This window comes from Melopsittacus undulatus, chromosome 2 (genome assembly GCF_012275295.1).
Source record: "Melopsittacus undulatus isolate bMelUnd1 chromosome 2, bMelUnd1.mat.Z, whole genome shotgun sequence".
Classification (NCBI taxonomy): Eukaryota; Metazoa; Chordata; class Aves; order Psittaciformes; family Psittaculidae; genus Melopsittacus; species Melopsittacus undulatus.
Genome location: NC_047528.1, coordinates 636,711 through 759,164, shown reverse-complemented (window position 1 = coordinate 759,164; position 122,454 = coordinate 636,711). Strand labels below are relative to the sequence as shown.

Below are 122,454 nucleotides of genomic sequence, written 5' to 3'. Positions count from 1 at the left end.
TTGTTCATTGTCCCATTCCTTTTGCTTTATCTGCATTTATTCCTTTAATGTTCAAACCCTGGTGTTATCCTGGGATCTGTGATCAGGTTCCTTCTATAAACTTGGGTTATTTATTTCTCAGTAGCTCTCCCAATTTCTTTCTGCACAATCACTGAGGTGTTTCCAGATAAAAACCAGAGGAGTCAACAGCTCCAGTTAAAGCTGTCAAAGGAAAACTGGGATTTCTCCCATAGGGATCCTTTTCTGTTTGCACAGAGAAGCTGTGGCTGCCCCATCCCTGGCAGTGTTCAAGGCCAGGTTGGACACAGGGGCTTGGAGCAGCTGCTCCAGTGGAAGGGGTCCCTGCCTGTGGCAGGGGTTGGGAATGGAGGAGCTTTAAGGTCCCTTCAACACGAATCACTTTGTGGTTCCATGATGCTGCACTGTGGGGACCAGGGCAAAGTCACATCCAAGGGGAACAGAAGGTACCAGGAGCAGATGGAGAGACCTTTGGTGGATTCCCCATTCTCCTTTCATCCCCAAAGCCACAAGCTCCCAGATGGACTCTCCAAATGGGATATTTTACAGCTCACAGTGCATTAACAGCAAGTAAGGCACAGCCACACTTTCCTCCTGCCATTTCTTGTTAGGGTCTGAAGGATGGGATGACCAAGCCATGGGAAGCACAGCATATTGTGGAGAGGGCCTTGCTGCTTCCAAAGGCAGATTATCTGCTTTCCTGCTCAACCTCATTAAACAGCAATTAAACAAGCACTTCATTAGCTCGAGCAGCAGAAACACATCTTCCTAAGTAGGAGAGGGGCTGAACCAGCATGTTCAAAGCTGCTCTTTGCCCAAGTGACCCTGGGCTGTCCTCCCAAGCAGGGCTGCATCAGGCAGATAGTGCAGAAACTCCATCAGCTCCCGTTGGCTCTGCAGTATCCCAGGAAGGCTTTATTAGATCTAAAGAATGTATTATTAATGTTTCACAGCTACATAATTCCTTCCTATTCAGAGCGTGTAAGGATTGTCCCCCAGGATACACAAACTGTGCTTAATTTGGGGGTGGGAGCTCCTCAGTAAGCAGGGGATAACAGGGGAGACTTCATCTAGAGAGGAGCAAGAGGCAGGCACTCGGAGTGGTCCAGATGACAGATTCATCACCCCCCATGCATATAAAGCAGCATGGACACCCCTTTCAGCATCAACATCACACTGTGATATTGCATGAAAGAAGAGCACCATCTATCGACTCCTCTTCCTCAGCACCTCATTCCTGGGAGCCAACATGAGTTTTGCCAGCGCACAGGTTGTGCTCCATCCCAGACCCTGGGTGTTTGTACCCTCAAAGGCAGAGGAGCATCATCTTGTTGCTGGTCCAAGCTCAATGGCTCCGCACTGGGTTGCATCTCCATGGTCAGACAGGCTCCTTCTGCAGCCCCAGAAGCTGCTCTTTTCCCTTGTAGGATGCAAACAGCTTTATGTAGCTATATATGAACTGATGTGGGAAAGGGATGCAGGTGGAACACTGGTACAGAGAAGCTGTGGCTGCCCCATCCCTGGCAGTGCTCAAGGCCAGGTTGGACACAGGGGCTTGGAGCAGCTGCTCCAGTGGAAGGGGTCCCTGCCCATGGCAGGGGTTGGGAATGGAGGAGCTTTAAGGTCCCTGCATCCCAACCCATTCCATGACCCTATAAAAGCCCCTAGAAGGAGCCCGTTTCTCCCGGTGCAGCAGCCCCATTGGTGCCGGCTCGGAGCCATCCCCTGCCTATTGCTGCCACTCTCTGACCAAGAGCTTTCCTGCAGCTCTCCCAGCTTTTAGGTCACTGCAAGCATTTGACCTCCAGATGTTTGCACCTGAGACCCGCAGAGCATCCCGGGTGAGTGAATGGATCATTCCCATTGCAAGCCTAAAGGATGCTACGTTAGTGAGCTCCTATCTGCCCAGGCTCTGCTGGTTACTGCAGCTCTGCTCTTGGTCCAAGAGTTAAGGACCAGCTCTATGACCTGCATGGGAAATGGGACCCATTTCCACGTATGGGACTAAGACCGATGCTTTTCTGCTGCAGGGTTAGGGAAAAACCATCTGGATTAGGGCTGGGATTTCCCATCTGAGCTCTGCTGACGTTCTACAGGGAGCCAGCCAAAATCCAAGGGCAAATGCTTGGAATTCTGCAGGAATTGTTTGCAGAAATGGGATCTAAACTGGGTGTCTGGAAGACACCAACGGTAAAAAGCCACTTCCTATATATTAGGGGCTGCTTTGGAATCCTTGCCTTGCCTTTTAATGCATGGAGGAGTTGCACTGAGATCTGTCAGCAGCACAGGCGTCAGTGCAGGGTGGGTTCAGAAGAGGAAAGCCAAGGACAAAACCAGAGGCTGAGCTCACAGCTCCCTTTCCTGTCCCCGAACCACGGGACTTTCCTTCCTGTCCTGGAGAAAGAAGACTCCTATGGGCTGTGCATATGCAGTGGGAAGTGTCCTCATTGTCCTGCTGCTGAGCTTCACCCCACAGAGCAGCTAAGAGGGATGTATTCAACTGAAGCATCAATCCGTATGAGTGGGCAGTGCCATAGGGAGCAAGCAGCAGCAGAGCTGGGTCCAACATCTGCAGCAACAGCTGGGAAAGGCCAGGGTGAAATCCTGCCCTGGGTGAGGCAGAGGAAAGCAGGAGAAAGGGGAGAAGTCCAACTTTCCCATTGTGTTGCTGCCAACACGCTCCCATGGGCACGGCTATTTTGGGATAGCATCTCCTGATGTGTGAGATGCCTCCAGCCTCGGAAAAACCCCTCTCCAAACGGGAGAATGGGGGTGGTTGTTCTTAGGAATAACACAGAAGGGATAACACTTCCTGAAGGATGTGCTTTGGCTTGGAAACCTTCCATGGGGGATTAACACCATGCTCAGCAGCTGCCTGAGCTCAGCGCGTTGATGGTACCGCATAATGGCACAAGATGCACTTCTGGGCACCTTTGGAGCCTATTGATGCACTTTGCTCCTCGGGGATGTGGTGTCAGACGCTGAGTTATGGGCAGAGCCCATCACGCTGCTTGGAATTCAGTTTGAGAAGAGAAACCAGCTTGCAAGTCATGGTTCTCTGCAGGCCGGTCCAGGTTTCTATCACTCGCTGCATCTGAGTGCTGGGTGTTAATTATGAGACTTAATGGCTTGATATAAGGGCATATGGCTAAAACAGGAGCATATACATCACAAGAGTGCCCTGAAACTACTGGTTTTCTATCTCCTTTCCTATTTTTTTATGGAAAACAAGGTTTTTCCTTGGTCAAGGATGTCAACTTAAACCTGTCACCCTTTCAACACAGCTTTAAAATGCAGAAGGTGCTTTGCAACACCTTCATTATCCACAGTCTTTCAGTCAAATTAATGGCATTTGTGATGGCAGCAGATTAATTTAATCAGAGAACCATAGGATTATAGACTCATGGAATGGTTTAGGATGAAGGGACCGTAAAGCTCATCCAGTTCCAACCCCCTGCCACAGGCAGGGACACCTTCCACTGGAGCAGCTGCTCCAAGCCCCATCCAACCTAATTGAACTTAATGTATGGGAAACATCCCCCTGACCATGTCCAGTGTGAGCAGCTTGACTCACACCTAATGAGGAGATGCAAGGTCCTGCTATCTCCTGCCATTCCCTAAAGCATCTCTATCTGTGCAGGCTTCCAATTAGTCTTAATTGCTTCTAATGCCCTAATTGCTGATAGCAGTGGCATGAGGAGGGGCAGAGCTTAGGATGAGAAGCAATTAGTTCCTAAGCCAGACTCTGCACCCGGTTCACTGCGGGCACCACTGGGTGCTGAATAATTCAATGAGTTCCTGCTTCTTGGAAGCGTCTGATTCACAGTTGTTATTGGAGTGAAGCTTTACATTAACTTATAGACAGGAGGCCTGGGAAGAACTGTGCTGTTATCAGCTCAATTATAATTGCAATGCACTTTGTGTGTACTACAGGAGGCCAAATAAATTGCTCAGTGCGTTAATGGTGTTTCAGGCCTGATAAAGCAATGAATTCCTCCCATTTCCACCACTTTTTCTCTGGTTTGGAAGGTGTTTGCTACCATCTATCAAGTGAAATATAATCCCACCAAGGGCAGAGCCAGTCAAATCCAATGGGATGAGGAAGAATTGCAGTTGGCTTCTAGAATGGGAAAATCTTGGGAAGGAAAACCAGGCTCTATGGCCCAGCAATGAGACTTGTCCTGGATGGGCTAAAGTCATTGAAATGAATCATTTTGATGTTATAAAAATCCATCTGGGAGAAATTCAGTTCAAAATCAGGGAATCAGAGAATCAAATAGGTTGGGAAAGACCTTTAAGGTTATCAAGTCCTCACTCTTGGATGGGAGATACCATCATTCCAATAAACACAGCCCATGGAAGGAATGAGATGGGAAAACCCTCATGGGAACAGAAGGACTTGGGGAGCAAACACTGCAGGTTAAGGATGGTTGTGGTTTCTTATCACGTCCTCACCAGGACAACCAAGCAACAACAACAAAGATCCTGGAATTGCTCTGCCCTGGAACAGACCTTGTTGGGGAGGAGGCCAGTGAAGATGCAATAGGGTTGCATGATGAGCAGCTCTTCATACAGAGACTTCACCCATATGGCTTTCACCCACAGACCCTGAATGAGGAGCAGAGGAAACAAGCAGGGAGAGCAGGGAAGGAGCAGGACACAGAGGAGGAGTCAAGACCCACACAGAAGTAGGGTTAGTCCTAACAGGGGTAGAAAAGAGGGATAAAGATGATGATGGATCAAGTCTACCCAACACCCCAGATATATCTTAATGCAAGGATGCATCTTTATGCATCATACTTTGCTTAGAAAGGTTGGACCAGATGATCCTTGAGGGCCTTTCAACCTGGAATTCTAGGATTCTATGATCCATATTGATTTTCAGGTCAGTGTTCACCTAAAGGTGAACTACAGCTTGGAGCAAAGTAGATGCCTACAGTGGAGAGGAATGGACAGAGCCAGAAATGATGGAAGAGGAATTTTGGACATGCTTGGATAATCAAACATGGAATGGATTGGGATGAAGGGACCTTAAAACTCATCTAAAGCCATGGGCAGGGACCCCTTCCACTGGAGCAGCTGCTCCAAGCCCCTGTGTCCAACCTGGCCTTGAGCACTGCCAGGGATGGGGCAGCCACAGCTTCTCTGGGCACCCTGTGCCAGCGCCTCAGCACCCTCCCAGGGAACAGCTTCTGCCTCAGAGCTCAGCTCAGTCTCCCCTCTCTTGGGCAGGTTCAAGCCATTCCCCTTGGCCTGGCCCTCCAGGCCCTTGTCCCAAGCCCCTCTCCAGCTTTCCTGCAGCCCCTTTAGGCACTGGAGCTGCTCTCAGCTCTCCTCAGCCCTCTCTGTTGGGGTCACACAGAATAGCCTCAAAGTATTGATATTTAATGGGGTTTTTCTTGCTTTCCCATGATCAGCAGCCTCACAGCAAAGCTGATGCTCTCCATCACTGACCTCTATTTTACACCAACAGAGCCTGCCATGAGCAGGACCCTCGGCCGCCTCTCCCAAGGGCTGAGCTCAGCTGTGGCACCATCAGAATACTCCCAAGGCACAAAGCCACCTTCTCATTAAACCAGAGCAATTCCAGGAGAGGGGAATGTCCCCATCTGAGCCATTCCCTGCTTGTGAGGAACCCAGACAGGCTGCAGGAGCAGTTAAGAAGAGGAAACCCATGCCCAGGTGGCCAGGAGCCCATTTCATCCAGGAGATGGTCCAACAATGGCCCCAAGAGTATAACCATTAACAGCTCCAGGTTCCCTGAGTCAGAACAGTCATTAACTATTTAGCAAGCCTCAATTTCTCTTCCGCTGACATTCCAGGTCCTTCCTTGGACTCGTGTCTGCTTTATCTCATAGCATCCCATAATAGGGAGCTTCAAGATAAGATAGATGGGACCCCAGCATGGAGAGCCACCTCCTCCTGTTTGCTTTGATGCAACTTGTGGTGGCTTCATTGGATGTCCCTGGAGTCACAGATTGGAACTGGAGGAGCTTTAAGGTCCTTTCCAACCCAAACCAGTCTGGGATTCTATGATCTTCACACAAGCTTTGCAGGACCCTGACCAGCCCATGTCTCACAGCAGAGCTCAAATGGACCAAGTGGACTTTTCCACCTCCAGGTAGCTCCTTTGGGCTCAATAGGGGGAAAAAGGATGCTCTGAGGATGTGATGCCCTGTCCCATGCTGGTGACAGCCCCGTTTGGATGGGGAGGCCTGGCTGGTGACCAGGCAGGTTGTTCCATTCAATCCAACCAAGGTCTGCATCATGAACACAGTGCAGACCTTGCAAACCTTGGTGAGCCATTTGTCCAAGTCCCTTTGCTGGGTACCAGTGTGACACAACCCCAAACCCATCCTTGTCTCATAGCAGTGTGGACCCTGTGTCCCCCACAATAACTAAGTGGGTGCTATTTGCCTGCTGAAAAGCTGGTGGGAACATGCAGAGCCAGCACATCAGCTGCTGTTTACCATCTCCACATGTAGATGGATGAGGGAGGGGATGGATAGATGGATGGATGGACGGATGGATGGACAGATGGATGAGTGGATGCCTGACCTCTTCTGCCACTGGTCGAGCAGAGGAGGTGTCCATCAGGTCCTGCGGACATTGGCTCCCCAAAGCTGTGTGCTGCTATGCCTGGGGGTGGCAGTGTTACAGCAGAGAAGAAGGATGCAAGCAGGGAACCTGCAATGTCCTCAAGTCAGGATACCCAAGCCCTGAGCATCCTTCACCCCACAGCCCAGTTAAGTCACCGTCACCCATCTTCTCAACCCCCTGCACAGAAATCCTCAGCCCTGCTTATAAATCTGGGCTCCTCACTTCAAGAGCATCCCGGAGGATGCAGGGTATGAGCTGCATGAGGCTGGTGGTGCTTCGGGTAATCCCTGAGACCTTCATCCCTTCCTAAATGCATGGCACATGCCTCATGCATAGAAAGAACATAAACACAATAAGGAAAGGAAGGTTCCATTCTCACCCTGCCTCAATATCCCTTCTCTATTCTTCCTTTTTCAACATGAGGAATGGGGATGATCTATATGTTATTCATGTGCTGTTGGGAAATGAATTCTTAAAGCATCTAAACAGTGATTAAATCTAGATGTGCCTCCTTGTTCAGAGCAGATCCATTTATTAATCTTCCCTTTTTCAGCTGTTTTATAAGAACCAACTGTGCACACCTGGGGGAATGGGGAAGCTGAAGGGTGACATACACTGTTCTGTGCACACAAAGAGAAATGAGCATTTCCCTACTCAGAACTTCAGCAATTCAGGATCGGTGGGGTGGGAAATCATCTTTTAACCTAGGAGAAGCTGGGTTCACTATTCCAAATGCATTGATTTGATCATATAAAGCATCACTCGCAGCCTGAGCAGGGTGAGAGGGGATGGGGATAAAGTGAATGCAGGTCTGATGGATGAACCACCCCAACAGCAGGACCAAGGGATGCTCAGCACAACTGGGCTGCACCCCCAGAGCGTGAGCAGCAGCTCAGGGAGGGGATCCTGCCCCTCTGCTGTGCTCTGGGGAGCCCTGAGAGCAGCTCCAGTGCCTAAAGGGGCTGCAGGAAAGCTGGAGAGGGGCTTGGGACAAGGGCCTGGAGGGCCAGGCCAAGGGGAATGGCTTGAACCTGCCCAAGAGAGGGGAGACTGAGCTGAGCTCTGAGGCAGAAGCTGTTCCCTGGGAGGGTGCTGAGGCGCTGGCACAGGGTGCCCAGAGAAGCTGTGGCTGCCCCATCCCTGGCAGTGCTCAAGGCCAGGTTGGACACAGGGGCTTGGAGATTCTATTCTATGTTTCCATGCAGTCTGAGGTTTTGCTCCCCAAGGTTCCAGCCCTGAACACACAAACTCTGATCACAGCATCCCTGGGCATTAATTACACTGAAAAACATTTGTACACCCCAAGGGACCCACAAGCCACCAAGAGACCAATTTGCTCTGGTTCCAGTCCTGCTGCCTCCCAACTGGAACAATTAGTGCTTCAAAACAAAGGTGTTTGGAAACAGACCTTCTCCCTGGTGTTCATGGGCAGTACTTTGAGCACAAGGGCCCAGGAGCGCTGCCCTAAGGGGCACCACATCCACATGATGCAATCAGGAGTTCAAGGGGGAGATCATTCCACAAGGTCCATGTCAGAAGAGGCATGGAAACAAGCAGGGTCGTTATGTCCTGTTTGTGCTGATGATCACAGCTTAGCGTTGATGTTATTCACTCTCATGTGATGGAGCAGGGCCAGATCCTGCCTCCTGCATGGGAATAAAGGGACACATGCCCATGGTCTTCTTGCACCAAGAGGTGGTTGTAGAAACAGAGGAGTAGGTGAGGGGATGAGGGGGGTGGTGGTGATCTCCATATAGGCTCTTATGGAAAACCTGACCCAAAAAGTGCAGATTGAGGGAAGGTGAAGGTGGGACATGGGGAGTGGGCTGTGGGAGAGGACATGGAACCATAAGGAGCACCAGTGAGACAATGGAGATGTGAGGAGCAGAGTGGGCAGTGGGAAGAAGCAGCTCAGACAATCTGAGGGCAAACGGGAGGATGGAGAAGAAAAGGAGATGACCAAGAAGTATCTTATGGGTTACAAGTAATGAACCCAGATGAACAAACATGGGCTTGGCTCTTCTGCCATCCCAATGGGTGGTTCCAGCTGGGAAGAGCAGGAGCTTGTAGGACTTCCAGAGACACCAAGGTCTCATTCAGGAAGGTCTGGTTGGCCTCTGACAGCTCTGCTGCCTGTCCCACAGCTGCCCAGATGTGCCCTGGAAGGCGGATGGTGTTGGGATGCTGCTGCTTGGGGCAGCTGTAGCACAGGGAAGGGATTTGTCCCCCATCCAGACACTGGCACAGGTCACTCAGGGAGGTTGTGGAGTCTCCATCACAGGAGATACTCAAACCCCAACTGGACACAGCCCCATATGACTTGCTGTAGATGGTGGGGATGATCTCAAGAGGTGCCTCCCAACTCAACACTTCATCATTTGGTCACTTGTCCCACAGCATTCAGCAGCCTCCTCTGCTGCAATCTGCCTGTCACACCTGAGCAAGGCCCCACAGCTTCATGGAACACATCCTGAAGCTCTTCCACTTGAGGTGACATCCAAATGAGATGAGTTTCCCCAGAGGAGCACCTCATATCCTGGAGCTTATCCTGGAGCAGGAGCCTCCTGAGGCTCTCCTGAGGGTGTCAATGGGACAGCCTCAGACACCGCAGTGGTGACAGCATCAGAGTCCTACAGAGCTGCACACCTGGAAGGAGGCATCTCAGATACCACCAGACATTGATGTGCTCATACAACACATACAACACTCATGTCTAGTGACCTGAGCTGCTGTGGACTATGGACACCCCAAGCATCTCTGTCCTGCCTCCAGGGAGAGCAGCTCCTAGTGCTGACCTTGTGAGTGCTTCACAGAACTGGGTACTGCAATGAAAGCAGCATCCTGAAGGAGGGGATCCTGCCCCTCTGCTCTGGTGAGACCCCACTTGCAGCACTGGGTGCACTTCTGGGGTCCTCAGCATAAAAAGGACATGGAGCTGTTGGAACAAGTCCAGAGGAGGCCACGAGGATGTTCAGGGGCTGGAGCAGCTCCTGTATGGAGCCAGGCTGAGAACATTGGGGCTGTTGAGCCTGGAGAAGAGAAGCTGCGTGGAGACCTCAGAGCAGCTTCCAGTGTCTGAAGGGGGCTCCAAGGATGCTGGAGAGGGGCTCTGCATCAGGGACTGCAGTGATAGGACAAGGGGTGATGGGTTCAGACTGAAACAGGGGAAGTTCAGGTTGGAGATAAGGCAGAAGCTGTTCGCTGGGAGGGTGCTGAGGCGCTGGCACAGGGTGCCCAGAGAAGCTGTGGCTGCCCCATCCCTGGCAGTGCTCAAGGCCAGGTTGGACACAGGGGCTTGGAGCAGCTGCTCCAGTGGAAGGGGTCCCTGCTATGGCAGGGGTTGGAGCTGGATGAGCTTTAAGGTCCCTTCATTCCAAACCAGTCCATAGTTCTATGATTGCCCACTCCTGCACAGGTTGAGCCATGCACCATGTACCAAACTTGACCTGAAGAAGGGAGATGGATCTAGAACAGATACAGGTCAGCATCATCTGTGGCTGCATTTGAATTTGGCTATGCTCACATCTGGCAGAGCTGCTGCTGGCCCTACCTGAGAGCTGCTCCTCTGCCATAGCCATGCACTGCATCTTCACTGTGTGCCTTGGGTGGTGTAAAGGGGGAGATGGAGACTTTCACACCCTTCCGAGTGCAGCCCACACATCGGAAAGGGAATGCCAAAGGAAGGGCCAGTATTGAACCATGGGAAGCTCCTCCAGATCTGGGAGGAAAAGGTTGGTGTTCCTGCAGTGTTTCTCCAGCAGCCTTGACACAACAGCCCACGTCCATCACACGACAGACTTTGGGTAGTGAAAACTCTTCCTCTGCTGCTCTTGACTGTGCAAATGTGTTGTTACAACCTCCATCTGCTGTGAGCTGCAGTGAGCAACAGGGAGAGATGCTCCATCAGGAGATGCTCCGTCGGGAATACGACATGTGGGTCTCCCAGCTCGAGGCAAGAAAACCTCATGGAGAACGTCTCTGAGGAGCATCTCTAGTGGCACATTCAAATGTACTCAATGGCAGCAGCAGCTCTGCCTGTTGGTGTAGTGCAGGAGTTTTCCACTTCCCACTAAGGATGACATTCAAGAAGGGGAAGACCTTGTTGTAACTTCAGAGTGTGAGTTATTGTTGCTGCTCTTCTTTTATTACAAGACTGTTCAGCCTAATGAAGTGTTTGGCTTTGATTTAGTGTTTTCTCAGATGATTGTAAAACATGTCAACAGGCTCCAAAAAATGGGAATTTGTCAGGAAACAGCTTCAAATGAACGATCATTTTCAGGATATTCCATGCTGGCAATTTTAATTCAACACAATAAATTCTCTTAGGGGTTTTTAATAGCACGGCATTATCTGTACAAATGACATCCTTGAAGCTGAGCAGTTTGGAACACACAGTAACAAGAAGGAGAAATGGAGGAGGAGAGATGAGATGAGAGGTAGGGAGTAAGCAAACACTGATTGTATTTAAATCTCAGTGCAGCAGCAAATACGTCTATTTGTAATATTAAATGGATCTTCCCGTCTGGGTCTGGAGATGGTTTTCTGGGGGAAAGGTAAAAGTATCTGAGAATTAGCAGAGATTTAATAATATAAGGAAATTACTCGAGACCAGCCATTCGTCTCAACTACTTGTGGCCAAGCACGAACCGTTTCCAAGAGAGCTTTATTTCCCTTCTCTTACACTGGGATGAGGGAAGCAAGAAAAGGCATCAAAACTTCATTAAGCTTCTTTTTTTAGCTTAAACCTCATGAAAACAAGGGTGTTTTTTCCTTCTGAACATTCATTTGGATTTATCCGACCTTAGAGAAAACAGATACATTCCAAAGGAGTTAGTGCCCATGGAAGTGCAGTGGCTGCTTCATGGCTTGAATAGAAGATGCTGGAAGATTCCAAAAGGCCCCAGCAAACAAGGATATTCCATACAGTTTGGGCAGAAGAGTCCTTTCCAATCTGCATTAAATCCTTATGAGCAACAAAGGAAGTATTTCTGTCAAGAGGAAAGAAAATCCTTATAACTCAGGAATCTTACAAGCCCATAATGTGAAATAAAGGGAAAGAACAGCACGCTCCTTTCCTGGAGAAACCCAATCAGGATCACAGGTTTATATGGATAATGCCATTGTAAAACAACTCTATGTACAGTAAAGAGATAGAAGGGTTGTAAAGCTGTCACATAGAGTCCCCTTCCACCCCAGCTCAAGTCACTGGTGGATGCTTGCTCCTGGTTTTTGCTATTACAATGTCTTTGAACTTCAGGAATCTCTAACACATTTCATGATGTAAAAGACACAACACTGACCTACATCAGCTGAAGAAACCACTGTGAATATTCCTTTCCTTTCATACAGCAGGAAACAACCTGGAAAACTCCAACATTTCCATCTGAATTGCAGCAAGAGCAGCAGGAATAGACCGGGTGCTGCAATGGCCATGGGAAAGCAGTGAGCCACAAGTAGCCAACCAGAGGTAACATGGGTATGAATAAGGGTAGTGAGAACAGCTTTGGGTCGGAAGGGTTGTAAGAAGCTAGCAAAGAGAGATGGATGGTTGAATGCTGCTGATGGTTGATGGTTGATGTTGATGGATGGTTGAATGCTGCTGATGGTTGATGGTTGATGTTGATGGATGGTTGAATGCTCCCCTTCAGGAGCCTTCTCTTGTCCAGGCTGCCCCAGCCCAGCTCTCTCAGCCTGGCTCCAGAGCAGAGCTGCTCCAGCATCATCAAAAGTGAATTCAAATCATCTTAATTAGGGGTTAGAGACAAGAGGGAATGAGCCATTGCCTGGAGTGTGCTCAGCTCTGTGAGAGCTCATCCAACACGTATGTTCCTCATAGAACCTCTGCAAAGCTCTTTAGACAGATGTCTCCCTGCACATCACCCTGTTCCCTTGCTCCCTCTTCATCCTTGCAGGCGTTTGGACCAGCCCCACCATGGAAAGCTGCAGCAGCAACACCTCCACCAAAGTCTTTGTCTTGGTGGGGTTTCCAGCTCTCCAGGATTCCCAGACCCTGCTCTTCGTTGTGTTCCTGCTGTTCTACCTGCTGATCCTGGTTGGTAACACCATTATCATCACCGTGGTTGTGGCAGACCCCACGCTCCACAAACCCATGTACTTCTTCCTGCTCAACCTCTCGGTGTTGGACGTGCTGTTCACCACCACCACCATCCCCAAAATGCTGCTGATGTTCCTGGCCAACGCTAGAACCATCTCCTTCCAGGGCTGCTTTCTGCAGATGTACAGCTTTCATTCCCTGACGGTGACCGAGGCCCTTCTCCTCGTGGTCATGGCTTATGACCGCTATGAAGCCATCTGCAATCCCCTCTCTTACCCAGCCAAGATGACCATCAGAATGAACATCCAACTGGCAGCCAGTGCCTGGATCACTGCACTGCTCATCCCCGTGCCTGTTGTCGCACAGACATCTCAACTGGCTTATGGACACGCAACCAGGGTCCACCACTGCTTCTGTGACCACCTGGCAGTGGTACAAGCCGCATGCTTGGACTCCAATGCTGACTTCCAGACCTTCTTGGGGTTCTCCATTGCTATGACGGTGTCAATTGTCCCTCTGTTGCTTGTTACCATCTCATACGTCTACATCATCCTCTCCGTACTGAGGATCAGCTCCAAAGCAGGACGCATGAAAGCCTTTTCAACGTGTACTTCCCATCTGCTCGTGGTGGGCACTTATTACTCCTCCATCACCGTGGCTTATGTGTCCTACAGAGCAGACATCCCCACTGACGTCCACATCGTCAGCAACGTTGTCTTCTCTATTTTGACTCCTTTGCTGAACCCCATCATTTACACTTTACGCAACAAGGAGGTAAAATCTGCTGTTAAAAAGTCCATTTTCCAGAAAATCTTCCACTTTCTATAAAGTTCTATTTATTTGGGTAAAATAAATGTGTGGAAGTGTGGAAGCCTCGTGCTATTTATTACTTTAGCCCTCTGGTTCATTAAGATATCACCATCTTTGGAGTTCTGCTTCCTTGAGCTGTGCTATATCTCATGTTAATGTGGTTCAGCCTATTTCTGTGAAGGTTTGAGTAGCGTTGCTGTAAAATCTATCATTTTCTCCTTTGGTTTCTATCCTTCAGTGATGGATGCACTAAATAAAGCTGTGAATGCATGAAACAAAAGTGAAAATGCACCAAATAAGGGTAGAAATGCACTGAACAAAGCTGAACTAGAGCAGTGCCACCTTTCTTTACACATCACCCTCCCCATTGCACCATGGAGGATGTGTTATTTTGACTCCTCCATTCAACACTTTCAGGGTGGATGGAGCTATTTTCCCTGCAAGTGATAGAGGTGACCCTGGGCTGTTACTCCTTGGTGAGGATCAATCACAGAATCATGAGACTCCCACTCTGAGTCCCCAATGTGCAGAGCATCTCCTCTATCCTCATCATGCAAGCAGGAGCTATGAGCTTGTAAGAGCCACTGAAGACATTGGCATGGCATCATCTTGGTTGCCTAAAGTGGCCACCATGTTCAGGCAAAGGCTCTTGCTCCACGTGAGGAGGTACCAATGGGATCTAGATGGGAACAAAGATGCTCATGTGTCCATCAACATGTGCAAACCCAGCACTGAACCCTGTCCCCATGAGAAGAGACCTGCACACATGTTAAGACATATTAAGAAAGAGGTTTCCACCAGGGATCTTGTAGAAGCATTAAGGACCAAACCAAGTTCAGGTGTCTGAAGAGCTTCCAAGAGGTCTCTAATGAGCTTTGGGGACCCTCAGGATTAGACTGTGCTAGAGGATGGGCACCATGGATCATTAACCTATCCCTGCACCCTACTTTTGTCCAGTGTGGCCTTTGGGTCTGGGACAGCACAAAGCTCCATCACTTCTAGGCCAACCAGAGTGGAGTTTTCAGCTCAAATCCCCTCCTAACAAAGTGTTTAGCAGCAAAGAACGGTTCATAATGACCAATAAATGTTATTTTCTCATTCCTTTTATATTTAAGCCTTGTTTTCACTTCATTGTTACTCATTTCCCACCATCTCACTTTGTGTCTGATGCCAGATCAGATCCCTGCTGTCCGTGTGGATTCACAGATGAGATGATCCAACTCTTCCTTATGAAATGACTGCTCAGGGGCTCTCACTGTAACAGTTCCCAAACTTTTCCCTATTGCCATGATTTTCCCCCAAAACCTCTTTATGTTTTAATATCCTTCTTGGAGAATAATCATAAAAACTCAATGGAATAATCCTGTATTGGCTGCACCATCATCAAAGAGAGATTATCCCCACCTAACACTTCCAGCATCCCCTCCTGATATATATAGGATTGGTTTACTCCTCTCGACAAGTCATTCTGTTCCCAAGGAAAAAAAGCCCTGAATATATGGATTTTAGCTATTATTTTATAGCATTGCTTTTCCAAGTGCCTCAATGAGAGGAAGCAGCCATAGCATTGAGCAGGGAATGGTGCAGAGCCTGGCACTGTGGAGATGCTCAAGCCCAGAGGGGTATCTCCCAACTCATCCTTATTCATCTACAGCTTGGAAACGCCTCCCAAAGCCATGGGATGGGATGCTGGGAAGGGATTAACAATTCATTCCAATCCAGAGGAAGCACGTGGTCTATGAGGAAATGGGGAATGCTGAGCTCTTCCCTTGATAGTCATCAGGAAAAGAACTATTAAGCCATGGAGAAAGGATGTATTTGGGTAGGATGCAACCAGCTGCCATAAAACCCCCATGGTGGTCCTGGGTGATGGCTCATCACCACAAATAAGGGTGGAAAACAGCTCCTGCAGCCACAGGGTGAGATGCTGACCCCGGAACCTTCTCTTCTCCTGGCTGAGCATCTGCCTTCAAGGGCAAGGTCAGAGCATGCAGGGTACAGAGGGTTGGAAGCAGCCTTCTGAATAACATTACAGGACAGAACTACCAAGACAGGAGGCAAAAGCTTCCTCCACTTCCCTCATTCATCACCTTTGGCAATGTAATAACTTCACCTAACAGTCAGGAACCATTCTCAGCTGCTGTTATTTGTTATCTGCAGCAATAGCATCATACTCATACCCAGAGGGCCACGCAGCTGCTTTTGACAAGACACTGCATTCACATCATGCATTTTCTGCTCCAAACCTTCCTCACTGGTTTATGTGGAACAAAACCCCATTAATAAGTACTACATTGAGCAGCAGAACCTGCAGCCTCCGAGCACTGGTTTGCTGGATGGAGCCTGGAGAAGAGAAGGCTCCTGAAGGGGAGATCTGAGAGCAGCTCCAGGGCCTAAAGGGGCTGCAGGAAAGCTGCAGAGGGGCTTGGGACAAGGGCCTGGAGGGCCAGGCCAAGGGGAATGGCTTGAACCTGCCCAAGAGAGGGGAGACTGAGCTGAGCTCTGAGGCAGAAGCTCTTCCCTCTTCATCCCAAACCATTCCATCATCCTGGGACAGCTTTCCACACCCACCACTATGGTCTATGGACAAGGCACCCAAGGGTACCCTCATGCACCTTCTTCCCCACTACAAAGCACAATGCTTGCTGGGGACACTCAAAAGCCTCCAAAGGAGCCCCTGAGCACCACAAGCATCATCCCCTGTCTCCCTTTCCCATCCATCAGCCAAGCTCTGCAGCTGAGCTCCCCCATAGCCAGCATGGAAAACACAGCCCTATTCCCGGGTAAGTCATCCTGCCTCTTGTATTTCTCCATGTGGGATGTTCTGCACCTGGAAATGTTGGCACCCATCAGAGGGACTGGGCTGGACTCTTCTCTCTCTCAATCAGATCAGTTGTGGTCAGCTCACAGGGGATCTTCCTGCAGCATCACAGCAGGGAAACACAAAGCCAGAGGTTTCCAGGGCTGTTTATGGACTGAGGAGCCAGGAATCCGGGTTGGGAATGTCGCATCTGCAGCAGAGCAGTGCACATCTTCATTCATTATTCAATAGAATAGGAAGTGCAGGTTGAGGTGTGGGTCTATGTGGGGCCCCATCACACAGCTGCTCCACCAGGACACATGGGAGCAGAGATCCCAGCAGCCGGAGCGTGAATCCATCATTTCCTTGGTGCTTTAACACCATCTTTGAGCTGTTTGCACCAGCAGCACTTGGGGACACATATATCTGCCTTCTCCCTCTGCTCTTGGCATAGATTCCTCTGCCTTTGCCTGCATTCCTTCACTCCTAGGGAGCTCCATGACATCTGCTCTGTAGTCATGATGCTGTGAGGGTTGGAAACAGGCAGGGACAGGGGGAAAAGGCCTTTTTGGTACACAGAAGTGAATCCCCATGGCCCAAACCCCAGGAGCCCAGGGAACAGCTGGGAACCCATTCCCAAGTGAGGCTTTACTGCAGCTTCCCTGCTGGAAGGGATGGGACAAGAGGAACCAGCCTCAAGCTGCACCAGGGCAGGTTTAGATGGAGCTGAGGAACAATTCCTGCCCCACAGGGTGCTCAGGTATTGGAACAGGCTGCCCAGGGCAGGGCTGCAGGCACCGGCCCTGCAAGGGTTCACAGCCCTCAGTGCCATGGGGCAGTGCTGGGAATGGTTGGACTGGATGAGCTTAAAGGGCTTTTCCAACCTGGATGATCCCATTAAACCCTCGTTCTTCCCTGCCTGCCTCTGCTTTGAGATGGACTCATGCACAAACATGGGATGGGTTGGGATGAAGGGACCTTAAAGCCAACACCTCAGCACCCTCCCAGGGAAGAGCTTCTGCCTTATCTCCAACCTGAACCAGCCCTGTTCCAGTTTGATGTTGGTGGGAGGAGAGGAGAGGACCCAGGAGGTTGGGAAAGGTGGGAGAGGAGAAGGAGAAGGAAAAGAAGGAAAAGGGGGAGAGGAGAGATAGGAGAGGAGAGGAGAGGAGAGGAGAGGAGAGGAGAGGAGAGGAGAGGAGAGGAGAGGACAGAGGGGGTTGTGGGTGAGGGGGCACTCGTGTCGGTTGGGAGCTGCCTGTGGCACTGGAGGCAGGATAGGCCGAGGCGGCGCTCGGAGGAGGGATGGGGAATGGGGATGCGGATGGATGGGGAATAGGGATGTGGGTGGATGGCGAATGGGGATGTGGATGGATGGGGATGGGGATGCGGATGGATGGGGACGGGATGGGTGGGAGCTGCAGGGGGGGTGTTGTGGGATGCCAAGGGATGGGATTAGCGCAGGTGGATGGAGCCGGGGGCAGGTGGGAGATGGCAGCGCAAGGCCGGGGGGGCCTCAGGGTGAGGGGTTGTGGGGGGGACAGGGCAGGGGGGACCCCAAGGACAGGGCAAGGAGCAGGGAAGGAGCTAGATGGGGACAAGAGCAGCAGTGGGGAAATGGGGGGGCTATGGGGAGCTGGGGGGGGGGGGACAGTGAGGGGCTGGGGGGCACGGGGAGCAGGGCCCAAACATGGCGGTGGGGATGGAGGTGGGCGGAGCAGGATGAGGACCATGGAGCATCCCACAGGATGAGCTCAGGGATGGGGATCGGGACCTGCAGAGCCTCAGGAGGGATGTGGGTGACGGCACTGACCCTGCTGCTCTGCACAGGTATGGGGCTGGGGCAGGGATGGGAGGTGGGCACAGGGATGGGCATGGAATGAACACCATGGAATGAGCAGGGATGGGGGCACACACATGGGATGTGGGGACACAGAGGACAATAGGCATTGGGATGGGGGACACACATGGGATGTGGGGGGACACACACAGAGGATGTGGGGACACAGAGGACTATAGGCATTGGGATGGGGGTTATGCATGGGGACACAGCCACATGGGATGTGGGGACACAGAGGACAATAGGCATTGGGATGGGGGTTACGCATGGGGACACACACACATGGGATGTGGGGACACAGGCATTGGGATGTGGGATGAGGGGTGCTGGCTGGGGACATAGGGACCTTGACCAGGTTCATGGATGCATCCCAGGGATAAGGGTGGAGGATGTGGATACAAGGGCAGAGATGGAGGTAGGGGACATGGGCAGGGGATGCAGGATGGGAACAAGCCTGGAGGGACATGGGCAGAGGGCTCAGCACCCGATAACCATAGAAGTTATCTCCTTCCCTCCCCTTTATTAACACATCCTCTGGAGCTGCTGGGACTCTTTGTGGGTTTGCATCCTAAGCTTCATTAGGAGCCAAGCAAAGAGCAGCTCAGCCACCCCCTGCACCCACTCACTGAGGACAGATGGGAACACAGCACTGAACAGACCCCATCCTTCCATGCTTCCCTTATCCCTGGGCTGGGAATCCTCCAGTGCTGCTGTGACTGATGCACTTCCTCCTTCCCTCAATGCAGAGCCAGGCTCACATCCCACAGGAGCATCCAGGATCATCTACTCCGAAGTCACAGTGCCCCAGCGGCTGGAGGAGAAGGATGCGGCATTCCCAGAGGTCATCGGCTTTCCCATGCAGGCCCTAGATCGTGGAATCCACATGGGGTGTGGGTGGGCACCAAAGGGAGAGCAGGGGAAGGAGATGGCTCCAGCTTCCCAATGAATATCATGGAATGGTTTGGGTTGGAAGGGACCTTAAAGCTCATCCAGTTCCAACCATTGCCATGGGTAGGGACACGTTCCATGGGATGAATACCCGGCATTAATGGGTGTTTGGCCATTCCAGGGACGCAGATCCTATCTGATAACAGCAGAGGGAAACCACCACATCATCCATCTGAGGCAGGCCAAGTAAGGCTCTCCCCCAGCTTCCTTCCTCTGCTGTGTTCTGCCTGGGGCCATAACAGGGAATGTTCCTGCTTTGCTTTCCAGGAATCTGTTAGTCAGGGATATCCCAGTGTTCAAGTACAGTGAGGAGGGAGCCCTGATCACTGAGTTCCCATATATTCAGGTAAGTTTAGGTCAGGGTTGCATCAAAAGCCAGGACTAAATGACCCTCCTCAGCTCATTCCAATGCACTCGTGGCTCTGAGCAAGGGGTGGTTTCTGTTTGCGAAAACATAGGTTATTTTTACACTGTTTGTTTAAAAAAAGGAAGGAAATGGTAAAGAGGCTGATAAAAAAGGGAAGAACCATTTCAGACTCATCAGCACATTGGTTTCCCTGTCAGATTGTGACAGATTTTAAAGTACTTTTAGTCCATCAAAAGTCCACCTCCGTTATGTGAGAAATCACAAAATAACCCCATAAAATCATCCTGATGTGATGATTGTGGAATCATAGGAACACAGAATGGGGTGGGATGGAGGGAGCTCAAAGCTGATCCAACCTGAACCCCCCTGTTTCAGTCTGATCCCAAAGGATGAGCAATCAGGATCCTGCCTTTTCCCTTCTGTGCCCTCACTCCTGTGCACAGGAACCCCTTGGAAGGGGCAAGGATGGAGGTGGGCAGGGGTCTGTGTCCCTTTACTGCTGTTGGGGCTTTCCTGACCAGGGCATGGAGGTTTAACCACAGCCTAAAGCCACGTTTGCACCTTGCAGGACGACTGCTACTACGAGGGGATTGTGGAAGGCTTCCCAGGCTCCATCGTCTCCCTCAGCACGTGCTTTGGGATGAGGTAGGACTCTTCCCATGGGACAATGTGGGGTCAGCACCAAATGAAGCATAGAGCCATGGAATGGGTTGGGTTGGAAGGGGCCTTCAAAGCTCATCTCATCCAACCCCATGTAATGAGCAGGGACATCTTCAACTAGACCAGGTCGCCCAGAAGCATGTGGTTAAATGGGATAGGGATTTATGTGTCCTTTTAAAGCAGGAGCCCTCATTCCTTCATGGTGTGTCTCACTACAGACATCCAGCTCTTCAACCAGAGCTCAGACATCTTCTAGCACTGCAGATTTTACACCATCTCCATAGGGATTTTAAGGCACAATTTCCCTATCAGAACCTTCTGGGATTCAGTCTCAGTGTTTGACAAGGCCACGTTTTCCTATTGGGATACACACCCCAGTAATTAGGACCATTTTAGGGCTGTATAACTCAACCCCTGGCAAAATTGAGACCCAAAGAGCTTCTCTTCTGAGAGCAGGCATGAGTGTGAGATGTAACAGACCTACCTGCACCTTCTTCCTCAAACAAGCACCCAAAAGGTGTCCAAATTAAGTCAGGCTTTGAGGATGCACTTATCAGATGCAGTCCATAACACTGCCTGTGTGAGGATAAACATGCCTTAGAGATGGATCCTCCTTGGAAGAGCCTTTACTGCCTTCCCACTCTCATTTAATACATAGCATTCAGCAGCAGCTTCTTTCTCCTTCCCCAAAGCTGCACCATTGCCCTCCCAAGGCATCCTCAACCTCAGCCATGATCCTTTAGTCCCATCAAGCATCCTTTAGGTGAGCTCCTTGTTCATTCCCATGTGATCCCTGCCCATAGGAGCAGTGATAAGAAAGAGCTGAATCTTTCCATACCCTCTTTCAAAAGGAAACCAACACAAAACATGGGCTGATCCCTGAACATCGGGATGGGCTCTGGAGTCCATCTCACTGAGCCCTCTGCTTGCAAACCCACAGTGGGGTTCTGCAGATGGGAGACCTGCGGTACGAGATCGAGCCCCTCAAGAACTCCACAACGTTCCAGCACCTGGTTTTCCGGAGGGCATTGGAAGGTGGCTCAAGCCAGCTGTGCCGAGTGCCTGCAGAGTACAGGGATCGTCCATCCATGGATGGGGAGCTCGCAAATGGGAGTCGTAGAATCTACACTGTTGAGGTAAGGACCCGTGGGCTGCTCGTGTTGATGCTGCACGTTCCTGTGTGTATGAACCCGTTAAACACCGGGAGTGATCCAACCACAGCATCAGGGAATGGGTTGGGATGAAGGGAGATTAAAGCTCCTCCATATCCAACCCCAACCCCTTCCACTGGAGCAGCTGCTCCAAGTCCCTGTGTCCAACCTGGCCTTGAGCACTGCCAGGGATGGGGCAGCCACAGCTTCTCTGGGCACCCTGTGCCAGCGCCTCAGCACCCTCCCAGGGAACAGCTTCTGCCTCAGAGCTCAGCTCAGTCTCCCCTCTCTTGGGCAGGTTCAAGCCATTCCCCTTGGCCTGGCCCTCCAGGCCCTTGTCCCAAGCCCCTCTCCAGCTTTCCTGCAGCCCCTTTAGGCACTGGAGCTGCTCTCAGCTCTCCCCTTCAGGAGCCTTCTCTTGTCCAGGCTGAACTGACACAGCTCCTGCTCCTACACTGTATTTGTCTGCTCTTCCTTTCCCTCACTGAGCAGAATCCCTTCCAGTCTCATCACAGTTCATTGTACTGTGATGGAGCTGTCCCCAAGCCTGCCAACATGCTGTGTTAGCCACAGGCTGCTGGGTTAGACATTGAGCAGCTTCTGCTCCAGGTCTAACTCCTCTGGGACTGCATTTAACCCATTCTCACATCCCCACATCCTTAGTACTCACCTTCTAGTAACCAAATCCAAACTCTACTGCCCCAGTTTGCTTAAATCGCACCCAAAAAGAGCTTTAGTGATGTCCAAATTCACCCATCTGCTGCTTCTTTACTCTTTAGAAACACACTTTCCACGCTTCCAATGAACTCAGTTCATTCTGGCACCATTTGATACTGGATATTCCTGATCTGTTTCCCTTTGGATGCAAACCAGGTTATCTGCTCAGATTGGTGAATGCTGTTTGAGCTGGGGAGGACTTTGTCATCACTGCTCCTGCTTCCCAAAGACCTGAGATACTGTGTTATTTCTGTACCTGCAAGCATGGCTTATTTATAGTGACAGCCTGGCCTTGTGCTTGCACACGGTGCAGGAAATAGAGTGCCATTCAGGGATGCTGCCTCCTGATAGGAACATGAAGCATTGAGATGAAAGGATTAGTGATCAGCTCCCATGGAGGAAAGGCAGCTTTCTACATCCCTACAACTGCACTGGGTTTACTGAGAAGCCATCAGGGAAAGAGGATGGTTTATAACAGTAATAACAAGGGAGTGGTACTTGTTCACCAGGGAAGAGCCATCAGGCCCTGTGCTTACAATGACTGGAGTGACAGCATTTAGTTAGCCATGCATGCTTCTGCAGCAGCCAAAGCTGTTATAGAGCTGTCTCTTTGAGAGACAGCAACTCCTCCTCCTCTATTCTACTGTGAAAACTCCTTGGAATTACTCAGGAATTGCCTTCCTCATTCCCATCCCAGCCAGTGCCAAAGCTGCCACCAAGGCTTGTGCAGGGTTAGCTCCTTTTTCCCCTGTTATTTGACCAAATCTGCTGATTCTGAATGCTCTCAGTGTCTCACTGTCCACTTGCTCCATCACAGATGGGATAACGTTGTCATGGGGCAATACCATGCTTAGAGGAGAGGAACAACCCCCCAGGTTACCCATTACCCAACTGCAGTTGGATAAGGACTCAGAAGTGGTCTGAATCCCTGTAGGGAGATGATTGGACCTGAGCAATACCAGGGAATCTCCTGCTCCCAAGAACCCCCCATCTACAGCCTTGCTCTGTCTCTGCATCCCTCTGCTCTCACCTCAGGCACTCGGTCCTTCTCTGCTGTGTAACTGCTCCATGCTCTCATCCCATAGGGAGAGGCTGGATTAGCCTGAGCGATGCCTCTTTGGTTCTCTGCAATGGGGTGGGAGCTTTTCAAGCTCCTCCATAACCACCTTTGGTCTCTTGCAGGAGGTTGGTGGTCTCAAGCCAGTGGCTGTACCTACGAGATACATGGAGCTGGCTCTGATCACTAACAAAGAGCTGGTAAGCATGAGGACTCAGAGCGTGAGGTTCTGCTGGTGCAGACCCTGGTGCCCAGCATCAGAATTCAGCCTCTCCCCCCCTTTCAGTTCAAGATTAAAGAGAACAATGAGACCCTGATGCTTCACATGTTCATTTCCATCAGCAACATCCTGAACACGGTGAGTTCTAATGACATGGTTACAGTCACTGCTCCATTGGCAAACTACCCTGGGAAAGAGATGAGGGTTTCTCCCTCCAAGTGCCTGCAGGAGGATGGAGCCAGGAGGGGCTGGGCTCTGCTCCCAAGGAACAAGGGATGGGACAAGAGGAACCAGCCTCAAGCTGCACCAGGGCAGGTTTAGATGGAGCTGAGGAACAATTCCTGCCCCACAGGGTGCTCAGGCATTGGAACAGGCTGCCCAGGGCAGGGCTGCAGGCACCGGCCCTGCAAGGGTTCACAGCCTGTGGAGATGAGGCCTCAGTGCCATGGGGCAGGGCTGGGAATGGTTGGACTGGATGAGTTTAAAGGGCTTTTCCAACCTGGATGATTCCATGATTCAAGCTGTGTTGCACAACACTGTAAACCCCACTTCAGTGTTAGAACATTGCTTCAGACAGCAGTGAAGTCACTTGCAAGATCACTTTGAAATCACCCCTTTAAACAACTTGATTGGGAATATGCATTATTGCTACTGAATACAGCTGCTCCAAGCCCCTGTGTCCAACCTGGCCTTGAGCACTGCCAGGGATGGGGCAGCCACAGCTTCTCTGGGCACCCTGTGCCAGCGCCTCAGCACCCTCCCAGGGAACAGCTTCTGCCTCAGAGCTCAGCTCAGTCTCCCCTCTCTTGGGCAGGTTCAAGCCATTCCCCTTGGCCTGGCCCTCCAGGCCCTTGTCCCAAGCCCCTCTCCAGCTTTCCTGCAGCCCCTTTAGGCACTGGAGCTGCTCTCAGGTCTCCCCTTCAGGAGCCTTCTCCCCACATCCCCAGCTCTCAGCCCTGCAGCTCTTGCTCTCCCCAGGTGTACAAGCGCCTGAAGCTCCACATCATCATCAGTGCAGTGGAGATGTGGACCGGGTCGGACCAAGTGGCCCCATCCCGCAGCCTGGCCCGGACACTCAGGACCTTCTCCACATGGTCCCAGAAGGAAGCTGCCGGTCGCATCAATTACGACAACCTCCAGTTCCTGCTGTAAGAGATGTGCCTTTTATCACCCCCCTCCCAGACCGGCCATGGGCAGATAAGCAGAAAGCAAGAGCGTTTCCATCTCCTCTGGTTTTGACACGGATCTGCTGATGAGCCTTTTGTGCTGGTGGTATCTGGTGGAGAGGAACACAACAGCTTCACCTAATGTACTAATCAGCAGGGTTTTGTCATGTAAATCGCTACAAGAATTCACTCTTCCCTTTCCCTGTCCTCTGTTATAGTTCCCACACACAAAGCGCTCAGCTCATTTCCAACTCTGATACACTTGACTGTAACTGAGTTATTCTTGTCTCATTTTAACTTCTTACTCACTTTCACATATACAGTCCCCTTGGCTTTGAGCTGTAATAACTCATTGGAGCTGTAATAACTCATTGTTACACGGTTTACAACTCAAACCTCTCTGCTAGGATGAGGATATTTAATAGCACTTGTATCACTCTTTTGCTTTCTCAGACCAAGGACCTTGTGTCTGGTTTGTCTGTTCCTTTTTCCTTCATTTTGGGGGGAAGAAACCTTCTGGAGAGTCAAATGTACAGATATAAAAGTACTGAATATTTCTCTTTTTGTCCAAAAATGTACTTTTGTATGTTTATTCAAATTTTTTGTACATTTATTCAAAAATAGGGTATTTGTCCAAAAAGGACAAATTCTATGTATTATATTGCCAAATCTTTAACAAATCATTCTGAATAATTATATTTTATTGAAATAAGCCACTCTTCAAGTAGGGGGGAAGCCAATGAGTTTATAAACCATGGTTCTGCCTCCTTAATATCCCCCCTAGCATCTGCAGGTACCACCCCATATGGGGTTGCCATAGGAGAATGAGTGATGCTGGGCTTTTAAGAAGCAGCTTTTTGTCACCCCAAGCATCATTTTCCAGCTGTAATTCAGATGATGCATCCCATTAGTGAGACAAAGCTGTTCTGTGTTTCTTTAACGTTTAAATCTTCCTATTGCAGTGGCCAGAACTACAAGGAACGAGGATTTGCCTGGAAGGGGACAATGTGCAAGCCGAATTCTGTGGGTGTTGTTTCGGTAAGGGGAGATCTTATGGGTTTGCACAGCCTGAAAGGCAAAATGAACCTTCCATATTGACAGTGAAACCCTGGAGTTAATCCTACATAACCCCTAGGCTCAGCTCTTCATCCACTAGGAGCTAACACCACAACTGCATCTCAAGGAGGTGATGCTGGACTTAGAATCATAGAATCAACCAGGTTGGAAAACCCATTTAAGCCCATCCAGTCCAACCATTCTCACCCCTGCCCCATGGCACTAAGGCCTTGTCTCAATGGGTTTGTGAACCCTTGCAGCCTGTTCCAATGCCTGAGCACCCTGTGGGGCAGGAATTGTTCCTCAGCTCCATCTAAACCTGCCCTGGTGCAGCTTGAGGCCGGTTCCTCTTGTCCCATCCCTTGTTCCTTGGGAGCAGAGCCCAGCCCCTCCTGGCTCCATCCTCCTGCAGGCACTTGGAGGGAGCCATCAGGTCCCCCCTGAGCCTTCTCTTCTCCATCTGAACTCCCCAGCTCCCTCAGCCCTTCCCCATCACCCTTGGGCTCCAGGCCCTGCTCCAGCTCAATTCCCTTCTCTGGCCCTGCTCCAACCCCTCAGGGTCTCTCTTGCAGTGAGGGGCCCAGAGCTGAGCACAGGATTCCAGGTGCAGCCTCCCCAGTGCTCAGTGGCACAAACCTGGACCTGAAGGTCCCCACATCACCATACACTGCCATAGGAAAACATGGCTCTGGTTTCTCTTCCCCCCTGCAGTTCCCTGGCAATGACACCATCAATGAGGTGATGACGCTCGCCCACCAGATCGGGCACAGTTTGGGCTTTGGCCATGATGACTCCAAAGAGTTTAAGACCAAGCACTGCAGCTGCAACTGCACCCAAAGAGGATGCATCATGAGATCAAGCCCAGGGTAAGTGCCACAGTGCACAGCTCCATAGGGCACAGGTAAGGTATCTCAGGACCCCAGCCTGCTTTGGGTTGGAAGGGACCTTAAAGCTCCTCCAGCTCCAACCCCTGTACAGGCAGGGACACCACACTCTAAACCATGTCACCCAAGACTCCATCCAACCTGGCCTGAACACTGCCAGGTCCTCCTATCCCATCCACATGGAAGTCACCTCCTCAAGGGTTCTGGGCACCAAGAGACTTGGGTGAAAACCTCAGTAAGACAGAGCAGTGTGTTTCATGGCTTTAATCCTTCAGCTTTTGCTGCCATCCATTCCAATAGGAACCCTGTTATCCAAACCTACTCATTAAATACAGAGGTTTCCAAACCTCCCACTTTAGCTAATAGTTCCTCCAGAATTCCTGAACTCAATGATTCACCGTGTTCAGTTGAAGCATAGAACACCAGGTTGGAAGGGACCTCAAGGGTCATCTGATCCAGCCTTGGAGCTCAGTTCTTTCCAATTTGGCTACATCCCCACATTCATTTATGGATGCCCCATCCCTGGCAGTGCTCAAGGCCAGGTTGGACACAGGGGCTTGGAGCAGCTGCTCCAGTGGAAGGGGTCCATGCCCAGGGCAGGGGTTGGAGCTGAAGGAGCTTTAAGGTCCCTTCAACCCAAACCAGTCTATGATTCCATGATTTATACATGAAAAAGGGAGACAAAAAAGGCTTATTCCCTATCACATTGTCCGTATTCCCCTTTGCCAGTTGATGAACTTGTTCTTTACCTCCATCAATTCGTCATGGAGATGCTGTGGTTCCATACATGAATGGTTTCTCTTACAGAACTTGCTTGGCATTCAGCAATTGCAGCTCAGACCAATACTACAATGAAGTAAGAAAGAAAAATAAGCCCTGTCTCGTCAACATCCCCCCCTTAAAACCAGTTCTCCTGGAACACTGTGGCAATGGCATCTTGGAGAAAGGGGAGGAATGCGACTGTGGCACCAATGAGGTGAGCAATTCCCTGCAGCAGAGGTGTTCAGAGACCTCTCCATACCTCATCCGCATGGGAAGGGGTTTTCCTCCTGCCTCTGCTCATGTTCACGTTGCTGTTTCTGTTCTTTATGTACCCTGAAGTCAGTGGGAAAAGTGCTTTTCAGAAGCACTTGCACTTGGTACCTTCTCAGCAACAACTCCAGGCTGGGACACTTTGGAATGTTGGAGTTTTCCAATGGAAACTCCTGTTTGCACTATGTAGAATCATCATTTGTACAAAGCTGTGGTCAAACCACAGCCTTTGCACTGACATTTCCCCCACAGAGTGATCTCTGTGTGTGTTAGATCCAGGCTTGGGTTGAACATCCTGTACCTTGCTGGTAAAGAGGACGACCTGCCTTAAGGAATTATATAAGGAGAACCCAAATCCCACTATAGAGAAGATGAGATGGGAGCACTCGTGTGTAGAGGGAAATGTGAATTGCTTTAAAGCATTTCCCTCAATTCCAGAAGGTCCAGAGCTCGATGAGCAGCAGAAAACACCATTTCCCCCTTCATTTCCTTGAATTCAGTGCCTCTTAAGCCAGAGATAATGATGCAGATAAGAAACCCTCATACTGAGATGCCACAACATTGTGTCCTTCCAGAAATGCCTCCATGAAGGATGCTGCTCCCCCTCCAACTGCATGCTCGTCCCAGGGGCTTCTTGCTACAGAGGTGACTGCTGTCACCATTGCCAGGTAAGTTTTAACTGCAACAGATGCTATTGGCTTTGTAAGGGATGGAAAAGCATTGATGGAATTGGGTTTCCCAGCTCGGAGGTGCTCTAATGTTTATGTCCTCTGTTTCTCACTATATCTGGCTTGAAAATATCATAGAATCATCATGGAATGGTTTGGGTTGGAAGGGACCTTCAAAGCTCATCCAGTCCAATGCTCTTGCAATGAGCAGGGACACCTTCTTCTGGATCAGGGTGCCCAGAGCCACTTCCAATGGCCCTGAATGGCTCCAGGGATGGGGTATCCACCTCCTCTCTGGACAACCTCATTGTAAAGGTTTCTTTGTCACACCCAGCCTGAACCTCCCTCTTCAGTTTACAACCCTAACCCCTTGTCCTGTCATAACAGCCCCTGCTAAGAAGCCTTTCTCCCCTCACAAGCAATATTAGACCTCAAGAACAAGATGCAACAGTTACATTGACTTCCTTAGGAAATCAACCCTTCCTGGTCATCCTGTTCTCCTCCTACATCCCAAACTCAGCCACAGGAACACCTCATAGGTTGTCCCCTAATGCTTTCAATGAGGATTGGGACACTGGTTATAGCAGCACCTGGGGCTGTATCAACCTGACTGGAGACTGCTCAAGCTTAGGTAGGAAACAAGGAGCTTAGAAGCACCAAATTGGGTCAGACCAAAGCCATCAGCAAAGGGAGAGGGTGAGGCCAGAACCTACCAACCCAATACAAGCATTGGTGCCATGGACCTAACATCCAACAGCCACAAGTGTGGCTGAAAGGAAGGAGGGTCTAAAACCTCCTTTCTATTCCTGCTGATGTTGAGGTCTTAGGGCAAACCAGCAACGTGGTGTTTGTGGGTTCAATGAACCAAGAGTTCCAGTTTCTCTGCTGGGATATGAGCAATCTCCCTGTGTGCAATGGCTCCATTGCCATAGGGCAGCAAGGACTTCAGTCCTCCAGTCCTTATTCTGGCTCACTCCTTGCAAATGCAAGTTGCTGTTCTTCATGTTACCCCTCTGGAGCATTTCCTACACTCTTGCCATGGGGGTGTCAGTAAATTGGGGCAGATCCTGTTGGAAATGATCCACCAAAACTCATCTTGGGGCTTTTCTTTACAGTTCCATCCAGCAGGAAAGGTCTGCAGAGGAGAGGCCAACATCTGTGACCTCCCCGAGTACTGCAATGGCTCCTCAGCCTTCTGCCCCTCGGATACCTTTAAGCAAGATGGAACCGTGTGTGGAGACAATGAGCACTGCTACGAAGGGAACTGCTACAGCCACGAGGCACAGTGCAAAGCTTTGTTTGGCAAAGGCAAGATAGCTCATGGAGTCATGGAATGGGTTGGGATGAAGGGAGCTTAGAGCTCATCCAATCCCAACCCCTGCCCCGGGCAGGGACCCCTTCCACTGGAGCAGCTGCTCCAAGCCCCTGTGTCCAACCTGGCCTTGAGCACTGCCAGGGATGGGGCAGCCACAGCTTCTCTGTTCCAATGTCTCACCACCCTCATAATGAAGAATATGAGCATACAAAAGCCTTCTGTAAGTAAAACCAGGTTCTTCTGTCACCTTACCCCATTTACGAGCACTTTGGAGAGCTGCTGCAAAGGAAACCAGTAGCATTTCTCATGAAAGGCATTGCTGGGGAAGACAAGGATACTGATAAGGCAGAACATTTTGTCCTCATTTCGACATAGGACCCAAAGACACTGCCACACCAGCCCTTATATGGTGCTGGCACCATGTGAAGGTCCCCAGCAGTGATCTCTGCAGGACAGCTGGGCAATGGGGTTTACTTGGAGAACATTTGAGATGCTTGAGCACCTGGGAGCCCTGCACTGACCTCAGGCTCTCCATGCTCTTCCTCCATCCTCTGTACTCCATGGACATGACAAAACTGGAGTCCCCTGGGCTAGAAATGGTTCTGCCTTATTGAAGCCCACATCTTAGAGCTGGTTCTGACCTCTAACAGGAATTAAGAGTTCCTGATATGGAATATAATGGTGGTGATCCTGGTTTATGGTCAATGGGAGATAGAGTGACCTGTGTCACACATTGACCTGTGCCATGCAGACAGTTAAAGACTTACAGAGGAAAATAGGATTGGAAAAGATTTAAGGTTTTGAATCCAATTTATGCTCCATATTCTTCCGTATAAATGACCATGGTCCATTGTGACCATTGGTCAATGTCTTGGTGGCAAATCTCTTCATTTACTCCATTCTTACATTCACTATTCTGGTCCAGAAAAGGACCAGAACATAAACTATGGAAGTTCAAATGCAACCACAGAAATGATCCAGAGGGATACAGGGATGCAGACAGTCCCTGTCCCTCCATGAGCATCTCCTTTTGCTCCACAGCCGCCCAACGTGCCCCATTGAGCTGCTTCCTGGAGGTGAATGTTCGAGGTGACCGGTGTGGGAACTGCGGCTGGAATGGGACACACTTCACAAAGTGCCTGGAAGTGTAAGTGCTGGATACTGGTATCCAATGGGAATATCCCCAGGAGTAACTTGTTCCCATCCACAGCTTTGCTGTGCAGCAGGACCCAACCTGAGCCCATGCTCCAGGGGTGCCCTGAGCAGCACCAAGCACACTGGGACAATGACACCTTCATCCCTGTGCTGATGCCCTTGGGGATGTTCCCAGCATCCTGATGGGTTTCCTTGCCTCAACCACTGCTCACTCCTATGGGGTTGGGGTCCCCCAGGGCCCTTTCCCATAACTGCTCCATATGGCAGATCCCAGCCTGGGCTGCACTCCGGGATTAGGTTTCCCAGGGGTGAGACCTTGTCCTTGTTGGACTCCATCAGGTTCAGCAAGTCTCATAGTATGTAAAATGGGAAAAAACACATGAAATTGAGACTCAAAATGACAAATGGAAGCATCTCTGCAGCCTCTGGAGAGATACACCAAAGGGCTGCACTGATGTGCCCAAGGCACAGACACCAATAGGCTTAAGAGTCAGTGTGGATGCTGTTTAAATGTCTGAACCTCAGAAAAGGGGCATTTGGATGCGAAATGTCCACAAGGATTGTCCCTGCACATCTGGAACCTCTGACCATGCCCAGGGTTGCTCCAATGTGTGAGCTGGAGTGGGTTAAACTGGTACCAGCACATCCCAGATGTCCCTACACACCCTTAGAGCCATCTGTCTGCCCCAGGAACGTGCTGTGTGGAAGGGTGCAGTGTGTTAACATCAAGAGGGTACCAGTCAGGGAGGATGGTGAGACCGTGGTGCAGACTGCCATTGACAACGTGCTCTGCTGGGGACTCGACTTCCATCTGGATCCGGACACTCCCGACGAGGGGGCAGTGAAGGATGGGACACCATGCGGTAGGAACAAGGTACACTGGGAACACCAGGACACATGGATAGTGCAGGAATGGAGATGAAATGGGAGGATTTTGGTCCTAAAGGAGATTATCTTGGTCTCCAATCCAAACCCCATCGTGCCTTCTGTTAAAGGTAGCTGAAAATAAACATCTTGTATTGGTTTTGTGGGCTTTTTCCCTCAGATTGAGAGAAAAAATACAATAATTGGTATTTTTTCCCCATTAGAAGGGAAAATAAATGCATTTTGTTCTTCTGTCGGGGTTATTACCATTACAAAAAGAACTCATTTGCAAGGCAGAAAGTAGACAATACATCTCCTTCATTCTCCTGCACAGAGGAGATGAGTTTGTACCTCTTAAATCTGGAAGATGCTCCAGGTTATCCAGTGTAGTTCCAAGGTCTGGGTCACATCATGGACAGGACAAGGTCTGGGTCACATCATGGACAGGACAAGACCAGAGGCACAAAGTGCTGGGAGCTGGGGGAAATGTGTTGGTTTCTATACAAAGATGGGGATGGTTGTGCCCAAGAGTCCATCCATCCAGAACCCTTCACCAGCCTCAGGCAGTTACCTAGGGAAGGGTATGAACAGAACAGGTACATAAGGTCCTTCCTACTAGCATTGGCCCTACCTTCAGTTATGTTCAGCTCTTAGCTCCTCAGTTCCTTTGGTACAAGCGGTTGCTGTGCATTTTGTCACCCTCAATGGGTTTGTTGTATCTCTCCTTTGCTTTACCTTGACCCCGGAACCCATTTTATACCATTTTATGCTTCCCTAATGCTTGTTTAGAGAAAGAGAAGTCTGGAATGACACAAAAGGGCTGCCTGGAAGGACCTGGCCTGCTGTTTCCCACTGCTTTCATCTGTCCTTTCATCATCCCACTAATCCCAACCTCCTCCTTCTGCAGATCTGCATGAACAGGATGTGTGTTGATGCACCTTTCCTCAACGATGATTGTGGCAACACCAAATGCCATGGCAGAGGGGTATGTAGAACACCTCGGAGTAGTCTTTGGCTATAAAGCATGAAGTGTCAATTGGCCTCTCAAAAGCACTATTAGAAGTCCAGAATCATTCCTGGTTCAGCAATAGAGATTCATTTGGGTTTCACCCATGACTGAGCTCTGACCACCCAAACCTCTTCTCTTGGTTCCTTTTACTTCTTTGTTCCCTTAAATAACATGAAAAGCAGCTTCCACATCACAACGTTTCATCCTTCACTGCACCCGTCAGTGCTATGGAATGTAACATGGGTGGAACTGCAGAGAGCATCTAAAGAACACATGTTCAGGTCTAGAAATCCACTTTCCTTACAAATAGCACAGAGATGGCCCATTTTGTACCCCACTGACTGCACTTCATCTTATGGATAACATACATTTGGGACATTAATGCTGGCAGAATTGTTTCATATGTGGGTATCTTTATGGTATCCCTTCCAGCAGCTGCCCCTTTCCAGCCTCCCATTACAATTCCTGCCCCTGTCCAGCCAGGGTCATCCCACCACATTCTTAGTATCATGGAATCAAATGGGTTGGAAAAGCCCTTTAAGCTCATCCAGTCCAACCATTCCCAGCCCTGCCCCATGGCACTGAGGCCTCGTCTCCACGGGCTGTGAACCCTTGCAGGGCCGGTGCCTGCAGCCCTGCCCTGGGCAGCCTGTTCCAATGCCTGAGCACCCTGTGGGGCAGGAATTGTTCCTCAGCTCCATCTAAACCTGTCCTGGTGCAGCTTGAGGCCGGTTCCTCTTGTCCCATCCCTTGTTCCTTGGGAGCAGAGCCCAGCCCCTCCTGGCTCCATCCTCCTGCAGGCACTTGTATGGAACAACTTGCAACACCCTATGAGAGGTTCCACTGTTACAGACCATGAGTGAGCACCGAGGAGCTGAGTATTCCAGCCTGGACAAATGAACCCACAACCAAGGCAGTCATGGTCCTGACTTGAAAGAAAACACCAACTTACTCACTCTCTACTCTGTCATCCCCTTGCTGTCATTGTAGCATCTCTTGTTGGATCCTCAGTGATGGATCAGGGACTTGCAGTGCCCTCACTTTGGGGGTGCAGCAGACACCTAATGATGGGTACAAGCCCACAGCCCCCAACAGCCAGTGACCAGGCCCCCAGTCCATCACCTCTGCCCAAAACAGGCTGAACATTGCCACAATGGAGTTAAGCAGAGCACCAAATGCATCTCAGGACACAGATCTCACCCAGCCCGGCTCTGTTGTGTTCACAGCCTATCCCCAGAGACAGACAGGGCCATTCATGATCCATTTGGGTTTCACGCCATAAACCATGTGCTTTCTTTCAGGTGTGCAACAACAATGCCAACTGTCACTGTGATTCCGGATGGGCCCCTCCGGACTGCCAGCTGACAGGGGCTGGAGGCAGCATTGACAGCGGGCCACCCCCCCCTCCTCTGCGCTGTAAGCACCCTGGGACCTCCCTGCACATCACACTGCCCATCTTAGCTTGATGATCTTAAAGGGCTTTCCCAACCTGCTTGAGTCTCTGTTCTATACTTCAAGATCACTTCAGACTTTGGTCTGGCATCGCTTTGTGCCTTGCTATGTAGCCATGTTGGATTATATTCCCTCCTCTCCTTTCTTTTCTTTACCTTACCTTACCCTTACCTTACTTCACCTTACCCTTACATTACCCTTCCCTTTCTTTCCCTGCCTTTCATTTCCTTTCTCTTCCCTTCCCTTCCCTTCCCTTCCCTTCTTTTCCCTTCCCTTCCCTTCCCTTCCCTTCCCATCCTTTCCCTTCCCTCCTCTCTCTTCTCTTTCCCCTCTCCTCTCCTCTCCTCTCCCTGCTCTTTCTCTTCCCTCCTCTCCTCCATCACTCCAGCTGCACTCACTCACCTATCCCAGCTCTCCAGACTATTCCCAGTGCACCCCCAAGAGCTGCAGACCAATCCCATTAAGCCCAGCAGGCAGCACACACTATGGGAAGATGCTTTATGAGGGTGTCCTGCTCCTAGGAGGACCTTCCTCTCCTCTGAGCACAGGCACCCAGCAGAGCTGCACTCCCGAGGGGCAGGAGGCAAACACCATGTACCTGTGTTTGTACCTGTGTTTGTACCTGTGTCCTGTACCACACACTCAGCAGTCCACAAACCCAGCAGCATCTTCAAGCTCTTCCCAACCCTCTCTGCTCATCACTTCTGCTGCTCAAGAACTATTGGGTCCTTGTGCTCTTCATTTGACCAGGCCAGTGCCACGTTGCTCAGGCAGTAACTGGCACAGCAGAAATCACATTCTATTGAGCAGGTAATGGTTGATTTGCCAAATCAGCTGTTCTTCAAGTATCAGCCCATTGTGGTGTTCACCTCTCACATACTCGAAGCAGGGTTAGATGGGGCTTGGAGCAGCTGCTCCAGTGGAAGGGGTCCCTGCTTGTGGCAGGGGTTGGGGCTGGAGGAGCTTTGAGGTCCCTTCAACCCAAACCACTCTGTGATTACATGGTTTATCCATACACTAATGACTCAGTGAAGCATCAGCCATTAGCTGAAGGAGATATTCAGCTCACATTACCTGTTCCTTCAGTGCTGTATTCTTCATGGAATCCCAGAGTGCTTTGGATTGGGGAGACCCTGAAGCTCCTCCAGCTCCAACCCCTGCCAGGGCAGGGACCCCTTCCACTGGAGCAGCTGCTCCAAGCCCCTGTGTCCAACCTGGCCTTGAGCACTGCCAGGGATGGGGCAGCCACAGCTTCTCTGGGCACCCTACATCCTTCATCTGCTTGTCCTTATTAGGAACCACATGGGAAACCTTCCTGCTCATTCGTTATGCCCACAAACTCCTTTCACGCAGTCCCAAACACTTGCTGGCTCCAGGTCAATGCAACATTACTTCAGTCTCTACACTGTATACCTCGAGGCTTCTTATTGCACCTCAGAAGGATAAGAACAATGGTAGCTCCCAAGCAGGGAGTGCTGGAGGGCATTTGGAGACCCAGATTGAGAGCAGAAGTTAGAGACACTCATAGAGCATCAGGTTGGAGGAGACCTCGAGGATCACCTGCTCCAAACTTTGCAGGCACAGCATGACCCAGACTCAGTGTCCCACCACCCTGTCCAGCCCCATCTTAACAGTGTCCAGTAGTAGGGAGTCACCACTTCCAAGTGAGCATCTGCTGGTCCAGGGTTGTGCACTCATCTGACCACCCATGACAATGCTGTTCGCACCAGAGCTCCAGGGATGCCCAATGTGCACACAGCATCGTGAGCATCACGGTCTCTCTTTCTCTCTTCCATCCCCAGCACTCACATCTGCAAGGAAGGTTGTCACAATGGCTGGACTGCTGCTTCTCTTCACCCTGGCCCTCCTGCTGCACAAGAGGGCTGCCTTTGTTCGCTGCCTCCAAAGGTGAGTCCGTCTGCACCGAGCTCTGCATCACCAGGTAACACTGAGGCACATACACCTCTTCTCACCAAGACTCTCAGCATCCCCTTCCATGGAGAACCTCTATGTGTGGGGTTCACTGTGCAATGCTGACCACCCTTCTTGTGAGCCAGGCTCCTCTGGCATCAGAGAGAACTTGCAAGGGGATGCAGGTAAATGGGCTCTGATCCATGAGGAGAGCTCTGTCACAGCTTGCTGCCTCTCAGCCCAAAAGGGCAGCGCCAGCTTGAAGGGTTTTCATCCTTCCTGGCATTTCTGGGAGGTTTTCCATGGAGATTCTGAAAGAAAAAGTTATCCGATTTTAGGATATTTTGTCCCAAAAGTTCATTTTTTTCTAAAAGGCTCTTTTTTTTAAATTCTTTTGGGATATTCAATCCCATTTTCAAGATTTTGCCTTTTATTTTCCCCCTTTTTTTTAGTTCACTGAAAAATGCAAATAAAACTTAGAAAAACAAAAGATTTTATAACAGTGGAAAAAACAGGAAATATTTTACAACAGTTTGTGGAGGATAAACACTCTTATCCTCTTACTGCTCTGCACATTTTTCCCAGGTCAAACTGGTTTATAAGCTTAACTGAAAGAACATGGGAATGTAACTGCAGAGAGGGAAAATCATGGAATCCCAGCCTGGTTTGTGTTGGAAGGGACCTTAAAGCTCCTCCAGCTCCAACCCCTGCCAGGGCAGGGACTCCTTCCACTGGAGCAGCTGCTCCAAGCCCCTGTGTCCAACCTGGCCTTTAACACTGCCAGGGATGGGGCAGCCACAGCTTCTCTGGGCACCCTGTGCCAGCGCCTCAGCACCCTCCCAGGGAACAGCTTCTGCCTTATCTCCAACCTGAACTTCCCCTGTTTCAGTCTGAACCCATCACCCCTTGTCCTATCACTGCAGTCCCTGATGAAGAGCCCCTCTCCAGCATCCTTGGAGCCCCCTTCAGACACTGGAAGCTGCTCTGAGGTCTCCACGCAGCTTCTCTTCTCCAGGCTCAACAGCCCCAATGTTCTCAGCCTGGCTCCATACAGGAGCTGCTCCAGCCCCTGAGCATCGTCGTGGCCTCCTCTGGACTTGCTCCAGCAGCTCCATCCCCTCCTTATGTTGGGGACACCAGAACTGCACCCAGTGCTGCAAGTGGGGTCTCCCCAGAGCACAGCAGAGGGGCAGGATCCCCTCCCTGAGCTGCTGCTCACGCTCTGGGGGTGCCCCCAGCACACGGGGGGTTCTGGGCTCCAGCACTCACTGCAGCCGGGTCATGGGGAGCTGCTCCTCACCCAGCACCCCAAGTCCTGCTCCTCAGGCTCCATCCCATCTCCCCCAGCCTGGGTTGGTGCTGGGGTTGCCCTGACCAGGGGCAGGACCTTGCCCTTGGCCTGGTTGAGCTCCATGAGGTTCACATGGTCCCACCTCTGCAGCATGTCCAGGTCTATGTGGATCCATCCTTTCTCTCCAGCATCACTGCACCAACAACTCGGTGTCATCACAAACTCATTCACAATCCCAAACCAAATGAGCCATCACATTCCCCTCCGTGATCTCTGCACATCCACAGGCTTCAGATTTGCTGGGCTCATTTATTCTGCCAGGAAGCAGGAAAGATCCACATGGAGATTTGTTCTCCTCTGGGCAGCAAGCTTGTGTTGGTACCCAACTACCTGCTGTACTCCCAGTTTAGGTATCTCTACCCTATGTTATAGTCTCCAGAGCAGATATAATGAACGTTTTCCCCTTACCACAGTGACCTGAGGGTCTAATCTCAGATCAGGATTTAACCTTATGTGAAACCAGGTAAGAATAAGGATTTAACTTATCCCATAGCTCTATTTCCTTGTTGTTTTACATCCCAGGCTCAGAGAACAAGGAAACCCCACCCAGTATTCCTCATAAGGTATTTGTCCATCAACAAAAGCAGTTGATGCTGCATGAAACCACTGTCCAAAGTCCATGTTCACTGAGCACTTCATGTTCTAGGTGTTGCAGGTGGCTACTTAGAAGAAAGGACAAAGGATGGAGTAGGAGTCATTCTTCTTCTGAAAGATGTAAGTGTTAAAATCCATGTTCTCAAAGGGCTTTAATTTCTTGGTACCTTCCAAACTTCCTTCTCCTCTCGCAGTAATTCTGCTCCCCCAGTTCCTTCCAGTGCTGCCAGTGAGGACACAGCCAAAGGGTGCAGCAGCCCTGCAGCAAACAGGTTGGGTTCAGGACAAAAGACAGTTTAGGGTAAAAAGCAGCATATTCCGACAAACAGAAGTGCTTTCATTGACAGCTTCACGGTGACACAGCTGAAGGAAGCACAAGCAAAAGCAGGAATTCAGTCTGGATTGGGACAAACAGCAGATCTCTCCCAAAATGAGCCCTATGAGGCTGCAAAAGGGAGGGTCAAGTTCAAGCCTCTGCTTTGGTGCTGGCCATGGGCCTTTCCTGCTGTGGTGCTGCTGTTTGGAGAAGCGGCTCATTCCTCCAGGAATGTGGCTAATCTAAAGCTGATGCAGTTTGATCAGATTCAGTTTTCCAAGGAAAAGCTCCTTGGAAAAGAAATAGAAATAAATAAAATCCTGCTGCTCCTAGTTAGAAAAGCAGAAAACAGCTCAGGAACCAGAACAGGGGAAAGAGAGCAAAGAAGAGCAGCTGAGGTCTCACCTCATCTCATGTGCAGGGATCACCCATCCAGGAGGCCCAGAGAGGAGCCATGGGGTGGGAAACTCATGGTCTTCAAGGAAAACTGGAAACAGGGGTTGTGTGACTTGGAGAGGTGATTGAGGGGATACAGGATAATAACCCCCAAATCCATGCAAGGCAACAAGTGAGACCTTGTCTTTTAGGTTGATCGTGGGCAGAACAAAAACTGGTGAGACTAAACTGAGAGATTCTGGTTAGAAAGATGTAAAAATAATGTTGTTTCTTTACATACAGCACCAAGGAGATCCACCACATCATAGAATCATAGAATCCCAGCCTGGGACCTTAGAGCTCATTTAGTTCCAACCCCTTCCACTGGAGCAGCTGCTCCAAGCCCCTGTGTCCAGCCTAGCCTTGAGCACTGCCAGCCCCCAGGAGAAGGGTTTTGAACAAGCGAAGCTAAAAAGAGAGATGGGGAAGTGACTTTGATCTATCAATAGTTAGTTAAATACATCTGTCATTGTCATGAGGTGCTGATGAAATCAAGCACTGAACACAATGCAAAGGAGATTAGTCACATGGAGAGATCACGGGAGCAATCTAATCTTCAACAGAGCATTAGCATAACCCACAACATGAGTAAGAGGAGAGCAGAAGTAGTCTTGTATGGTAAGTCTGACATCTTTGTATCAGATGTTGTCCTAATACATCACGTGTGGTCTCTGAACACCACTGGAGACCAGGAATGAATTCATTCCATTGAGGTGATGAGTTTGAAGCATTTCACTCCAGTTTTGACAACATCTAAGTGAGAAAAGCCACTGAAGAGAGAAAACACAGTTAAGAATAGCAGGGAAGCACTGACACCAGGGCATGGGTTAGAAACTTCAGCCCAGGGAACAGGAGGTGCCCTGGTTACATTGGCAGGTGATACACCCAGAAATTGAATCATGGAATGCTTTGTGTTGGAAGGGACCTCAAAGCCCATCCAGCTCCAACCCCTGCCAGGGCAGGGACCCCTTCCACAGGAGCAGCTGCTCCAAGCCCCTGTGTCCAACCTGGCCTTGAGCACTGCCAGGGATGGGGAATTCACAACCTCAACATCACCACTGGACCAAGATCAGCTCCATTCACTCAGTGCTGCACTAACCCTGAGCTTTCCTTCCTCCAGGATGACCCAAGAGGATGAGCTCTGAGCCAGAGCTGAGCCTGTCTGCAGGCCACGAGGCCCCCGAGGGCTGCCAGAGCCGGGCCCAGCTCCAAGAGCAGCCTCACGCATCGCTGCCTCTGAGGAGCTGCAGGACAGCTTTGTTCACCCAAGCCTGACCTGTTAGTTGGGGTTTGTTCAGCTTTACACAGCAAAGTTACCTTCAAGGCATTCAACAGGGTTTGTTCTTGTTTCTCTGGACAATAAACAGCTTGTTTTCAGGACTCCATGCTCCTCCAAAGGCTTCTAGCTCTGCTTCCTAGCGATTTTACTGTATCAGCATTCCTGGTCATCGGTTGATGGGCCATACAGACTCCACAGGCACATGGCAGGAGGTATCTCAACCAGGGGCTGGCGTTAGGACTGACCTTGCTTGGTGCCATGGAGAGTGGGATCCAGCACCCTCAGCATGTTTGCTGAGGACACCCTGCTGTGTGTGCAGTGACACACTGCAGGGAAGGGATGGGATCCCCATGGATCAGGGCACACTGGAGGTGGGACCATTTGAGCCTCATGGAGATCAACCAAGCCAAGGGCAAGGTCCTGCCCCTGGTCAGGGCAATCCAAGCACAAACCCAGGCTGGGGGAGATGGGATGGAGCCTGAGGAGCAGGACTTGGGGTGCTGGGTGAGGAGCAGCTCCCCATGACCCGGCTTCAGTGAGTGCTGGAGCCCAGAACCCCCCCGTGTGCTGGGGGCACCCCCAGAGCGTGAGCAGCAGCTCAGGGAGGGGATCCTGCCCCTCTGCTGTGCTCTGGGGATACCTGAGAGCAGCTCCAGTGCCTAAAGGGGCTGCAGGAAAGCTGGAGAGGGGCTGATAGAAGGGGTCTGACTGACCTCTTTCCATCCTTGTTTTCCCAGCACTTCATAGGACCACAAATCCCAGACTGGTTTGGGTTGGAAAGGACCTTAAGACCATCCAGTTCCAAACCCTTTCCAGGGGCAGGGACACCTCACCCTAGACCATGTCACCCAAGGCTCTGTCCAGCCTGGCTGTGAACACTGAACACTTCTGCTTCTGTGCCTGCTTTTGCCCTTGATCTCTCACTCACTCCTGCACTGACAGCCCCGAAGCAGCCCCAGGCACAGAGTTCAGACAGCACAACCCACGTCTGAACCCTTCACATCACCCAGAAACCTCCTCAAGCACTGCAGGAGCTCAGGAAACCTCCCTATGAATCCACCCAAAGCACCCCCACTCCTCCCTGACAGCACTGACAGCACAGTGAAAATGAGGGGGAAATAACCAGCCCAAAATGCCAGCTAATACAGGAGACACTGCCCAGGGTCAGAGGCTCACATCCAGATGCATTTCTGTCCAAAGCAGGTGTTCTGGATTATTCCAGAGCCACCTCAGAAGCTGGAGGCTGTCACCTTCCAGTGCTGTGGAACACAGACACCGGTCCCCTCACAACACCCGCACACCAGAGGATGCTGAGGCACAAGGCAGAGAAAGCACAATGATAACAAACCCCAGTTATCAGCAGTGATTGTGAAGTGTCTCCATCACCTGGACAGAGCCCAAAGCTGGAGGGGATTTGCTGCACTGAGCCTTCAGCACCTTATTGAGCCTCCCTGGAGAGGAAAGGATCCATGGAAGAGCAACTCCATCCTGCAGGCATGGGCTCAGGCCCAGGAAGCTTGGTTTGAGCAGCAACCCCTTGGCACGGGCAACCAGAGTCGATGTGATGGAGCCCAGCGTTTGTCAAGGAAGTGGCTGAGAACAACACATGGTTAAGAACAGAACAGCAAAAGCCTATGGGGAAGCCCAGGCTGCACAGAGAGGTGGGGAATGAACCCCCTGCCCCTGCCAGGGACCCCTTCCATGGAGCAGCTGCTCCAAGCCCCTGTGTCCAACCTGGCCTTGAGCACTGCCAGGGATGGGGCAGCCACAGCTTCTCTGGGCACCCTGTGCCAGCGCCTCAGCACCCTCCCAGGGAACAGCTTCTGCCTCAGAGCTCAGCTCAGTCTCCCCTCTCTTGGGCAGGTTCAAGCCATTCCCCTTGGCCTGTCCCTACAGGCCCTTGTCCCAAGCCCCTCTCCAGCTTTCCTGCAGCCCCTTTAGGCACTGGAGCTGCTCTCAGCTCTCCCCATCAGGAGCCTTCTCTTGCCCAGGCTGCCCCAACACCGGTACCGATGCACACCACGTTATTCCTTTCATTACCCTCACAAACTCACACCCGTGCCTGCACCACCTGCATTTTATCCTTTTTATTAAAAGAATGTTTCATTTAGGACAACGCCACAACAAGACCTGAACGTGCCCCCCTGCACCAACACACACTGCCCACCGCGGGTCCCTCCATGCACACTGCCCCGTTGTGGTAGATCCCCCACAGCTGATCCCCCTCACAACTGGTGCCCGCGTTCACTCTATCCCAGCCGCACACCTCACCCCTCACACACCTCACACCTCACACCTCACACACCTCACACACCTCACACCTCACACACCTCACACCTCACACCTCACACACCTCACACACCTCACACCTCACACACCTCACACACCTCACACACCTCACACACCTCACACCTCACACACCTCACACCTCACACCTCACACCCCTCACACCGCACACCTCACACACCTCACACCTCACACACCTCACACCACACACCTCACACCTCACACACCTCACACCTCACACCGCACACCTCACACACCTCACACCTCACACCACACACCTCACACACCTCACACCTCACACACCTCACACCGCACACACCTCACACCCCACACCTCACACACCTCACCCCTCACACACCTCACACCGCACACCTCACACACCTCACACCGCACACACCCCACACCGCACACCTCACACACCTCACACCGCACACCTCACACCCCACACATCTCACACCTCACACACCTCACACACCTCACACCGCTCTCCTCACACCGTTCTCCTCACACCTCACACACCTCACACACCTCACACACCTCACACCTCACACCTCACACCTCACACACCTCACACACCTCACACACCTCACACCGCTCTCCTCACACCTCTCCCTCCTCTCCCCCTCATGGCGGCGGTCTCGCCCCGCGCTCCCCTCAGCGCCGCCGGCTCCATCCGGTTCCAGCCGGTCCAGAGCCGCCCTCCGGCGGGTGGGGAACGTCACTGAGTCGCGCAGCCGAGTGACGTCAGCGCAGCCGAGTGACGTCATCTCTGCGCCGCGCCTTGCAATGGAGAGGATGGATGAGTGGCTGGTGCTGTCGCTGAGCCAGTGAGTGAGGGTCGGATCCGATTCCCGTTCCCATTCCCGTTCCCATTCTCGTTCCCATTCTCGTTCCCATTCTCGTTCCCATTCTCGTTCCCATTCCCATTCCTGTTCCCGTTCCCATTCCCACTCCTGTTCCCATTCCCTGTCCCGGTCCCGTTCCCATTCCCGTTCCCATTCCCATTCCCGTCCCATTCCCGGTCCCGTTCCCATTCCCGTTCCCATTCCCGTTCCCATTCCCATTCCCGTTCAGCCGCCGCTCTCTCCCCCTCCGTGTCCCTTCAGGTACGAGGACCTGCACGCCTTCCAGCTCCAGGCGCCCACCCGCTTACTCGAATGGGCTCCGGGGAACCGTGAGTGCTCTCTGGTCCTGTGGGGAGCCATGGGGAAGGGCCCTGGGGTCGGGACAGGACCGGGTAGCCCCACACCACTGGTCTATGGCCGTCACCGTGACCCTGTGCCTCCCACCCACCCCAAGGTGTGTTCGTGGCCGGGTATGGTGATACCGGTAAGAACGAGATCCTACAGCTGCTGCCGCCGCCACCGATACGGGAGGTGGTGACCAAGGTGGGTGCTGTGGGCAAGAGGGCACCGCATCCCTCTGTGCCCCTCGGCTTGGGGTCCGCAGTGAGACAGGGATGGGGGACACAGGCTGGGACCTGGGCCCTATTGCTCTGCAAAGGGCTTGGCCGGGCTATGAGCACAGAGGGAAAAGGGTTTAAGGGGTGATGTGGATGAAGGGGGGAGCTCTGGAGAGGGGCTCTGCATCAGGGACTGCAGCGATAGGACAAGGGGTGATGGGTTCAGACTGAAACAGGGAAGTTCAGGTTGGAGATAAGGCAGAAGCTGTTCCCTGGGAGGGTGCTGAGGCGCTGGCACAGGGTGCCCAGAGAAGCTGTGGCTGCCCCATCCCTGGCAGTGCTCAAGGCCAGGTTGGACACAGGGGCTTGGAGCAGCTGCTGCAGTGGAAGGGGTCCCTGCCCGTGGCAGGGGTTGGAGCTGGAGGCGCTTTAAGTTCCCTTCAAACCCAAACCAGTGTGGGATTTTATGATATGATTCTTGACAGGAGCTTTCTCCAGCTTCCCTTTAACCTTTTGTGATCCCTCAGTCCTACAGCTCCTGTTGAAACAGGCATTAGGGCAGGCAGAAGAGAGTGGCTGTGTCTGTGCCTCTTTTCAGGCTAACCAACCACACCAAACTGCATTGATAAGTGATCAGAAATCCCTTTGCTTCTGGTTTCTAGAGCCTGTTTCCAGAGAGAGAATTCAAGCTGGAATGTGGTGGATTTTCCGACCGCCCCATATACAGCCTGAAGTGTGTGCCTGGCACCAGGTAAGGCATTGAGGTCCTTCCAGGGCATACTGGAGATGCAGAAGGAGCTCATCCACTGGGAGAAAGCTCCTTTTCCTTCCTTGCATCCTGACCTAGCTGTGGGAGTACAGAGGGGACCTGCTGGCCAGTGCCATGGAGTGCTCCTCCCAGCACCTTGTCTTGGTGTTTGGAGAGGAGCAATGACTTGGGGTGCTCATGAGAATGGATTGCAGCCCTGCCAGCCCCAGGGCTCTGTGTGTGTGTTCACAAAGGTTCCCTTTCCTGCTGTTAGACACAGCAAACCCACTTCCCTCTGGCTGATTCATTTCACCCCTTCAGCTCTCTCCTCCCACACGAGCCCCTCGTGCTACTTTGGGGGGGTCAGAAACACCATCCTTAGTCTAGCACTTATGGAATATGTGTTAATTCAATGCCATTCCCTGGGTCTGTCTTTACCCTGGTGTGAGGAGTTCCAGGGTTCTGGTCCTTCCAGCCCTTGCTATGCTCCAAGCACAGGGAAAAGCCTCTGAGCACAGGAGGAGCAGCAGAACACCTTGTCCCAGGCTCTTCTCTGCTCCTGAAGAGCTGTATGGGGTTCTTGTTCTTTCAGCTTACTGGTGACCAGTGGCCCACCAGACAGCTCCCTCCAGCTCTGGAAGGTGTCAGCAGAGGACTCAAGTAAGGAACAGACACATTTCTCAGCTGGTGTAGTTTTGCAATGCAGTCTTTGCATGGAGCATCTTTAGCTTCCCCTTTTGCTTGGGTATAAAAGGAGGAGAGGAGCACCAGTCCCATTAGGTAACATCCTGAGTGACTGCCCTTGCATGGCAGGGCCTGGAGAAGGGCACAAGGGAAGTGTCTGTGCCAACTCCGGTGGCTTGGAAAGATGGGGACTTGCCAGCATAAACCTCCTAAGGGAATTAGGAGATTTAGGCCTCTCACAGTGGCTTTCCACTTAGTTGTAAGCTCTTAAGCATACAAACAAACCTCTTCCTTATCCATTTGGCACAGTGTTACCTTTGAGACTCCAAAGGTTGGAAATAAAAGAGCTCCTTACACTGCTATTCAGGTTATTCCATGAAACACCTCAGTTCTCCAGCCCTCTCTCTGCCTTAGAAAAAGGGTTGCTGTTGCCTTGCTACAGCAAATTGGGAAACAGCAAATTGGGAAACACTGAAACCACCAGAAAGGAAGTGCAGAACATTGTTGAAAGCTTTCTTATGCTTCCTCCTTGAGAATCAGCATCTTGCTTCATGACTTCCCATGTGTTTGGCTGGATTTGCCATGGTAATCCTGCCTGGATGTATTGGCACAGTGGGTTTATTCTGGTGAGGGCTTTAGTCGTAATTGGCTTCCTTATTGCTTTAGTAGGTCACTTTTAGCTTTGTGAAGCAGCTTAATCTCGGGGATTACTTGACTCCTGATGTGCTTTACAGCTGCTCTTCTCTCCCAAACAGATGTTATTAAACCTGTAAGTGCCATACCTACAGAAAATGGGCATCCTTGGGCTAGAATTGCAACCACAGCAGCCAGAGCCCAGTGGGTCCTGCATGGATCAACCCTTGACAGTGTCCACATTACAGAGGTGGAATCGAGGAAGAATATCTACGTGGCAGGTATTCCAGTTAACTGTCTGCTGGGGCAAAGCTTTGGGTAGAGCAAGAGGAACTGCTCAGGCAGCAAACACTTCACTGCACGGGTGCTTCCCAACACATGCCCAAGGGTATAAAGATGTATCTCAAATGAAGTTACCATGCTCTGGGCTGTCTCCAGCTTCTCACTACTCCCATGACAGTGATTCCTCAGGCTTCTGCCCCAGATCTGAGTCCTAAGAGAGCACCACAGATGGTTTCAGTGCACAGAATTGGGTTAGCAGAGGGATGCTGCTGCATGCATTGGCCCAGACAAGGGAGGTGCTGGCCTCAGAGTCACATCACTCACTGGCATCAGTTTGCTCCTGAGTGAGCTCTGTGTGACTGTGTTATCCTTGGGCAGGTTCAAGCCATTCCCCTTGGCCTGGCCCTCCAGGCCCTTGTCCCAAGACCCTCTCCAGCTTTCCTGCAGCCCCTTTAGGCACTGGAGCTGCTCTCAGGTCTCCCCTTCAGGAGCCTTCTCTTGTCCAGGCTGCCCCAGCCCAGCTCTCTCAGCCTGGCTCCAGAGCAGAGCATCCCCATGGCCTCCTCTGGCCTCACTCCAACAGCTCCGCATCCCTCCTGTGTTGGGGACACCAGAACTGCACAGTGCTACAAGTGGGGTCTCACAAGAGCAGAGCAGAGAGGCAGAGTCCCCTCCCTCAACCTGCTGCTCACACTGGGGGTGCATCCCAAGGACACAGTGCTCTGAAAGCCACCCCAGGGGCAAGGCTCAGACAAATGCTCCTCACACCACCTGAGATGCTCCTCTCTTTCCTAGCCCCCAGCAGCAGTGAGGAGCTCAGTGGCCTGGCCTTCCTGGACTGCAACACCTTGCTCCTGTGCTGTGCCAATGGGCAGCTGTACCTGGGTGACGTTCGACAGCCGGAGGCTCCCTTGGAGGCTGTGTCTGTGCCCTGGGAGCTGGGTGACGAGCGGTGGTGCATGGGAGTCAGGCAGACAGCTCCAGGCTCTGCATCAAGCTCCCATCCCATAGCTTGCCTCTCCAACAGAGGCCACATCACTCTCACAGATGTAAGGAAACCCTCGGAGCATTTGGCCTCAGCAAAGTGCAGCGTTCCCTCACCCAGCCCTAATGCAGAATTCCTGTGTGTGTCCTGGGCTCCTGCTCTGGAAGGCTGCCTTGCCATTTCAGGTATGTGCTTTGGGGCCCAGAGCTCCTTTCTGGAGGCTTTTCTGAATCATAGAATGGTTTGGGTTGAAGGGACCTTAAATCCCATCCAGCTCCAACCCCTGACACAGGCAGGGACCCCTTCCACTGGAGCAGCTGCTCCAAGCCCCTGTGTCCAACCTGGCCTTGAGCACTGCCAGGGATGGGGCATCTACCTCTTCCTTGCACTGAAGTTCCAGTTCCACCCTCCCAGGGAAGAGCTTCTGCCTTATGTCCAACCTGAACTTCCCCTGTTTCAGTCTGAACCCATCACCCCTTGTCCTATCACTGCAGTCCCTGATGAAGAGCCCCTCTCCAGCATCCTTGCAGCCCCCTTCAGACACTGGAAGCTGCTCTGAGGTCTCCATGCAGCTTCTCTTCTCCAGGCTCAACAGCCCCAATGTTCTCAGCCTGGCTCCCTATGGGAGGTGCTCCAGCCCTCTTATTGCAGACAGGGACAGTCTGAGCTGTGTCTATCAATTCCCCTCCAGCTCAAACACCCCAGGCAGGGGGGGCTGTTCAGAGCTGTCCCTGGAGCCAGCAGACCTGGAGCTCAACAACCACAGATGGAGCCTGGCTGGGTTTGGGGGAGCTCCAGCTTCCCTGCTAACACCCCAAGCTCTCTGCACACACTGCCCTGACAGTGCCAGTGACCTCCTGGCTGCAGGGACACTGCTGATAACAGCAGCTGGGCAGCACAAGCTGCCTCATAGCCAGAGCATTGCAAAACCCAAGCAGCAAATGTGGAAGCTTGGCCTGCATTCACCTCAGCAGCTGGGAGCTCAAGGCAAGCTCCTCAGAGGCTTTGGCTGCTTTGCTGTCACAGGTTTCCAGGCTGAGCCTTTGTCCTGCTTTCTGGCTCAGCAGCACTGGAACAATGTGATTGACTTGGGGTGTCTCTTGTTCCTTTCCCTCAGGTTTCGATGGGGCTGTGCACGTGTATGACACTGGGAGCTGGGACAGCTCCTCCAGCCCAGCACAACCAACCTTTGTCCACAAAGGCCACATGTTTGGTGAAGAGGACAGCAATGGAGAGCCCCCCCTGCTCACAGCTCACACGTGGCACCCACAGAAACCAAGAACATTGCTGTCAGCAGCCAGCGATGGTACCCTGCACATCTGGGACTGGGTTCAGCCCAAAGGGACGCGTGGGTAGCTTGTACTTGTGAGCTGCGAGGTGTTTCCTGTCTCTGTTCTCCTATGTGTAGGCTGGGAGGTGGCCATTTACATGCACAGACAGCGATGAGCTGCTTGTAGTGAACACAACCAACTGCAAAGAGCTCTTTGGAAACAGAATCTGAACTCTTGATGCTGTGAGTTGTTCTGTCTCCCATGGCAGTGTAGTAGCCTGCTTGTATCTACTGACAGTGAACATCCTGCCCCTGTTTTATCATAGCCCTGCCTTGTCACACATGTGCTTTTCAGAAGCCAAGAGCCACCACAAAAGGAGTAGCTGGAGGAAACAGGCTGCTCTGTGGTGTATTTAACCCACTGCCTCCCATCCTGCAGCACCCGGGGGAGGGCTGTGCACCCCATGGGGTGCTGGTTAGATCATCACATGCGTGTGTCACGAGTAGGGTGGCCTCTGCTCAGGAAGCCACAGCCTGCAGAAGGAACAGGAACAAGCCCTGCAGCCCCAGCCTGCTGCAAGCTTTGTCCTTCCCCTGCCTCAGCAAAGGCACTGGGATCCTTGGGTGCTTTTACCACCAGCTGGAGGTTGAAATGCAATGGAGCTAATGGGAATTGCTGGGCTTCAGGAAGCCAGGCACTGGTTCTGCTGTGTTACCAAGGTGCTATTTAGTGTGTGTGGGGTCTCTGCTCCTTATCCTGACCATGAAAACCAGCCTGTTTCAGGGAGGAGGGTACAGGCAGGGGGTCCCTGCCTTGCTCACTGTGATCTGCTCCCACTGCAGCAGCCAAGCTGCATCTTGCAGTGTAGAGGCTCAGCTGCATCCTGCCTCCCAGCACCCCACATTCCTGTCCCCTCATGCCTCCCACTGCCTGTTTGCAGTCAGGAGGGGGCAGAGGGAGTTGAGCCTGGATGTACTGGGTGCTGCACTGGGTGGCTTGGGGTGAAGGTTGTGCTGGGGAAGCCTTGGAGCTGGGAATGTGCTGTACTGACCTGCACTGCTGGGTCATGGACACGCATGTTTGCCTGCAGGGGCTGAGGCTGGAAACCTCTGTCTGCCGTCTGATAACGGAAGGAAGCTTCTCATGGGGCTTCTCACAGCACAAAGCTGTGTGGGTTTTTCCATTCCACACCCAAAACTATCCCAAAAGTACCCCAAAACTATCCATGCCTGTGTGGCTGTGTGAAAGAGGGGCCTGCCTGAACCTGGGGGGTGATGCTTGGAAGCCTGCATCACCACCAGCAGTAGGAAGAAGGCTCTTTGAGCCCAAAGGAGCTGAGCACTAGTGCAGCAATGCCTCCCCTTCCTCCTGTCCACCCCTGGGAGGTCCCCAGCAGAACCAGTCCGGCTCTGGCCATGTCAGACTGGGGTGACTGGGGTTTTGCCAGGGGCTGGGAGGATTTGAGCCCCAGTGAGGGGCTGCAAAGAGGCCTCCTGGCTTTGCAGGTTCTCCAGGTCAGGTACTGGGTCCATGGGAGCACTGTGCACCCATGCCCTGCTCTGGCCCAACAGTGGGACCTGGGGCAGTCCCAGCAGGGGTGGTGTGAGGCTGATGGGGGTGTAGGCATCGAGGGTGCCCAGCCCAGCACCCTCCCAGGGAACAGCTTCTGCCTCAGAGCTCAGCTCAGTCTCCCCTCTCTTGGGCAGGTTCAAGCCATTCCCCTTGGCCTGGCCCTCCAGGCCCTTGTCCCAAGCCCCTCTCCAGCTTTCCTGCAGCCCCTTTAGGCACTGGAGCTGCTCTCAGGGCTCCCCAGAGCACAGCAGAGGGGCAGGATCCTCTTCCTGAGCTGCTGCTCACACTCTGGGGGTGCCCCCAGCACACGGGGGGTCCCACAGGAGGTGACGGGCAGGGCAGGTTCCTCTCCCTGCATGGGGCTGGCCCCACAGCCCTCCCCACAAGCAGACTTCCTCTTCCTCCCCATCCCCATTGCAGGGCTGTGCTGGTGCAGCTGGGGAGCAGAAGCAGCAGAGCTGACCCTGACGCCCTCCCCATGCCTGTGGGGCAGGCAATGCAGACGTGCGGAGGAGCAGGACGTGAGCAGCAGCACAGTTTGTACCCATCTGAGCTTCCCCTTTCCCCCCAGGTCTTAACCCTTCTTGTCCAGCTTGGCCTGGATGTGCCAGGGAATGGAGATGTCCAAACTGAAGCACTTGCACCTGTGGTAGGAAGGGGGATGCACAGAGGAGGGATCTCCTCTAAATGGGATGCTGGGGATGGCATCTCATAGAACCCCAGCCTGGTTTGGGGTGAAGGGACCTTAAAGCTCCTCCAGTTCCAATCCCTGTAATGCACAGGGACCCCTTCCACTGGAGCAGCTGCTCCAAGCCCCTGTGTCCAACCTGGCCTTGAGCACTGCCAGGGATGGGGCAGCCACATCCCTGGATCCCATCTCCCCCCAAACCCATCCCAGTGGTTTCAAGGAGCAACCCGAGGCCTCAAAGCAGAAGTCCCCATCTTAAAAACACTTCAGCACCTTCTGCAAGAGCTGTTGCAGCATCAGCATCTCCTCAGCCCCTGCTGTTGCACACAGTGGTTGCATTAGGCTTTCCTTTGCTCTCACAATGTCCCTTTGAGGTGTTCCTCTCTTGTACCTCCCCTCATTGCTGCTCCCTTGAGCTGTTGGCCACAGTGCTGCTGGTGGACACCAGCTCCTGCGTGTATCCATCCCATAGTGCCAGCCTATAGGGCACAGCTTCTAGGAACTGAACCATCAACCCCATGTTCCTCAGCAGGCACAGGATGGACACTGCTTGTTGAGCATTTGCAGACCATTCTTACCAGACACCCTGGGGCCATCCAGAATCACTGCCTATGGGATGCCCAAACCTTCATCCCCTGCCTGGGTCCTAGGGCTGCATCTGCTGGGGGATGCCTGGATCCAGGGCAGCGATGAGGGGATGCAGAGGGATGGGATGGCTCAGAGGGCAGGAGGAGCTGGATCCCATGTGGTGACCGTGTCCATCTGCTGGGGGATGCCTGGATCCAGAGCAGCAATGAGGGGATGCAGAGGGATGGGGTGGCTCAGAGGGCTGGAGGAGCTGGATCCCATGTGGTGACTGTGTCCATCTGCTTGGAGGAGCTGGATCCCATGTGCTGACCGTGTCCATCTGCTCCAGTCTTCCAGGAGCAGGGCACTGCTGGATCCATGCCTTGCCCTGTCTGCACCCTGGGTTAGTGATCCCTCACCCCCATTGCAGGGGTCAGCTCAGAGCAAGCAGGGTGCTGGGGGGGGTGACAGGCACCTCCTGTCCTGCCCCTGCACTTGGGACACCTCAGTGGGAGCCCTGTGGCATCAGAGCATGGGTTTGTGTGGCTCTGGCTCCATGGACACACACACGTGGGCACCGGTGTGAGGTGAGGACAGGAGCCAGCTGGCACTTGGCCACCACGTCTGGAATGAGGATGTGCCAGGAAGCTCAATGGTCAAAGTCTCCTATGGGATGAGCTTGGGAGGGCAGCTGGGGTTGATACTGAGTCCCAGGGACCAGGCAGGGGTGTCCCAGCACTGACATCCAGGCAGGTGACAGGCACAGGGATGCTGGAACACTGAGGCTGGAGCTGGGATGACGCTGGAGACTGACATACACCTTAATGCAGGAGTGAATGGATTCCCTAAACTGCAGCTGAGAGGAACAGAGGGGGAAGATGCTGAGAGCTGGGCTGGGGGAGCCCTGAGAGCAGCTCCAGTGCCTAAAGGGGCTGCAGGAAAGCTGGAGAGGGGCTTGGGACAAGGGCCTGGAGGGCCAGGCCAAGGGGAATGGCTTGAACCTGCCCAAGAGAGGGGAGACTGAGCTGAGCTCTTAGGGAGGATGCTGAGGTGCCCATCACCTCCTCTGTGTTCCAGGGCTCAGACACCCCAGGCCTGCTCCATGTCCCATATCCCGAGCCAAGAGACGTGTCCAGGCGCCGGGACTGGATCTTTATTCTCTTTCCTTTGTCCTTCTGAGTTTAATAAACTAGAATAATTTATTTGACAGACACAGAAACATCACAGAGACTGGGGGGGGGGGGGGGGGGGGGGGGGCGAGGAGCAGTCACCCAGAACAGTACAAAGGAACCACTTACAAAAGAAGTACCACGCTGCCCATCAGCTTTACCCCCAAAAGGGGGGGAGAGCTCAGCTCTGCACCCCACTTCCCATCCAGAGGGATGGAGCCATCCCCATGGATCGCTCTCCGATGCCAGCACTGACCGCAAGAGCACAATAAATAATGGGAATGGTCTCTTGGTTGTGGTGGGAGACCCAAGACCCCGGTGAGGGTCCATGGGGTGGGATGGGTGCTGGGTGGGCACGAGCACCCGGTGACACACTGGTTAAGGTGGCAAATGCTGTGTGCCCCTTCCCTCCCCATCCCCAAATAGGTGCTTGACCCCATGCAGGCACAGACAGGGGGGAAACATGGACCAGGGGAGCTTGGCAGCTTGGGAATGGGGGAACCATCCCCAGTGGAACCCCACTGGGAACAAGGTGGTTACACCAAGACCCTGCTGGGCATTTGCAGCCTCTCCCGGTGCGAGCATCGCGTGGCTGATGGCATGGATCCATGTGGGATGGATGAGCTTCCCTGCCCTGGCAACCCACAGCTCCCAGCTCCATCCCTCCAGGGAGGCTGCACTGCTGTAAATCCCATTGGAGCTGATGAACCCCCCCCCAGGGCTGGCTCCTTTAGGAAGCTTTTGGGATAAGACCCATCCTGCTGCCTCCTTTCGGAGGCTCAGCCAAGGGCAGGGGCTCCATGGGGCAAAGCCAGGCTGGTATATCCCACATGCAGCAGGGCCGGAGAGGAGGGGACACCCCAAGTGTGTGGGTGCCCTTTCCCATGAGCAGGCTGCCTAGAAAAGACCCGAACCCCCCCCCCCCCATCTGCTGCACCCCCCACCCATTCCTTCCCATTACAAACTGGTGTTGAGACTGGACTTGGATAGAAAACACATAAAAGAGGCAGCTCATAGGAAAGGGGACATGGGGATGGATGGATGGATGGGGAAAAGGGGGTGCCAATGGAAGCGGTGCAGCCCCCCCAGTGCTTCCAGTCCCCCTCCGGCCGTGCCCTGCAGTGGCTTTGGCAGCTGCATGAAGTGACAAGAGCAGTGGCACAGCTGGAGGGTTATAATTGCTGTGACCAGCGGGCGAAGCCGGAGCCTCCGGTCCAGGTAGAAACCAAACTCCATCATCATACAAAAGGAGAAGCAGCCGGATGTCCCCCCCCGGCATCGGCAGTGGGGACACGGGTTGGGGGGGGCTTATCTGTCATTGAGCTGGGGGGAGTTCGTCCGCTCCTCCTCATCCTCCTTGTCGTCCTTCATGCCCTTGAGTCGCTGGCGGGCGAAGTCTTCGAAGACGATGTCGTCGTCGCTGGGGGGGACAGGAGGGAGAGGGGATGTGATGGGGGGCGTGGGGGGAGAGGGGTCTGGGATGGGCCCTGCTGCGCTGACTGCCTGCGCTGTGAGGGTGCAGCCTGGGGGGGGTAAACCTTCGTCCTTCAGCAAAGAACCTTGTCTCAAAGGTTGTTGTAGAACCATGGAATGGGTTGGGTTGGAAGGGTCTTAAAGATCATAGAACCATGAATGGGTTGGGTTGGAAGGGTCTTAAAGATCATAGAACCATGAATGGGTTGGGTTGGAAGGGTCTTAAAGATCATAGAACTATGGAATGGGTTGGGTGGAAGGAGCCTTAAAGATCATGGAATGGGTTGGGTTGGAAGGGGCCTTAAAAATCATAGAACCATGGAATGGGTTGGAAGGGTCTTAAAGATCATAGAACCATGGAATAGGTTGGAAGGGCCCTTAAAGATCATAGAACTATGGAATGGGTTGGAAGGATCTTAAAGATCATAGAACCATGGAATGGGTTGGGTTGGAAGGGTCTTAAAGATCATAGAACCATGGAATGGGTTGGGTTGGAAGGGTCTTAAAGATCATAGAACTATGGAATGGGTTGGGTTGGAAGGGGCCTTAAAGATCATAGAACCATGGAATGGGTTGGGTTGGAAGGGTCTTAAAGATCATAGAACTATGGAATGGATTGGGTTGGAAGGGGCCTTAAAGATCATGGAATGGGTTGGGTTAGAAGAGCCTTAAAGATCATAGACCCATGGAATGGGTTGGGTTGGAAGGGGCTTAAAGATCATAGAACCATGGAATGGGTTGGGTTGGAAGGGTCTTAAAGATCATGGAATGGGTTGGGTTGGAAGGGGCCTTAAAAATCATAGAACCATGGAATGGGTTGGAAGGGTCTTAAAGATCATAGAACCATGGAATAGGTTGGAAGGGCCCTTAAAGATCATAGAACTATGGAATGGGTTGGGTTGGAAGGATCTTAAAGTTCATAGAAACATGGAATGGGTTGGGTTGGAAGGGTCTTAAAAGATCATAGAACCATGGAATGGGTTGGGTTGGAAGGATCTTAAAGATCATAGAAACATGGAATGGGTTGGGTTGGAAGGGGCCTTAGAGGCTGTGGACTCATGGAAAGGCTTGGAAGGGGCCTTAAAGATCATGCAATGATTTGGGTTGGAAGAGCCGTAAAGATCATAGAATCATGAAGTTATTTAGGTTGGAAGGGTCCCTAAAGATTGTAGAATTATGGAATGGTTTGGATTGGAAGGGTCCTTAAAGATCATGGAATCATGGAATGGGTAGGGTTGGAAGGGGCCTTAAAGATCCTATCAAATAGGTTGGGGTGGAAAGGTACTTCAGGGTCATAGAATCATGGAATGGATTGGAAGGGTCTGAAAGATCATACAGTGGGGTGAGTTGGAAGGGTCCTTACAGCTCATAGAATCGTGGGTTGGAAGGATGCTTAAAGATCATTGAATGGATTGGGTTGGAAAGGTACTTAAAGATCATGGAGTCATTGAATGGGTTGGATTGGAAGGGTCCCTATAGATTACAAAATCATGGAATGGGTTGGAAGGGGCCTTAAAGATCATGGAATCATGGAACAGTTTGGGTTGGAAATGTCCCTAAAGATCATAGAATGATCTGGGTTGGAAGGGGCCTTAAAGCTCATCTGTTTCCAGCATCCGGAACATGCACCTCCATCCCCAGGAACACCATGGGGACACCACAGGGACACCACATGGACACCATAGGGACATCCCCCCCATCCCAACACACAACCCGGCGGGTGCTTCCTTACTGTGGTTTCTCCTGGGGTGTTTGGAAGCCATGCAAGGAGATGGCAAAGGAGAGAAGAGAGATGGGCAGAACATGCGTGGTGGGTTACATGCATGGGGTTAGTCACCATGGCGAGGGGTTAGGGGGTTAGGGGGTGCCACGAGACCTCTGCAAACCCTTCCCCTTCCCACACAGACCCCACACTGGGTGGAAAATGATGGGTTTTGTGTCTCTTACTTTGTGTCCAGCTCTATCAGGTTCGTATCTATGGGGGCTTCGTTCTCTGGAACTGAACAGAGGGATGGCACAGGCTCAGTCACTGCACACACCAGGATCTTTCCCGTTGTCCCATTGGATGGGTGAGACCTACCACTGGTGTTTGGCAGGACCAGGGTGATGGGAACACCCCCAGGGACCTGCTCCTTGGTCCACAGGTTCCTCAACAGGAGGTAGAAACCTCCATCCACCCAGATAGGGAAGTGGGATGTTCCAGTTTCTCCCCATCCCATCCCCTTCCACCCCACCCCATCCCATGGAGGGCCTGCCCCGCACATGGAGCTGGCTGGTGCCCACTCACCATCCCGATGTGCCGGTTCCTCCTTGGGTTTGGGATGCATCAGGGTGAAGGGCAGCTCCACGGCGACGTCGCTGCAAGAGATGGGGCAGAGCTGGGGTGGGAGCAGCATCATCACCCCCATCCCCACTGCTGGAGACACCAACAGGGAGAAACCCTGTAGTACCCTCAGTGTAACCCCTTTAGAGCCACCATGCTCCTTGCTCAAGCCTGACCCCATGGTTGGGATCAGCACAACCCCCCCTGGGACAGGGGTTGGGCACAAGGAGGACATTGGGTGGCCCAAATCTGCTGTTCAGAAGCTTAGAAGCTGCTGAGGATCCAAATCCTCTGGGATTAGGCTCATGGAATGGGTTGGGTTGGAAGGCATCTTAAAGCTCTTGGAATGGGTTGGGTTGGAAGGACCTTAAAGCTCTTGGAATGGGTTGGGTTGGAAGGACCTTAAAGCTCTTGGAATGGGTTGGGTTGGAAGGGACCTTAAAGCTCATAGATTCCTGCATGGTGATGGTGGGAGAGGCTGAACATGGCCCTGAGCTCCTCCAGGGATGGGGTTGGGTGGCCTCAGCATCCCTGGGAATGCACCAGGAACCACAGTCCTCATAGAACCCATGTTACTGGGACCAGTGTGAGGACGGAGACCAGGAAAACCCTGGAGACTCCTCCCCACGGCCCATTGATGCTCAGCCCCAAGGAGCCACCTTGGTGCTCTCCTCAGCCCTGGGTCCTTCTCACACCATCTCTACTGCTCTGACCCAGGGTTGGGGGGTGAAGGATGAGACCCCCATCACCATCCCCAGCCTCACAGCTCCTCACCCCACCACCTGGACCCCACTCTGGTGCTTGGCTTTGTGCGAGTGGTGGCCCCAAGAGCATCCTTTGGATGAGTGTGGGGTGAAGGTGGCAGCGGAGGGGACCAAGGGGGTGGGTCTGGGGTGCAATGGGGGGTGCAGGGGTGGGTTGGGGCATTACCTGGAGGCGAGGTCTCCCAGCAGCCTGGTGTGGATCAAAGGAGACAACACAGTGGTCACCATCCCACCATGGACACACAACCACCCCACCAAGCATGTCCCACCATGTGTGTCCCCATCACCCTGCTGAGTCCCAGCAGAGCTTTGGGGGTACCAGCTCAGGGGGGTCCCCATCACTCACCCTCCTCGTGACACCACCAGCTTCACCTTCACCTTGTAGGAGACAATAATGCCCAGGATCTCCTTGTTGGCTCCATCTCTTAACCTGGAGGAAGGGGTGGGTGGGCATCAGTGAAGGGATGTCCATAGGCACCAACCCCTGCATCCTCCTTTAGGTCCCCCTATGGGGTCTCCTGCACCCTGAGCATCCCCCCTGGAGCAGGAGCAGGGCCTGGGGGGGTCATGGTGGGCTCACAGGGTGCTGGAGGCCAGGTTGGTGTCCTCGTGCTTGAGCTTCCCATCCAGCGCCAGGCCCCGCTTCTCCCGGTTGTTGGCCAGGAACGGGGTCAGGGTGTAAACCTTGCAGAACGTCGAGCTCGGGGCCACCATGTCACTGGGGGTGATGGACACCATCAGACAGACCTCTCATAACCCCCATGGGCCACCCTGGACATCCCAGCCCATCCCTGCGCTAGGTTCAGTCTGGAGGACATCTCCATCCCAAACCCATCCTAGAGGACATCTCCATCCCAAACCCATCCTAGAGGACATCTCCATCCCAAACCCATCCTAGAGGACATCTCCATCCTAAACCCATCCTAGAGGACATCTCCATCCCAAACCAATCCTAGAGGACATCTCCATCCTAAACCCATCCTAGAGGTCATCTCCATCCCAAACCCATCCTAGAGGACATCTCCATCCCAAACCCATCCTAGAGGACATCTCCATCCCAAACCCATCCTAGAGGACATCTCCATCCCAAACCCATCCTAGAGGACATCTCCATCCTAAACCCATCCTAGAGGACATCTCCATTCCAAACCCATCCTAGAGGACATCTCCATCCCAAACTCATCCTAGAGGACATCTCAATTCTAAGCCCATCCCAGAGAACATCTCCATTCCAAACCCATCCCAGAGAACATCTCCATCCCAAACCCATCCTAGAGGACATCTCAATTCTAAGCCCATCCCAGAGAACATCTCCATCCCAACCCAAGACCCAGTTCAGACATCTCCATCCCAACTCCATCCCAATCCCAGACATCTCCATCCCAGACCCATCTCAGATATCCCCATCCCAGCCTTGTGAACATTCATCCCAACCAAACACCTATCCCAGACATCTCCATCCCAGCCTGGTGAACATCTCCATCCCAACCCAAGACCCAGCCCAGACACCTCCATCCCAACTCCATCCCAATCTCAGACATCTCCATCCCAGGTCCATTGTAGAGGACATCTTCATCTCAAACCCAGCCCAAACATCTCCATCCCAGCCTTGAGAACACCTCCATGCCAACCAAACACCTATCCCAGACATCCCATCCCAGCCTGGGGAACATCTCTATCCCAACCTATCCCAGACATCTCCCCCCTAGTGTGGTGAACATCCTTATCCCAACCCCAAACTCAGCCCAGACATCTCCATCCCAAGCCCGCCCTAGAGGACATCTCCATCCTAAACCCATCCTAGAGGACATCTCCATCCCAAACCCATCCTAGAGGACATCTCCATTCCAAACCCATCCTAGAGAACATCTCCATTCCAAGCCCATCCCAGAGAACATCTCCATCCCAACCCAAGGCCCAGTCCAGACATCTCCATCCCAACTCCATCCCAACCCAAGGCCCAGTCCAGACATCTCCATCCCAACTCCATCCCAATCCCAGACATCTCCATCCCAGGTCCATTGTAGAGGACATCCTCATCCCAGACCCAGCCCAAACATCTCCATCCCAGCCTTGAGAACACCTCCATGCCAACCAAACACCTATCCCAGACATCTCCATCCCAGCCTGGGGAACATCTCTATCCCAACCTATCCCAGACATCTCCCCCCTCGTGTGGTGAACATCCTCATCCCAACCCCAAACTCAGCCCAGACATCTCCATCCCAAGCCCGCCCTAGAGGACATCTCCATCCCACCTCCATCCCACCTCCATCCCAACCCAAACACCTCTCCCTTCCCATCCCAGCGCCCATCTCCACCCAGGAGGACACAGATGGTGACATCCCCAAGGCACCATCAATGGGGGTCTCCATCTCCCCACTCCTCCCACCAGGACCTGTTTGCCGAATGCCACATCCCACTGGTGCTGCCTGGGAGCAGGAGACCTCGAGGGCTCCGTGAGGTCCCTCATGCTGTCCCCAGGCACTGGTACTCACTCCGCATCCTCCACAGCCACCGGGCACTTGTACTGAGCGGTGTTGAAGAGGCAGATGTCCGCATACTGGCGCACTGGGGCGAGAGATGGAGCCATGGGGGTCAATGAGGATCCCAATGGGGATGGGGACAGCAGCAGGGATGGACACATCCCCTCTCCTCACCTGAGATCTTGATCTTCTTCACCGTCTTGTTGGTGTTGTTGGTGACGTGGACGTTGACGCTGATGGGCTCTCCGTGGTAGTAGATCTGCGGAGGGAGGATGAGGAGGTCTCCATCACCCCACAGCACCCCACAACGTGTCCATGCCCCCGGGGCCTCACCCACCTCCTTGTCCAGGGAGGCCTCGAGGTGCAGGGGTTTGTCGGACATGAGGAACTGCCTTGTGGTCTCTGCCATGGGCTGGGGGCCAGGACGCTCCGGCGCATACTGCACCTTCCGGATCACCAAACGCACCGAGTTCCTGTGGGGTTGGTGGTACCACAACCTCTGCCCATGGGTTCTTGCTTGGCCCCATTGGGTCAGAGCCTTGGTTGGGGCACAGGGAGGATGCTGCGTGGGGCAGCTCCAGGGGCAGTCCAAGCAGGGGCATCCACAGTGGTGGGTGTCTCCATCCCAGCCCCAAGATCCATCCCGTCTTTATCCCAAAGAACACCTCTTTCTTGGAGAGCATCTCCATCCCAATCCCAGCCTGAACATCTCCATCCCAGATTCACGCTGGTGAACATCATCAACCCAACTCCAGCCCTACCCTAGCAAACATCTCTGTCCCAGCCCCATCATGGAGGACATCTCCATTCCAGTCACAGCCTAAAGGACATCATTCCAGCTCCAGACTCAGCACAGATCTCTCCATCCCAGGCCCAGCCTGGTGAACATCATCCCAACTCCAGGCCCAGCACACCAGACGTTTCTGTCCCTTCCCCATCCTGGAGTTCACCTCCATCCCATCCCCATCCTGGAGTTCACCTCCATCCCAACCCTATCCTGGAGTTCACCTCCATCCCAACCCTATCCTGGAGTTCACCTTCATCCCATCCTCATCCTGGAGTTCACCTCCATCCAAATCCCATCATGGAGTTCACCTCCATCCCATCACCACCCAGAGTTCACCTCCATCCCATCCCCATCCTGGAGTTCACCTCCACCCCATCCCCATCCTGGAGTTCACCTTCATCCCATCCCCATCCTGGAGTTCACCTCCATCCCATCCCCATCCTGGAGTTCACCTCCATCCCATCCCCATCCTGGAGTTCACCTCCATCCCATCCCCATCCTGGAGTTCACCTCCATCCCAACCCCATCCTGGAGTTCATATCCATCCCATCCCCATCCTGGAGTTCACCTCCATCCCAATTCCATCCTGGAGTTCACCTCCATCCCATCCCCATCTCACTCACTGTGGGTACCAACCCGGGGTGCCCCATCCCCACTGGGCACAGCCCTGGCCAGCCCCTTGGTGATGGGGCTGGATGGATCCTCTCCACTCACCTCTTGTGGATCTTCTCCTCCAGGTTCTCGGCACAGAAGGCTTTGACCTCATAGTCCACACCACAGGCCTGGCAACAAAAAGGGGGCAGAGGAGGCACAGAAACCCCTTTGCACCCCATAGGAGGTGACCCCAACCAGTGTCTGGTCACCATGGACAAGGATGGGGGGACTTTACCTTCCCCGTGTCCTCGGGGCCTGGCTGCAGCGTGACGGAGCAGGGCAGGTTGGGGGGGATCTGGAGGAGAAAGGGGGTTAGAAACAGGGATGGGACCTCAAACCCAAACCAGCCCTGGAGACCCACGGGAACATCTCATGGATGTGGAGCTGTTGGAACAAGTCCAGAGGAGGCCACGAGGATGCTCAGGGGCTGGAGCAGCTCCTGTATGGAGCCAGGCTGAGAACATTGGGGCTGTTGAGCCTGGAGAAGAGAAGCTGCGTGGAGACCTGAGAGCAGCTTCCAGTGTCTGAAGGGGGCTCCAAGGATGCTGGAGAGGGGCTCTTCATCAGGGACTGCAGTGATAGGACAAGGGGTGATGGGTTCAGACTGAAACAGGGGAAGTTCAGGTTGGAGATAAGGCAGAAGCTGTTCCCTGGGAGGGTGCTGAGGCGCTGGCACAGGGTGCCCAGAGCAGCTGTGGCTGCCCCATCCCTGGCAGTGCTCAAGGCCAGGTTGGACACAGGGGCTTGGAGCAGCTGCTCCAGTGGAAGGGGTCCCTGCCTGGGGCAGGGGTTGGCAATGGAGCATCTCTATGGCACCATGGCACTGTGGCACCCACCTCGAAGGTGAAGGGGTACGCGTGCTCGCCCAGCTTCTTGATGAGCCTCTCCTGCAGCCGGGTCAGGGGCTTCTTCTCCTCGGGCAGGGGGGGGAAGGCCTGAGCGTTGGCCACGAACAGGTCCTTGCGGAACGTCAGCCCCAGCACGTCCAGGTCCTCGCGCCCATAGCGGAAGGCGCAGGTCAGGGTCACGAACACTGCAGGGGGGGTAAGGGTGAGTGTTGGGGGTATCGTGGGGGTGACATCAAGGGGGGGGTGACATCACGGCATGGTGACATCATGGCATGGTTGTATCACGGCATGGTGACATCATGGAATGGTGACATCACGGAATGGTGACATCACAGCATGGTGACATCACAGCATGGTGACATCACGGTATGGTGACATCACAGCATGGTGACATCACAGCATGGTGACATCACGGCATGGTGACATCACAGGTGGTGACATCACAGCATGGTGATATCATGGCATGGTGACATCACGGCATGGTGACATCACAGCATGGTTGTATCATGGCATGGTGACATTATGGCATCACAGCATGGTGACATCATGTCATGGTTGCATCATGGCATGGTGGCATCCTGGTATCACAGCATGGTGATATCATAGTGTAGTGACATCATGTCATGGTTGTATCATGGCATGGTGACATCATAACATGGTGACATCATGGTGTAGTGACATTGTGTCATGGTTGCATCTCATGGTGGCATCCTGGTATCACAGCATGGTGACATCATGGTGTAGTGACATCATGTCATGGTTGCATCACAGCATGGTGACATCATGTCACAGTTTTATCATGGCATGGTGGCATCATGTCATGGTGACATCTTGACATCACAGCATGGTGACATCATGGTGTGGTGGCATCATGGCCTGATGGCATTGTGCTATGATTGTATCATGGTGTGGTGGCATCACAGCATGACACCATGGCATAATGGTATCATGGCACAGTGTCATCTTGGTATGATTGTATCATGGTGCAGTAGCATCGTGGCATCACAGCATGGTGACATCATGGTGTGGTGCTCTCATGGCATGGTGGCATCACAGTATGGTGACACATTGTCATCATGACATGGTGGCATCACAGTATGGTGACACAATGGCATCATGGCATCATAGCATGGTGGCATCACGGCACAATGATAGTATGGTGTGGGGGTATCACTGCATCACCATGGTGACACCATGGCGTGGTGCCACCAGGGCTCATCCCACCGGCACTGGGAAGCACTGGCAGCTCCCAGTATGTGCTATGGAGATGTGGTTGCACCCAGGGACCACTCAGATGCACTTTGGGGTGCCCACCACAAGCCCCCATCCTCGCACCCCCCATGGGGACCGAGGGCTGCAAAATGCACCTGAGCACCCAGAGATGCCACCACCGGCCCCATAGCGGTGCCAGCCCTGAGGGACCCTGAGCACCCCTTACCTTTCCTCTCCTTCAGGTACTCGGGGTCCACCAGCACCACCCCATCTGCAAGGGAACAGCACAAGGGTCAGGACATGTCCCCCTTTATAGAGGCATCACCCCAGAGCTGTGTTCCAGGGTTATGGGGACACAGTGGCACATGGGGGGCTTCCTGCTCCCCACATCCTTCCCTCCCACCCCAATGAGCCCCATCCCCACATACCCACGGGGTCCACCACGTCAATGTGGTCCACGAAGTCCCTCTTGCCCAGGTAGACAGTGAGCTGCAGGAGGAACGTGGGGACATGGATCTTGGGATCATGGGGTCTCCTGGGGTCCCCCCATGTGGTCACCACCCCCTGAGTCCATCCCATCAGCCTATGGTCCCCATGTGCTCCCCCTGGAATATGCCATGGGATAGTGGGAATGATGGGGAGGGGATGCCAGCTCCAAGCCCTGGTGCCAGCCCCACTCCTGCTGTGCCTCAGTTTCCCTTCCCGATGTTCAGGGCATCTTTGGGATGGGAGATGGACCCATGGCTGCATTCCTGGGATATGGGATGGGATCATTTGGGAAGCACATCCCCCCCCCCCCCCCCCCGTTTTCCCAGCATCCCACTCACCTTCCCGTTGGGACTGGCTTTCTTGAACACCCTGCAAAGCAAGGGGAGGGGTCAGCGGGTGGGACACGGGGCACCCATGGGTGCTGTGGGCTGGGACCAGGCCCCAGTACAACCGGATACAGCAGCAGTGGGGCCAGCCCCGTGCCTCAGTTTACCCCAATGTGCACAGGGCAACACAAGGGGCTGTGCGAGGAGCAGTGCAAGGGTCCTGCTGTGCAGTGTGATGCAGTGCAAGGAGCAGTGCAAGGGCCCTGCTGCGCAGTGTGCAGTGTGATGCAGTGCAAGGAGCAGTGCAAGGGTCCTGCTGTGCAGTGTGATGCAGTGCAAGGAGCAGTGCAAGGGTCCTGCTGTGCAGTGTGATGCAGTGCAAGGAGCAGTGCAAGGGTCCTGCTGTGCAGTGTGCAGTGTGGTGCAGTGCAAGAGCAGTGCAAGGGTCCTGCTGTGCAGTATGCAGTGTGATGCAGTGCAAGGAGCAGTGCACGGGTCCTGCTGTGCAGTGTGCAGTGTGGTGCAGTGCAAGGTGCAGTGCAAGGCTCTCCACAATGGCCCTGCTGTGCAAGGGGCAGAGCAAGGAGCAGCCTAAGGTGCAAAGTGCAGAGCCAAGGCCCTGCCATACAAAGTGCAATGCACAGCACCCAACACCCAACACCAGCACACAGCACCCAACACCAGCACCAGCACCCAGCATCAACATCAGCACTAGCACCAGCACTCAGCGCTAGCACCCAGGATGCTGCTGTTCCCAGGGCCTTCATCCCCATCCTTCATCCTCCATCCCGATGGACACCCAAAGACCACAGTGTCCCCCAAAATCCCTCTGGAAAGACCCCACAGGGAAAAGATGGGGGACCAACATCCCACCACGGTGCTGGGAATGCTGGAGCAGGCAGGATGAAGCCAGCATTCCCAGTGTGCCTGGAGCAGGTACATTGAAGACAGCATTCCCGGTGTGCCTGGAGCAGGCAGGATGAAGCCAGCATTCCCAGTGCCTGGAGCAGGCAGACTGAAGCCAGCATTCCCAGTGTGCCTGGAGCAGGTACATTGAAGCCAGCATTCCCAGTGTGCCTGGAGCAGGCAGGATGAAGCCAGCATTCCCGGTGTGCCTGATTTGGGAAGCTGGTCCGAGCTGCCCTGGCATAAAGCCACCATTAATGGGTTCTCCTCGGATAATCCCTCCCCGCCTTTAAATTCCATTAAAGCCATCCGGGAAGATTAGTAACCACAGGTCTGGCTGGGAACAGCAATTCCCAAGGCTGGGCTCTGCCTGGAACACCCGGAATTCCTCCAGGATCTGCCTGCACCCGGCCAGGAGCCACTGGGTTTTCCAGGCACAAGCAGGGAAGGAAAAGGGAGCAGTGATGCTTGGGACAGGCCCAATGTGTGGTACCCAAGCCAGGGTGAGCACAGTGATGGGGATGGGGCTGGTCCATGTGCCAGGGTGCTCCTCACTCCCATGCCCATGTACCAGAGTGATCCCAGCACTGTGGGTCTGCATCCCTGCATCTGTGTCCTCACATTCTGTATCCCTGCATCCCTGTGTCCCTGCATCCCCACATCCTTGTGTCCATGCAATCCTGCATCCTTGTGCCCCCACATCTCTGCATCCTTGTGTCACAGCATTCCCACATCCTTGTGTCCATGCAATCCTGCATCCCTGTGCCCCCACATCTCTGCATCCTTGTGTCTCAGCATCCCCACATTCCTGCATCCCTGTATCCTTATAAATATATAAGCATCCCATATATTCCTATGTATAAGGATGCATCCCTGCATCCTTACATTCCCGTGTCCCCACATCCCACCCCATCTAGAGCTGCAGGGCCCAGCAGGGCCTGGCCAAGGAATTCCCATGGAATGCAACAGGATACAGACCAGAGTCAGGATGACACCGAGGGAGCTGGAGAGGCCTGGAGGGGGGGTGGGGGGGCGGGTTATTCCCTTGATCCCAACTGCATCCCAGGGAGCTGTTGATAAATCCTCTGCCAGGCCCATAAATACCTGGGAACACCAGGAACACCAGGAACATCCCAACAGCCCTTCCCAGGGACCTCTCACTGCCATTGCCATGGGTGGGATGCTCAGCACGAGGCTTTGCTGGCACCAGGATCCCCAGGGCACAGGGTGGGAGCCGGATCCTGTGCTGGGAATGCTGCTGGAATGAAATATGGGGGGAAGGATATAAAGGGCCTGGGCTCATTATCAGGGCTGGGGATGCAGGCGCCAGGTCCTGATCCCGAGTGGATGCAGGCACCAGGTCCTGATCCCAAGCCACACTGGGAAGCACTGGGAAACATGGAGCAGCCAGTAATGAAGCCCGGTGGGAGTGGGATGGATGGAGGGGTGGGATCAATAGAGGGGTGGGATCAATAGAGGGGTGGGATGGATGGAGGGATCGATGGGGGGTGGGATCAATGGAGGGCAGGAAACAACCACCCCCAGCACCCACCTATGAGGGCCGCACTGAGCCCCGTGCTATGGGTGCAGGAGCCCTGTGCAGCCCCACATATGGGCGCAAGGGGTCCCACAGGGCTCAGGACCTACGTGGGCCCATGCTGTGGGTGCAGGTCCATGGGCAGCCCCTATGGCCACACATCCCAAGGACCATCCCTATCCCAAAGCACCCCTGGCAGCAGGGAAGGGTTAGGGTTAGGGTTAGGGTTAGGGTTAGGGTTAGAGTTATGGTTAGGGGTAGGGTTAGGTTTAGGGGTAGGGTTAGGGTTAGGGGTAGGGTTAGGGTTAGGCGGCCCCATAGTCACACCCTGCTCAATGCCGGGAATGGGGGCACGGACACAGCCCCCGCTCCCGGATCCGGAGGCAGGGAAGGAGGAAGCACGAGGCCTTCCCTCCCCTTCCAGCCCTTCCTGGTGCTGACAGCAGGCAGGAAACCAGCACCAGCACCGCTGCCCATCCCTGCCAGTGCACGGATGGAACCCCAGTATTCCCAACCCCTTGCGCAAAGCCGGATCCCACCTTCCCCTCTCCATCCCATTGATCCAGGCCTCAGCATCGCTTCATTTGCTGCCTGCTAATTGAGTGGGCTCCGTTTGATCTGGGTCAGGGACATCGATCCCATTCCCATAGGATCGTGTGGGGTCCCACAGCCCGAGGCCATCGATTGCCTTTGAACCAGGGATGGAAGAGCCGGGCCCTGCACCGGCTGCTCCCACTAATGGGGCCGGTGGCAGCTCCAATTAGCCTGAACCTCATTACAAGGGACCTGTGGGAATACCGGAGCCGCCAGGAACCACATCACACGCTCCGGTACAACCCCACTGGCTCCAGGCCAGCTGCACTGGGATGAGCCGGGAACACCGGGACAGCCGACCCCAGAGCCAGAGCATCCCATGGGTCCCATCCCGCATCCCTGCTGCATCCCGTATCCCATCTGTATCCCTGCCAGGCTCGGTGGCAGCAGCCCCCGGGCAGGTCGGAGCTGTGCCACCGGCTCCCTTGGCAAGGAAGCTCCTTGGCTGTGGGATTCGGGATGTGTCTGGATCCTGCTGTTATTCCCAGTTTGTTCTCCAAACAACATCCAGGAAGCAGGAGTCTCCCCTCCCGGGACACCTTCCAGGGCTCCTGCTCTTCCTGCTGGAGATCCCCATCCCGCTCCCGGACCTTATGGCTTCATCCATAGGGATGCAGAGGCCATGGTGTGCTTTGGTGCTGCGGAGGGGCAGGATGGGATCAGAGGCCATGGGGAAGGGCATGGATGGAGCCTTGGTGCCAACCAGGGGCTGGTCTCCCATGCTAGGACCACCATGGCTCAAACCCACTGGGGCCAATGGGTACCCATGGGGCTGGATGCCGGAGCACTGAAGGGATTCAGTGGGAAGCTGGGAATGGTGACACATGGAGACACCTGAGCCGAGCCCCACAAGCACCCCATGGATGGGTCCCACATCCTGCAAGGAGCACCCAGGGACCCCAAACCTCACAGGGCCCAGGCTGTTCCCTTGGTGATCCCCAAGGAATCCATGGAAACGATGCTTTTGGAGTGTCCAGTGGGAAAGCAGCTCCCACAGCCAGACCCCGAGACCTCTCCATGGTGGTCCTGGGATGAATCCAAGTGGATTTGGGGTCAGAGCTCCAAACTGGAGCCAAAAGGGAGATTTCTCAGCCTAACCCCCCCCAGCTCCCCCCGTACGCGCTGCGTGGGCAGGGAGATCAGCTCATTCCTCTCCTGCCTTCCTACGGGAATGCCGCTCCCCCAGCACCCAAAGCCTCCTGGGACCGATCCGGCTGCATCCCAAGCCTTATGGAACCCAATGGGTGCTCCAGCCCCACTGCTCCGAGCCCCACATCTCTTGGGTGCTGCTCACCCGCTCCAGGGGTGCAACACGCTGGGTATCCTGAATTAGGGATGCTGAGCCGGGGGGATGCGGATGCTGTCAGGCAGCAACACCCAGCACCAATTACCCCCCCACACCAAGTGCCTGGGGGGGGGGGGGGCAATGGGAACCCCTAAATCCCATCCTGCCCCCCCAAAAGGATGCAGTGCTTCTGGAAGGTTCTGCCCAAGCACGGCTGGACCCCCTCGTCCTTCCCTCCTGCCGTGGGGCACGGTGGTGGCACCGGATGCTCCAAACCCCCATGGCCCGGTCGCCCCGGTGCTATGGGGAAGGGGGTGATGGGAGGGTGATGCCACCCCCCCCATTGGTCCCGGTGATGGGGGGCAAACAGGAGCCCTCTGGAATAGCTGGTCCTAAATAAGGAATGTTGGGGAGGTCCCAATGGATAGGGAGCTGTCAGGTAGGGATCAGGGTGATGGACAGCACCGAGGAGCAGCATCAACCCCTCGGTCACCCCCAGAGCTGGCTGGGGACGGGGTGTCACAGGGGACACCCCAAACCCCCACCCACGGGTGGTGGGGTCACCGGGACCCCCCCACTCCAGGCTGCCATATCCCAGGGTGGGATTTCCATGGGGCTGCTGCATTCCATGGGGCTGGCAAAGGCCGAGTGAAGGATCCCCCCATCCCCACGGGGCATCCACCGGGGTGCCCCCCATGGGTGCCACACGCTGCCATGGTGCATGAGCAAACACATGGGGGGGGGGGGGCACCCCATGGGGGTCACCGCCGCTTCCCATTGGAATCCCAAACGGAACAAACCGGATGACAGCGCTCAGCCCCCCCGCATCCATCCAGGCTCCAAACGGGAAGAGAGCGGAGCAGGAAGGGATGCGAGACCCACACCCCGCACCCCATTGAGCCCCATCAGCCCCTGCCTGACCCCCCCCCCCCCGGGTGCAGGCAGCGTGCAGGCAGCGCGGACCACGACCCCCCCCCCCCCCTCCATTCCCGTTGCCCCCGCTCACCGGGTGCCTTTGTCTCCCATGGCCGATCCAGGGGCAGCTCCACTGGGAAGCTTGGAAAATTACTGGGAGGCCGGGAAGAGGGGGGGGGGGGATGGGGGGGGCGCAGGGCCCGGCAGGGCTCGGGGCTGCCCGGTGCGGAGCGGCTCTGTCGGCAGCGGAACGGCACGAACCGGTTCGGCTCCGCTCGGAACCGCTCGGCCCCGGCTCGGCTCCGGCTCGGGCGCTGCCGAGCGCGGCGCTGCCGCCGCCTCCGACCGCCCCCGAGCGGCCCCGAGAGGCCCCGGGCGGGGAGGGGAAGGGAGGGGGGAGGGAAAGGAGGGGCGATCACCCCCCCGTCTGCGCGTGCACGTGCACAAGGGGGGGGCGCGTGCGCTCGTGCACACGCAGGCGCGCACGGGGGGTGTGCGTGAACACACAGGAACACGCGGTCCCCTCTGGGGGGGGCACCTCCCTGTGCGCACGCACACACGTGCACGCGCACACACGTGAAGACGCACACACGTGAAGACGCGCACACGTGCACACAGATGTGCACACACACACGTGCACGCGCACACACGTGAGCACACGCACACGTGCACGCGAACACACGTGAACACACACACGTGCACACAGATGTGCAAACACACACACTTGCACGCGCACACGTGCGCACACAGTCCAGGGTCACGGACCCTATGTGCACATGCACGCCTCACGTGCACACGCATCCCATGTGCGCGTACACCCTTGTGTGCACACGCGCGTCCATCCTTGTGCGCACACACGCACATGCACACACAATGTGCGCACACACATGTGCACACGCACACATGTGCACACACACATGTGCACACACACATGTGCACACACCCCCATGTGCACACACACCCCCATGCACACACATGTGCACACACATGTGCACACACACACGTGCACACACATACATGTGCACACACATGTGCACACACCCCCACGTGCACACACGCACGCTCACACACGCATGTGCAGCCCCCCCCCCCCCACGCGTGTCCGTGTGTTCCCCCCCCCCGTGAGCTCACACGCACCCCCTGGGACCCGGCACACCCCGAGTTCCCCCTCTTCCCTTTCTGATTGGCTGCCTGCCCCTGTTAGCCCGCCTCCTGCACCGGATCAGCCAATCAGAGCCGCCGCCGCAAGGGTGGGGGGCGCAGCCGATTCCCACGGGCAGCCCCAAAATGCGGAGCGGAGCTGGGTCGGGCAGGGACGGGCAGGGACAGGCAGGGACGGGCAGGAGGAGGCAGAGACGGGCAGGGCAGGGTAGGAGGAAGCAGGCACAGGCAGGAAGGAGCAAGGACAGGCAGGGACAGGCAGGGCCCCGCTGGGGTGTGACACTTCCTGCCTGCGGCTTCGCAACTACGAGATCCCCGGGGCGGGCAGCGGGGGGGCCCTGGCAGGGTGATGCTGAGCGGTGCAGTGCAGTGCAGTGTAGAGCAGAGCAGTTGTATGCAGCGCAGTGCAGTGTGGTGCAGTGTGGAGAAGAGTGGTTGTATGCAGTGCAGTGCAGTGCGGTGCTGTGCAGTGCAGTGCAGTGTGGAGCAGAGCAGTTGTATGCAGCGCAGTGCAGTGCTGTGCTGTGCTGTGCAGTGCAGTGTGGAGAAGAGTGGTTGTATGCAGTGCAGTGCGGTGCTGTGCAGTTTGGTATGATGCAGTGCTGTGCAATGTGTGCAGTGTGGTGCTGCACAGTGTGATCTGTAGTGTGCAGTGCAGTGTGGCTTGGTACGGTTCAATGTGGTGCTGTGCATTACACTGGTGTGCAGTGCAACACGCAGTGCAGTGCAATGTGCAGTGCTGTGCAGTGCAGTTCGGTGCGGTACTCTGTGGTGCTGCATGGTGCTGCGTGGTGCTGCGTGGTGCAACCCAGTGGGGCTTGTACAACGTGGTGCTGTGCAGTGCGATGTGCAGTGCAGTGCTCTGTATCACTGTGCAGTGCAGTGCAGTGCTCTGCATCACTGTGCAGTGCTGTGCACAAGCGACACATCCACGTGCACGAAGCAGCCACAAGCCCCCCACGAAGCCCATGGGCATCAGCACCCATGGGTGCACACGGGTACAGCCCAGAGGCCGGGGTGAGGGGCTTGAGGGGTGGTTGTGGCACCCTGTGTGCACCCAGGGGGCCAAAGGGACGTCACCAAGGGCATGGAGGTGCCAGTGTCAGGGGCAGAGGAGCTGAAATGCCACCATTGCCCCCCCAAACCCTGTTCTAGGCCTTGCTTAGTGTCAATCTGGGCTTTGCTCAGGGCTGTGGGGCTGGGTTTGACCACGGCTGGAGGGGGATGGGGGCACTTCAGGCAGGGTTTCACCCCAATTCTGGCAGCTCAGCCTGTGACAGCATCAAAGCCACCAGGGACTTCCTTTGGGATGAAGCCATCGGATCGGGCTGGGATGAAAGCGCTGCATTGATCCCAGTAATGAATTGCTTGTTAGTGGGATGGCTCAAGTCAGGCCTGGAGCTGGGATGGAAACCACAGCCCTGATGGGGAGGTGATGGGCAGAGCTGAGCTCTGCAAGGGGAGGGAGAGATGTTGAACTCAGGATCCTGCATCCTGGAAAGCTGTGGGAAAGGGTCCATGGGGGGAATCACAGCCATGCACAGCAAAGGGCAGCGTGACCCATGGCTGCAGAGTCCTGCCCATGAGGCTGAGATGGTGCCATGGAATCAGGGAATGGTTTGGGTTGGAAAGGACCTCAAAGCTCCTCCATTCCCAACCCCTGCCACGGGCAGGGACCCCTTCCACTGGAGCAGCTGCTCCAAGCCCCTGTGTCCAACCTGGCCTTGAGCACTGCCAGGGATGGGGCAGCCACAGCTTCTCTGGGCACCCTGTGCCAGCGCCTCAGCACCCTCCCAGGGAACAGCTTCTGCCTTAGATCCAACCTGAATGTTCCTTGTCCAGAGACCTGGACACGCTGCAGAGGTGGGACAGTGTGAACCTCATGGAGCTCAACCAGGCCAAGGGCAAGGTCCTGCCCCTGGTCAGGGCAACCCCAGCACAAACCCAGGCTTGGGGAGATGGGATGGAGCCTGAGGAGCAGGACTTGGGGTGCTGGGTGAGGAGCAGCTCCCCATGACCCAGCTGCAGTGAGCGCTGGAGCCCAAAACCCCCCGTGTGCTGGGGGCACCCCCAGAGCGTGAGCAGCAGCTCAGGGAGGGGATCCTGCCCCTCTGCTGTGCTCTGGGGAGACCCCCCTGCAGCCCTGATCCAGCTCTGGGGCAGCAGCACAAGAGCTCTTGACAAGGGGCTATGGGGAGAAGCTGCTGCTCCCCCATCCCTGGTAGTGTCCCTGCACCCCAAACCCACATCCCTGCACCCCAATCCCACATCCCTCACCCTGCTCCGGAGCATCCCTCGGGATCCCCACACGAGGCACCCACGGAGCCGCCGCGGGGAGATCCACGTATGAAATTTATTTAGGAAACCAAAACCCACCAAAAATTATAGAGTAAGAAAGGAGGAGGAGGGGAAGGAGAAGGGGAAGGGGAAGGAGAAGAGAAGGGGGAAAGGAGAAGGAGAAAAGGAAAAGGGGAAGGAGAAGGAGAAGGAGGAGAAGGGGAGGAAGAGAACAGGAGGAGGAGGAGAAGATTGGGAGGAGTGGAAGAACAAGGAGGAGAAGGGGAATGAGAAGGAGGAGGAGGAGAAAACAAGAAGAGAAGGAGGAGAAGGGGAAGATGACAATAACAAGGAGAAGGAGAAGGGGAAAGGGAGGAAAAGGAGCAAAGACTGGGAGGAGAAAAAGGAGGAGGACAAGGAGAAGAACAAGAAGTACAGAAGGAGAGGAGAGGAATGAGAGGGAGAAGGGGAAGGAGGAGGATAAGAAAGAGAAGGAGGAGGAAGAGAAGAATAAAGAGAAGGAGACAAAGCAGGAGCAGGAGGAGCAGCTTCGTCTCCTCGGGCTCCGCTGGAGCCCAGCACAACCAGCGCCGCGAGCGGGGCACGGAGGAGCCGGCGGAGGCTCCGCAGCCCGGTATCCATAGGGATCTGTCCTGGAACCGGGTGAGCAGCGCCCACCAGCGGCAGGGGCTGGGAAAGCGGGATACGGCCGGATACGGCGCTCCGCCGTGCCGTGGTACCCGGGATGCGGCATCCCCATCCCCGCATCCATCGGCACCCGGTTGGGATGTGAGACTCCCTCGTTGGCTCCGGGATGCAGGTACCGGCTGGATGAGGAGCGTTGGTCCGTGACCACGCTGGAGTCACAGCAGGGATGGAGCCACCTTCCTCTTGCAGTGGGGGGTTCGCTGCCTTGTGGGACCATCCATCTCCCCCCTTGTGTCATCTCATGGTGGCCAAGGGAGGTGGAGAAGGGCTTGTGGGGGTCTCGTAGGAGAAGCCAGCAGCCAACGTGGTCACCGCATGGGTCCTACCAGGGTTTGGGCAAAGGCATCTCCGAGTAGGTAAGGCAAAAGGAATTGAGTTCACTTTGTCCATGGCGAGGTTCTCCTGATGCTCCCATAGACACGTGTGCCCCAGGGCACCCCAGGAGACCAGGCCAAGCTGCCCTTGATCCTGGTGGGACCAACCCCAGCAGAGCCAGGACTTCACTGTGCTGCTTCCATCACCTTCCTCTGCCGTGGTGGTGATGATGGAGCCATCAGCTCCCATGGGCTGGATGGAGCAGCCAGAGGGGCTCAGTGCACCCCAAGGCCTCATTCCTGGCTCCCCCTGCCCTGGTTCTCCTGCTCTTGCCTGGTTTGGGTGGCTCTAAGTGGGGTGACAAAGACCTGGAGGGCCCCTGTGGGGCTGGTGGAGTGGAGGGGTCCACACGTATTGGGTGGTGGGGCTGGGGGGACCATGGGGTGGCCAGAAGGGTCCATGCATGGTGGTTGATGGGACTAGAAGGACCACAGGAGACCATCAGGGTCCATGCATGGTGCTTGGTAGGACCACAGGAAGATGGTAGCATCCATGCATGGCAGTTGATGGGATTAGAAGGACCACAGGAGACCATCAGGGTCCATGCATGGTGCTTGGTAGGACAGGAGGGACCACAGGAGGGCATCACTGTCCATGCATGGTGGTCAATAGGACCACAGGAGGATGGTGGGGTCCATATGCACCAGTCAGCAAGGCAGGAGGGATGGTGGGACACTGGCAGGGTCCATGCATGGCCAGAGGGACCACAGGAAACCATCAGGATCCATGCATGGTGCTAAGTAGGACCAGAGGGACCACAGGAGGCCATTGCTGTCCATGCATGGTGGTCTGTAGGACCAGGGGTTCCACGGGAGGATGATAAGGTCCATGCATGGCAGTTGATGGGACCAGAAGGACCACAAGAAACCATCAGGGTCCATGCATGGTGCTCTGCAGGACCAGAGGGACAACGGTGGGGTCCATGCATGGTGGTCTATAGGACCAGAGGAGACCATCAGGGTCCATGCATGGTGGTCTATAGGACCAGAGGGGCCAGAGGAGACCATCAGGGTCCATGCATGGTGGTCTATAGGACCAGAGGAGACCATCAGGGTCCATGCACGGTGGTCACAGCAGGGTGAAGCCATGGACGGGTTGGTCACTGGTGCAGCCACTTGCAGCGAGGAGGCTCCAGGATGGGCACCATGGTGCTGAGCCAGAGGCACCACATGGTGGGGACCAGTCCTTCAGCCTTGGCACAGGTGTAGCCCTTGCAGGGGTCGTGGTTTGGTGGGACCAGGCTGGGTGAAGGACACGGGGCCTTCCATGGGTGATGGGGGTTAGAGGCAGGGGGGTCTCCAGTGTTGGGGCTGGATGCAGGCAGAGCATCCCCATGGTCATGGGCATCCTGCTCCAGATGCCTCCTCCATGTAGATCCAGCCTTTTTCCATGGGTCTCATCCTGGCTCCTCCATCCCCAGCACTCCCATCCCACCTCCCCAGCCTTGGCTCCACCTTTGGGGTGCATAGGGATGTCCCCACACTATTCACCCCATCACCAGCACTCCCATTGCACCTCATCCCCCTCCATCCCATTGACCCCATTTCAGGTGACAGCCCTCTGAGGGTGCTTCCATTGAGGACGTTGTCCCCATTGTCACCCTATGGGGATAAAACCTGCAGCCTTAAGGCAGTTGAAAGCACACCCAGCCCCATTGTGTCCCTATGGCGTCTCCATGGTGTCCCCACAGGATCCCAAGGCAGAGTCCCACCAAAGAGGGCCCCAAGGTGCAGGTGACACCTGAACGAACACCCAGAGGAAGGGAACAGTCCCCATTGGAGGGGGGTGGGTGGTGGCTGAGCCCTCACCATGGTGCTCCAGTCACTCATGTCCAACCCCACCACCCCACAACCTCCTCCCCATGGTCTGGGGGGGACCATCCATGGTGTCCCCCCCGTCCCCCTTTCACTCAGCCCCTGCCATGGGGTGTCCCCCCTCGGGCTCCAGGCATCCATTGAGCTGGGGGTCGTATTCCTCATCCAGGAAGTCCAAGGAGTTGTTGCTGGGCAGGCCGCGGATGGTGAACTTATGGGACACCTTCGTCCACTGCTCCCGGTTACTGGCCACCCTCTCATAGAGCTCTGCTGCCTTCGGGAAGAGGTCCTGGAGCAACCTATGGGGCGAGAACCCATCAGCATGGAGCTGGACCCACTGAGGGGCAACCACGCTGCTCGGGAGCCCCAAAGCATGGGTAAGAGCCAGCACCCATGGGGTTGTGCTCACTTGTAGATGGGCATGGCGATGTGCTCCATGAAGCTGATCTGCAGCTCCGGGATGTAGGCTTTCTCCCGGTCCATCATCTCCAGCGGGCGGTTGCCCATGGCCTTCTCCTGGAGAGATGGGCAATGGCAATGGTCATCCCTTCTCCAGTCAGACCATCATGGTTGGGTTGGAAGGGAGCTTAAAGCTCATCCAGTTACAAACCGCTGATGTGGTGGGGATGAGGATGGGATGGGAACAGGGAAAATGATGGAGATGGGGACAAGGATAGGGATGGGGACAAAGATAGGGATGGGGACATAGATAAGGATGGAGATGGGAACAATGATGGGGATTGGGACAAAGGTAAGGATGGAGATGTGAACAAGGATGGGGTTTGGGACAAAGATAAGGATGGGGATGAGAACAAGGATGGGGACTGGGACAAAGATAAGGATGGAGATGGGAACAAGGATGGGGACTGGGACAAGGATGGGGTGGGGACAAAGATCAGAATGGGGAAAAGGATGGGGATAGAGATGAGGATGAGGATGGGGATGGAGATGGGGATGGAGAGAAGGATAAGGATGGAGGTGGGGACACCTCCATTGGCCAAGCCCAAGCCCTGGTGCCACCTACCAGGTCACCCTGGGAGAAGAACTCCTTGTAGATCAGCTCCTGCAAGGGACAGGCTGTCAGCATGGAGGGGGGCACACTGGGCTGACCCCCCACCCCATCCATCCCCACACCCCTCCCCATGTCCCCATGTCCTGGCATGGGGATCTCCTGCGTGGCCATGGGGTCCCTCCAATGAGGAACCACTTCCCTAGGATGTGATATGGGGCAGGTTGGTCCCAGTGCCTGGGGGACATGCGGGTGCTATGGGGCAGCTCTCAGGGGGTCAGCCCCAGGGGGGGACGCTCACCGCGATCTTCCTGGTGGTCTTCCAGCCCTTGGTCTGGTCGGAGAGGTCGCAGGAGGTCATGAGCAGGCAGAGCAAGAGGCTGTGGTGCTGCTTGTTCTTGGGGTCATAGCCCACTGTGGGCAGGGGTTGTGGGGCTCAGGAGGGGGTCCCACAGCCCCCATCACCCCCTGCATGAGGACTATGGGGACCTGCGGTGGCAACTCCCAGCCTTGATGGGCTGAGACCCCAACACAACCCCTCATCCCAAGGGCTTCACCTTCTGCCATCTTCTGGAGGTCCTTGAAGATGCGGAGGTGATGGGCCAGGTCGGTGGCCAAGATGATGTCCCTCATGAGGTCCAACATGCGCTGGTAGTCCTGCAGGGCCAGGCAAGGTGACCACCAGCATCCCAAGAGCTGGATGCAGGGATGGGGATGGGGATGGGGATGCAGGGATGGGGAGCTCAGATGGGATGCGGGATGCTCAAGAGGAGCCAAGCTTCGGGGCTCACCTTGCGGGAGAAGTGGTCAAAGATGTTGCAGCCTTGGCTGTTGAGGATGGCGATGGCTTGGGCGAAGTGATGCCGCTGCAGAGGACAGGACCATGGAGAAGGCAGGGTGCAGGCAGGGTCCTGCCCCACACCATGGCCAGGATGGACCTTACCTCCATGACGGAGCCCTCTGAGCTGTACAGCGCAGCCAGGACTGATTTCTGCAAGGCAAAGAGGTGGGACCCATGGATATGGGGGAGCAGAACCCCCAGACCCCATCCCCATCCCTGTCCCACAGGCTCACCGAGGCCACCTGGAAGGAGTTATTGGTGCCTCTGTGGTCCAGGTCGTGGCACATGCAGGAGATGAAGAGGGCGAAGATCTCAATGTCTCTGAGATGGGAAGGAGGGAAACTGAGGCAGATGGGGGGCAGGGAGCACCCCACGGGGACAGGGATGGGGACGGGCTCCAGCCTTACTCCAGGTAGTTGACGAGCTCCAGGTTCTTGTAGAGCAGGTAGCAGAAGTGGGAGACGGAGAAGGCGTGCATCCAGTTGTGGTACGGGGGGTCCCGGTAGCCCTTCTTCACCATCAGGCAGAACCTGGGGGGACACAGGGACATGGGCTGGGGGGGACTTTGTACCCATGGGGACCTTCACTTGGCTGGGTGGACACTGGCAGGATGGGGATGGGGACAAGGATAAGGATGAGGTCAAGGACTGGGATGGGGATGGGGATAAGGATAAGGGTAAGGATAAGGATAAGCCTAAGGATAAGGACAAGTGTAAGGATAAGGATAACGATTACAATAACAATAATGATAAGGATAAGGACAAAACAAGGACAAGGAGGATAAGGATAAGGTTAAGGATAAGGATGTAAGGATAAGGATAAGGATAAAAATAAGGATAATTACAATAACAATAACAATAATGATAATGATTATAAGGATAAGGACAAAGACAAGGAGGATAAGGATAAGGTTAAGGATAACAAGGATAAGGGTAAGGATAAGGTTAAGGATAAGTATAACAAAGATAAGGGTAAGGGTATGGATAAGGATAAGGGTAAGGGTAAGGATAAGGATAAGGATAAGGATAAGGATAAGGATAAGGGTATGGATAAGGACAAGGATGGAGATGGTGAGAAGGATGAGGACAGGGATGGGGCCCCACCTGGTGAGTGTCTGACGGTCCATCTTGTAGGTGTTGATGAAGTTCATGTCCTGCAGCATGCTCAGGATGGCCTGTGGAGGGGACAGGGGGTGGCAGCGGGTGACAGGGCACCCCCAGGCAGGCAGTGCAGCCTGGGACCATGGCCACCATCCTCACCATGGAGGTGTCATCCTCGGGCAGTGAGCGTGGGGTGTAGGTGAAGCTGGCGAAGTTGGGGTCGATGGTGGCCACAGGTTGGATGCCCTCGTTCAGCAGCTTCGTGTACTCATCATCAGACACCTGCGGTGTGAGCAGGACCCCAGGGTGTCCCCAAGCTGTCCTTGGGACCACAGCATCCCCAAGGCCCCCAGGGTACCACAGCATCCCCAAGCCCCCAGGGTACCACAGCATCCCCAGGGTACCACAGCATCCCGAGACCCCCAGGGTACCACAGCATCCCCGAGGCCCCCAGGGTACCACAGCATCCCCGAGCCCCCAGGGTACCACAGCATCCCTGAGCCCCCAGGGTACCACAGCATCCCTGAGCCCCCAGGGTACCACAGCATCCCCAGGGTACCACAGCATCCCTGAGCCCCCAGGGTACCACATCATCCCCGAGGCACCCAGGGTACCACAGCATTCCCAAGCCCCCAGGGTACCACATCATCCCCGAGCCCCCCAGGGTACCACATCATCCCCGAGCCCCCCAGGGTACCACATCATCCCCGAGCCCCCCAGGGTACCACAGCATCCCCAGGGTACCACAGCATCCCCAAGCCCCCAGGGTACCACAGCATCCCCGAGGCACCCAGGGTACCACAGCATCCCTGAGGCCTCCAGGGTACCACAGCATCCCCAGACCCCCAGGTTACCACAGCATCCCCGAGGCCCCAGGGTACCACAGCATCCCCGAGGCCCCAGGGTACCACCACCGCACTGGGTCACCACCGTGGGGAGGAATGGGGGGCACCATGGTGTGGGGGGGGGTCCCAGATCGTGTCCCCATCCCTGTGCCCGTGTGCCCTCACCTTCATGTGGTACATCATCATCTCGTTGGCCAAGTGGCTGCGGTACTGTGCCTCATTCACCTTCTTGTAGAGCAGAGACTGTGGGGTGGGAGGGGGGTTATGGGAGCACTGGGAGGGCCCCCAAGGCCTCCCAGTACCTCCCAGTCAGCCAGCACATCCATGTGTGCCCTCCCAATCCCTCCCATCTCATCCCATCACAACCCCTCCCATCCTATCCATCCCATTCCATTCCCTCCCATCCCATCCCAACCCATCCCATCCCATCCATCCCATTCCACCCCATCCCATTCCATCCCATCCCCATCTCAGTTCATCCTGTCTCATCCCATAACAACCCACCCCATCCCATCTTATCCATACCATCCCATTTCATCTCATCTCATCCCATCCCATCCCATCCTATCCCACCCTATCCATACCATCCCATTTCATCTCATCTCATCCCATCCCATTCCATCACAACCCATCCCATCTCATCCCATCCCATCTCATCCCACCCCATCCCATCCACACCACCACTTAACCCCAAGGACGAGGGACCACACAACATCCCCCATCACCCCTGTGCTTTGTCCATCCCTGGATCCCCCTCGCCCCAGGTTCATACATGGGCGATGCTGATGCCGCAGTAGATGGAGAAGGCAGTGGCCAGGTCCTCATCGAACTTGCTGAACCAGGGCCCATTGATCTTATTGACCAGCTCTGCCACCCCAATCACCTCTGCAGGGAGATGGAGGGGGCACAGGGGCAGGATCAGGCCCATGGGCTGGGGACAGGATCAGGCCCATGTGCTGGGGACAGTGATGCTGGGGACAGGATGGTGCCCAGGGGCAATGCTGTGCCCATGGGCTGGGGACAGGATGGTGCCTACACTCTGGGGACAGGATTGTGGTCCTGTGCTAGGGACAGGATCATATCCATGTGCTGGGTACAAAGCTGTGCCTATGTGTTTGAGGACAGGATTGTGCCCATGTACCAGGAACACTGCTGTGCCCATGGGCTGGGGACAGGATGGTGCCCATGTGGTAGGAACATGCTGTTCTAGGGACAGGATCATGTCTGTGTACCAGGGACAGTGCTATGCCCATGGGCTGGGGACAGGATCATGGCACCGGAACAGTGCCCGGATGCTGTTGACGGTGCTGTGCCCACGTACTGAGGGACCCATTGGTGGCCACATCCTTGGGCCAACATAGTGCCTATGTGCAGGGCCTGCTGCCATCCCCATGCCCAGGGCACCCTTCCACCACCACACACATGGACCCCATCACCCATGTCCCCAGCACCCTCACCCTGGCTCTCGTTCTTGATGGGGAAGCAGAGGATGTTCCGGGTGCGGAAGCCGGTGCTGTCGTCCACGCCGCGGTAGAAGAGAGGATGGGAATAGGCATCCTTGATGTTGAGGATCTTGCCGGTGGTGGCCACGTGCCCAGCGATGCCCTGGTCTGCAGGGATGCGGATCTCGTAGCTCTGGAGCAGGGACATGGATGGAGGCACCATCAGTGTCCCCATAATGGCACTGAGCTGTGCGGTGTGGTCCAGAGGGAGCCAGGCTGGGAGCACTGGGGATGCTCAGCCTGGAGAGGAGAAGCTGCATGGGGACCTCAGAGCAGCTTCCAGTGTCTGAAGGGGGCTCCAAGGATGCTGGAGAGGGGCTCTTCATCAGGGACTGCAGTGATAGGACAAGGGGTGATGGGTTCAGACTGAAACAGGGGAAGTTCAGGTTGGAGATAAGGCAGAAGCTGTTCCCTGGGAGGGTGCTGAGGCGCTGGCACAGGGTGCCCAGAGAAGCTGTGGCTGCCCCATCCCTGGCAGTGCTCAAGGCCAGGTTGGACACAGGGGCTTGGAGCAGCTGCTCCAGTGGAAGGGGTCCCTGCCTGGATGGAACCAGAGGAGCTTTAAGCTCCCTTCATCCCAACCCATCCCATGATTCCATCACCCTGAGGACAGGACCCGGTCCCCCCTCACTCACCTCATCATCCACCACTCCTCCATCAAACACCTTGGCCACCAGCTCGTGGCTCAGCCGGTCCAGCAGGAACACGGAGCATCTGCAACAGACGCTGCTGGCACCCGAGGGGGGGGGGGCCCAGCACCCCGATGGTGTCCCCCCCCCCCGGGGCTCACTCACATCTCGGCGTTGCTGAGGTTCCGAGCCTCGGTGATGATCTCCTGGAGCAGGACGGAGACGTCGTCTGCGGGAGGGGGGGGTCATGGAGCGGGTGGGAAGGGGCTGCCCGAGTACGCCCCCCCCGGTTCCTGCTTCCCCATCGGGCTCTCCCTGCACACCCATGCCATGAAAGGGGGGCTCTGCCTGCACCCCCCACTGCGGGGGTGTGGGAGCACAGAGGGATGCGGTCTGCACATGCGTGTGGACATGTATGAGTGTGCATGTGTATGTGTGTGCATGTGTGCACATGTGTGTGTGTGCATGTGTATGTGTATGCATGTGTGCACGTGTGTGTGTGTGTGCATGAGTATGCATGTGCATGTGTGCACATGTGTGTGTGCATGTGTGCACATGTATGTGTGTGCATGTGTGTGTGTGCATGTGTGCACGTGTGTGTGTGTGCATGTGTATGCGTGTGCATGTGTGTACGTGTGTGTGTGTGCATGTGTATGCGTGTGCATGTGTGCACGTGTGTGTGTGCATGTGTATGTGTATGCATGTGTGCACGTGCGTGTGTATGCATGTGCATGTGTGCACGTGTGTGTGTGCATGTGTATGTGTGTGCATGTGTGTACGTTTGTGTGTGCATGTGTATGTGCACACCAGAGGGTGACAGAGCCCATGCAAGTGGGCAGCAGCCTGTGCAGTGCAGTGTGGTGTGAACTGCAGGGGGTGTGCATGCAATGTGCGTGCAGTAGTGTGCGTGCATGCAGTGTGCATGCAGCATGCATGCAGCAGTGCCGTGCATGTGCAGCAGTGTGTGTGCAGCATTGCATGCATGTGCATGCAGTGTGCATGCAGCAGTGTGTATGCAGCAGTACATGTGTGTGCAGCAGTACACGTGTGTGCAGCAGTACATGTGTGTGCAGCAGTACATGTGTGTGCAGCAGTGTGTGCACACAGCAGTGTATTAGTGTGTGTGCAGCAGCACATCTGTGCATGCATCAGTCCATACATACATGCAGCAGTGCATGTGTATGTGCAGTGGGCATGCAGCAGCACATGGGTGCAGCAGCACACACATGCACACACATCTCTACATGCACCCAGCGCTCCATGCTCATACAATGTGCACCCACACACACGTGCAGCATCAGTGCAAGCCCCGACCACCCCCTGTGACCATATCCCAATAGGACCCAACCTGGCACCAGTGGGGACGAGGTCCCTGGTGCCACCATCCCCATGTGCACCTACCCAAGTGTGTGAAGAGGTTCTTTGCCACCTGCAGCAGGGCCTGGAGGGGACAGAGGGGACACCATCAGCACCCGCTGTGACACGGGGCACACACGTGTGCTTGGCATGACACAGGCTCAGGTGTGCTGCTCACCTGGCACTCACACTTGAGCTTCTGCTCCTTCTGGAAGGCCAAGGTGCTGGTGAGCACCGTGGAGGTGTAGCAGAAGCAGTGCTGGATCTTGTGCTCATCCGCCTCCGTGTAGCTGCAGGGGACACCAGCACAGAGCCCTCAGTAGGGTCCAGAGTGAACGGCACAGCCCTCACCCCATAGGGGCACCCAGAAGGGGTCCCCTGCTCACCTCTCCCCATTGAGCTTATTGAAGGCGCAGGCCAGTGCCACCACCTGGGATGTGGCACGGCTGATGACGGGGACACAGAGCATGGAGGTGACCTCGCAGCCCAGCATGCTGCTCAGCTGCTTGTGCTCCTCCTGCGGGACCAGGGCACATGGGCACCCCATGGCACACCGAGGGGGACACCCCCACAACCGTGTCCCCATCCGGCTCCAGGATGGGACCCACCTCGCTGATGTCCTTCAAGGTGATGGACTTCTTGTCCTCCACCACTTGCCCCAGGCGCCCGAAGGTGAGCTGTGCATGGAGGGGATGGGTGAGCCCATGGCACCCATTGCCCCCCACCCCTCATCACCCCACTCACCGAGAAGCTGATCTCCTCCTCCAGGACACGGTCCCCCACCACCTACAAGAGATGTGGGGAGGAGAACCCATGGGATGGTGGCTGAGCCCCATGGAGGTGGGTTAGGGGGTGCAAGGAGACCCCTTGGCCCCATAGGGTGGGGGGATCACCATGGGTCCCACCTGGCAGAAGAGCTGGTGGTTGTCCTCGGACACGAGCAGGAGGCAGCAGCACAGGGACTGGGTCTCCTGCTTCAGCTGGGGGGGGATAGAGAGGGGGTCACCACTTCAATGGGCCCCGGGCCCCCCAGAGCAGGATTCGGCCCCTGATCATCTCCCTGAGCACCCACAAGGGCCACACAGGACCAGGTGCCCCCCTAGAACCTCTTCCTGTGGCTGGAAAGGTTCATCCTGGTCACTATTGATGGTGAGGACAAGGCTGTTCACCCTGGTCACTATTGATGGTGAGGACAAGGCTGTTCACCCTGGTCACTACTGATGGTGAGGACAAGGCTGTTCACCCTGGTCACTATTGATGCTGAGGACAAGGCTGTTCACCCTGGTCACTATTGATGCTGAGGACAAGGCTGTTCACCCTGGTCACTACTGATGCTGAGGACAAGGCTGTTCACCCTGGTCACTACTGATGCTGAGGACAAGGCTGTTCACCCTGGTCACTACTGATGGTGAGGACAAGGCTGTTCACCCTGGTCACTATTGATGGTGAGGACAAGGCTGTTCACCCTGGTCACTACTGATGACTTGAAGGTTTTCTTTGCTTTGAGGGACATTCTATATGGGCAGGGGGGATAAAACAGGATATCCCAATGCTGGACACCATTAGGATGACTACTCACATAGTTGACAACCTTGAGCTGGAGCGAGGCAGCATCCAGGTCATAGAGCTCACCTGCAGGAGGGGTGAGAGGCACTCAGCACCCACCAGCACCCTGCCCAACCTGCACCCCCCCCTGCTGCCCTACCCCCCTCACCACACAGCTGCAGGATCTTGCAGTCCAGGGCACTGTAGCTGCTGTTGGGAACCTTCTCAGCCTTGGCCAAGGAGGTCTGGGATGAGCTGGTGGAGAGGCTGACCTGGGGCCAGGGCTGCAGCTTCTGCAGGGCCTGCAGGCGCCGGAACGCCACCAGGGTCTGTGGGGCACAGGGACAGTGGGGCTGGGTATGGGGTCCCAGGGATGGATCCCATTGGGGATGTGGGGCCGGGGACTGGGGTTTGGTGGGGCCGGTGATGGAGCCGGGGCACTCACGTGTCGCTCCAGCGCCCGCAGGTTCTGCTCGTCCAGGTCGCTCAGTTGGCCGCAGTGCACCTGAGGAGGGATGTGGGGTGAGGAGCACAGGGGCTGGGATTTGCTCTCACCCCATAGCCCTGCCCATGTGCCTGTGCTCACCAGGATGACGCACACCACGGCCCCGCTGTCCTTGTCCACCAGTGGGAGGATGAGCACTGGAAGACAAGAGGGGTGGCACTGGGGGAACTGGGGCTGTGGCACTGAGCACTCAGGTTCATGTTCCCTCCATGACCCCAATGAGTCATCATCCATCCTCCACCCATCCATCCTCCATCCACCCATCCCTCCATCCATCTTCCATCGATCCATCCTCCATCCATCCATCCATCTATCCTCCCATCCATCCATCCTCCATCCATCCATCCATCCATCCACCCTCCATCCATCCACCCATCCATCCATCAATCTGTCCATACTCCATCCATCCTCCATCCATCCTCCATCCATCCATCCATACACCCATACCTCCCCTCTCCCAGCACCTCAGCACCCACCTTGTGTGCCAGGAGCCAGGGGTGCTGCCAGGGGTCCCAGCTGCTGGCTGGGGAGCTCGGTGGGGGGCAGCCCCCCACATTCCATCCGCTTCTGCTTCCGCACCACATCCCTGCAGGGACACAGACACCTGAAGCACCTGCACACGTGTGTCCCTGCATGCACCCAGTGCCCTGCACATGTGTGTCCCTGCATGCACCCAGTGCCCTGCACACGTGTCCCTGCATGCACCCAGTGCCCTGCACATGTGTGTCCCCTGCATGTACCCAGTGCCCTGCACATGTGTGTCCCTGCATGTACCCAGTGCCCTGCACATGTGTGTCCCCTGCATGTACCCAGTGCCCTGCACATGTGTGTCCCTGCATGCACCCAGTGCCCTGCACATGTGTGTCCCTGCATGTACCCAGTGCCCTGCACATGTGTGTCCCTGCATGCACCCAGTGCCCTGCACATGCTCTTTCACACCAGTACCCAGTTCCCAAGGAATTCCCTGTGAGCCAAACCTCATCCAATGGATGTGTGTAGGGACAGGAACAGGATGGGGACAGGGATGGGATGAGGATGGGGATGTGAAAGGGGATAAGGATGGGAACAAGGATGGGAATGGGAATAGAAAGAGGATGGCAGTGGGGGTTAGAATGAGGATGAAGATGGGGAAGGAGAAAAGGGATAAGGATTGGGACAAAGATGGGGAGGAGCACAAAATGAGAATGGGGGCCAGGGTGGGATGGGGATGAGATGAGGAGCAGGAGGTGGATGGAGATGAGCACGGGGATGAGGATGGAAATGGGGATGGGGAAGGGAAAGGGCATGAGGATGGGATAGAGACAGAGATGGAGGTAGGGATGGAATGAGCATGGGGTCAAGGACGAGGATGGAGATGGGGAAGAGAAAGGGGACATGAATGAGGCTGTGGATGTGGATGGGATGAGGTGGGGACAGGTCCCTGACCTCCCGCACTCCAACCCAGGTCCACAGCAAGGAGGGGACATGGTGCTGTGCTGGGGGGACAAGGATCTGCCCAACCCCAGAGCCGCTGGTCCCATGAGAGCTCACACGCTCCATGCACACACATGTTCCCCCCCCTCCATGCACACACGTGTGCACACCCCCCTCCATGCACACACATGTTCACCCCCTCCATGCACACACATGTTCACACCCCTCCATGCACACACATGTTCCCCCCTCCATGCACACACATGTTCCCCCCCCCCATGCACACACGTGTGCACACACAAGGGCCGGGCTCACCTGATCTTGCCCTCGGCCGGCAGCTCATGGGGGGGGTCATCGCAGATCAGACGGGTTTCCCCCTCCAGCAGGTAGATGTAGACATGTTCCTGGGGGGGGAGAGGGGCTCTGAGGGACAGGGACCCCCCCAGCCCATCCCCCATGGCGCACACACACACACACGTGCACATGCGTGTGTATGGACCTGCACATGTGCTTGCACACACACATATGGGCACCCTCATGCGTGCTCACACGTGGATGCTCACACTCGCATACACCAGCACTATGGGGTCATCATCAGCACTGGGCACTATGGGGTCACCATCAGCACTGGGCAGCAGGGCCACCAGCACCAGGGCCACCACCAGTACCAAGGTCACCATGGACACAAGGGCCACCAGCACCTGTGGGCTATCAGCAGCACCAGGGCCAGCACCAGGGCCACCATGAGTGTTGGGGCCACCAGCACTGTGGGGCCACCAGCAGCACCCCAGGGCCACCTCCAGTGCTGGGGTCACCAGTAGCATCAGGGCCACCAGCAGCATTCCAAGGCTACCAATAGCACCAGGGCCACCAACAGCATCCCAAGGCTACCAATAGCACCAGGGCCACCAACAGCATCCCAAGGCTACCAATAGCATCAGGGCCACCAGCAGCATCCCAGGGCCACCACTAGTGCTGGGGTCACCAATAGCATCAGGGCCACCAGCAGCATCCCAGGGCCACCACTAGTGCTGGGGTCACCAATAGCACCAGGGCCACCAGCAGCATCCCAGGGCCATCACCAGCACCAGGGCCACCATGAGCCCAAGGGCCACCAGCACTGGCACCCCCATGCCATCAGGGACCCTGCATCTCCTGAGGGACTCAGGGCTGCTCCCTCCCCTCTATGGCCAGCGTGGAGCAGGGTCTGGCCCTCAGGAAGGTGACCCATGGAGCCAGCTTACACCCACAGAGCAACCAGGGCTCTGCCTATGGGGGGCTGCCCTATGGGGCCCAACCTCGGTACGAGCCAGCGGAGAATCCCCCACCTACCACTGCAGGTAGCAATGAGAGCAGCGCATGGCGGAGGGAGTCCCTCAGGCCCGAGGCATCGATCACAGCCCCCAGGCTCAGCAGCGCATCCTGGGGAGAGAGCAGAGCATGGAGACCGGGGGTTAATGGGGCCTGAGGCCACGGGGATGGGCACCAGGACACCCCTCCCCATGGCATAGAACCTCCTTCAGCCAGAGGGTGTCCAGCTCAACCAGCTCCATTCTGGGGGGAAAAGGTCTGGTTTTGGGCAATGTCCAACACAGGAAGGAGGTGAACCCAGGAGCTGGCTCTGTAGGATGGTGCCCTAAAGCCACAGTGATGGACGCAGGAGGCATGTCAATGGCCATGGCACTGTTGGCTCCATTCCTGCCTCCATCCCTTGTCTGGAACACCAGGACAAGGACAATGTTGCTACAGGAACAGTTCTGGTACATACAATTCCTGTTTTCAGGCAGCTCCAGGCTCCATCCGAGCCCCAGTGCCACCCTCTGGACACCATCCCCATCCCTGCACCCCAGGCACCCTGCCTGGGACCATCCCAGGAGCATCCTCATATGTGGGGCTGGATCCAGGTGGGATCTTCCATCTGAAGCCATGGACACCGGATGTTATTCCAACAGGGCCGCATCTCCAGTCACCTACTCACACTGGAGACACATGCACTGTAGAATACAGCCAGGCCTTGGTGTGCATCCATCCCGATGTCCCTCTGTGGTGGCTCAGCATCCCAGCAGTGGGAACATGGAGCAGATCCCGAGCGGGCCCCCGGGATATCCGGAAGCATCAGATGCCAGTGGGGATGGACAGATGCAGCTGGATGCGGGTGATGCTTTAATAGGGCCGGGAATCCAGGTCCCACCCGGGGAGGGGGGAAAAGCTGCAGGAGCTAAAATAAGCCATTCCCGAGATGAGGAGAGAGCAGCGGGAGCAGGAGGGAGGGTTTGATGCATGGGGGGGGTCAGGAAGGGTATCCCATTCATCCCACTCATCCCACTCCTCTTACTCATCCTACTCAATTGCTCATCCCACTCATCCTGCTAGTCCTGCTCATCCCACTTGTCCCGCTTGTCCCATTCTTCCTGCTCACCCCACTCATCCCACTCACTCTGCTTGTCCCACTGGTCCCACTCATCCCGCTTATCCCACTAGTCCTGCTCATCCCACTTGTGCTGCTTGTCCCACTTCTGCTCATCCCACTCATCCACCCCATTTATCCCACTCATCCTGCTTGTCTCACTCATCCCTCTTGTCCTACTCATCCCATTCATCCCATTCCTCCTGCTTCCATCCCAGCTCCTCCATCCTGCAGCTATCCCATGCTGCCCATCCCTGTGGATGCTGTGGATCCATGTCTGGGGCTCTGCACCCCCTTGCTACCCAGAGGTCCCCTGTTCATCACTGAGCAGGGATTCAGTGCACAGCCAGAGCCTCCACCAGGACACATCCCATTCATTGCCATAAACAGGGAATCCTGATGGCCTCGGGCTGGGCTGATCCCTGTATCCCTATGCCAAGGGCAAGGACAAGGGTGAGGCAATCCCAGCACACACAGGCTGGGAGGGATGGGATGGAGCAGCCTGAGAAGGACTTTGGGATTCCCATCCCTGGCAGTGCTCAAGGCCAGGTTGGACACAGGGGCTTGGAGCAGCTGCTCCAGTGGAAGGGATCCCTGCCCATTGGAGCTGGAGGAGCTTTAAGCTCCCTTCATCCCAAACCATTCCATGATCCCCAAATTCCTCCTCAGGATGTGGAGGGGGTCCCTGCTGCACCAGGATGCAGCACGCACCCACTGCATCCTTCCTCCCCAGTGGGATGCAGGGGCAGCATCCATCCCCCTGCACCCCCAAATGAGGCAGGGAGCACCCCCAAGGACCAGGGGCACTGGAATTCCATCTGCATCCCTGCAAGGAGCTAATCGGGATGTAATCAGCTTCCCAAACCCAGGCACTTCCATGAGCTGAGCTGCTTCTCCATCCCTTTGGGGCCCACACTTGGGGTACCCCATGTTTTGCTCCACATCATGATCCCCATTCAGGCACCATCCCAGTTTGGGGGCTCAACTGGGAGATGTGGGATTCAGGGGGTGTCTCTCCAGATCCATCCATAGCTCCATGGACACTTGGCTGGGATCAGTGATGCACACACATCCCTGGTACAGTGGGATGCTCCAGTGCCTGGTGGGGGATGTCACCCCATCCTGTCACTGGGATGTCACTGGGACTCACTGTGCTCATCACAGCCCTGGACCTATCCCATGGGATCACAGCACTGCTGCTGCCTATTCCTGCTCCGCATCCCACTTCCCTGGAGGCAAAGCAATCACAGCGCTTCCCAGGAGGGCAGGGAGGGATAACAGCTTCCCATGTGCGGGGGAAGCATCATCCTACTGTCAGAGCAGAGCTCACACCCTCATCCCGGGATCTGCTCCATAGGATAACACCCCCTGGAAGTGGGATGCCCTGAGATGGGCGCTCAGAGAGACCTGGGGTGAGATCCAAGGCTGGGTGCAAGCAGCACCTCCTGGACCCATCCAGAACCAGGGGCCAGGGATGTGGAATGGGGCCGGGAATCACTGACAGCTCCAGGAGCTGGGGTGATGCATCCATGTCCAGTGTCTGTCCCTGTCCCAGTCTCCATCCCTGACCCTGTCTCCATCCCTGTCCCAGTCTCTATCCCTGTCCCAGTCTCCATCCCTGTCATTGCCCACATCCCTGTCCCAGTCTCTATCCCTGTCCCAGTCTCCATCCCTGTCATTGCCCACATCCCTGTCCCATTCTCTATCCCTGTCCCAGTCTCCATCCCTGTCCCTGTCTCCATCCCTGTCATTACCCACATCCCTGTCCCAGTCTCCATCCCTGTCGCAGTCTCTGTCCCTGTCCCAGTCTCCATCCCTGCCTCCAGCATCCACAGGACCACCCTGGCTCTGTTGTCACCTCTGCTCTGGCCTGGGAGGACGGGGACACTGCTCTCACTGGGCCTGACCCCCAAGTGATAGCCCCACACTGACCCCCGGTGTCCCATGGTACCACCATGGCACAGCACACCCCACATGGCACAGACCCCTCGGCAAAGCCAAACTCTGCTGTTTTCCCCATGGAAAACAGCATCTATTCATTTCCCACCTGGTTTTCCATCCCTTTTCCCTTAGGAGAGCAGCAGCAGCATCCTAGACCCAGCCAGGGAATAGTGGGAACCCACACACACCTGTTCCCAGCCTCCTCAGGCTCCAAGAGATCCCACTGGGATGGGAAAGCATCTTTCCCAGTGGAGCGAATACATCCATAGCAAAATCATCTATTTTCATGGAAGGATTCATTCTGGATCTGGAATTCTGGGACAAATCCCCCTCCTCACCATCATCACCCCCTGGATGCTTATGGAATAGAGGATTCCCATCCTGGTTTCCCCTCCAGAAAGGCTCCTCTCACGCCTGCTATGGGGAACGTGGGGATCCCACATTCACCTCCCTGGGTGCCGGGTCTTGGGATTCATGCTCCAGGGGGATGGATGGGGATGGTTTTACCTCCATGGGATGATGTTTCCACTGCCCAGAGCCCCCTGGAATGAGCAGAAGATGGGTACAGTGCATTGTGGTACCCACGAGGATGCTCATCCAGCTTGGAAAATGGGGTCCTTCTGTGGGGACCTGGGCACTTGGCAATGGAATTAGCCCCAGCAAGAGCTCAAACCCAGGATCTGCCACGCACTGGGATCCTCTTTATCCAAGGGGAAAGTGAGTCATGGAACAGCCAGTGCCTGGGAGCATCCTGCTTCTGGAGGGATGCAGGGCCCCATCCTGCCTTGCAATGGGGACCAGGGCTGGGTATCCCTGGGCTGATGGGAGCAGACCTGCATCCCAGATGGATCCCACCTTGGGTGCTGGCTGCAAAGGTGGGGAGGGTGCTGGCAGCAGCAGGCTCCTGCTGCATCCTTCCCTGTGCCATCCCTATGGGATCAGCAGCCCCTGATCCTGGAGGAGATGAATCATCTCCCAGCTGAGCTTCCAGCCCAGCTTTGCCATAAGAGCTGACAGTGAATGGAGCTCAGGGGTGTCTGTCTCCCCATGAACCCTCATTGCTCAGCTCCTGCCTTTCCCAATGGGATTTTATCCACCTGGGAACGCGAGGGAAATGATCCCAATTCATTCCCTAAGTGGATTAGTGCGCTAGCCCCTGGCATGAGCGATCGCCTGTGGGATGGAGCTGGACATTGCTCTGTCTGGACCATTTCACTCCTGAGCTGGGAAAATCCCAAATCAGATTAAGAGCATCCGAGATGCTGAGTGTGCAGATCATTGTGTCCACGGCATCACATCCCTTCCTGGTACCCACATCCCCCAGGAGCCATCCCTATCCATGGGCACACACTGCATCCCAGCAAACGGATAGGGATGCTCAAGAGCGCAGGATGCAGCAAGCTGGGGGCTGGGGTAGGGACCACCCCATTACCCCAGTTATTGCCTTGCCCTAAGCCCACTGGTGGCAGATGGGGTGGGATTGTGCCCCTGCAGGAGCTCACATCCCTCCCCCTTGGGTGCTTCCTATGGGATGCAGCCACAGCCTTTGGATCTCCTTATGTGTGACAGCAAAGAGCAAACCACATCTGTGTCTTTGTCATCACCTATTCCTGTGTCCCCAGCCTGATCCTTGGGTCCCCAAGGTCCCTGCTTATCCCCAAACCAGGTCTGGGGCCATGGGGACAGGCAGGGAAGCCAGGTCCTTTCCCCATCCCTTTCCCCCATCCCATGTCCCCCTTGCAGAGGAAGATGCTGGTCCAGGACCTCTTCACCCCCTGTCCATGAACCCCCCATTGTCTCTCCCCATCCATCCCTGCCTTTGCCACCTCTCCAGCTCCACGGTGACACCACATCCATCCCCACCCCCCAGAATCCATAGGGAATGCCGAGGCCCCCTCGGGCCCCCCAAGCTGAGCCCCAGCAGCCGGTGCCTGCCGAGCCCCCCCCCCCCCCGGCGCCGCCCGGGCCAAGCACTCGCTGAGCAATCTGGTGCTGTTATAAATAGCCCCGAGCTGTGATTCATCCTTCTCCTGCCTCTCCCGGAGCCCCCCAGGCCCTGCTCCCATTCCCAAGGGATGATCCCCCCCTCCCTGCTCCCATTGCACGGTCCATGGCTGCAGCGGTTAAATATAGCCCAGCCCTGGCTCTGTGTTAGCAACAGGGAGCTGGCAACGGGGCCGGTGCAGGCAGAGAGGGGAAACTGAGGCACGGGGCAGGGAGAGGCTCCTGAAGGCATCAGGTCCCACTTTGCTCTGCCATGGGATGGGTGATGCTGTTGATGTCCTGTCACCCCGACCCTGCACTGATCCAGGGTCTTCCCTCATCCCCACAGACATAATTCCCCTGGGAATCCTTTCCATAGGGATGGAGATGTGTAGAGGGCTTCTCGGATGCTGCCCCAGTTGCATCCCTGCAACACTGTCCGGGGTAGCAGAGGATGGAGGGATGGCAAGATAGAGGGATGGAGGGGTGGAGGAAGGGAGGGAGAGAGGAATGGAGGGATGGAGGGACAGAGGGGTGGATGAACAGAGGGATGGATGGATGGATGGATGGATGGATGGAGGGATGAGGGATGGATACACAGAGGGATGGATGGATGGATGGACAAAGGGATGGAGGGATGGATGCACAGAGGGATGGAGGGATGGATGGACAAAGGGATGGAGGGATGGATGCACAGAGGGATGGATGGATGGACGGATGGATGGATGGACAAAGGGGTGGAGGGTTGGGCAGACAGAGGGAGCGCCAGCTCTGCTGGAAGCCACCCCCACCTCCCTCCTGCCCATCCCGGCTCGGGGCTCTGCTTTCCATCCCAAATGCCATCGCTTTAATCTAACCCGGCAGCAACAACCGGTAACCAGGGGTAGCTCCTGCATTGCCTCATCCTCCCGAGGGGGGCAATGAACGGGAATGGGAAGGAACCCTCCTGGACCCCTCCTCTGCCCTGGTCCCGTGCAGGGATGGATGCGGCAGCAGCCGGGCACGGAGCCGCCTGCATCCCTCGGCCCCAGGGCCCAGCCCGGAGCTGGGTGAGGGTGGGATGGGATGAGCCGAGCCTGGCATCAGCCTGGACCTTAGCGCATCCCCCGTGATCCGCATGGGCTCCACCAGCACCCGACCGGCGCCGAGGGCTGAGCGGCTGCATGGGGTGCGCAAGGGACCCGGTACAGTGCACCCGGTACAAGGGACCCGGTACAGGGCACCAGGAACAGGGTACCCAGTACAGGGCACCCAGTACAAGGGATCCGGTACTGGGCACCAGGAACAGGGCACCCGGTACAAGGCACCCAGCACAAGGGACCCGGTACAAGGCACCCGGCGCAGGGCACACGGTACAGGGCACCCGGTACAAGGAACCCAGCACAAGGGATCCAGTACAAGGGACCCAGCACAAGGCACCTGGTACAGGGCACCCAGTACAAGGGACCAGGCACAGGGCATCTGGTACAAGGGACCCGACACAAGGGACCTGGCACAAGGGACCCAGCACAAGGCCGTTTGCATAGGGAAGTTTGCCCAGGAGGGCTGCACAGGGAGGGCTGCACAGGGAATGCTGCACAGGGAGGGCTGCAGAGGCTGCTTGCACAGGGCGTTAGCATGGGCCTGTTTGCAAAGCTGTGTTTGCACAAGCCCATTTCCACGAGGCCATTTGCACAAATGGCTTGCACAGGGTGTTTGCACAAGGTATTTACAGGGGCCATTTACTAAGGCTGTTGGCACAAGGCAGAGCACAGGGAGGTCTGCATGGGGTGATCTTCATAGGGCACCTGCACAAAGCCGTTTGCACCCTGCATTCACACAAGGCCAATGGCACAGGGATCCATGGAGCAGGAGCTGCTTGCACGGACCCCTTGCACCAGGGTCTGTTCCCTTTGCTCGCCATCCCCTGCGGGCACCGCTGTCCCCACACATGGGTTTCCCCATTCACACATGGGTTTCCCCATTCACACATGGGTTTCACCATTCACACATGGGTTTCCCCATTGCAACCGCAATTCCCAACCTGCGCCATCCCGGGCGCCGCTCCCCGGCTCATCCCCCCGCATCCCGGCCTCTGGAACGCGGCCGCAGGCACGGGCGCTTCCTGTTGATGTCCCATTGTCGGGAGGGACAAACGCCCTGGCCCGAGGCCGCGCTCCTCAAGGATTTCCCGTCCCCAGGAACACCGCTTGGAACAGCCAAAGGAGAGGGGGGTAATGAGCGCTGGAGAGGGAAGGGGCCGGGGTCGCTCCAATGGGATCGGGAAGGAAGCTGTTAGATTGGGGGAAATGAGTGGCAGGAGCTGATAAACGGTTGGGCAGGGGACAAGGTGTCCTGAACCTATGGGGCACCAAAGGGACCCCCTCAGCCACGTGTCACCCAGCCCTAACCCATGTCCTTCCATAGGGAAGCAGACAAGGAGGCCCTCAGCTCCGTGTCACCCATCACTAACCCATGTGCTTCCATAGGGAAGAGGACAAGGACCTCCTCAGCTCTGTGTCACCATCACTAACCCATGTCCTTCCATAGGGAAGGGGACAAGGACCCTGCTCAGCCCTATATCACCCATCACTAATTCATGTGCTTCCATAGGGAATGGGACAAGAACCCTGCTCAGCCCTATATCACCCATCACTAATCTAATCCATGTGCTTCCATAGGGAATAGAACAAGGACCCTGCTCAGCCCTATATCACCCATCACTAATTCATGTGCTTCCATAGGGAATGGGACAAGAACCCTGCTCAGCCCTATATCACCCATCACTAATCTAATCCATGTGCTTCCATAGGGAATGGGACAAGAACCCTGCTCAGCCCTATATCACCCATCACTAATCTAATCCATGTGCTTCCATAGGGAATGGGACAAGAACCCTGCTCAGCCCTATATCACCCATCACTAATCTAATCCATGTGCTTCCATAGGGAATGGGACAAGAACCCTGCTCAGCCCTATATCACCCATCACTAATCTAATCCATGTGCTTCCATAGGGAATGGGACAAGAACCCTGCTCAGCCCTATATCACCCATCCAGGGCACTGGCACCATGAACATCACCAGGATGCAGCATTCCTGGAAGGTTTTCCCTGGCACATGGAACCTTCCTGTCCCCACTGGCCACCAGCACATCCCAGCTGGGTTTTAAGGATGTTCCTAGATGTTTCCTGCTGGATTATCCATGCCAAAGCCTGGATCTGCTCCGGAGCATCACAGCAAAGCCCCCAGGAGCTCTGGGATGCAGCCAGAGAGGGGTTTGGATGGATTGAGACCACCAAATCCGGGGGGGACTGGGAGCAGTGGGATGGGAATGGGAGAAGCAGCATTCCCGTATCCCACCTGGCACCAGCAGCACTAATGGGATGTGTGCAGTGATTGGGGAGCTCGTTCATCAGCCTCTGATGGGATCTGGGAAAATTGAATTCCCGGCCATCTGCAGCTGGGAAAGGAATTAAGTTTGGGACAATGCTTTGGGGCGAGGCAGGGGCTGGCAGAGCCTTTCCTTAGGGAATTTGCTCTGGAGGCACCAGGGCCTCTTGTATGTTCCATAGAAAAGAGGGTTTGGATATGGGATCCAGCTCTCAGGAAGGGGTCTGGGAATGGAGCAGGTCTCACTGCTCCAATGGGGAAACTGAGACAAGGAAGCCCAAACCCACCCATTAAATGGTTCCCTATGGATAAGGGTTATAGCCCTGGAGTTTAATTGATCCAAAGTCCGTTTGGGAATCTGGTTTTCTAACCCCTTTGTCTATGGCTGGTCCCAAATCCATGCCCAGAGCCACAGGGATGCACCTACAGGGATCTGCCTGAGCCAAAAACCAGGGAGAAAATCCCTGCTCCTGCTGCCAGGGAGGATTCGCTTCTGGATTTGGCAGCATCCCGATGGAACTGGGCTGGGAGCAGCAATTCCCTCTGCTGAGCCAAGAACAGGGAGTCTTGGAACCAGCCCTGCTCCCCATCTGCATCCCTCCATATCCACAGCGAGGATCCAGCCCCATCCATCCATGGAGTCACCCCTAAGAGGAGCTTTGGCTCCTCATCCTGGAGGGAAGAGCGTTCCCATGGATGCTCCAGCAGGGAATCAATAGAGGTGTGGGTCCAGCCCTCCCCACAGCACCTTGACCCCCACTCAGTGCCACCAGCTCCCTGCTAAATGCCTCAGTGCAGTTCCAAAGGGTTGAGGATGGATGTGGGGCCGGAGCGAGAAATTCCTCTCTTCCAGCAAATTCCAATGGTCAAAACCCCCCCCAAGCTCCCAACCTGATGGCAGCAGCATCCAAACCACAGTTATCCATGCACGGGTGCAGCAGCAGCACCCAAACCCCATCTCCTCCTCTTGGGATGCAACAGGAGCATCCCACACCCCATCCAGTCTCTATCCTCACCATGCATGTTTATCCCACCATGACCAAGCTATTCCCACATCCCAGCCCAACTTCCACATGCCTGGAGGTGCCCATAAGCCTGATGAGACCCTATGGGGCAGGAGAGGACCAGGACCCACAGCCTGACCCCCCCAAATCAGTGCTGTGGCACACACAGTGCCTGCATGGGGTGATGCTGCACCCACAACCCATCACCCCTGGAGCCGCCGTGCACACAGCGCTATAACCATTGGGGTCCTCTCAATGGGGTAACCCCCCCCCCCAATGTGGGGGTCTATCTCTGCCCCCCAGCTCCATGGGGTGGGGAGGAAGCCGGCCGGGCTCCGCCCCATGGAAAGAAGCGCCCGGGTCGCATTGTTGAGCTGCGGATCCTTTTCCTCCCCTTTATGGCCCTGCCTGATGTGTTTGCGTCTGCGGGAGGAAGCACCGGGATGGGCGCCTGGAACACGCGTGTCCAGCTCGGATCCCGGCCCCACACACGGGAACCGGGGCAGGAGCAGCCCCACAATGCGGCACCACATCACCTCCTGTGGGGCAGAATGATGGGGGGATACAGCATCCAAATGGGGTCCCCCTAATGTGTGGGTGCAGAGTGGACCCCCTCGGCCCTATGGCACAGGGTGGACACCCTAAACCCCTGGGCACACTATGCCCCCCCTAAAGCTCCTTCCTGCTTAACCAGGCTGCCAACACGTCCTCAATTAGGCTTTGATTCATGGACCAGTCAGCCCATAATTGCATTGGGAGGAAGAGGAGGCACAGACATCTTCAGCTTCACCCCAGAGCGGGTGTCTGGGGGGGGGGGGGACAATGACCCCCAAACCCTATATACCCTCATAGATACCCCCAGCACCCCCATGGCTCTGGTTGGGTGCTGGGACCCACAGGGACCCGGTCCCCTCCATAGGGAAAGCCGCTTTGCCCTGCCCTATAGAAGCCACCCCCAGTCCCTGTGCTGGGATGGCCCCAACCATGGGGGGCTCGATGGACCCTGGGGCAGGGACCAGCCCCGCTCCTCTCCTTCCCCTCCGTCAGCAGCTTCCCGTTTCCTTCCCTTCGCTTCCCAAAGCTCCATGTCCCTGCCTGGCTCCAGCCTTGAACCTGGATCCCACCCGGACCCTCCCATCCCAACCCCAGCCCTACAGACACGGCTCTCACCCCCCCAGAACCATCGGACACCGGGATCGGGGATAGGGACAGGAGGACGGACGGGAGCGCTCCAGGTTGGGGGACCCCCCCCCCCCCCAAGTCACCCCCTAAATCCGGATGCATCGGAAGCACAGGAGCACCAAGGATCAGACGGGGGGCATCCTCCTGCCCCCAACCATGGAGCTGGTGCAAACTGGGAGATGAGGGCTCAAGAAGGATGCTGGGGGGGGGGGGGGAGGGTCTGGGGGGCACCCCCTTTCTCGGCACCCCCAACCTTAGGACTGGCCCCATAGGGAACACGCTGCGGCGGAGCGGGGTAGGGGGACACAGAGGGGACTCCAACACTCCGGCCCTTCATTCCCACCCACTCCCAAGCACTTGGCACCCCGAAACCCATACACACCCCACAGGGATCCCCCCCCTTTCCACCCCCCCCCCCCCCCCATTTCCCAGGGACCCCCCCGGGGGTGGCTCACGGTGTCCTCCAGGGTGCCCATGGCTCAGCCCCGGCTCCCGGCTGCGCGGATCCACCGGGATCGGCACCGGGATCGGGATCGGGACCGCCCGGTCCAGCCCATTTCCTCCGCCCCCCCCCGCCCCCTTCCTCCGGGGGACACGGAGCTCTTCGTGTCCCTGAGCCCACGGGGGGGGCACACACGGACACGGAGCTTCCATCCCCACCACGGGAGCCCCCCCCGCTCCGTGCCTCAGTTTCCCCATTGGGTTCTCCCGATGGGAATAGGGGTCCCGCAGCCCCCGGTCCCGCTGCAATGAGCACATAGGACACCCCCACCTCCCAGTATAAAGCCGGGGACCCCCAGACCCCGGTGCACCCATCCCATACGGGTCCGGGATGTGGGGTGGGAAGGGAGAAGGATGTGGGGGATCTTGAGTGAGGAGGTTGGAATGAGCGTCTCGGATGGGATGGGAAGCGGTCGGGATGGGGGTCCCGGGTGAGATGGAAGGAGGGTTAGAGGACCTGGATGGGGTGGGAAGTGGCTGGAATGGGGATCGTGGGTAGGAAAGGAGAAGGATTAGGGGTCCTGGGTGGGAAAACAGGAGGTTGTAATGGGGGTTTAGGGTGGGATGGGAGAAGGATTAAGGGTCCCGGGGGGGGGGGGGAAACAGGAGGTTGGAATGAGAGTTTAGGGTGGGATGGGAGAAGGATTAAGGGTCCCAGGTGGGATGGGAAGTGGTCGGGATGGGGATCAGGTTAGGGAGGGGAGGAGGATTAGGGGCGCTGGGTGGGAACGGAGGTGAGCTGGGGGTTCCTGCTGGGAATGGCCGCAGGTCGGGGGTCCTGAATGGGGTGGGAGGCAGCCGGGATGGAGATCCCGGTTGGGAAGGGATGAGGATAAGAGGTCCTGGGTGGGATGAGGGATCCGGTCCCGAAGGGAAGCGGCTCTGGGGTCTCGGGTGGGATGAGAGGAGGAGCAGGGAGCCTGCTTGGGATCCGGTTGGGAAGGGGGTGACCCGGGGGGGGTCCCGATGGGTTCGGGGGGGGGGTCTCTCATTGTCCCTACCTGCAGCACCTCGGAGCCGGGCGCGGCGTCCTCCGCCTTGAGGAAAACCTGCTGGCCCCGTCTGAAAAAGTGAAGGAGCGAGGTGAGGAGATGCTGGAGCCCTGGCACCATCCCGGGTCTTGATCCTGATCCCGGATCCCTGCTCCGGATCCCGGATTCCTGATCCCGGATCCTGCTCCGGGTCCCGGATCCTGAATCACTGCTCCGGATCCCTGATCCCTGCTCCGGATCCCGGCTCCAGCTCCGGATCCTGGATCCTTGCTCCGGATCCCGGATTCCTGATCCCGGATCCCTGATCCTGAATCCGGATCCCTGATCCCTGCCCCGGATCCCTGATCCCGGCTCCGGATCCTGCTTCCCAGATCCCTGTTCCCTGCTCCCGGCTCCGACCAGGGCTGAGCTCCGCCACCGCCTCCCCCCGCCCCGCTCCGCCCCCCCCCCCGCCCTGCTCCGCACCGCACCCGTTGCGAGGCAGCGGCCCCGCGGGCTCCTATGGGGCTGGGGAGGGTCTATGAGGGGGTCCTGAGGTCCCCTATGGGGCAGATAAGTGTGAACCCCCCATAGGGTCCCCTCCGCCCCACTTCGTCCCCTCCCGACCCTCTCCGCATCACCCCGCGGGCTCCGATGGGGATGAGGAGGGTCCTGTGGGGGGGTTCTGGGGTAGGGGGGGTCTCCCATGCGGCAAATAAGGGGGACCCCCCCCATAGAAACCCCCACCCTGCTCCGCACCCCGTCTGCTGCTGACAGCGGCTCCAGGGGCTTCTATGGGGCTGGGGGTCCTTAAGGGGGGTCGCTTTGAGGCAGATAAGGGGGACCCCCCCCCTAAATCCAACGTTGAGCCCTTTGTGGGGTTTGAGTCACCCCTAACACCCCTCTTCAGACCCCTTCTTAGGGGCCGTTCCCCAGGATAAGGTTGGGGTCCCCCCCCAGTCCTCTCCAGTCGGGAACTGGAAGCTTCACCCCATTTGCAGGCGACGATGCCCATTCCTGGCTTTGGGGGGACTCTGCTGCAGGGCTCTGTATGGAGAAACCCCCGCTTCCATCCTATCCTTTGGGAATGTCACAGAGAGCATCCCCTTCTTGGTTAGGGGGGACCCCTATTTTACCCCCCATAGGGGTGCAGGAGCTGCTCACCCCCATCCTCTTATCCCCCATCACCATCAGTGGGAAGTGCCCCCCCATCTTTTCCAAGGGACAAGCACCGGGATTTTGGGGGTGCTGCTCTCCCTGCATGGGCTGAGCCATAGAGGGGACCCTTGGGGCCACCCCACTGCAGTGAGCATAGGGAAGAGGATGCTCCATCACCCAACATCCCCACCCCAAAGCCACGGAGCCTCAGGATGTGCCGGCAATGACACTGCTGCTCCTGCTCCTCTCGTCTCCCAGGAGCTGCTCAGCACCTCATCTCCAGCCCATTCCTCAGCCTTCCTTATGGATGGGGTGGGAAATCCATCGGGATCAGGGCCCTTTGTGGGGTGCACATCACCTCTTCCTGCCGTTCTGTGCAGCCGCCCCTATGCCCAATGCTGCGTGCACAGCCACATTATCAGACACCAGAGAACACACACGGGAGACCCAGGATGCAGGAGATGCAGAGGGGGAGCTTTAACCGGAGGGAATGTGAAGGGCTCCGGGTTTGCCCCCATCTCCAGGATCATGGGGTCCTGCTGCTCCCCTGGGTGCTGGGGGGATTCACTGGTGGCTCGTAGGGCTCAGCCCCCCATGTGTCATGGGGGACACTGAATGCACCAAACCTGGGTGATGGAGGCAGAAACATCCCCTAAGGGATGCAGAGAGGAGCTCCTCGGTGCCCCCATCCCTGTGAGCATCCCCTATGGGCACAGGGGTTACAGGGAACTGCCACTCAAAGCACCCTAGGGTGACTCAGCCAGGCTGTCTGGGGGCCTGGCAGCAGCAGGGTCCTGCTGTGTGCTGCAGCCTGCACCCCAAAGCGGTACCCCCGTGTGGCACCCTGCATCTCCTACACTGCACCCCATATCCTGCTCCCTGAACCCCACATCCTGCATCCCTCTCCCTGTACCACACATCCTGCTCCTTGCACCCCATATCCTTCTCCCTGTACCCCACATCCCTCTCCCTGCCCCCCACATCCTGACTCGTGCACCCTACATCCTGCACCCCATATCCCGCATCCCCCCCCGCTCCGTTCGGTGCCGGGCCCATCACGGGGGTCTCGGGGCGGCGGTAGAGCCGCGGGGCCATCTAGCGGCCACCGGAGGGGGCTCCCACCGGCCAGACCCCGCTGGGACATGGCACAGGGTGATGGAACCAGCCCCTGATGATGGCACAGGGTGATGGGCACCAGCCTTGGGTGATGGCACAGGGTGATGGTCACCTCATTCCTCTCTTCACCCTTTGCCAAGGCTCTTCCCCACTCCAGCCTCAGTTTCCCCACATCACTGGGTGGGAATTGCCCAGATCCAACTCTCTGGCATTCATCTCTATGGAAAAGGGGATAACCCCACTGAGGGTTTGGGGTGCTGGGTAAGGATGAGCCCCACCATTCCCACCCCATCCCAGCAACCAGGAGTCACAGGCTGTCATCATTCCCATTGCTGTGACCAGGGCCACATGGACCAGATCCCAAAGATCAATCCCTGAGCTCCCCAGCTCTGAGTCCCCCCCCATGAAGGCTGCCCCTGAGCATCACCTCTGGCTCTGCCCCACGGCTCAGGCATGGCTCTGAGCATGAAGCAGGTCCCCCCCATGGGGCTGGCACCCCATTGTCACCAGCACTGCACATGGAGCCAGGCCCCAGCTGCCCGGAGGACAGAGAACCATTGCTGAGCAGCACAAGGACACAGTGTGGGGATGTCCCTGCTTCCCATCACCCATGAGGGCCCTGGGACAATGGGGCGGGATACAGGGATGCTGGGACATGGGGGGACTGGGGATGGGGCAGTGGGATATAGGGATGCGAGGGGACAGGGATGCAGGGACACAAGGAGATGGAAGATGGCACAGTGTGACACAGGGATGCAGAGACATGGGTGCAGGGATACAGGGGGATTGAGGATGGAGGATGGGGCAGTGGGACACAGGGATGCAGGGACACAGGGATGCAGGGACACTGGGATGCAGGCATACAGGGATGGATTGAGGATGGAGGATGGGGCAGCGGGACACAGGGATGCAGGGAGACAGGGATGCAGGGACACTGGGATGCAGGCATACAGGGATGGATTGAGGATGGAAGACGGGGCAGTGGGACACAGGGATGCAGGAACACTGGGATGCAGGCATACAGGGGTGGATTGAGGATGGAGGATGGGGCAGTGGGACACTGGGATGCAGGAGCACTGGGATGCAGGCATACAGGGATGGATAGAGGATGGAGGATGGGGCAGTGGGACACAGGGATGCAGGAGCACTGGGATGCAGGCATACAGGGGTGGATTGAGGATGGAGGATGGGGCAGTGGGACACAGGGATGCAGGAGCACTGGGATGCAGGCATACAGGGATGGATTGAGGATGGAGGATGGGGCAGTGGGACACTGGGATGCAGGAGCACTGGGATGCAGGCATACAGGGATGGATTGAGGATGGAGGAGGGGGCAGTGGGACACAGGGATGCAGGGACACAAGGATACAGGGATGCAGACACACAGGGAGACTGGGGATGGGGCAGCAGGACACAGGGGCACAGATTTATGCAGCTCAGCCAGCGTGCATGCAGCAAAGTGCATCTCCCCATCCAGCTTAATGACCCGCTGTAATTATGGGCTGCTCCGGTACAATTAGGAGCTGCTTCAGCTCACTGGCTCACGCAATCCCTTGGGAACAGCATCCCTCGGAAGGGAATGTCAGGGCTGGGTGGGGGACATGCAGGACCAGTGCAAGGAATAGATCCAGGGAGAGGCAAAGGAGCATCTCCCATCCTTGCTCCCAACGTTTCCATTCTCCCTGTGGTGTTTTCCCTGCTTCCCACTTGGGTGACATCCTGCTGCTGCCCAGTGATCCAGGCATGGAACCCTGCTCCACTGCGGGTGGTTAATGGCTTAAGAGGGAGCAAAGTTCATGCAGTAAATATTAACCCTTACTGCACACCAAACACACCAGGAAAAGCCTCTTTTGGGGGTTTAAATCCCAGTTTTCCTGGGAAAGCAGAAAGTGCTGGCACCAAACAGCATCAAACCACCAAAGCCAAGGGATATGGGGGGTCCTCATAGCCCAGGTAGCCCCAGAAGAGCATCAGCATCTTCCTCCCCACACCAGACCCTTTGAAGCTCTTGTGTAAGGGGTGGGCTGCAGAAAGCTGCACCTAGAGCAGGATTTGGGGTGTATTGGGTCTACTGGGAGCACTGGGATGTGTGGTCCATGGGCTGGTGCTTGCCAGTGCTGCTGTCAATCATGTTGGATGAGTGTGGCTTCATTAACCTGGAGCTGGGATGGATGGATGCATAGATGGAGGGATGGATAATGGATGGATGCATGGATGGATGGATGGATGATGGATGGATGGAGGGATGGATGATGGACGGATGGAAGGATGAAAGGAGGGATGGATAGATGGATGGATGGAAGGATGGACATAGGGATGGAGGGATGGAATCCAGAGCCAGATCCCGACTATCAGGATGCAGAACTGGGCTGCGGATGGTGCCACCTCCCCCAGCATCCCAGACAGGGAGGGGCCATGGGGACAACCACATACTGGGGCTGCAGGGAAGCCTCCAGCATGGAAAACACCTCAACACTCCCCATATCCCATGGGAACAGCGAGCAGGGAACTGAGCCTGGGGGTCCCTGCCTGTGACCGGTCCCTGCTGCAGGACCAGCAGGGATCCAGGGATGAGGATGCTCCAGGAGCTCCCGGAGCTGCTGCAGCTCCGTGGAGGAGGCATCGCAGCAGAGCTGCTGATCCGAGGGCCTCTGCCAGCTCCAGCCCCATGCGGAACTGGATCCATCTGCTCCCGCTTGGCTGCTAATCCCAGCGCAGCTCAGCCGGGATCTCACCGGCGCTGGATGCGGATCCATGGAGCAGCTGCTGCGGTACCCTGGATGTGCCATGGACAGATCCCAGCCTGACAGTGATGGCTGTGGGGAGCATGGGATGCACATGTGTGTGTGTGCGCATGTGTGTGTGTGTGCATTTGTGTGCGTGTGCATGTGTGCATGTGTGTGTGCACGCGTGTTTGTGCATGTGTGTGCACATGTGTGCATGTGCATGTGTGTGTGCATACGTGTGTGCGTGTGCATGTGTGTGTGTGTGCATGTGTGTGTGTGCATGTGTGCGTGTGCTTGTGTGTGCCTGTGCACGGGTGCGCACTCATTTGTGTGTTACTTGTGTGCATGAATGCAAGGAGGGCGCATGCAAGAAGATGGGCACTTGGGATGTATGGGGATGTGCATACAAGGATATGAGCACTTGGGATGTATGGGGATGTGCATACAAGGATATGAGCACTTGGGATGCATGGGGATGTGCATACAAGGGGATGAGCACTTGGGATGTATGGGGATGTGCATACAAGGGGATGAGCACTTGGGATGCATGGGGATGTGCATACAAGAAGATGAGCACTTGGGATGCATGGGGATGTGCATACAAGAAGATGAGCACTTGGGATGCATGGGGTTGTGCATACAAGGGGATGTGCACTTGGGATGCATGGGGATGTGCATACAAGGGGATGAGCACTTGGGATGCATGGGGATGTGCATACAAGGGGATGAGCACTTGGGATGCATGGGATGTGCATACAAGGATATGAGCACTTGGGATGCATGGGGATGTGCATACAAGGGGATGAGCACTTGGGATGCATGGGGATGTGCATACAAGTGGATGAGCACTTGGGATGCATGGGGATGTGCATACAAGGGGATGAGCACTTGGGATGCATGAGGGTGCACGTGTGAGTGCGCACACACTTCCCACCCCTCCTTCCCTATCCTATAGCCAATGGGTGGTCAGAGCACTGAGCTCAGAGGGAATAGGAACCCCCCAGCCCCACATCCGCCCCATGGCTGCCCCACAGCATCCCCACACACCCGCCCCCCATGTCCCACATTTGCCCCCAGTGCACTCCATTTGCATCCTGCACAGCCCCATCCTGCTCCCCCACATCTGCCTGCAGTGGGGCACAGGCTCTATCCTGGTTTGGGACCCCCATTCCAGCATGGACCAGGAGCAGCTGGGAATCACCAATTCACCCCATCCCACCCCAAAAGCTGACAGCACCTCTGGATGCACTGCGAGCCCCACAGACACCTCACATCCAAAGGGATGAAGGGAGCAGGTAGCAGCACATCCTGGGCATAGGAAGGGATGGTTTTCCTGCTGGGATTTGGAGCTGGATAATGAGCGATCAATGCTGGTGATGAATAAGTGATGGAGCCCTCGGAGGGTCTCTATGGCGACAGCTCTGAGCACTCCGGGTACCACCGGCAGCTCCTGCATCCCAGAGCCACAGTGATGAGCGGGATGGGATGGATCCACATGGGACAGACCCACATGGAGCTGCCTTGGACGGTCCCTGGCATGAGCTGGGCCCATGGTGGCCACGGGCACCTCCAGCCTGGCTTGCAGGGGCTGTGGCACCTTGGGTGGCTCCTGCGGCCACACAGGGTCCCCTGCAAACAGTGTGTGTCCATAGGGACAGCGTGTGTCCATAGGACAGTGTGTGTCCATAGGGACAGCGTGTGTCCATAGGACAGTGTGTGTCCATAGGGACAGTGTGTGTCCATAGAGGCAGCGTGTGTCCATAGCACAGTGTGTGTCAGGAGAGTGTGTGTCCATAGGGACAGCGTGTGTCCATGGGGACAATGTGTGTCCAAAGGACAGCGTGTGTCCATAGGACAGTGTGTGTCCATAGGACAGTGTGTGTCCAAAGGACAGCGTGTGTCCATAGGACAGTGTGTGTCTATAGGGACAGTGTGTGTCCATAGGACAGTGTGTGTCCACAGGGACAGTGTGTGTCCATAGGACAGTGTGTGTCCATAGCACAGTGTGTGTCCATAGGACAGTGTGTGTCCATAGGGACAGTGTGTGTCCATAGGACAGTGTGTGTCCATAGGACAGTGTGTGCCCATAGCACAGTGTGTGTCCATAGGACAGTGTGTGTCAATGGGGACAGCGTGTGTCCTGAGGGACAACACGTGTCCGAAAGGGACAGCAGGTACCTGCAGGGCCAGCACGTGTGCAGGGGCACAGCAGCGTGTCAGGGGACAGCACGTGTGGTGTGAGGGACAGACACTGCCTGCAGGGACAGCGTGAGTCTATAGGACAGTGTGTGTCCATAGGAACAGTGTGTCCATAGGACAGCGTGTGTCCATAGGACAGTGTGTGTCCATAGGGACAGTGTGTGTCTATAGGGACGTGTGTCCATAGGGACAGCGTGTGTCCATAGGGACAGTGTGTGTCCATAGGGCAGCATGTGTCCATAGGGACAGTGTGTGTCCATAGGGACGTGTGTCCATAGGGACAGCGTGTGTCCATAGGGACAGTGTGTGTCCATAGGGCAGCATGTGTCCATAGGGACAGTGTGTGTCCACAGGGACGTGTGTCCATAGGACAGCGTGTGTCCATAGGGACAGCGTGTGTCCATAGGACAGTGTGTGTCCATAGGGACAGTGTGTGTCCATAGGGACGTGTGTCCATAGGGACAGCGTGTGTCCATAGGGACAGTGTGTGTCCATAGGGCAGCGTGTGTCCATAGGGACAGTGTGTGTCCATGGGGACAGTGTGTATCCATAGGACAGTGTGTGTCCATGGGGACAGCGTGTGTCCATAGCACAGTGTGTGTCCATAGGGACAGTGTGTGTCCATAGGGACAGTGTGTGTCCATAGGGCAGCGTGTGTCCATAGGGACAGTGTGTGTTCATAGGGACAGTGTGTGTCCATGGGGACAGTGTGTGTCCATAGCACAGTGTGCGTCCATAGGGACGTGTGTCCATAGGGACAGTGTGTTTCCATAGGGCAATGTGTGTCCATAGGGACAGCGTGTGTCCACAGGACAATGTGTGTCCATAGGGGCAGGGGACAGTGTGTGTCTGGGGGGACAATGTGTGATATGGGGACAGGACGTGCCTGGAGGGGGGTGCATCAGGAGGGGGACAGCAGGGACAGGGGATGGCGTGTGTCCATAGGGACAGTGTGCACCTATGGGGACAGTGCTCATCCATGGGGACAGTGGGTGTCCAGGGGACATCAGGTGTCTGCAGGACCATATGTCTGGTGACAATGTGCATAAGGAAGGACACCACACACCTCCCTGCAGCAGGAGGGACATGGGGCACTCAGGGGACAGCAGGCAGCAGGAGGGACACAGCACATGGACGGGACACCGAGCAACCAGGGGCCCAGCACAGCCCTCTTCACCCCATGCTGTGGGTGCAGGGTCACCCTCAGATCCCCATCCCTACATGCTGCCGGTGCTGTGGGTGCTGTGGTTGTTATGGGTGCAGTGGATGCTGTGGGTGTTATCAGGGCTGTGGGTGTTGTGGATGCTACGAGTGTTATGGATACAGTGGATGCTGTGGATGCTGTGAGTGTTATCAGTGCTGTGGATGCTGTGGGTGCTGTGGATGCTATGGGTGTTGTGGGTGTTATGGGTGTTATACGTGCTGTGGATGGTATGGGTGGTATGGGTGTTGTGGTTGCTGTAGGTGCTGTGGGTGCTGTGGGTGTTACAGGTGCAGTGGGTGCTGTGGGTGTTACAGGTGCAGTGGATGCTGTGGGTGCTGTGGGTGTTATGGGTGCTGTGGATGCTATGGGTATTGTGGGTGTTATGGGTGCTGTGGATGGTATGGGTATTGTGGTTGCTGTAGGTGTTGTGGTTGCTGTAGGTGCTGTGGGTGCAGTGGATGCTGTGGTTGTTATGGGTGCAGTAGGTGCAGGGTCACTCTCACCCACTGATTTATCCAGCCCAGGCACTAGGCTGGGCCCGGCTAAGCCAAGCTTGGATCCTGCTCTACCTCCAGCCCCCCCGTGCCTCAGTTTCCCCTTGGAACCAGCCCTGACCCATCCCAGCCTTTGGCCCATTGGTGGCTGCTCCGCACTGGTGCTTCCCAGAGCAATAAGGAAGATCCCAGCCCCGGCATATGGACAATGAGGCTTTATGGCCGGATGGAATCAGGTAGGAGCAGCTGAGATCCGGGGTGCTGCTTTCAAGCTCAGCCTGAGCCCATGGCATGAGGTGGGGTTAAGCAAACTGCTTCCAGAATGGCCTAATCCTACGGGATTAGCAGAGCAGAAGTGAAGGATAACGTCATTTAAGGCTGGGATGCTCTGAGCCTGGTCCAGGGATGCTCTGACCTGATCCATGGATGCTCTGGGGACCGAGGGATGCTCCGAGCCTGATCCAGGGAGGTTTTCCTCTATGGACATCCCTTTGTCATCCCGGGTTCTGCTGCCACCCTCTTCCCTGGCACTTACTGCTCCAATTCCCTCTTGTTATCCCACCCATTGAACCTGGATTAAAGCAGGATTATTCGCTTGTTCTCCTCCAATGAATTCATTCATCCCTTCTATTCCCAAATCAATTCTATAGGCTCTTGGCAGGGAATAGAAACCAGCTGCTCCTGGGGTCAGGAAGGGATCAGGATTAATTATCCCAGTGGGAATGCCGGGGAAGGGAAGCAGAGCAGCAGCTTAGCCAGGGATGTGGATACAGACCCAGGGCAAGCAGCATCCCCTGGACCACTGTGAGCATCCCACTGGGATGCAGGAGCCCAGCTCAGCCACATCGCATCCAGGATCCCTTGGGAATATGACCAAATCCTCCGGGAACAAAAGGTGGCACCTCTGGGGGGAGGAGGGAGCTATAAATACCCGGTGACTGTTGGGCTCTAATGACTCACTCCAGTCATTACTGCGTTGCATAAGCACCTGCATTCCCGGCTCCACAACATGGAATTACGCTGCTATTCCCCCTTTTTCCCCTTATTTAATGCAAAGGGCTCCAGCAGCCCAGCAGGGGCTCGAACACCCCCATTCCCGGCTCTTCCCAGGGGTTTCATGGCAAAAGGTTGGGATGTGGCTGCCGAAGGGTCCTCGGCTCCTTTGGGAAAGGGGTTTGGGAGTCCCAGATGTGCCCCAGTGATCCCAGTGATGGATCTCAGAATTCCCAATGTCACATCCCAGGAATCCCGGTGCTGAGTCCCAACAATCCCAGTATGGAATCCCAGCAATCCCAGTGCTGTATCCCAGTGAGTCCTGCACCACATCCCACCAATCCCAGTTACATGTCTCATCAATCCCAGTGTCAGGTCCCAGCAGTCCCAGTACTACATCCCAGCAAGCCCAATGCCACATCCCAGTGATCCCAGTGCCAAATCCCAGCAATCCCAGTACTACATCCCAGCAAGCCCAATGCCATGTTCCTGAAATCCCAGGGCTGCATCCCATCAATCCCAATGCCACATCTCAGTGATCCCAGTGTCATATCCCAGCAAGCCCAGTACTGTGTCCCAATAATCCCAGTCCAGATCTCAGCAACCTCAGCACTGCATCCAGGTGAGCTGTGGTGCATCCCAGGAATCCCAGTGTCATGTCCTAGCAACCCAGTACTGCAGCCCAGCAATCCCAATGCTGGATCTCAGCAATCCCAGTACCACATCCTAGTGCCATGTGCTAGTGATTACAGTTCTGCATCCCAGCAATCCCAGTGCTGCATACCAGTGAGCCCTGTGTCACATCCCAGTAATCCCAGTACTATATCCCAGCGATCCCAGTGCCACATTGCAGAAAGCCCAGTGCCACATCCTAACAATCCCATTGTCATGTCCCAGTGCCAAAATCCCAATGCCATGTCCCAGTGAGCTTAATTCTGTGTCCCAGCAATCCCAGTGCCACATTCCAGCAATCCCAGTGCTGCATCCCAGCAATCCCAGTGCCATGCCCTAGTAATCCAGAACTGCATACAACACTCCCAGTACTACATCCCAGTAATCCTGTAACACATCCCAGCACTCCCAGTGCAACATCCCAGTAATCCAGTACCACATCCCAGCAGCCCAGTGCTGCATCCCACCAATCCCAACTCATCATGCCTCTGTCCAGGCCATCATGGGAAGTGGTGGTGGGGAAATCTCAGGTTTGGATCCACAGGCTGGGAATTCTCTCCTCCAATGTGGTATTTATGCAGTGACACCATTAACTCATGGAGCAGGGATGGGATGGAGGGGGTGAGGACCAGGGAGCAGAGATGCAGGGATGGAGGGCATGAGGACCACAGTGCAGGGATGAGATGGAGCCACAGGGAGATGCTGATGGACCACAGGAGAACCTGGAGCAATGGGAGCATCAAACTCAGGGTGTTTGGGATATCCATGGGACCCCTGCACATGCTCCTCCATCCTCCAGCACCGGGAGGCAGTCAGACTCCCACACTGGCACCTGCATCCCTGGATTTCACCTTCCCCAGCTTCAAGGCATGATGCAAACCTGCTTACTCCAATCCCAAAGGATTCCTCCAGGTGCATCCAAGCAATGGATCATGGCACTGGAACAAGGTGCCCCATGGTTAAGCATCACTGTGGGATCCATGGGAAGGACAGGATGGCAACAGCTCCTGGTTCATTCCGGCCCTGCACAGTGATGCAGGGAGCTGCAGAATGTGGGAAGTGACACCAGCTCCATGGTGCTACAAGGATGGGACACAGTGATACCAGCTCCATAGTGCCACAGGGATGTAACACAGTGACACCAGCTCCATGGTGCCACAAGGATGGGACACAGTGATACCAGCTCCATGGTGCCACAGGGATGGGACACAGTGACACAGCAATGGGACATGGTGTCATGGGGATGGGACACGATGACACAGGGAAGGGACACAGTGTTATGGGGATAGGACACGGTGTTTTGGAGATGGGACACAGTGACACAAGGATAGGACACAGTGACACAGGGATAGGATGGGGTGACACAGGGATGGGACAGGGTGACACAGGGATGGGACACGGTGTTATGAGGATGGGACATGGTGACACAGGGATAGGACATAGTGACACAAGGATAGGACGGGGTGACACAGGGATAGGACACAGTGTCACAGGGATGGGACAGGGTGACACAGGGATAGGAGAGGGTGACACAGGATGGGACTGGGTGACACAGGATGGGACTGGGTGACACAGGGATAGGAGAGGGTGACACAGGGATAGGATGGGGTGACACAGGGATGGGATACAGTGACACAGAGATGGCACATGGTGACACAGGGATGGGTCACGGTGCCACAGGGATAGGACAGGGTGACACAAGAATGGCACATGGTGTCACAGGGATGGCACACACTGACACAGGGATGGCACACGGTGGCACAGGGATGGGTCACGGTGGCACAGGGATGGGTCACGGTGCCACTGCAGCTGTATATGTTGAGCCAACACTTGGAGCCCCAAGTGCCTCTGTTAAGGAAGGGCTGAGCCCTGTTTGCATTCCCGGGTGGTGCCCGCACCGTGAGCACCAGGTCCTGCACTGCCAGGCGGGAGGAGCCGCTGCCCTGGGATACCAGGAGCCGCAGGAATGCAGCCCGGCTGGTCCGAGGGGCTGGGAAACCTGGGAGCGCTGCGGGGATGCAACTCCCCGTTCCCATCACACTGTATCCTGCATCCTGCAAATCCCTATTGCACAGCATCCCTGCATCCTGCAAATCCCATCCCTGTTACACTGCATCCCTGCATCCTGCAAATCCCTATTGCACAGCATCCCTGTACCCTGCAAATCCCTATTGCACAGCATCCCTGCATCCTGCAATTCCCTATTGCACAGCATCCCTGCATCCTGCAAATCCCTATTGCACAGCATCCCTGCATCCTGCAATTCCCTATTGCACAGCATCCCTGCATCCTGCAAATCCTCATCCCTGTTACACTGCATCCTGCATCCTGCAAATCCCTATTGCACAGCATCCCTGCATCCTGCAAATCCCTATTGCACAGCATCCCTGCATCCTGCAAATCCTCATCCCTACTGCACAGCATCCTGCAAATCCCTATTGCACTGCATCCATGCATCCTGCAAATCTCTATTGCACAGCATCTCTGCATCCTGCAAATCCCATCCCTGTTACACTGCATCCCTGCATCCTGCAAATCCCTATTGCACTGCATCCCTGCATCCTGCAAATCCTCATGCCTACTGCACAGCATCTCTGAATCCTGCAAATCCCTATTGCACATCATCCCTGTACCCTGTAAATCCCCATCCCTGTTGCACTGCATCCCTGCATTCTGCAAATCCCATCCCTGTTACACTGTATCCCTGCATCCTGCAAATCCCTATTGCACAGCATCTCTGCATCCTGCAAATCCCCATTCCCATTGCACTGCATCCCTGCATCCTACAAATTCCATTCTGCTTGCACTGAATCCCTGAATCCTAGAAATCCCCATCTGCATTGCACAGCATCCCTGAATCCTTCAAATCCCCATTCCCATTGCACAGCAACCATGCATCCTGCAGACCCCATCCCACTTGCACTGCATCCCTGCATCCCACAAATCCCCATCCCCATTGCACAGCATCCCTGCAACCTACAAATCCTCATTCCCATCGCACTGCACCCCAAGACACTATGACCCAGCCCAGTGAAGTGGGAGGGTATCCCTGATCCCCATCCAGGTGTTCCAAGAGGGAACACTGGGAATTCCGGGTGACAGGAGCTTTGCATGGCAGCCCCAGAGCAGGGAGGAACACGGAATGACACCACCTTCGGGACCTCCACCCGAGGGAGCTGTGCTCCAGCACCAATCCAGGCAGGAGCCAACACGCGGTTACCCTGGATCCCTCTGGAATTGTCCTTGGATAGAGGCAGCATCACAGACGCTGCCAACTCATGGTGCAGTTGGGAAGTTCAGCTGATAACCAGTTCAGTGAAGCAGCCGGAGGTGGGATTAGCTGCATCCCGTTATCTTCCCAGTGTTGTTTCCTGGTTTTCCCCCTTTTCCAGCTTTTTATTCCCTTCCATGACCCCCTTCCCCATCCCAACGCACAACCAGCCCCGCAGTCCAACCCCGCATTCAGCATCTGCGGTCCCTTCCACCCACTGCCATCAGCACTATCCTATGGGAACAGAGCAGGACCACTGGCTCTGCTGTCACTGCTCCCTGGGAACAGCAGCATCCCTGGAGCAGGGATCCAAGAGCCTGGAATTCCCTATTGCCTATGGGCACTATCCTATGGGAACAGAGCAGGACCACAGCAGCCCAGCTCTGCTGTCACTGCCCCATCCCTCTCTGGGAGCAGCAGCATCCCTGGAGCAGGGATCCAACAGCCTGGAATTCCCTATTGCCTATGGGCACTATCCTATGGGAACAGAGCAGGACCACAGCAGCCCAGCTCTGCTGTCACTGCCCCATCCCTCCCTGGGAGCAGGGATCCAACCGCCTGGAACTCTCACCGAATCCTGCTGGGATTCCCCTGTTAGCAGGGGTGAGCCTGGGAACCTGGAATATCAGAGGAGGGATGGGAATGGGCACGGCCACGAGGTGCTGGTGCCTTGAGGGTCCTTAGGGTGCATCCAGGAGCTTAAGAGACCCCCATCTCTCACACAATGGGGTGTGATGGGCACAGCAGGGACAAAGAAGCCCCCTCCTTTGGTGGCAGCCATCCCCAGCCCCACCGTGTCCTTTGCAGCAGGGACACAGGTCCTGACACTGATGGGAATGCCGGGAATGCCGGCAGGGAGCTGTAACATGGGCATGGAGATGCCCCATCCTTCAGGGACATTCCCAGGTCCTACCATTGCTGCTTGCCCCAGCAATGAGCTTCAATCCACTTCAGCAGCATGGCCAGATCCTGCTGGGAATGTGACCAGCACCGGAGCGGGTCAGGCTATTAATGCTGGATTGATTGCACTTCCTATGAATGAATGGCTTTCCCATAGGATGAATGATGGCTCCAGCTCCCCAGCCACACCATTCCCAGCCACATACCCCCCATAAAGTGTCCCCAGCCCCATCTCTTTACTGGGGTCCCCATCGCAGGGTCTGCAATGCTCCAGAGCCAGGATGTGACCGAGCATCCCAAGGGAGGATGGAGCCGGGAGGGATGCAGCCGGCTCCTGTTGGCATCACTGTGCAGAGCAGGCACATTGGGGGTGCAGGAGGAGATGGGGTCTATCCGGAACGCGCTCCTGCTTCCATGCACGAGCGATGCCCAAGCGCCTGATGCTGCAATCCCAGCCCACGGACCTGCTGTCCTATCTCCCTGCCAGCAATGGGGACGGGGGGTCCCCAACAGCACCGCGGCTACTGCCAAACCCACCTCCATAGAGCACCCACACCGCCGGGAGCAGCTCCCACGCTATTCCAATGGGAAGAGACACAATCCCCCCCCCTTTCCATCCCTGCGTTCCCATGCAGTGAGCTCTGGATCCTGCATCATGGCTGGAGCTTGGGAAGCACAAGGATGTGCCCCAGCATCGGGTGCAAGGTTTGGGAGGGGGATGTGTGAGGCTGTTGGCACTGGTGTCCTCTCCATCCAGCCCATGGCATGGAGCACATCCTGCTCTGCTGGGGAGCAGCATTCCCAGAGGGATCGCATCCATCTGGTGAGGGCAGGATGGGAAGCAGGTGCCTGGCAGGCGGCCACAGATATTTCCAGGAATGTCATATGCTTGGGAACAGCCACCCCCAAAATCAGATCCTCTCCATCCCTTCCTAAGCCCTTTGGGTGCAGCAATCCCAGCTCCAACATGAGCATCACCCACAGCACCCTCCGGAGCAGGGGCATGCATGAGGGAAAGCAGCACCCAGAGAACACCTCAGTGCCCTCATCCTCCTTTTGGGGACACTTGACCTTCATCAGCTGTGTTGGGGCTCTCTTTTCAGCCAAGTGCCCATCACCCTGGTGTCTGACACTGAGCTGGCCCCACAGCCAGCACATCCCATGCGATAAGAGCTGCTTTCTCCCATGTTCCATGTGTGTCTATGCTGAGGCTCTGGGGATGCACCCACAAGATTGTGCTGACTCAGCATCACTCCTGCTCCCAGTGAGGCTGGGATGAGTGGGAGCTGAAGCCATTGGAGGTGGCAGACCTTAGACCCAAGGCCGATCTTAGCCCCAGCACTAGCTCTGATACCAACCCTAAAAATACCCATAGACATAACCTAAACCAAGCTCTAAATGAAATGCAGTCTGAACCTTAGATACAGTTCTGAGCCTAGTGCTAAAGATAACAATAAGGTTAGGCCAAGCCCTAACCATAACCCTAACCCTAACTTTAGCCCAAGCTCAAGCCCTGAACCTAACCTGAACCCTAGCCCAGACCTGAACCCTAACCATAGACCTAGTCTGAGACCTAAACTTAGTGTGAACTTTAACCCTAAACCCAGCTCTAACCCTAACCCTAAGCACAGCCTTAGCCATAGCTCTAATCCTAGACCTAAACTACCCTTAAACTTAGGCCAGACCCTAAGCATAACCCTAATTTTACCCCTAGCCTTAATACAAAACCTAACCATAGCCATAGCCCTAACTCATATACTCATCTAGACCTTATACCTAATATCAGCATTAGACCTATCCCTAGCCTTCATTCTGACAACAGAGATCGAACCCTATCCATAATCCTGACCTTCCAAAGTGCAAACATTAGGCAAAAACGTAACCATAAGATTAGGTCAAGCTCTAGACCTAAACCTAACATTAGTCAAGCCCTAAAACTACACATAGCACTACAAATAACCATACTCATAGCCGTACAACTACACCTAGCATAAATCTTAGACCAAACCCTAAAACAAACTACAACCTTACCCCACGTTTTACTCTAAACATCAACTTAAAATTACCTAAAGAAATGCTAAACCTAACCTTAGACTTAGCGCTAACTATACCATAAACTTAGCCCTAACACTAACCCTAATCCCTAACCCTAAACCCTAACCTTAGCCCTAACCCTACCCCTAGCCTTGACCCTGACCCTAACCTTAGCCCTAGTCCCAGCCTCACAGCAGCTTCAGGCCAAGCCCATCACTCTGCACCTGAGCCCCCATCCCCACGCCCCATTCTCCCACCTGCTGAGCCCTCCATGTGCTGCAGCAGGACCAGGAGGGTCCCCCCCATCCCACAGCTCCCAGCACAGCCACGCTCAGCACCAAAGAGCCTGGAGGCTCAGGTCCCGGCTCCCAGGCGGTGACAAGAAGCTCAGGGAGATGAAGGCTCCTGGCACCAGCCCCTCTTCCTGCATGAAGGATGCTGCCATCCTGGTTGTGTGAGCATGGGAAAAACACAGGGAAAAGCCTCATTCCTTTGGGAAAAGCACAGCAGCACCCATGGCTGGTGTCCTGGCTGGGCTCCAGCCAAGGGACAGCTCAAGGATGCATCCCGGCTGTGGGACAGGGACATGGGGTTATCCCTTTGCAGGGAATAAACCCCAGTGTGTGAACTGCTGTAGAGCCACACGGACATCCCAGTTCCACTCCATGGGGAGAAGAGGCTCTGGATAGGGATGGTGCTTCACCTCCCAGAGAGGACCATCAGCATCTTCACCCTGTACCAAGCAGCTATGGAACCTCAGGGACACAGATAGTCCCTTTCCAACCTTTCCAACCCATCAGCATCTTCACCCTGTACCAAGCAGCTATGGAACCTCAGGGATACTGATGGTCCCTTTCCAACCTTCCCAACCCATCAGCATCTTCACCCTGTACCAAGCAGCTATGGAACCTCAGGGACATGGATGGTCCCTTTCCAACCCATCAGCATCTTCACCCTGTACCAAGCAGCTATGGAACCTCAGGGACACGGATGATCCCATCCAACCTTCCCAACCCACCTGCCTCCAGGCAAGGGGAGTGCAGCCAACACAGCTCAAGGACTGAAGGAAGGGGGGTGGATAAAAGCCCTCCATCAGTCTTCTCCTTTCAAATGCTCATTATAAATAGCTGCTCGGTGTGTTCTGAGTCACCCAGCTGAAACGTGCGAGCTAATAACCAACTGGGAAGTGATTCCAAGCCAGGGAATGGGAGGATTCTGGCAAAGTCATCACTCCTGTGCCAGCGCTGCACCGGCAGCTGCTGATTGTGTTTGCCTTCCTTAGGTACCACAAACCTCCACTGCATCTGGGGAGCAGAGGGCTTTGGGGATGCTGGGACACGTGGTGAGTCCATCCGCATCAGGACGAGCCCTGAACTCCCTTTATTTCCAGCCATAAGAACCAGGGTTTAATATCACCCATGGGAAATGTGCCCATCTAAAACCATCTTTCTTCTTCTCTTTGATTTCTGATAGGAAGGACAAAAGGACAGAGACCAGAAGGTCTGAACCCACCCAGAACACTCCCTGCATGCTCTCAAGCCATCCTTATCCACCTCTCCCTCCCCACATCGGCTTTGGATTTGGGGATGGGAGCGGGACCAAGGGCTGCTAATGATGCCCAGCAACCAGCCCCTGGGCCATTCCAGAGCCATATCCCACAGGCTGCTGTGCTAACCCATCCCTTGAGGGTGGTACCTGGTGACAAGGTTTGGGGCTGCTTTCCTGCTGCCGCAGCATTGTGGCCCACTATGGACTGGGAATAGCTTCCTGAGACCCCCAGTCCCCACTCCAACCCTTGGGGTCACCCCCCACCCCTGACACTGGGATGGGGGGAGCTGCCAGGGTACCACTGCCTGCCCTCCATCACCTAACCCCCCCTTTGCTGGATGTGATGGAGCCGCAGGCGCAGCCACAGCATCTCCCACACTCCGCATCCCCCTCGCTCCCCCCTCCATTCAGACCCATCCATTAAGGACAGCTCAGCCCTTTGAAGGAGAGAGCTGGACAAGCAGAAGGTCCCAAGGCCCTGCCTGCACTCCTGGCTGCAGCCCAGCGCCAGCCACGTGGGAGCTGGGAAAGAGACAAAGCACAAGCAGGGAGCGAGGTCGGAGGAGAGCGGAATCCTGCATCCCGCATGGAGGAGCGGATGGAGCGCTGCCTGCTCCGGATGGGTGCTCATCCTCATGGCTCTGAAAGCACTCACTGCTCTGAAGATAGGGGGATGGAGGGGGAGCTCCTGGATGGGTCCTCCTCACCCGAGGGGGACATGCAGGGTGCCAGGAGCTCCCTCTCCATCCTCTCTGAGCTCCAGTGCAAAAGTGCCCCCCACACCTCCCAGTCCATGGACCAGTGCAGGATGGGCCTGCACTTGGCTTTGTTGATGCTTGTAGACCTCCAAAAGGTGCCTGGACTGCTCCATCACTTGGATGCTCTCTGCATCCCAGCCAGTGCTATGGGTACCAGAGCAAGCCATGGAACCATGGAATTGTTTGTGTTGGGTAGGACTTTTTAAGGTCCAGGACCACAGAGGAAGCAGCAACCAAGTGGGTACATCAGGGAGGTAAAATGGGGATGGTGCATTAGACATGGCCCCTGTGTGAGCCTTGATGGGGACACACTGTCCAGGTCCTGATATCAACCTGGGGACACACTGCCTGCATCCTGTATTAGCCTGGGGACACACCATCTGGATCGTGGCACTGGCCTGGAATAACTGGCACTCAGACTGGCACATGTCCTTTACAGAGAGGATACAGATGCCTCTTTATCCCATCGCAGGACACTGCTCCCTTCCTGCTCCTGGACACTCACCCGGGCAGGATGGAGCCCTCGGCCCAGCTGTGGCCAAGCCACGGTCCCTCCTCCATCACATGCCTGGCACCGATGCCGTCACCAAACCAGCGCCGAGCCCGGCGGCACTTGCCCAGTTCACACATCCCCACATCTGCTCCCACCAGCAGGAAGAGCCGGATGAGGCCACATCCCAAAGGAAGCCTTGACCCGTGCCCAGGCCCTTCCCTGCAGGGATGCTCAGAGCATCCTCTCCTCCATGCACAGAGCTCAGCTGCGGCTCCCCAGCCCCTGGCTGCTGTCAGATGCTGTGAGCGCAGCAGCTCCAGGCACCCCAGCATCCCACCCGCCTGTAACCGGGTCAGGAGCCGCTGCCGGGGGGGACAGGAGGAAGAACCGGGTTTAAACATGACCTGGATAACGCAGGATGGCGCTGGAGCGGCTGCCAGCGACGCTGCCCTGCGAGGGATCGGAGCTCATCCACCGTGCACGTGGGTAGACCTGGCCTACTGCTGCATCCCGGCCCCACGCAGCATTCCCAGCCTGCTGCGAGGGTGGGATCTGCTGGCAGCACGCAGGCAGAGCCAGCAGGAAACAACACAGGGATGGAGGGGAGGCAGGGAGCAGGCATCACCCCGGCCTCACGGGGACACCCATGTGCTGAAGGGGCAGGCACCAAGGGCATCACTGGAAAGCGCTTAGGAAGCTTTTCCACCCCTGTATATCCCCCAGGATGTGCAGGAACAGGGATAAACATCTAGGAAAGACATGGCGTTGTATGCTGGGTAAAGGGGAAAGCATCTCATCTCCCCATCCCTGCCCTGGGCGGCTCGAGAGGTGCAGCAATCCAGCTACACTCAAGTAGCATCCACCATTCTTAAAGCCATCAAACAGGAGCTGCAAGCCAGCAGCGGCATTCCAGCCGGAGGGAACATGGGGATGGCAATGGCATTTCAAGACCTTTGTGTGCTGTGCTTAAAGGAAAGGACACGGGCACATGTGGTGGCAGCAGCATGAAAGGATCTCTGCAGGGAACAAAGCGCACACAGCACCAGGGAGAGCCAGGGGGAAGGATGCTGCCCGCAGAGACTGGATCCAGCACCAACACTGGGGGGGATCAGCAGCTCCTGGTGGCCTCTGGAAGGTGGATCTGAGCCCTACACCACCATAGGAGATGCTGGAGGCTATTCTAGAGCCAGGCAAACTTGGCATCCAAAGGTCACCTCGTGAAGGTGCGAAAAGCTGGGGATGCCAGAGGGAATTATGTGGGGATGGGGCAGGAGTGGGCGGCAGCTTCCCTTGTGCCCTGATGTCCCTGGAATGGCATCAAGCACCCGCTCCAGGACCCTGAGGATGCTCCCAGGCACATCCCCATGAGGGATGCAGCCCTGGGAGCGGTGGTCCCGGCTGCTGAGCCAGTGCTCGAGCATGTGGAGCTGAGATGCGCCTGTCAGACAAAGGAATCCAAGCACCCAGCAGCTTCCCTCCTCATCCCCTTACACCCTCATCCCATTCCCACCGGATCAGCCCATCCCTTTGGCAATGTGCAGCCTGATCCCAGCAACCGCCGGGGTGGGAAACAAGGGATAGGGAGCACCTGATATCTCTGGATAGCCGGGAAGCAGAGCACCCACGTACTGCAAACCGCCTGCGCACAGCAGTGGAGCCTCGTGAGTGCTCCATACACACAGACACAGAGCCGGGGATCGCGGCCATCCCGAGCCACGGCGATAGGAACCGAGGCACCGCATGCTTCCCATTAGCCAGCTCTGCCCCTCTCCCCACGTGGGCTCTCCGGAGCATCACCCTGCACGGCTGGAAGCGAGCACTGTCATCCCTCAGCAAGGTCACCCGCTGCGAGCCCCTCATTCCTGCGCTGTGGAATGCGATCCCTCCGATCCCCCCGTCCCACCCCACTGCATGGGAGCAGCCTCACCGGGCCCCCCAGACCTGTTGCATGGGGTGGGTGTGCAGACGGGCGGCTCCTCCTGCCATGCGTGGAGCCACCAAAGCCACGATGCCGAGGCCTGACCAGCGTTTCACTAAGTCACCCACATCCCCCCCAGCCCACTGCCATGCCAGGAGCCTTCTGCTCCCACGGGAAACCACCACGGGGTTACGGGGAGCACATAAGGGAGGGTCAATAGGGAAAAGGGGAGATGCTGCTGAGAGCATCACCCATCAGCGCTGGGCTCACACAGGGAGGACCTGAGGGGGGGTCTCAGCCTGGGATCCCCCTATACAGATGGGACCTTTCCCCATCTCCACAATGTCTCCCCCCGGGAGCATCGCTCCCTCCCGGCGTGGTCCCCCCCAGTGCCCGGTGCCGACGGGAGGGGACTCACAGGTCAGACGCAGCCGCCTGGTACGGCTGGCTCCGGCAGAGGATGGAGTGTCCGCAGCCCTGCCCCATGGCTCCGCATGCTTCGGCGGGGGCTCGGCGAGGGGCTGCGGGCAACGCGGAGCCGCCGCTGCGCCCGGTTCTTGGTGCTGGCTGCGAGAGGAGCCCGATGCTGTCAAGCGAGCCCGATGCAGAGCGCCGAGGCGTGCGGGAGGGGAGGGCGGAGAGGCGCGGGGGGAGGCCGGGGGAAGGAACGCCGCTGATTGACGGCGCCGCTGCGGCTCCGCGGGGGCCGGAGCCGCTCCCACGGAGGGGCCGAAGGGGTCCGCACCTGCCGCCCGCTGCCGGCCGCCTCGGGCCGCGCCCGGCCTCGCCCGCGGCTCCGCCCCGCTCTGGGGGGCCGCCGCCTTTGTCTGGTGAGGAGCGCGCTGGCCCTGCCCGCTCCGCGCTCCCCGCGGCGGCAGCGGGTCCTGATGGGCACCGCAAGAGCCCGGCTGCTGCCCCGGGGGACAGCGGGCAGCACAGGGTGATGCTGGGCAGGACAGGGCGATGTTGGGCAGTACAGAGCGATGCTGGGCAGTACAGGGCGATGCTGGGCAGTGCAGGGTGATGCTGGGCAGTACAGGGTGATGCTGGGCAGTACAGAGCGATGCTGGGCAGGACAGAGCAATGCTGGGCAGTACAGGGCGATGCTGGGCAGTACAGAGTGATGCTGGGCAGTACAGAGCGATGCTGGGCAGTACAGAGCGATGTTGGGCAGGACAGAGCGATGCTGGGCAGGACAGAGTGATGCTGGGCAGGACAGAGTGATGCTGGGCAGTACAGAGCGATGCTGGGCAGGACAGGGCGATGCTGGGCAGTACAGGGTGATGCTGGGCAGTGCAGAGTGATGCTGGGCAGGACAGGGCGATGCTGGGCAGTACAGGGTGATGTTGGGCAGTACAGGGTGATGTTGGGCAGTACAGAGTGGTGCTGGGCAGCACAGGGTGATGCTGGGCAGTACAGAGTGATGCTGGGCAGTACAGAGTGATGCTGGGCAGTACAGAGCGATGCTGGGCAGTACAGAGTGATGCTGGGCAGTACAGGGTGATGTTGGGCAGTACAGGGTGATGCTGGGCAGGACAGGGTGATGCTGGGCAGTACAGAGTGATGCTGGGCAGGACAGAGCGATGCTGGGCAGTACAGGGCGATGCTGGGCAGTACAGAGTGATGCTGGGCAGTACAGGGTGATGTTGGGCAGTACAGGGCGATGCTGGGCAGTACAGAGTGATGCTGGGCAGGACAGAGCGATGCTGGGCAGTACAGGGCGATGCTGGGCAGTACAGAGTGATGCTGGGCAGTACAGGGTGATGTTGGGCAGTACAGGGCGATGCTGGGCAGTACAGAGTGATGCTGGGCAGCACAGGGTGATGCTGGGCAGTACAGGGTGATGCTGGGCAGTACAGAGTGATGCTGGGCAGTACAGAGTGATGCTGGGCAGCACAGGGTGATGTTGGGCAG

General features: G+C 55.8%; 5 protein-coding genes across 5 annotated transcripts; 3 read left to right on the top strand and 2 right to left on the bottom strand.

Moving 5' to 3' along the window:
• The first annotated feature begins 12,550 nt into the window (after window positions 1-12,550).
• Window positions 12,551-13,501, top strand: OR2AT4 (olfactory receptor family 2 subfamily AT member 4). The gene has a single exon (XM_005140073.2). It carries the CDS (start codon window positions 12,551-12,553, stop codon window positions 13,499-13,501), a length of 951 nt encoding a protein of 316 aa, XP_005140130.2.
• Window positions 13,502-18,076: 4,575 nt separating this feature from the next.
• Window positions 18,077-33,858, top strand: LOC106023631 (disintegrin and metalloproteinase domain-containing protein 9-like). Its single transcript, XM_034072785.1, has 18 exons — window positions 18,077-18,113; window positions 18,870-18,964; window positions 19,193-19,257; window positions 19,339-19,417; window positions 20,007-20,083; window positions 21,039-21,234; window positions 23,149-23,223; window positions 23,310-23,381; window positions 24,222-24,391; window positions 25,372-25,447; window positions 26,177-26,331; window positions 27,157-27,325; window positions 27,957-28,049; window positions 29,165-29,357; window positions 30,406-30,511; window positions 31,210-31,393; window positions 32,291-32,368; window positions 33,694-33,858. The coding sequence occupies exons 1-18, from the start codon at window positions 18,077-18,079 to the stop codon at window positions 33,856-33,858; spliced, it is 2,085 nt and encodes a 694-aa protein (XP_033928676.1).
• An 8,925-nt stretch (window positions 33,859-42,783) lies between these two features.
• On the top strand, window positions 42,784-48,246 carry LOC117438977 (WD repeat-containing protein 73-like). Its single transcript, XM_034074538.1, has 8 exons — window positions 42,784-42,843; window positions 43,123-43,190; window positions 43,316-43,404; window positions 44,081-44,169; window positions 44,759-44,826; window positions 45,606-45,764; window positions 46,561-46,935; window positions 47,868-48,246. Exons 1-8 carry the CDS (start codon window positions 42,803-42,805, stop codon window positions 48,104-48,106), a joined length of 1,128 nt encoding a protein of 375 aa, XP_033930429.1. The 5' UTR covers window positions 42,784-42,802; the 3' UTR covers window positions 48,107-48,246.
• A 4,718-nt stretch (window positions 48,247-52,964) lies between these two features.
• Window positions 52,965-68,784, bottom strand: ARRB1 (arrestin beta 1). Its single transcript, XM_034060105.1, has 16 exons — window positions 68,708-68,784; window positions 63,392-63,422; window positions 62,993-63,053; window positions 62,791-62,835; window positions 61,341-61,537; window positions 60,740-60,799; window positions 60,565-60,632; window positions 59,401-59,536; window positions 59,238-59,322; window positions 59,076-59,148; window positions 57,158-57,295; window positions 56,924-57,007; window positions 56,744-56,767; window positions 55,778-55,848; window positions 55,438-55,489; window positions 52,965-53,437 (listed from the first exon to the last, which is right to left on the bottom strand). The coding sequence occupies exons 1-16, from the start codon at window positions 68,725-68,727 to the stop codon at window positions 53,326-53,328; spliced, it is 1,257 nt and encodes a 418-aa protein (XP_033915996.1). The 5' UTR covers window positions 68,728-68,784; the 3' UTR covers window positions 52,965-53,325.
• A 6,258-nt stretch (window positions 68,785-75,042) lies between these two features.
• PDE2A (phosphodiesterase 2A) lies at window positions 75,043-121,026 on the bottom strand. The gene is made up of 31 exons (XM_034072781.1): window positions 120,959-121,026; window positions 99,087-99,147; window positions 87,029-87,118; window positions 86,012-86,100; window positions 84,760-84,869; window positions 84,365-84,420; window positions 84,224-84,283; window positions 83,948-84,107; window positions 83,813-83,865; window positions 83,139-83,213; window positions 82,978-83,019; window positions 82,842-82,910; window positions 82,620-82,750; window positions 82,412-82,523; window positions 82,279-82,318; window positions 81,043-81,106; window positions 80,884-80,962; window positions 80,204-80,381; window positions 79,519-79,631; window positions 78,912-78,989; window positions 78,061-78,183; window positions 77,905-77,975; window positions 77,209-77,331; window positions 77,035-77,122; window positions 76,904-76,951; window positions 76,752-76,826; window positions 76,518-76,617; window positions 76,262-76,374; window positions 75,976-76,014; window positions 75,361-75,467; window positions 75,043-75,250 (listed from the first exon to the last, which is right to left on the bottom strand). Exons 1-31 carry the CDS (start codon window positions 121,024-121,026, stop codon window positions 75,043-75,045), a joined length of 2,823 nt encoding a protein of 940 aa, XP_033928672.1.
• Between the last annotated feature and the right edge of the window lie 1,428 nt (window positions 121,027-122,454).

Excerpts from the sequence above, each read along its gene's own strand:
- LOC106023631 (XM_034072785.1), top strand. The coding sequence starts at position 18,077 with ATGTGGGTGACGGCACTGACCCTGCTGCTCTGCACAG. Across the intron at positions 19,258-19,338 it reads ATCCATCTGAGGCAGGCCAA|GAATCTGTTAGTCAGGGATA; the intron begins GTAAGGCTCTCC and ends TTTGCTTTCCAG. Across the intron at positions 23,224-23,309 it reads TGATCACTAACAAAGAGCTG|TTCAAGATTAAAGAGAACAA; the intron begins GTAAGCATGAGG and ends CCCCCCTTTCAG.
- ARRB1 (XM_034060105.1), bottom strand. The coding sequence starts at position 68,727 with ATGGGAGACAAAGGCACCCG. Across the intron at positions 63,423-68,707 it reads ATGGGAGACAAAGGCACCCG|GGTGTTCAAGAAAGCCAGTC; the intron begins GTGAGCGGGGGC and ends CTTGCTTTGCAG. Across the intron at positions 59,323-59,400 it reads AGGCCTCCCTGGACAAGGAG|ATCTACTACCACGGAGAGCC; the intron begins GTGGGTGAGGCC and ends CTCCCTCCGCAG.
- OR2AT4 (XM_005140073.2), top strand. The coding sequence starts at position 12,551 with ATGGAAAGCTGCAGCAGCAACACCTCCACCAAAGTCTTTGTCTTGGTG.
- PDE2A (XM_034072781.1), bottom strand. The coding sequence starts at position 121,026 with ATGGGGCAGGGCTGCGGACACTCCATCCTCTGCCGGAGCCAGCCGTAC. Across the intron at positions 80,963-81,042 it reads AACCTCAGCAACGCCGAGAT|ATGCTCCGTGTTCCTGCTGG; the intron begins GTGAGTGAGCCC and ends CGTCTGTTGCAG. Across the intron at positions 75,468-75,975 it reads TCTTCTCCCAGGGTGACCTG|GAGAAGGCCATGGGCAACCG; the intron begins GTAGGTGGCACC and ends CCATCTCTCCAG.
- LOC117438977 (XM_034074538.1), top strand. The coding sequence starts at position 42,803 with ATGGAGAGGATGGATGAGTGGCTGGTGCTGTCGCTGAGCCA. Across the intron at positions 44,170-44,758 it reads AAGTGTGTGCCTGGCACCAG|CTTACTGGTGACCAGTGGCC; the intron begins GTAAGGCATTGA and ends TTGTTCTTTCAG. Across the intron at positions 46,936-47,867 it reads AGGCTGCCTTGCCATTTCAG|GTTTCGATGGGGCTGTGCAC; the intron begins GTATGTGCTTTG and ends CCTTTCCCTCAG.